This window comes from Myotis myotis, unplaced genomic scaffold (genome assembly GCF_014108235.1).
Source record: "Myotis myotis isolate mMyoMyo1 unplaced genomic scaffold, mMyoMyo1.p scaffold_m19_p_4, whole genome shotgun sequence".
In the NCBI taxonomy this organism is placed as follows: domain Eukaryota; kingdom Metazoa; phylum Chordata; class Mammalia; order Chiroptera; family Vespertilionidae; genus Myotis; species Myotis myotis.
Window position 1 is genome coordinate 54,277,229 of NW_023416346.1, and position 144,179 is coordinate 54,421,407.

Genomic DNA, 144,179 nt, shown 5'->3' on the forward strand with positions numbered 1-144,179 from the left:
TTAATAAGGTAACACTGCAAAATTTACTGGTACTGTTTGGAATCTGGAGCCTTGGACTTAATTATCTTTAAGGTTCCTCCTGACTCTGGTTCAACATGACACTTTTGAACAAATATTAATTAAAAGATGAGAAATAACCTATTTTTGCCAGTAATTTTAAGGCAGCATTTATGTAAGGTGATGAAATCTTGAGCCCCTCTAATCATTGTTAAAGACCAGCTGAAATTATATGAAGGAGAATTTTTTAATTTGTCATGTTTACACTTTCCCAGTGCTTGACTACTTTTTTGTTTTTTGAAAAAGATGCTGTATAACAGCATTTATGCTATCTCATATTAGATGAGTGATCCTATCCTTCTTCAAGGAAAGATTTTTGGTTTTAGCATCTTCTTCCATATCTATAAATTGCTTCATAATGTATTCATCAGAAGTGTGCTATGAACAAAGTGCTCAAAAAGAACAAATCCTGAAAATATGTCTATTTTAAGGAGGAACTTCTGGCTTAATTAAACAACTTGTTTAATTGTCAGAACGACAAATGAGGCATATTTTTCAGTTTGTCATAAATTCTTCTAGGGGTGAAATAACCTCATACTAATATCTCTGTGCCTGTGAATAACATCTAGAAATCTCAAAGTTTTTTATATACTGTCTGATATCCTTTTAAAGTAGGGAGAGGGATGCCATGGGAAACAGAATAGCTATTATTCCACAGTTAATAAGTTTGGCAGAGCTAGAAATAGCCTGATGTTCCACCTAGTGTAATTTTCTGAATGTTTGTCCTTGGTACCTACCACTTGGGCTGGCTACAGTCATACGCAGGCACATAGAACACTTTCTTATGACCTTGCTATCTAGTTGCAATTTCAGCCTATGTGAATATATCTTTTTCGCCATTCATTCTCCACCCATCCCACCTAGTGCATTTCTAATGTAGTGTGCATTAGAAGTTGTATACAAGTCTGATGTGGTGGTTAGTATAGTTTTGTTTCACCCTTTGCCACTTTCCCAAGGAATAAACACACTATCAACCTTGGTGTATTTTTCCATTTCCTTATTGATTAATTTTTCAATTAGACATTTTGGTTGAGCGGCAGAATTCAGCCCCAGCACCATATAGGATTTGCTTGGTGTAGGCTATGATATAACCCACACTAATACTTCCCATGAGATTTTTGATCTTTTAGTAGTTCCCAGGATAGAAAGTACAATGTCTTCCAGAAGCTGCTGTTTGGTTTTATCTTCTAACTTGACCATGGCAATACAGCTAGTTTGAATACATTTGAACCTATTGGATAACCTATTGGAATATTTATTCATAGATGGCCATCCTGTCAAGTGATTTTAAAACCATAGTTTTGTATATTACTTTATAGTCACTCTATTCTGAGGTATTAATCCCATTTTCCAGGTGAGCATTCACACACAATCAATTGCTATGCTAAAGGGAATGAGCATTTATAATTACAGTTGCCTTCCACAAAGGTTGTACCAATTTATGTTCCTACTAGCAATGTATTAAGAGTGCCTATTTCCCCATGATCTCAGCAAAACAAGTGCGTTCTCAAACTTATGGATGTTTACCAATCTGGTAGGTTACTATAGTGTGCGCTTTAAAAATAAACTTTATTTTTTTAACAGTTTTAGGTTTACAGAAAAGTTGCATAGTACAGAGTTCCATATACCTCCACTCAGTTTCCCTTAATGTTATCATCTTAACATAACTGGTATATTTGTCACAATTCATGAACCTTATCATTAACTAAAGTGCAAGTTTATTCATATTTCCTTTTTTACCTAGGGCCCTTTTTCTAATCCAGGATACCACATTGCATTTAATCATCACCATGTCTCCTTTGATTCATTTGTCTGGGACAGTTTCTCAGACTTTTCACGTATTTCATTAACTTGACAGCTTTGAGGATTACAAGTCAGTTGTTTCATAGTCAGTGTACTTTGAAATTTCCATCTTGTGAGATCAAACATCTTTTTTTTCATATACTTAAGAACACTAGTATTTCCATTTCTGGGAACTAAGAGCCCATGCTCTTAACAAATATGCTGTATCCCTTTCTTGATTCACAATAATTAAAACGTTCACGAGCCTGAGTACATATGGATTTCTGATTCTCCAGAAGTACATGTCTTTTAAGCCTCTGTTACAGATAGAGGAGAACCATTAGCGCAAGAGATGTCAAACTTGTGTCTGATCATTGTGGTTACACAGGACGGACCAGAGGCTCCACTGGAAACAGCAGGTAGGCCAGATAATAAGTCCTTGGAAGCCGAAGCAGGCTAGTAAGGACACATTTGAGGGAAATTGGGGGCGCCAGGATTTAGTGATACCGAATGAGAGGGTCAAGAAGTCAAAGATTACTCTTAAGTTTATGAGCTGGATATTTTGGGTGTTGCCTTTAACCTCCAAACAATTTAAGAGAAATATTTGAACAATTTACAACATACCAGTTACTCAATACGTTACGTACTTTCTCTTTCCCTTTCTTTAGCTCTGCGCTACTACAATTCCCAGAGCCCCGCACTCCACCACAATCCCCTCAGAGTTGGCTGCGCAGAATTCTGGGACTTGAAGTCCGAGGCCTGTTTATCCAAGTTAGAGAAAAGGGCCTGTGGAAACATGAAGAGGTAAGGGCTTGTGTGAGCAGGCGGCGATGGGAACTCTGTTTTACCTTTTCACTTAAATGGCTTTTATTACTTTGTGTGTGGGGTATGTCACGTTCTCGGGATGCGGTTTCGTGTGAGAGGGAAGACAAAAGGGAGCAGAGGAGACGGGCTAGGCAGGCCTCCTGGGCGAAGTTCAGGAAGGACCGCCGCCGCTGCCGGTTCCTACAGAAATGACCTTTCAGCCCAGGCATCTAAGCCCCGGCGCGGGTCCCCTGGAGCCGGACACATGCTGTGGCTTCTTCCTATTGCAAATGGACCCACCCAGGTGCTAGAGTCTTGGCCGACTAATGCCTCGTGCCAGAGAAACCCAGGCCAGCTCCTCCTAATACTACAGAAAGGGGACCTGGGTAGGCGCCTTTATTTGCAGGGTTTGTGTATTAAAGAAAACGCGGGCATGTAACGTTTTCAAATCTTAAAGTAAGTCATACTTTGATACTTTGTTTCTACAAATTTAGAAGGCAAAACCGATTCAATGTCATAGGAAAAGAAAGGCACTTGGTGCGAGCAGTTCCCCCTACTGGTTCTGCAGGAAATGGCAGCTTTAATTTGGCTGGTCATTGTTGAAAGCCTGAGCTTCCCAATTAATCCACAAGCCTTTTCTAAGGATTCTCAAATTAGTTTTGTATCCACTCTGCAAGTAGAATAATCGCTCTGGAATAGGGCTGTATATTTACAATTCTTACTGATACTATGCTGTCCTGCAACTGTCAGTTTCTGTGTCTTTTAAGAAACTGGTTCTGATTTTCCCTGCCTCAAAATGACTTTAAAAAAATGTTTCTAGTGATATGTCTCATACATGCAAAATAATGTATATATAAAGTTTAAAGAATAATAATAGACTCATACCCACTACAAGCTTTAGACCTGGAACATTACTAGTACCTTAGAAGTCCCCAGTTTCCCTCCCAGATTACTTCTCCTCTCTCCCTCCTCAGGGGACCATTATTCAGAATTTTGTGCTTATCATTCCCTTTCTTTAAAAAAAAATAGTTTTATGACTTATGATTTTATCCCTAAACAAAATATTGCTTGTTTTATCCATTTTTCAACTTTACATAGATGGACACATTGTATACATTTTTATGTAACTTGCTTTTTTTACTCAACATTTCTTTTTGAGTATTTAGCTATGGTTTACTCATTTCAAAGCCACTTTAAACTTAGCAAAAACTTTCTGAATTCTAAATAATAAATAAAAATTAGGATACTTAGAAGGGATTTTTAAAACCCTGGGCCTAAGGATATTTTAACAAATGGGACTTATACCTATTTCCCAAAATAGGTATAAGTCTTTCTAGAGCATGAGAATCTTGCTTATAATTATGAGGGATACTTTTCCTAGGTCCCAATAATAAAGGACTATTTTATAAGGTATTTTAATATTTATTTTCCTCATGGAGTTAGCTCAATTTTTGTTTTTTTGTTTTTTTGTCTTTTATAATCTGTTGTTGCCTAAAATAATTCTGCTATTTCTTTATACTCTGGTGTTTTAAGTTATTTATGGTTAGTTGGCTCATGTTAGCATTACCTAGATTTCTATACAGTAGTGCCTGGGCCAGTGATGGCAAACCTATGACACGCGTGTCAGAGGTGACATGCGAACTCATTTTTTTGGTTGATTTTTCTTTGTTAAATGGCATTTAAATATATAAAATAAATATCAAAAATATAAATCTTTGTTTTACTATGGTTGCAAATATCAAAAAATTTCTATATGTGACACGGCACCAGAGTTAAGTTAGGGTTTTTCAAAATGCTGACACGCCAAGCTCAAAAGGTTCACCATCACTGGCCTAGGCTATATAATGTTATGATCCCTTTCACATTTGTTTCTATGCTTTTTCCTTTGGAGATCTCCTTTTCACAGCTCCAGATTCTGACACTAGAGATGACTTGATATTTCCATGTTCAGCCTGATACTTACCTGTGCAATATTTCTCCCATATCTCACTTCCCTTTTAGCTAATATCACTTATACTGTCACCTCAGACTCAATATGTCTTTGAATATTCCTGGTGTTTCCATTGTAATAGGTAGTTGACCCAACATGGCTAAAACAATACTGATGTTCCCTTTTTCCAAACTATTTCACCTGGAGCTTCCTCTTTCCTTCATTGGTACCATTGTTCTCTCAGTTTGAAATTTGGAGGTTATCTTTTACTTATCTTTTACCCTATTTTCAAAAGGCCTCTCTCATCTAACTCTTCATTTCTGTCCCCTGTTACCACTTCACTTTGGACTTTTGTCCTCTTATCCTTGATAAGTTTTCCAGCTAGTTCTTTTGGTTTCTTTCCTACTAATCCATAAGGCATGTTATAACCACATTCTTTTTCCTAAACCATCACTTGTACCATGCCACTTAACTGCCTAATAAATTACTTTCTAATACCTATACATTAAGATCCAGGCCCCTTAATTGGTGTATTTAAGGCCACACAAGATCTGAGTCTAATTACCCCTCCAAGATTATCCCCCAGTTAGCCCATACTTGAATGTCAGCTAAATTGAACTTCTTGTTAATCCCCAGAACATCTCATACTTGCTGTCCCTTTTCTTCCTTTCATCATACCCAGTCCTTTAAATGCCAGTTTAAGAAGTCTTCATTTTACCCTCCTGATTCCCAGTTATTTCTTTCTTCTGTGAACTCCTACTAATTTGGCATATGCTTCTTTGTATTGTCATTCTCCTCTCTCCTCCCTTACTTTCCCCTCCTTTCCAGGCACATGTACACAATACATACACACCTATATATTTCCTCTCCCTAAATAAATTGCAAACTCCTTGAGGATAGGGACTATGTTTGAGTACCTTTGACTCCATCAGTGCCTTACAATGTTTTGTGTGTAAGTAGGTATTTAATAAATGTTTATGGAATGAATATAAAGTGCAAAGGATTGTTAGAGAAGGATCTTTGAACAAATGGGGTCACCAAAGGTAGATAATATAGGTAAAAAATTGATTTTGAGGTTTCACTATCTCTTCTGCTCTCTGTATGTGTCCCTATATCTACTCCAGGGTAAACAGCTGTGTGAAGAGTGATGATCATGTCCTGGAAGAGTTAGAAACAGAAGGGGAGAGGCAGCTGAAAAGCCTCCTTCAGCATCAACTTGACACCTCTGTCTCCATTGAGGAGTAAGTATTGATTTTGCAAACAGGTAAAGTATCATAGACCTTAACCTCCAGGTGACCCCTTTTAAAGTCTGGATGCAACACTCCTCTCCCACCCCCTGTTCCTTGGCAAACTTCTACGTATTAGGCAGGGTTTTTCTTCTATGTCTTTTCCTCTGCAGATCCTCCCATATTCTACTACATATATGCTAAGTATCTTTCCTATGTCTTCCCTTAACATACATAGCACTTACAACCCAATATTATCATTGCCTGTTTACTTGCCTCTCCTTCTACTGTTCTTCCACAAAAGCAGAAACCATTTTTATCTTTTAAACTGTTAAATCCTCAATACCCAGCATAGTGTCTGATGTATAGTAAATACTCAATAATCAAATATTTGATTCAGTCATTTATTAGTCCTGGATGAGGGGAGTATTGGTGGAGTTCCATATTGGTAACAGTGGCACTTCAGCCTAGAAATAGGACATGAGAGAGAAATTGCCGATGAGTTTCATTGTGCCTCTTTTAATGGTGAGCCCTATTTCTGTGAATTGTAATTTGAAGATGTTCTTACTCTCTTCATTCTTGGTTTGCAGATGTGTGTCTAAGAAAGAGAGTTTTGCTCCTGGTACTATGTATAAGCCCTTTGGGAAGGAAGCAGCCGGAACTATGACTTTGTCCCAGTTTCAAACATTGCATGAGAAGGACCAGGAAATTGCTGCCCTCAGGGAACTAGGGCTCAATGAAACAGAAATCTTGATCTGGAAGAGCCATGTTTCAGGTGAAAAGGTGAGTGGGGCAATTTTTTTCTGAAAAGTGCAGAGCAATATCTCTTCATTTGGCACTGAGAACCTTTTTATTTTTAATTCTCACAAAACTAAGCTTTTTGTTTGAATCTTCTTTGATTCCTAGGACAGGGACCTTGGGAAAAGAGAAACTATCCCTTGACTGATTAGCTACCGTATCTGTAAATACTCATTCTGGGCCTTGATCATCATTGCTCTTTAAGTATCAGACCATCCCTTTAAGGGTATGTCCTCTATGATATATGCCCTCTCATTTCTCTGATTTCAGAGGACGAGACTGAGGGCAACCCCTGAAGCAATACAGCACTGCCTTCAAGATATTGAAGAAAGGATCTCAGAGCGTCAGCGCATCCTTTGCCTGCCACAGAGATTTGCTAAAAGCAAACAGCTGACCCGGCGAGAAATGGAAATAGAAAAATCTTTATTTCAGGGTGCTGATCGTCACTCCTTCCTTAAGGCTCTTTACTACCAAGGTATGTGATCACCACTGATGTGTTCTTTCACTAAGAGAGAGAGATTTACCATTAGCGCATTAAATAAGAGGAGTTAGTGAAGTGGGTAGGGGAAAGACAAACTTTCACTACTCTTTAGGAATGTGTGAGAGACAAATATGTTCAGAGTTAGTTGCAGTTCAGTTGCTATTTGTAGACATGTGAAGAAAATGCTGAGGGAGCACAGAACATAGAGCCTCAAGTCTAGTTGGGGGAGTCAGGAGTTGACATTTCTAAGTCCTGATGGGTTAACAGAGATTTGTCAGGTTAACAAGATGCAGAGGACATTACAGATAATAGGTGAATAGGAACAGGATTGTGAAAGGACCTGGGAACAATGAAAAGGTCAGTGTGGCAGGCAGTATAGGACTTGGCAGGGAATTAATTACAGGAGATGACACTAGAAAGATAGGTGAGGCTAGATTGTAAAAGTTTTTAGACTGAACTGTAAATTAGCACAAAATCTATAGAGAAATGGTCTGTGTCTTAACCAGAAAGAATGAGTGTAACAGATAAGTTTTGCTAGGCACTGTGTAAGGTGCACAGAAGTTTAAGAAATGGTTCCCAACATTAAGCCAATTACAGTCTGGTTTGAGAGAAACAGGACATTTTACTAACAATGCTAGATACAGTTGTAAAGTGCTGTAGGAGTTCAGAGGAGGAAAAGGCTACTGTGCATTGGCATGACTAAAGAAGTCCTCTTGGAGGTAAGGTTTAAATGTTCTTTTAATGCTATATTCTTTAGGGTGGAGAGGGAAAGGCATCACAGCAGATATTGTGAGCACTATGGTGTGTTCGGGGATGTTGTGAGAGACAAGGTAGCTAAAATTTTTGACCTTTCTGTGGTAGACAGTATAGACCTATACAGAGTTAGTTATTCAGTTAGTTAGTTTGGATATGGTTAAAGGTTTTTGAACCAGGAGTAACATGAGAAACGCAGTATTTGAAAATGATTAATCTGGTGACCAAGAAATACAGGGTGGGGCAAAAGTAGATTTATATGGAAAATAATACAATACTTAATAAATAATAATACAAGAATAAACTGTTTTACATATTCACAACTGTAAACCTACTTTTGCCCCATCCTGTATGATGAGAGAGAGAAAGAGATGGAAGCAGAGGAAATGATTTAAGAGGTAATACAGTCCTTAGACATGAAGATATGGACTAGAATGATGGCAGTGGAATTAAAAAGAGGTAGATATGATTGTAAGAGACATTACAAAGTAAGAATTGGTAAAACTTGTTGACTGAGGCTGAAGGAGGACAGTCAATAAAGAAGAGTGTCAAAGGTAATCCAGGTGTTTCAAGGCTGTGTGACTTAATTGTCAAAATTAAGAAAGCTTTTATGGGGAAATTTTGAGGAAAATAATGAGTTTGATTTTGAACGTGTTGAATTAGTGAGAATGGCAGGTTCATTAAATGCAGATATTGAGGAGGCAGTTAGAAATGCAACAATGAAGCTCAAGGGAGAGTTCAGAACTAGATCTATAGAATTGGGAATCATCTATGCTTAGATCAGAAGTAAAGCCATGAGAATGAATGAATGATTTGTTAGATACCATAGACATGGAAGAGCAGTGGTGAAGGAAGGAAAACAAAAACAAAAACAAAGGAATAGCCTTTTGTAGAGAGGCATTAATACGAACTGATTAAGGACATGGGTTCTGGAGGCAGATTCCTGGAGGCAGACTCATGGGAAAATTCTGGTGCCCCACTTAATTCTGGTGCTTTAAGATTTTGGGCAAGTTACCACTCTGTGCTTCAGTTTCTTTGTGAAGTGACAATATTAATAGTAGCTATATAGTAGGATTGTTCAGAAGGTTGAGGTAATACATGTGAATCAGAGCAGTGCCTGGTATTTGGGGGTGGGTGGGTAGTATATGAATCTGTTTTTCCTATCTTTGAAACTCCTTACTTTAAACCTTCACAGCATACCACAAAAAGACAAGTGCAGACAAGTACATGACCTCAATGAAGAGGAAGATAAAATTAGGCACAAAAGGCAAGTTAAGAGTTTTCTTACAGTGTTAGATTTAGGAATGTAACCTAGGGTCCCAGACTTCTAAGTTGAGTGTTTATTTAATTCCTTATCCAGTATATGACAATGTTTATAGGAAATTATCCAGAGGTAGCATATTATTCTGATATAGAATATTAAAGAGAGGAGCTAGAAGAAGTTGTAAAGCTTTTACATTTAGTGTTGTTGAGTTTTTTTCTCTATACCTTTAAGTTATTGTACCAGACATAAAACAACCTTAATAATTTTTACATCTTATTTCACAAGTAATTCTGAATATTTTTATTATTCAGTAAAGTATAAATATTGATGATGATGATGATGATGATATAATAGCTAATATTTTCTTTTATTTTTTAAATGAACTTACAATGATTTTGGGGGGTGGACAATTCTGTGAATTGTAAAGCATGTAAATCATGTAGATTCATGTAATCACCACCACAGTCAGGATAAAGAACAGCTCCATCACCCTAAAACTTCTTCATACTGTCCATTGGTAGTCACCCCAACTCCACCCATAATCTCTGGCAATCACTGATCTGTTTTCCATCACTGTAGTTTTGTCTTTTATAGAATATCATACAAATGGAATCACAAGATATATAATCTTTTGAGAGTAGCTTCTTTCATTCAGTGTAATGCCTTTGAAATTCATGCAAGTTGTGTGTATCAGTAGTTCATTCATTTTGCTGAGTAGTGTTCCATTGTATGGATGTTCCAAAGTTTGTTTATTCATTCACCCATTGAAGTATATTTGAGCTGTTTTCAGGTTATGGTGATTATGAATAATACTGATGTGAACATTCTTGTACAGGTTTTTGTGTGAACATAAAATTTTTATTTCTCCAAGGTAAAATATCTAGGAGTGGGATTACTGGGTCATATGGTAAGTGCTTGTTTAACTTTATAAGAACCTGCCAAACCATTTTCCAGAGTGGCTGAATCATTTTGCATTCCCACCAGCAATGTATGAGAGTTCCAGTTGCTCTGCATCTTTGTCAGCATTTGGTATTGTTGGTACTTATTTTATTCTATTAGCTGTGAAGTGGTATCTCATTGTAGTTTTAATTTGCATTTCCTTGGTGGCTAATGATGTTGAACATCTTTTCATATGCTTATTTGCCATCCTTATATCCTGTTTGCTGATGTGTCTGTTCACATCTTTGGCTGTTTTTAATTCGGTTATTTATTTTCTTCCTGATGACTTGTGAGAGTTCCTTATATATTTTAAACACGATTCTTTGTTGGATATCTGATTTGCAAATATTTTATCCCAATATGTAGTATGTCTTTTCATTCTTTTAACACTATCTTCTATAGAACAAAATTTTTATTATGGTAAAATATACCTTACTAAAATGGACTGTTTTAACCATTTTTTTTAAGTGTTCAGTTCTGTGGCATTAAGTATATCCACATTGTTGTGCAACCATCACCACTGTCCATCTACACAACTTTTTCATCTTCTCAAACTGAAACTGTGTACCCATTAAACACTAACTCCCCTTTCTCCCCTCTCCTCAGCCCCTGGCAACCACTGTTCTTTCTGTCTCTATGAATTGACTACACTAGGTACCTCATGTAAGTGGGATTATACAGTATTTGTCCTTTTTTCACTTTGCATAATGTCTTCAAGGTTATTCATGTTGTAGCATATATCAGAATTTCCTTTTTTAAGGCTGAATAATAATCCATTGTATGGATACACCATGTTTTTTTAGTCCATTCATCTGTCAATAGACACTTATTTTGCTTCTACCTTTTGACTATTGTGAATAATGCTGCTATGAACCTGGATGTATAAGTATCTGTTGAAGTAACTGCTCTCCATTCTTTTGAGTAAATACCCAGAAGTAGAATTGCTGGATCATATGGTAATTCTATGTTTATTTAATCTTTTGAGTAATCACCACTGGTTTCCATAGAGGCTATATCATTTTGCCTTCCCACCAGCAATGTACAAGGATTCCAGTTTCTCTATACCCTCGCCAACACTTACTTTCTTTTATTTATTTTTTTAGACTAGCCATCCTAATGTGTGTGAAGTGGTATTTCCTTATAGTTTTTTAAAAATATAGTTTTATTGATTTCAGAGAGGAAAGGAGAGGGAGAGAAAGATAGGAACATTAATGATGAGAGAGAATCATTGATTGGCTGCCTCCTGCACACCACCCACCAGGGATCAAGCCCACAACCCAGGCATGTGCCCTGACCAAAAATCGAACTGTGACCTCCTGGTTCATATGTTGATGCTCAACCATTGAGTCGCACCAGCTAGGTTCCTTACAGTTTTGTTTTTCATTTCCCTAATGACTAGTGATGTTGGTCATCTTTTCATGTGCTTTTTGGACATTTGTATATCTTTGGAGAAATGTCTAAGTCCTTTGCTATTTTTTAAATAGGTTGTTTGTCTATTTGTTGTTGGGTTGTAGGAGTTCTTTATATATTCTGGACATTGATCCTTTATCAGATTTATGATTTGCCTATATTTTCTCCAATTCCTTGGGTTGCCTTCTCTCTCTGTTGATAGTGTCCTCTGATGCACAAAAGTTTTTATTTTTTATGAAGTCCAGTTTCTCAATATTTTCTTTTGTTACTTGTGTTTTCGCTGTCATATCCAGTAAATCACTGCCAAATCTAATATCATAAAGCGTTTCTCCTGTATTATCTTCTGAGAGTTTTATATTTTTAGCTCTTACATTTAGGTCTTTAGTTCATTTTGAGTTACTTTTTGTGTATGGTATAAGATAAAAGGTCCAACTTCATTTTTTAAATGTTGGTATTTAGTTTTTCCAGTACTACTTGTTGAAGACTGTTCTTCCCCATTAAATGGACTTAGCACCATCTCTGAGAATCATTTGACCATTAATATGAGAGGTTCTCCATTGTATTCCATTGGTTTATATTTCTGTCTTTGAAGCAGTGCCACACTGTTTTAATTACTATAGATTTGAAATCAATAATTTTGTTCTTATTAAAAATTGTTTTCACTATTTGTGGCCCCTTGAAATACCATATGAATTTTAGGATAGCTTTTCCTATTTCTGCAAAAATTGTCATTGGGATTTTGGTAGAGATTATATTGAACCTATAGACCACTTTGGGTAATATTGACATCTTAACAATATTAGGTGTTCAATCCATGAACATGGGATGTCTTTACATTTGTTTGTGTCTTTAATTTCTCTCAGCAACATTCTGTAGTTTTCAGTGTACAACTTTTTTGCTTCAGCAAATGTTTTAAATTTTGAGATAATACAGTTTGTCAAATTTTTTCTCTCATGGATCATGGTTTATTTTTCACATGCCTAAGAACTCTTTCTAATACCAGATTATGAAAAATATTTTTCCTTTGTTTTCTTCTAACAGTTTTATAGTTGTATATTTTACATTTAGATCTATGATTCATTTTGACTTTGTATAAGATGTGAGGGTTAGGTTGAGCTTTACTTTTTTGCCTATGTATGTCCAATTGTTCTAGCGCTAATTGTTGAAAAGAGTATTCTTTTTCCATTTACTTGCCTTTGCATTTTTACCAGAAATCTGGCTATATGTTAGTATTAATAATGAACATCATAATTAATGGTGGAAAATTGAAAAAAATTCCCTCAATATCAGGAATAAGGCAAGAATGTTCACTCTCACCACTTCCATTCACAGTGGAATGAAATTAGCAATCAATAATAGAAGGACATTGCCCTGGCCGCTAAGGCTCAGTTAGTTGAAGCATTATCCTGTACACCAAAAGATTGCGGGTTTGATTCCCGGTCAGGGCACATACCTAGGATGCAGGTTCAATCCCTGGTTGCGATGCATACAGGAGGCAACCAATCAGTGTTTCTCCCTCTACTTCTCTCTCTCCCTTCCTCTCTCTCTAAAATAAATAATAAAAAATAATAATAGAAGGAAATTAAGAAATCTAAAAATATGTGGCAATTAAATAACGCTACTGAATAATCAGTTGATCAATAAAGTCCCAAAGGGCATTAGAAAATACTTTGAAATGAGTAAAACCAAACATAACATATCATAACTTATGAAATGCAGTAAAAGCAGTATTTTAAGGGGATATTTAAAAGGTGAAAATGCCCATATTAGTAAAAAAGAAAGATCTCAAATTACTAACCAAAACTTCTATTCTAAGAAGCTATAAAAATTTGGCCAAACCCATAAAAATGTACAACACCAAGAGTGAACCATAATGCAAATTATAGGCTGGGTAAATTATGATGTGCCAGTGTAAGTTCATTATTTGTAACAAATATACCACTCTAATGGGAGATATTGATAATAGATGAGGCTATGCATGTGTAGGGACAGGGGACTGTGGGGAATTTCTGTACTTTCCCTTCAATTTTGCTGCTAACCAATAACTTCTCTAAGAAAATAAAGTCTTAATAAAATAAAAAATAAACCACAAAAAGAAGAGCAAACTAAACTCATATCAAACTAAAGGAAAGAAATAAAAAGTTTAGAGGCAAAATAAATGAAATAGAGAATTGAAAAAATAGAGAAAACCAACAAACCAAAAGTTGTGTGTTGTTTTTTTTTGGAAAGAGCAACAAAATTCACATTTCTTAAGCTAAACTTACCGAGGAAAAACGAGAGAATACTCAAAATTCTTTTACCCTGCTCTCTTTGATTCTTTTTTTCATTGAATAGCTTTGTCCATCATTTTACTTTCAACCTTTTAAAAAATTCTAAATTGTAGACAGCATATAGTTAGATTATGTTTCTTTTTTGGATTATGTTTCCTAGGTAGGATATTGTTCAGTTGAGTAGAGTGTTTACTTCATTTATATTTAACTAGAGGCCCGTTGCACAAAGAGATTCGTGCAATAGGCCTTCCCTCCTCTGGTTGCCGGCACCGGTTTTCCTCTGGCACCTGGGACCCAGGCATTTGGTCTGGCCGCAGCAGAGAAGCCAAGCCTCTTCAGTCTTCAGTCTCCAGTCTTCAGTCTTCGCTCTGTGCCTGAGTATGCAAATTAACCACCATCTTTGTTGGGTTAATTTGCATAGCCACTCTGATTGGCTGGGTAGCGTAGTAGAGTGACACCAATTTGCATGTTTCTCTTTTATTAGTGTAGATTAGGGGTCTGGTGCACGAAGATGGGGGTGGGTCCCTCAGCCCGACCTGCACCCTCTCCAATCTGAGAGCCCTAAGGGGAGCCCTCTCCAATCTGGAAGTTTCTCTCTGTCTTTGCAATCATATGAGCGAATTGTCTGAGATCCCCAACCCAGTTTGGTTTGTTGGTCACAGAATAATAGAGGCATTTTTGTTTTCTTTGCTTCATTGGTGGAGATTTCCTGAAAGTTTTAGGATATCTTCCCTTTAATTTTTCCTAGATGCTCTGATTTTACTTATGTCTCTCACCTTTGCTTTCCCTCCATCCCCCACCGCAACAGTGACTTGCTCTGGGCTCACTTTGCTCTAGAGCAGTGGTTCTCAACCTTCCTAATGCCTCAACCCTTTAATACAGTTCCTCATGTTGTGGTGACCCCCAACCATAAAATTATTTTCGTTGCTACTTCATAACTGTAATTTTGCTACTGTTATGAGTCATAATGTAAATATCTGATATGCAGAATGTATTTAGGCGACCCCTGTGAAAGGATCATTCAATCCCCAAACGGGTCACGACCCACAGGTTGAGAACTGCTGCTCTCGTGTCTAGGAGATCCATCTGCCACCAGAACTACGATTCTCAGCATTCCTGGTGCTCCCTGCGCTCTGGGCTTCCTCTTCTAGTCCTGGGGCTGCCACCAGAACCACTATTTCCAGAATTCCTGGTGCTCCCCATGCTCTTGGTTTTCCCTTCCTGCTCTGTCTCCATCCCACGGCCTCCCACTCTGTCAAGTCCTCCAAGCTGCCAGCTCTCCCTCTCTGCTCTCTGTCTGGAGGCTTGGGGAGCCAAGTTCCCCAAGCTGTTTTACTCTCTGCCAGCTCTCCCACTCTGCTCTCCACCCGGCACCTGTTTATGAAAATTAACCCACCATCTTTGTTGGGTTAATTTGCATACTCATTCCTGGTTGGCTGTTGACCGTAGCGGAGGGATGGTCCATTTACATGTTTCTCTCTTATTTTATAGGATGTATTGGAATCCTATCTAATAAAAGAGAAACATGGTAATTGGCGTATGACCGCTACCCTTCCTATTGGCTAATCAGGGCAATATGCAAATTAACTGCCAGCCAAGATGGCGGCGGGCAGCCAGGCAGCTTGAAACTAACATGAGGCTTGCTTGCTTCAGTGACGGAGGACTCCAACGTTCCCCGCCTGCCGCTGCAGGCCTCTGGGCTGCAACTCTAAGCAACTATGTAACAAATATAGAAGCTAAACAAAACCCCAGAAACCTGCTTTCGTCCGCCGGCTTCAGCCAACAGGATTGCAACATTGTAAGCAAAGGCCAGAAACCTACTTTCAGCAGCGGAGACCTAAGAGCAGGAGCCAAGCCTCAAAGCTAAAGCTGGCCCAGAATAAAAAAAAAAAGAAAAGAAAAAAAGGAGTGGTTGGGAGCTTCAGTCACTCCCAGCCTGAAAACAGCCCTCAGCCCCTCACCCAGCTTGGCCAGGCACCCCAGTGGGGACCCCCACCCTGAAGGGTGTGTGACCAGCTGCAAACAGCCATCATCCCCTCACCCAGGCTGGCCAGGCACCGCAGTGGGGACCCCCTCCCTGATCCAGGACACCCTTCAGGGCAAACCAGCCGTCCCCCACCCGTGCACCAGGCCTCTACCCTATATAGTAAAAGGGTAATATGCCTCCCAGCACCGGGATCAGTGGAGCCGCAAGGCCTCCCGGCACCGGGATCAGTGTGACAGGGGGCAGCACCCAAACCCCCTGATCGCCCTGCGGCTCTGTGTGTGATGGGGCGGGGCCACAACCTCCCTATCCACCCTGCTCTGTTCGTGACAGCGGAAGGCGCCCCAACCCCCTGATCAGCCCTGCTCTGTACCTGATAGGGGGGAGCTCCCCAACCCCCTGATCGCCCTGCGGCTCTGTGTGTGACAGGGTGCGGCGCCCCAACCCCCCCCCCCCACGGGCCCTGCTCTGTGTGTGATGGGGTAGAGCCATAACCTCCCCATCGGCCCTACCCTGAGTGTGAGAGTGGCGGCATCCCAACCCCCTGATCGGCCCTGCTCTGTGGGTGAGAGAGGGCGGCGCCCCAAACCCCTGATCGGCCCTGTTCTGTGTGTGACAGTGTACAGAGCCCCAACCCCCCTGATGGGCCCTGCTCTGTGAGTGACAGGGGGCAGTGCCCCAACCCCCTGATTGGCCCTGCTCTGTGCGTGACAGGGGATGGCGCCACAACCTCCCCATTGACCCTGCCTTGAGTGTGACAGAGGACGGTGCCCAAACCCCCCCACCCCCCCCACGGGCCCTGCTCTGTGTGTGACGGGGTAGAGCCATAACCTCCCCATTGGCCCTGCCCTGAGTGTGACAGTGGTGGCGCCCCAACCCCCTGATCGGCCCTGCTCTGTGGGTGATAGAGGGCGACACCCCAACCGCCCCCCACGGGCCCTGCTCTGTGTGTGAAGAGGTAGAGTCATAACCTCCCCATCGGCCCTGCCCTGATTGTGACAGTTTGCGGCGCCCCAACTCCCCTATCAGCCCTGCTCTGTGCGTGACAGGGGGGAGCTCCCCAACCCCCTGATCGACCCTGCTCTGTGCGTGACAGGGTACGGAGCCCCAACCCCCTTGATGGGCCCTGCTCTGTGAGTGACAGGGGGCAGCGCCCCAAACCCCTGATTGCCCCTGCTCTGTGCGTGACAGGGGGTGGGCCGCAACCTGCCCATCAACCCTGCCTTGAGTGTGACAGGGGGCGGTGCCCCAACCCCCCAATCGGCCCTACTCTGAGCGTGACTGAGGGTGGCATTGCAACCTCCCAATCCGCCCTGCTCTGTGCATGACAGGGGAAGGCGCCCCAACTCCCCAATCGGCCCTGCTCTGAGCCTGACCAGGGGCTGCACCTAGGGATTGGGCCTGCCCTCTGCCACCCTGGAGCAGGCCTAAGCCAGCAGGTCGTTATCTCCCGAGGGGTCCCAGACTGCGAGAGGGCACAGGCCGGGCTGAGGGACCCCCCTTTCCCCCCGAGTGCACAAATTTTTGTGCACCGGGCCTCTAGTTAGTTTATAAAGTAGGCTTTACAAAATCTGCCATTTTGCTATTTGTGTTTTTGTCTGTCTTGTATTTTTGTTTTGTTCCTCTCTTACTCCATTTATTCCTTAATGTTAAATAGATATTCTGTGTATACCATTTTGATTAAGTTGCTGCTTCTTTTACTATTTTATTTTATTTTATTTTTTAAATATATTTTATTGATTTTTTACAGAGAGGAAGGGAGAGAGATAGAGAGTTAGAAACATCGATGAGAGAGATACATTGATCAGCTGCCTCCTGCACATCTCCCACTGGGGATGTGCCCACAAGCCAGGTACATGCCCTTGACCGGAATCGAACCTGGGACCCTTCAGTCCGCAGGCTGACGCTCTATCCACTGAGCCAAACCGGTTTTGGCTCTTTTACTATTTTAAAAGTTAACCTCTTAGTAGTTGCCCTGGGGATTATAATTAACATCTCAGCTTAAACAAATTAGTTTTCATTACTACAAACTTAATTTCAATAATATTCAAAAACTTTGTTTTTGTTTAGATCTGTTCTCTTCTTCCTTCCCTGTGCTATTATTCTCATAGAAATTGCATCTTTATATATTTTAAGCTCATCAACATTTTTTTAATTATTGCTTTATGCTGTTATCTTATAAATCAGATAAGACAAGAAAAATAGTCACAAAGACAAAAACATTTAGTCCTAGCTGGTTTGGCTCAATGGATAGAGCGTCAGCCTGTGGACTGAAGGGTCCCGTGTTCAGTTCCAGTCAAGTGCACATTCCCAGGTTTTGGGCTTGATCCCCAGTAGGAGGCATGTAGGAGGCATGTAGGAGGCAGCCAATCAATGATTCTCTCTCACTGATTTTTCTATCTCCCTCTCCCTTCCTCTCTGAAATCAATGAAAAAATAAAACATTTATACTGCCTTTTATGTTTACTTATGTAGTCAACTTTATTTTTACTTGTTTTTGAGTTTCAAAAGACATATTTATTTTTTTTAATTAAATCTTTATTGTTGAAAGTATTACATATCTCCCTCTTTTCCCCCACATAGACCCCTTCTAGTTCACCCCATCCCCTACCCCAGGCCTTCACCACCCTATTATCTGTGTAGATGGGTTATGCATATATGCATATAAGTTCTTTGGTTGATCTCTTCCCAAACACCCACCCACCCCCACCTTTGCTCTGAGATTCCACAGTCTGTTCCATGCTTCTGTATCTCTAGATCTGTTTTGTTCCTTGGTTTATTTTGTTCAGTAGATTCCACATATGAGTGAGATCATGTGGTACTTGTCTTTTTCAGACTGGCTTATTTCGCTTAGCATAATACTCTCCAGGTCCCTCCATGCTGTCTCAAAGGGTAAGAAATGCTTCTTTTTCATTGCTACATAGTATTCCATAGTGTAAATGTATCACACCTATTTTATCCACTCATCTACTGATGGGCATTTTGGCTGTTTCCAGATCTTTGCTATTATAAATTGTGCTGCTATGAACATAGGGGTGCATACTTTCTTTCTGATTGGTGTTTTGGGTCTCTTTATTCCTAGAAGTGGGATCACTGGATCAAATGGCAGATCCATATTTAATTTTTTTAAATATATTTTTATTGTCTTTTTACAGAGAGGAAGGGAGAGGGACAGAGAGTTAGAAACATCAATGAGAGAGAAACATTGATCAGCTGCCTCCTGCACACCCCCTACTGGGGATCAAGCCTGCAACCAAGGTACATGCCCTCCACCTGAATAGAACCTGGGACCTTTCAGTCCACGACCTGACGCTTTGTCCACTGAGCCAATCCGGTCAGGTCCCATATTTAATTTTTTGAGGAAACTCCATACTATTTTCCATAATGCATGCACCAGTCTGCATTCCCACCAGCAGTTAACTAAGGTTCCCTTATCTCCACATCCTCACCAGCACTTGTCATTTGTTGATTTGTTGATAGTAGCTATTCTGACAGGTGTGAGGTGATACCTCATTGTCATTTTAATTTGAATCTCTCGGGTGATCAGTGACTTTCAGCATTTTTTCATATGTCTCTTGGCCACCTGTATGTCTGCTTTGGAGAAGTGTCTGTTTAGGTCAGTGTTTCTCAACCTTCCTAATGCCGCAACCCTTTAATACAGTTCCTCATGTTGTGGTGACCCCCAACCATAAAATTATTTTCGTTGCTACTTCATAACTATAATTTTGCTACTGTTTTGAATCATAATGTAAATATCTGATATGCAGGATGTATTTTCATTGTTACAAATTGAACAAAATTAAAGCATAGTGATTAATCACAAAGACAATATGTAATTATATATGTGTTTTCTGATGGTCTTAGGCGACCCCTGTGAAAGGATCATTCGACCCCCCAAAGGGGTCGCCACCCACAGGTTGAGAACGCTGATTTAGGTCCTTTACCCATTCCATTTTTTAATTGGATTATTTGTCTTCCTTTTGTTAAGGTGTATGAGTTCCCTATATATATTGCAAATTAACCCCTTATCAGGTGAATCATTGGAAAATATGTTCTCCCTTTTCATTTTGTTGATGGTTTCTTTGGCTGTGCAGAAGATTTTTATGTTGATGTAGTTTCATTTGTTTATTTTCTCCTTACTTTCCTTTGCCATAGGAGATATATCCACAAACATATTGTTGTGAGAGATGTCTGAGATTTTGCTGCCTGTGGTTTCTTCCAGGATTTTTATGGTTTCGTGACTTATGTTTAAGTCTTTTGCATATTTTGAGTTTATTATTGTATATGGTGTAAGTTGGTGGTCTAGTTTCATTTTTTTGCATGTATCTGTCTAATTTTCCCAACACCATTTATAGAAGAGGCTGTCTTTACTCCATTGTATGTTCTTGCCTCCTTTGTCAAATATTGAATGTAATGGTTTGGGTCTATTTCTGGGGTTTCTGTTCTGTTCCATTAATCTATATGCCTGTTCTTGTGCCAGTACCAGCCTGTTTTGATTACAATAGCTTTGTAGTATACCTTGATATCTGGTTTTGTGATCCCCCCAAGTTTCTTCTTCTTTCTCAAGATTTCTGTAGCTATTTAGGGTCTTTATTGGTTCCATATAAGTTTTTGGAGTATTGCTCTAGATCTGAGAAATATGCTGGTCATGTTTCAATAGGAATTGCATTGAATTTGTAGATTGCTTTGGGTAGTATGGGCCTTTTAATGATGTAAATTCTACCAATCCATGAACATGATATATTCTTCTACTTGTTTATATCTTCCTTTATCTCTATTTTCAATGCCCTGTCATTTTCCCAGTACAAGGCTTTTATATCCTTGGTTAAGTTTATTCCTGGGTATCTTAATTTTTTGTTGCAATGGTAGATGGGATTGTTTATTTAGTTTCTCTTTCTGAGAAATCATTATTGGTACATAAAAATGCCATTGATTGCCCTGACCGGTTTGGCTCACTGGATAGAGCGTCGTCCTGTGGCCTGAAGAGTCCCAGGTTCAATTCTGTTCAAGGGCATGTACCTTGGTTGCGGGCATGTCCCCAGTAGGGGGTGTGCAGGAGGCAGCTGATCGATGCTTCTCTCTCATTGGTGTTTCTGACTCTCTACCCCTCTTCCTTCCTCTCTGAAAAATCAGTGAAATATATATTTTTTTAAAATGCCATTGATTTCTGAGTGTTAATTTTGTATCCTGCTACATGGCTGAATTCCTTTATTAACTGTAGTAGTTTTTGGTGGAATCTTTAGGGTTTTCTTTGTACAGCATCATGTCATTTGCAAATAATGACAGTTAAACTTCCTCCTTTCCAATTTGGATGGCTTCTATTACTTCTTGTCTTATTACTGTGGCTAGGACTTCCAGTACTACATTTAATGACAATGGTGAAAACAGACATCCTGTTTTGTTCTGTTCTTAAGGGAAATGGTTTTAATTTTGCACATTGAGTATGATGTCAGCTGTAGTTTTGTTATATATGGCCTTTATTATGTTGAGATATGACCCCTCTATTCCAATTTGCTGAGAGTTTTTATGAAAAATAGGTGTTGGATTTTTTTTCTAAACATGCTTTTTCTGCACAAATTGATATTATCACATGATTTTTGTCTTTCAATTTGTTTACGTGATGTAAACGTGATGCAGTTATTGATTTGTGAATATTGTACCAGCCTTGAACCTCTGGAATAAATCCTGTTTAGTCATGGTATATAATCTTTTTAATATATTGCTGGATCTGACTTGCTAATATTTTTTGAGGATTTTAGCATCTGTGTTCATCAGGGATATTGGCCTGTAGTTCTCTCTTTTTGTAGTGTCTCTCTCTGGCTTTGGAATTAGGATAATGCTGGCCTCATAAAAAGGGGTTAGAGACCCCCCGCCCGTGAATTCGTTTGGACCAGAGTTTTTGTTTGCTGGAAGGTTTTTTTATTATTGCTTCTATTTCATCAGTGCTTATTGGCCTATTCAGGTTTTCTTATTCTTCCTGATTCAGTTTTAGAATATTGTATTTTTTTTTTTTTTAGGAATTTGTCCATTTCATCCATATTGACCTGCTTATTGGCATGCAGTTGTTTATAGTATTTTCTTATATTCCTTTGTATTTCTGTGGTGTCAGTTGTTACTTCACCTCTTTTGTTTCTGATTTTGCTTATTTGGGTCCTCTCTCTTTGTTTCTTGATGAGTCTGTCCTATGGTTTATCTTTTCAAAGAACCAGCTCTTGGTTTCATTGATTTTTTAAATATATTTTTAGCCTCTATGTCATTTATTTCTGCTCTAATCTTTAGTTCCTTCCTACCTATTTTGGGCTTTTCTTGTTGTTCTCTTTCTAATTCTTTAAGTTGTATGGTTATATAGTTTATTATTAATTTTTCTTGTTTCTTGAAGTGGGCCTGTAGTGCTATAAACATCCCTCTCAGGACTGCTTTCCCTGCGTCCCATAGATTTTGAGTTGCTGTGTATTCATTTTTATTTGTTTTTAGGAAGGTTTTGCTTTCTTTCTTGATCTCATTAGTACCCATTCATTGTTTAATAACATGCTGTTTAGCCTCCATGTGTTTGAATGTTTTTTAATGGTTTTACTGTAGTTGCTTTCTAATTTTGTTCCTTTGTGATCTGAGACGATGCTTGATATGATTTCAAGCTCCTTGAACTTGTAGAGACTTGTTTTGTGTCCTAACATGTGGTCTTTCTTTGAGAATGACTCATGTGTACTTGACAAGAATGTACATTCTGCAGCTTTGGGGTGAAATGTTCTATATGTGTCAATTAAATCCACCTGATCCAGTGTGTCATTTAGAGTCTCTGTTTCCTTGTTAAGTTATTGTCTTGATGATATTCAGTGACATCAGAAGGGTGTTAAAAGTCCCCTACTATGACTGTATTGCTGTAAGTCTCTCCCTTAAAACCCTCTACAGGTGTGTGTGTGTGTGTGTGTGTGTGTGTGTGTGTGTGTTGTTTTTGTTTTCTGTTAATCCTCACCCGAGGATATTTTTCCATTGATTTTTTTTCTTTTTAGAGAGAGTGGAAGGGAGAGGGAGAGTCAGAGAGAAACATCAATGTGAGAGAGACACATCGATTGGTTGCCTCCTGCACACACTCCAACCCCGGGCCTGGGAGCCTGCAATCAAGGTACATGCCCAAGACCAGAATCAAACCTGGGACCCTTCAGTCTGTGGTCCGAGACTTTGTCCACTGAGCCAAACCAACTAGGGCTAGAAGTTTTTTAATATATTTAGGTGCTCCTATATTTCATGCATATATGTTCACCAAGGTTATATACAATTGTTGGATGGATCCCTTTGGAATGATGTAGTGACCTTTATTATTTCTTGTGATGGTCTTCATTTTGAAGTCTGTTTTGTCACATATGAGTGTTGCTATCCAGCTTTTTTTTTTTTTTTCTGTTTGCCCGGAAAATTTTTTTCCATCCCTACACTCATCCTGTGTGAGGCTTTTGTTCTGAGGTGGGTCTCTTGTAGATAGCATATAATTGGGTCATGTTTTTGTGTCCATTCAGCTACCCTATATCTTTTGATTAGAGCATTTAATCTATTTAAATTTAAGGTTATTATTGATAGGTACTTATTTGTTGCCACTTTAATTCTGTATGCCTATGTTTCTCTCTCTCTCTCTCTCTCTCTCTCTCTCTCTCTCTCTCTCTCTCTCTTCTCAGTACAACAGTCCCTTTAGCATTCTTGTGGTGCTGGTTTGGTAGCGATAAACTTTTTTGGCCTTTCTTTTGTCTAGGAAACTATTTCACCATCTGTTTTGAACGATAGCCTGGATGGATATAGTAATCTTGGTTTCTGATCCGTACTTTTTGTTACCTTGAGTATTTCTTTCCATTTCCTTTTGGCTGTGGAGTTTCTGATGAAAAATCAACTGACAGCCTTATGGGAGCTCCTTTGTATATAACTAATTGCTTTTTTCTTGCTACCTTTAAGATTCTCTGTTTTTTGTGTTTGTTTGTTTTTAAATTTTTGGCATTTTATTTATGTGTCTAGGTGAGGGCCTGTTTGGGTTCTTCTTTCTTGGGACTCTCTGTGCCTCCTGTACTTGTCTGACTTTTTCCTTCACCACATTAGGGAAGTTTTCTGCCATTATTGCTTCAAACATGGTTCTCTAGCCCTTGCTCACTTTCTTCACCTTTTAGCACACCTATTACACAAATATTGTTACATTTCATATTGTCCCACAGCTCTCTTAAGTGTCCTTCCATTTTTTTTTTTCTTTTTGGTTCTCTCATTGAGTGATTTTTTTTTCCTACCCTGTCTTCTACTTCATTAATGCGATCCTCGGCTTCTCCTAATCTGCTGTGTATTCCTCCCACTGTGTTCTTTATTAGTGCTATGTCATTCTTCATAATTACTATATCTTCTCATGCTGTTGAGCATCTTTGCCATCCTTATTCTGAACTCTGTGTCTAATAAATGTCTTTCTCCATTTCATTTAGCTCTTCTTCTAGAAAATGCTCTTGTTCTTTCATTTTGAGCTTGGTTTTTTGTCTCTCCATTTTGGCTCCCTTTTTGGGTTTGTGTCTGTGTATTAGGGAGATCTGCTGGGAGTCCCAATCTCTAGTGCAGGACAATGTCAGACACTGTTTGTGATTGGCCCTGAGTATCCTGTTTGGAGCTATCTGCAATCCACACCTTGTAGCTCCCTCTGCTGGGGCTGGGTGACTTTGGAAAGGACCAAGATGTCCACCAGGGACTGCTTTTCCTAGCCTCTGGCCCCAGATTAGATCAGGCAAAGATTCCAAGCCTCCAGATGTACCAGCCTCTGTTTGCAGTGCCATTGATACTCAAACTTGATTAGCCTCAGGCTATAGATCACAGGGTGGGCAAGAGGTCTTCCAACAGGGTGGGGTAACTTCCTTCCCCACAGGCAAAATCTACTTGGTTGGCAAAGGTCTTTAGGAGAAAGATTTCCTCCACAGCCTGAGGGAATGACTCAGCATAGGAAATCAGGGTGGCTGCCCTCCAAGCTCCAAACCCAGAGTCCCCAATCCTGGCTTCTGCTCACACAGCTGTAGTCCACTCTGCCCTCCTTCTGCTGGAACCCACAGTGAGCGGCTGCATGTGAAATTTTATGTGTTGGCCCTTTAAAATGGTTCCTGCATTTCCAGCTGTCTCACGATGGCTGTCAGCAACCCTGTTGCTTTTCACAGCCAGATGTTATGTAGGCACCTTTTTCTGTTCTTGTGCTCTGTGCTGGGGAGCCCAGCTTTGGGTTTAGAACCCAGAGTTCTCAGTTGGAACCTTCCACAGATGAGCTATCCCTCCAGTATTTACCTGCTGTCTGTGGAGCCTGGCCAGCCCTTTTGCGTCTTCACACTTCCTACCTGTCTCTATGCGGTCTCCACTTTCCATCCTTGGTTATCAGAGTTCTCTCCAGCTAGTCTTCAGTTGATTTCAGAGTGGTTATTCTGTATTTTAGTTATATTTCCAGTTTTGTGCTGGAAGAGTGTCAATGTAGCTTTCACTTAGTCTCCCGCCATTTTGAGAATCCTATAGTCAACTTTAATAATCCTCTTTCTTTGTGTGTATTTGAGTAACTGTATAGTATCCTTTTATTTCAGCCTGAAGAACTCCCTATAGTTTTTCTCATAGGTCAGGTCTTTTAGTAATGATATTTCTGTTTGTGTTTATCTTGGAATGTTTTAAATTATCATTTAGTTTTGAAATATAGCTTTTTGGTTGGTAATCTTTTTCTTTCAGCATATCAAATATGTCATTTCACTGCCTTTTAACCCCTATAGTTCCTGTAGAGAAGTTAGCTGTTAATCTTAGGATTCCTTGTCTATGATGAGTCTTGTATCTCTTTCTGCTTTCAAGATTAGTTCTTCATCTGTCTCTTTTGACAATTTGGCTACATGTCTAAGTGTCTCTTTGGACAGACTTAAAGTAAATCTCTTTGAGTTTATCTTACTTGGAGTCAATAGAGATTCTGTGAAGTATAAATTAATTTTTTCCATCAATTTGGGGAAACTTTCAGCCATTAATTCTTCAAATATTCTTTTTGACCCTTTCCTTCTTCTGAGATTTCCTTTATGCATCATATGCTTGTATGCTCGATGGTCTCCCATAGGTTTCTGAGTCTCTGTTGTTTTGTCATCATTATTTTTTCCCCACTATGGTTTTTCTTAGATGAGGCCATCAACCCATCTCAAAGTCTTCTGTCAGCTCAGATCTTCTATTGAGACTCTCCAGTGTATTTTTTTTACTTTAGTTTCCATACTTTCAACTCCAGAATCTCTATTTGGTTCTTTATTATAATTTCTTTCTTTTTATTTTTATTCCCTATTTGGCAAGGCATTTTGAAACATTCTTTTAGTTCTTTATACATGATTTCCTTTGATTGTTTGAATAACTTATAATAACTGATTTAAAGTTTTGCCTGAAAAGTCAAATGTGCTTCCTCAGGATAGTTTTGATCAATTTCCTATGTCTGGGGCCATACTTTTCTTTTTTTTTTTCATTGTCTACATTTTAGCTCAGGCTGTTTTAGCAAAGTACCATAGAGTGACTTATTAAAAACAGAGGCTTATTTCTCACAGTTCTAGAGGCTAGAAGTCTGAGATTAGGGTTCCATCATGACCAGGTTCTGGTGAGAGCCCTTTTCTAGGTTGCAAACTGCTGACTTGTTATTTGATCCTAACGTGGCAGAGAGCAGAGAGCAGCAAGCTCTCTCTAATGAGGGCACTAATCCCATTTCTGGAGGGATCCACCCTCATGACCTCATCTAATCCTAATTACCTCTAAAATGATCCCACCCCCTATTACCATCACATTGAGGGTAGAGTTTCAACAAATGAATTTTGAGGAAGAGGGACACAAATATTTAGTTTGTAGCAGTCTTATAATTTTTGTTGCAAGTTAGACATCTGACCATCCGATCATCTGACCAGTAGCTATGACGTGCAATGACCACCAGGCACGGATGCTCCTACCAGTAGCTATGACGTACACTGACCACCAAGGTGGCAGATGCTTGAGCTGCCAAGCTGCAGTGACTTGGCAGCTGTGGTTCTTGGGAGGACCAGAGAGGAGAGACCCTGATTCCTGTGTGTGTCCCCAAGAACCACCCTCTCACAATCCAGGATCCCTTAGGGGATGTTGGAGAGCCAGTTCCGGCCCAATCCCCGCAGGCTAGACTGAGGGACCCCACCTGCCAGAGGGACCCCGCTCACTCTGCAGACGCCCTTTGAGCCCTGGTGCCGCCCAAGGTGAGGCCAGCGGGGGTGAGGGACCAGGGTGTGTCCAGCCCTTCTCACCCAGTCCCACCCCACCGGCCACCTTCTAATTAATTTTATTTCAGTGTGCACGAATCTGTACACTGGGGCACTAGTTTAAAATAATATAATGTGACAACTCTGAAAATCAGTCAATACCCCCCACCCAGATTTTGTTGTTGTTGCTGTTTATTTGTTTAATGACTTTACTGGGCCAATTCTGTAAATTTTGAATTCTTTCTCATGTGTAGCCACCAAAGTCTCTGTTCAGTTAGCATAGTGGTCTGCTTGGAGAGAGTTTTCCTTAAATGCTTTGAACCAAAAAACCTACCAGCCTTTGTCATGGGTGTGTGTGTGTGTGTCTGGTCATTCTTTCAGTGCAGATAGTTTGCAGCTGTTTCATAGACATTACTTTCTGTTTGTTTAGAGCCTCAACGTCATCCAGAAATGAGAAATTAGTGACTTCTCAGGCCCTAACTTTCCTGGGGATACACATAGCCCTGCATACATTCATTACCTTCTAGAGTCTCAGGAATATATGTCTAAACTTTTCAAAGATTGCTATGGACATCTCATTTTCTATTATTCTTTCTTTTTAAAAATTGTGGTAAGAACTTAACATGAGATTTATTGTTAACAAATTTTAAGTGTACAATACAGCATTGTAAACTATAAGTACAATGTTGTACAGCAGATCTCTGGAACTTATATTACTGAAAATTTATAACCATTGAATAGTAATTCTCCATTTCCCCTTTCCCCTAGCCCCTGGTAACCAGCATTATACAGTGGGGGCTTGACTTACGAGTTTAATTCGTTCGTGATGGAGCTCGTTAGGGAGCTCGTTAACTCAAATTACTCTGTCAACTCAAAGCAAAAAATCGGCCGAGAGACGGCTCGTATCTCGGAAAAACTCGTTAGTCGGGACACTCGTAAGTCAAGGCCCCACTGTACTTTCTGCTTCTATGTGTGGGATTATTTTTCTACCTTATATAAGTTGTATCATGCAGTATCTTTTCTCTTTCTGATTGGGTTATTTCACTTAGGATAATGTCCTAAAGGTTCATCTATGTTGTCATGTAGCAGGATTAACTTACTTTTTAAGGTTGAATGATATTTAATACATGTATATACCAACTTTTATTTCTTCATCCGTCTATGGACATTAGGTTATTTCCACATCTTGACTATTGTGAATAGTGCTGCAATGAATATGTGAATGAGATTTCTTAAGTGTTTTGGATAAATTCTTAGGAATAAGATTGCTTTATCACATGGTATTTCTGTTTTTAATTTTTTATGGAACTTTCATACTGTTTTCTGTAGCAGTCTCGCCATTTTACATTCCCACCAAATGTGTACAAGTGTTTCAGTTTTTCCAGATTCTTGCCTACACTTCTTTTGTTAATAGTCACACTATAATCTCATTGTAGTTTTGATTTGCATTTCCCTGATCATTAGTGATGCTGAACACCTTTTCATATACCTGTTGGCTATTTATATATCTTCTATGGAGAAACATCTTTCACATACTTTGCCCATTTTTTGATCAGGTTTTATATTTATGCCATTGAGCTGTAAGAGTTTCCTTGATGTTTTGGATGTTAACTCCTTATCAGATAAATTGTTTCCAAATATTTTATCCCATTCTGTAGGTTGCCATTTTACTCTTTGTCTCTTTTACTATGCAGAAACTTTTTAATTTAATGTAGTCCTACTTATCTGTTTTTGCTTTTGTTGTCTGTGTTTTGAGGGTTATATCCAAGAAATTGTTGCCAATACCAGTGTCAAGAGTCCTTTCCTCTATATTTTCTTCCAGGAGCTTTAGAGTTTCAGGGCTTATTTTTAAATCTTTAATCAATTTTGAATTGATTTTTGTGAATGATGTCAGATTGGGGACCAATTTCATTCTTTCACATGTGGATATCCAGTTTTCCCAGCACCATTTGTTGAAAGGACTGCCCTTTCCCCATTGTGTATTCCTGGCACCCTTGTCAAAGATCAGTTGACCATAAATATGTCGTGTATTTTTGGACTCTCTGTTCTGTTCCACTGATCTGTATGTCTGTCTTTAAGCCAGTACCATACTGTTTTAATTGCTGTATCTTTATAGTCTTTTGTGAAATGAGAAAGTATAATGCTCATTGCCTGTTTCCTTTTAAAATTTTTTTGTCAGACTCTTCTTACCCCAACTGGTAATGCCACTTCAAGCAGCTGCAATATTAAACAATATCCATTGACTGTTTTTTGACAAATGCCTTAGGGATGAAATGTTATAACAGAGTGAGATGTGAACCAAGTCAAAAAATATAGCCCTCAGAATATAGCTTTTCATTAAAGTGCTAGGCAGATCAAACAGTGACACTTCTCCTAGGATGGGTTTTGGGAAGCTCCAGAACTGCTCTGCTTTCTCTAGCATTGGTTAGTCTGATGTTTATTTGTTTTTTACAACTACCGTAGTTGTGGATAATTGGTTTATAAGGCTACTGCAAAGCTGGAGAGAGGGAATAGGATTATGGAAAGTTGGAGTACAACAAATATTTTTATTCTTACTGAGACTCAGTTGTTTTTCTTAAATAACTTCCTCATCTTGTTGCAAAAGTAAGTTTCTTTATAGAATGTTGTTGGATCTTTTTTTTTTTTTCACTTCTTTATATAGTTATTTACATACCATAAAGCTCACTCATTTTATTTTATTTATTTATTTATTTATTTATTTATTTATTTATTTTTTTAATATATTTTATTGATTTTTTTTACAGAGAGGAAGGGAGAAGGATAGAGAGTTAGAAACATCGATGAGAGAGAAACATCGATCAGCTGCCTCCTGCACATCTCCTACAGGGGATGTGCCCGCAACCCAGGTACATGCCCTTGACCGGAATCGAACCTGGGACCCTTCAGTCCGCAAGCCGACGCTCTATCCACTGAGCCAAACCGGTTTCGGCTTATTTATTTTTTTTAAATATATTTTATTGATTTTTTTACAGAGAGGAAGGGAGAGAGATAGAGAGTTAGAAACATCGATGAGAGAGAAACATTGATCAGCTGCCTCCTGCACACCCCCCACTGGGGAAGTGCCTGCAACCCAGGTACATGCCCTTGACCGGAATCGAACCCGGGACCCTTCAGTCCGCAGGCCGACGCTCTATCCGCTGAGCCAAACCGGCTTTGGCAAAGCTCACTCATTTTAAAGGTACAGTGATTTGTGGTAAATTTACAGAGTTGATCAACCGTTGCCACAATCCAGTTTTAGAATGTTTTCATCACTCCAGAGATTGTTCTCAGTTCCTGTTTCCGCTCCCAACCTAGGCAACCACTAATCTATCTGCCTTATGGATTTGCCTATTTTGGACATCCTATCTAATAAAAGAGAAACATGGTAATTAGCGTACGACCGCTACCCTTCCCATTAGCTAATCAGGGCGATATGCAAATTAACTGCCAGCCAAGATGGCGGTTAACTGCCAACAAAGATGGCAGCTAATTTGCATACTGAAGGCAGGGTAGGACAGCGTAAGCCACCATCCAGGCCCCCTGTTTGCCATGGGGGCTGCCCGGTGCTGGGGCCAAGGCAAGTGGTGCTGATCACTGCACCAGAGCCCTCCCCCGCCCACCGAAGGGGTGGGGGCTGGAGCCAAGGCAAGCGGTGTGGATGGCCTCCCCGGAGCCCAAGCCCGCCCAACGGAAACCCATCCCAATGCGATCTGGGGGCAGGCGGGTGCTGAGGCAAGGCAAGCCGTGCCCATTGCCTTGCCAGAGCCCTTGCCCGCCCACCAGAGACACGTCCCATGGGCTAGGGCAAGGCAAGAGATTCGGATCCCTGAGCCCAAGCCCAAGCCCGCCCACTGGAGACCCATCCCAATGCGATCTGGGGACGGGCGGGGGCTGGTGCAAATGCAAGCGGTGCCCATTGCCTCGCCACCTCCCCGGAGCCCTCGCCTGCCCACGTGCCTGCCCCTGGAGACATGTCCTAGTGTGATGGGGGGGGGGGCGGGGGGGGCTGGGGCAATGCAATCCGTGCAGATGCCTCACCCCAACCCTCGCCTGCCTACCGGAAACACATCCCAATGCAATCTGGGGGCGGGCTGGGGCAAGGCAAGCGGTGCCCATTGCCTCGCCAGCCCTTGCCCGCCCACCAGAGACACGTCCCAATGCGTGTGGGCTGGGGAGAAGGCAAGCAATGCGGATCGCCTCCACTGAGCCCAAGCCCGCCCACCGGAGACCCATCCCAATGCGATCTGGGGGCGGGCAGGGGCTGGGGCAAATGCAAGTGGTGCCCATTGCCTCGCCGGAGCCCTGCCTGCCCACTGGAGACGTGTCCCAATGCGATCTGGGGGGCGGGCGGGGGCTGGGGCAATGCAATCTGTGCAGATGCCTAGCTGGAACCCTCGCCTGCCCACCGGAAACACATACCAATGCAATCCGGGGTCAGGCGGGGGCTGGGGCGAATGCAAGTGGTGCAGATGCGTCGTTGCTGGAGCCCTTGCCCGCCCACCGGAGACACGTCCCAAAGAGATCTGGGGGCGGGCAGGGGCTGGGGCAAGGCAAGCGGTGCCCATTGCCTCGCCAGAGCCCTTGCCCGCCAACCAGAGACACCTCCCAATGCACCGGGGCTGGGGCGAAGGCAAGCGGTGCAGATTGCCTTGCCGGAGCTCTCGCCAGCCCACTAGAGACACGGGGCCCACTCTGAGAGAGAGAGAGAGAGAGAGAGAGAGAGAGAGAGAGAGAGAGAGAGAGAAGGAATTTTGCATCCTGCATCCCTCCCTGATTGACCACTCTGATTCCAAGCCAGCAAGGGCTGCCTTCAGGACGGTGCTCCACGTCCCTCACCCGCACCCCAGGCCTGAGAGCACAGTGCTGGGCAGGGGCACCCAGGGATTTGGGAATGCAGCACAAGGGGCTGGCACAACGTGGGGGTGAGCTGTGTTTACACTGCCAAGTTCCCCACTTCTACCCTGGCCAGGCATGCATCCTCCTTCCCCTCAGAGGCCCAGCTCCTGCCTACATGCTTGCTAGTCAGGCCCAACTGCACCGGGGAGTGAGCCATGGTGATCAGGATGGCCACTTCCTGGGATGGGACTGCCGGACCACGGCGATTCATGAGGGCGATGAGGCCCGTGGGGCATGTGCAGGGGGTGGCCGGCCAAGCCGAGACTGGCTTCAGTGGGGCCAGTGGGAGCCCGTTGAGGCCACCCCAACCCCCACAGGTCTCAGGTGGATGGTGGCCCAGTGGAGAGCAGTTTCTCCATGCATGGTGCCCAGGGATGGCTGTGAGCTGCTGCAACCCCACCCCATGCTTTAGGGAGGGGGAGAAAGCTTGCAGCCACCAGCACCCTAGGCTGCACCTCCTGTACCTCAGCCTGCCAGGTTGGCAGGGTCCAGAGCAGGTGAGCTGCTCCCTTCCCCCAGTGGTAGAACAGGGAGGAGAGTGCTGGGTGCAGGGAGGGGACCTCAACTGGGATCCTCCTGGTGTGGGGAAGGGGCCCGGCCTGGGCCCAGTGGGGAGCTTAAGAAGTCTGGCTAAGCAGGCGCTGGTTCATACCAACTCTTACTCTGCCATCTTCCTCCAGCTCTTCAAGCTAGCCCCCCTGCCCCACCTGTCCAGGGCAATGGGCTCTGGGTGACCTCCCTGAGCTCAGACTGTGGACCCAGAGACCTCAAGGAAGAGTGCAGGGGCCGGTGCAGAACTACCAGGGCAGAGTGTCTTGGTGAAGTTTGCAACTGACCCATGGAGGAAGCCCCAGAGGGGAAAGGCCAGGAGGCATGAATTGCCAGCGCTTTAGCCACTTGAAAACAGCTCCACTTGGAATGTGAGGTGGTTGTATGTTCAGCTGAGAAGTGAGGGGGCTGAACTCCACCATCGCTGGGCTCCTGTCAGTCCAAGACCCAAGCGTCCACCACGACAAGGGGAGAACAGAGCGAGGGGCCCGGAGGAAGGGAGGACAATTGAAGAAAACCATGTCTAGACTTTCCCCGGCCCTCTCCTTCTTTCTGCTGCCTACAAGAGCCCCAGGCCCGGCCACAGTTCTGTCTCCACCTTTTAGTCCCCTATTCTCCAACCGCAGAGGAAAGAAATAAGGAAGGAGTCTGTGCTGCCTTCAGAAAGTATCTATATACCTGATCGGCCAGTTGCCTTCCACAGAGAGAAGCCAGACTGCAGCTTAGGCCCGCTCCCCACAGGGACATCAGTAGGGCATCCTATGAGGGCTCCCAGACTGTTAGAGGGGGCAGGCTGGGCTGAGGGATGCCCCCTGAGTGCACAAATTTTTGTGCACCGGGCCACTAGTTGTATATAAGTGGAATCATATAATATGTGGCCTTTTTTAACTTAACACAATGTTTTAATTATGTCTAGAACTTTTCCCATTACTGAAGTTCCTAGTACTGAGGGATTTTGTGTGCAAGCTGAGGATATCTTCAACTGTCACCCAGGCAGTTGACAATTTCATTTTAGCCTTCACTTCCTATTTGCTCAGAGACTCAAGATTAGTCAGAGCTAAGAGCTGAAGGCTTTTTCAGGTCTTTCCTGAAAACTCACAAAGCTCTGGCCATGTGGATAGTCTATTATACACGTGTGTGGCCTTCTGGTTTCCTAGAAATAACTTTGGAGCTTTTCAGAGCTCTTTAAGGACATTTAATTCCTTAGGATTTCTTTTTCAGCTTTTTGGCTAGCCTGTTATTTGCCCCAACTTCACCACCTCAGATAGCTGTAAAATTCAACAACTGCCTCTGATGGTTTTTTCACAAAAGTTGTGGGAGAAAAGGTTATTGGCACTGAGTTTGCTTTGAGTCAGGTTAAATAAAAACAGCATTGCCTGTGGGATCTTACAGAGAATCAGTAGACATGTCAAGTAATGAAAACTCTGAGAATGACTCATTTAGGGAGCTTCAACCCTGTTCTTCCTTCTCCAGTGGCTGCCAGGCTGCTGGTTTTCACTGTGATTTGGCGTGGTTGGTTTTCAGGGTTATTACAGATCTTGGAGGAAAGGATGAGAAATGCCATGTTAAAATTCCACAAAACATATTATTCTTACTGAGATTCAGCTCAGTAATAAATGTTCTTAAATTTTTCTTGAATAAATGTTCCCCAGATTGCTGCAAGCCTTTGGTTAATTTTGAGTTCTGAAAAAGCTGATTCTGACAGTTTCTGCCAGTGTTATCATTGCTTTTATGGAGGAGAGAGTTTTATGGGGTCCTTACTCTGCTGTTTTCACTGATATCACCTTTCTGGAGGTGAAGCTTGAAAGTTTGTGATTTTGATGAAGTGTAACTTTCTAATTTTTTTTTTTTATTTCTGCTTTTGGCCCTGTAACTAAGATTTATTTCTAACCCAAGGTCAGAAAGATTTTCTCACATGTGTTCGTGTAGCAAATTTATACTTTTAACTCACACATTTAGGTCAGTGAACCATTTTTAATCAATTTATTTATTATATGCTTGGTGTAGGGTTTGGGTTATGTTAATCTCTTTGCATATGGATGTCCAATTGTCCTGGCACCTTTAGTTGAAAAGACTATCCTTTCCCAATTAAAGTGTCTCTTTTTACTCTTCCTGTTTACTTTTCAGCAATTTGATTATACTGTGTCTGTGCATGGGTTCTTTCCTATTTCAAATTCTGGGCTTCTTACCTATTCCACCTGCTACTATATACTTTTCACAGTCTTCGAGTGCTCTGTGCATTCTCTCTAGGTTTTATAACTGTATTCAGTGAGAGAGACAGGGTGAAGTGTACTTACTTCATCTTATCCAGAAACAGAAGTCTTAATAGCTAATAATTTTTGAGGGCTTATTTGTGCCAGTCCTTGTGCTAAGCATTTTGCACATTAACTTATTTGAGCCTTATGAGGTAGTGGCAGTATTATACCCATTTTACAGATAACAAAATTAAGTTTGTGAGGGAATAAGTGACTTTCTCAAGGTTAATTGTTAAATGGCCATGCTAGGACTTAAATCTGGATCTGTTCTTACATGTTAGTCTGTGATACTGATCATGCCACTTGTATATGTGATTCAAAAAGGTTGTTTTTTTGGTTTATTAAATGTGATTTTACTATATCTTGAGATAATTTTTTTTTGGGGGGGGGGCTAACAGTTTTCCTATTTTCTAACCATCTGTGGGAAAACAATATGTATTATCTCTAGATATATACTTGCTTTGAAATTTTAAACTCCAGTATATTACTCTGTGACCATAACCTTTTCCTAATCTTTCTGGCTCTCACAATTCTCTTACCTATTATACCATCTCTTCAACCCTGTTAAAATCTCTAATTCCTTGACCTTTTTCTTTTCTCCCAATATGTCATTCCCTTCTTGACTCCTTTTCACATCTCACTTAGATTCTAACATCCATTATTTACCCATGTTCTTGCCCGTGAATCATTCTCCTTGCTTTCTTGTCTATGAATCATACCCACCCAGCAAAACCTCAACTCTAAATCAATCCAAATAATTGCCTTCTTTATTTATGCATGATGGCTTTTGAACACTACTAGAGAAAAATCATAAAACTTTGTTGATTAGTGCCTCCACTAGTTTCTCATCTCTAGTATTGTCTAGAGCAGCGGTTCTCAACCTGTGGGTCACGACCCCTTTTGGGGGTCAAACAACCCTTTCACAGGGGTCGCCTAAGACCATCGGAAAACACATATATAATTACATACTGTTTTTGTGATTAATCACTATGCTTTAATTATGTTCAGTTTGTAACAATGAAAATACATCCTGCATATCAGATATTTACATTACGATTCATAACAGTAGCAAAATTACAGTTATGAAGTAGCAACGAAAATAATTTTATGGTTGGGGGTCACCACAACATGAGGAACTGTATTAAAGGGTTGCGGCATTAGGAAGGTTGAGATTCACTGGTCTAGAAGAGCCTTCTTCCTTATTCAGCAGTCTTTCTCCTAGTCCCTAGTAAGCTGTCTGTTTTATCCCTTTACAATTACTATTTTAGATCTTCATTACTCGTTTCTATTCTACTATTTCTTTTCTTTTCTTTTTTAGCAGATAATCTTCCATCCTACTTCAAAGGAAACATTGCCATCGGCAAGGACCTTCATCCACTCTCTACCTGGCACTGTGCTAATTTCTGCATCCTAACTTTTTCTTTTTTTTTTTTTTTTTTTCATCTCAGCTCAGTGCTAAGGACAACTTTCCTGCCTAAAGTTAATCTTTATACCTTTGTGCTGGATCCTATTCCTCTTCTCTGCTGTGGGGACCTCAATCAGTTATCCCCAGTATTGCTTCTTTTCTTTTAGGATTTTAACATGATTTGCACCATTTACCAGTTTCCATGGTGTACATACTCCTACTATGAACTGTCTTTAAAAAAATGTTTTTAAATGCCCTTCAATTGTTTAGCTATTTGAGTAAATAATACATTTAGATTATCTCCCTTCACTATATACCATAAGTAGCAATGGGTTTTAAAAATGCAATGTAAAAATTGAAGCCCTAAAAAGATAGAATTAGTACCTATGTTAATATTTTGATAACCAAATGGGAAAATTTTTTTTCCAATCTTTAATGAAAATTTTCAAAAACAGAGAAGCTGAAAGAATTTTATCACAAGCATCCATTATGTAATTGACTAGATTCAACCATTAATATTTTACTTTATCACATATCTATCTATCCCTCTATTATAATCTATCTTACTTTATTGATGTATTTAATCAATTTATCAGTCATTGTTTTGAAATTTTAAACTCCAGTATATTATTCTTTGACCATAACCTTTTCCTAATCTTTCTGGCTCTCATAATTCTCTTACCTATTATACCATCTCTTCAAATATGTGTTCCCCCTAAATACTTCAGTATGCATATTACTTAGAATTAAATATTTACTTTTTCTTTTATGTAAAGTTCGCATGCAATGAAGTGCATAAATCTTATGTTCATTTGTTGACTTTTAACCAATGTATGCATCTTTGTAGTGGTGTGTTGGTAGATGTTTAACACCTAGCTCTTCAGAAAAAAAAAAGGCTTGTGATTTGTATCATTTGCCAGTTTTTGTGGTTTGCATACTTTACCGTGGCTGATTTCAAGTTACCAATGTGTTATCACTGAACGTGGAGTTGGCAAGAGATGTACAAATCGTTGACCCATCTCCAGCACACCACTGCATCTGTGTAACGCAACCCCTATCAACACAAAGATGTCTATCACTCCAGAAAGCTCCATAATACTTTTCAGTAATTCCCCCTCTGATGCAACTAGTGTTTTAATTTTTTTTATTGTAGGTTAGTTTTGCCTGTTTTAAAACTTAGATAACTGAAACCATACATAACACTCTATATTCTTTTGTAAGGCTTCTTTAACTCACCATATTTTTAAGATTCATTTATATTATGTGTATGAAAAATTTTTCTTCTCTCTCCAACAAAATTTCTTGGAAGAGTTTTCTATATTATTTTTTTAGGGCTGCCATAACAAATTACTAGAAATCTAGTGGCTTAGTACAACAGAAATGTATCCTCTCATGGTGGCTAAAAGTCTGAAATCAAGGTGTTGGCAGAGCCATGTTTTTTCTGAAGGCTCTAGTCTAGAAGATCATTCCTTGTCTCTTGGCTTCTGGTGGTTGCTGGCATTCCTTAGTATTACAGATGTATCATTCCTGTCTCTGCTTTTGTCATCATGTGGCAGTTTCCTTGTGGATATGTGTCTCTGTCTTCTAATGGCCTTCTTATAAGGAGATTAGTCTTGGATTTAGGACCCACCTAATCCAGTATGATCTCATCTTAACTAACTACATCTGCAAAGACCCTATAAAGTCACATCATGAGGGTTTGGATGGATATTAATTTTGAGAGTATGCTATTCCATCCAGTACAATCTCATATCCACCTCTCATGCAACATACATTCACCCCATCACAACATCCCCAAAAGTTTTAACCTATTCCAGCATCAAATCTAAGTCCCAAGTCTCATCTAAATATCAACTCAAAAAGTTGCCAGGGTTCTTGTCCCGGCATCAAGAAGGGTTCAGCAATCTGGAGAAGGGTCTGTGTGTAACTTTATAAAGAGAGAGTCCAGAGACGGAATATAATTTTGAAAGGCATATGGGGGTCAGAGGAGCTTAGCTAAAAGGAACTAAGATCTCGGTCTCAGAACTCCATCCTTTTTATTAGCACAAATTGTCCTAAGGCGAGGCAGAGATATACACTTCAAAGGGTCAGGGTTTCCTATACCGAGGTATTGTCAGAATGGGGAGAATTAGCCTGCAGCTGTTTAGGTGTTTGGCCAGTAGGAGGAAATAACATGTAGATTAAGATGCCCTGAGCTGTCTGGCAGCAAGCAGTCCATCCCTTTTCAGGTTTGGGGAAATGCCCTCAGCCATTCCCAACAGGTGACAACATATGTGACTCAGCCCTTGTTGAGTCCCCAAGTTCCATCAACCTTTTGATGAAACTCTTGAAATTATGACAAGCTAGAATTGGCTTCCAGCAAAAAATCCCAACTCTCTTTATTTAAATCATCTAAATCAGGTGTTTGTGAGGCTCTGAGTATGTTCCATCCTAAGTTAAAATTTGTTTCCAGACACCTGTATAACTAGACAAGATATCTGTTTCCAAAATATAGTGGTGAGACTGGCATGGGATAAGTATCCCCATTTTGAAAAGGTAAAAAAGGAAGGAATAAAGGGGTTACTGGTCTAAAGCATATTAGCATCCCAGCATGGCAAATTCCATTAGGTTTCAAGGTCTAAGAAAAATGCTCTGGACTCAGTATTCTGTCCTCTGGCCCCAGGGGTAGTCTCACTATCTGGGCCCTCTGGAACAGCCCCACCTTTTCAGGCTCCCATCCTATCTAGTTTTTGCATCTGTAGCTTTGCCCTTAAAATCACCATTCCTTCCCTTTGTCCTGTCTCTCTCTTTTTTTTTAATATATTTTTTATTGATTAAGATATTACATATGTGTCCTTGTCCCCACGTTACCCTCTACCCCCCGCCCCCGGCTCATGCCCTCACCCCCCCCCCCCCCCCCGCTGTTGTCGGTGTCCATTGGTTAGGCCTATATGCCTGCATGTAAGTCCTTTGGTTGATCTTTCCCCCTTACCCCCACCCTCCCATACCCTCCCTCCAAAGCCCGACAATCCAATCAATGCCTCTCCGTCTCTGGATCATTCCTTGTTCATCAGTTTATGTTGTTCATTATATTCCACAAATGAGTGAGATCATGTGGTATTTATCCGCTCTCCAGTTCCATCCATGCTGTGGCAAATGGTAAGAGTTCCTTTTTCTTCTTCCTCTTCTTAAAGAATACCTTTCAGCATTTCATATAATGCTGGTTTGGTGGTGATGAACTCCTTTAGCTTTTTCTTATCCGTGAAGCTCTTTATCTGACCTTCTATTCTGAATGATAGCTTTGCTGGATAAAGTAATCTTGGTTGCAGGTTCATGCTATTCATCACTTTGAATATTTCTTGCCACTCTCTTCTGGCCTGCATGGTTTCTGTTGAGAAATCAGCTGACAGTCGTATGGGTACTCCCTTGTAGGTAACTGTGTTTCTTTCTCTTGCTGCCTTTAAGATTCTCTCTTTGTCTTTTGCTCTTGGCATTTTAATTATGATGTGTCTTGGTGTGGTCCTCTTTGGATTCCTTTTGTTTGGGGTTCTCTGTGCTTCCTGGACTTGTAAGTCTATTTCTTTCACCAGGTAGGGGAAGTTTTCTGTCATTATTTCTTCAAATAGGTTTTCAATATCTTGCCCTCTCTCTTCTTCTGGTACTCCCATAATTTGGATGTTGGTGTGCCTGAAGTTGTCCCAGAGGCTCCTTACACTATCTTCATATTTTTGGATTCTTTTTTCTTTTTTCTTTTCCGGTTGGGTGTTTTTTGCTTCTTGTATTTCAAATCTTTGACTTGATTCTTGCGATCCTCTAGTCTGCTGTTGGATCTCTGTAAATTATTCTTTATTTCAGTCAGTGTATGCTTAATTTCTAGTTGGTCCTTTTTCATGTCCTCCAGGGTCTCACTATACTTACTGAGGGACTCATTAAATTTATCGGCGGTTTCCATAAAATTCTTGAAAAACCTTATAAACGTGGCCTTGAACTCTATATCCAGTCGTTTGCTTTCCTCCATTTCTGCCATTTGTGACCTGTTTCTTTGTCTCCGCATTTTGGCTGCTTCCCTGTGTTGATAGAGTGGCTTTGTGTGCTAGGTGTCCTGTAGGGCCCAGTGGCTCAGCCTCCCCACTTACCTGAGGTAGCTATGCCTTGGTTGTTGTAGGATCACTGGGAGGAATTGACCTCCAGGCCAATTGGCAGTGAGAATCAGCTGTGTCTGCAGTGGGAGAACTTCTGTGCTGGAGACACCCTTCTGGAGCAAGACTTGCTTCAGTGGGGCTTTGGTGCTCACTGAGACTGCACCTTGAGTGTGTCCCTTATGGATCTGAGGAGTTGTGATCTGGATGGTCCCCCTCTGACCACTGGGTACAGTGGCTCTTGGATCTAAGGAGGTGCTAATTTAGCCTCTGCCTGAGGTTACACAGCAGGAACTACGAAGAGAACTGCAGATTCCCCTTCCTTTTTTGGCCCTGATGAGGCTCAGCTGTGAAGCAATGCAAGCCACTGTGGGGCCTTGGGCCTTCTCTTGGAAGTTCTGGGTCTGTCTGGCCATGCTGCAGTTAGGTAATTACAGGTTACAAAGGGCCGGGGCATTCATATGCAAAAGCCTCTGCCGCAGCCTGGGTGGGGCGGGGTCTCAAGGAATCAAAGGGCGGAGCAAGCAGCTATGGCGGAGCCTCAGCCCTGTCCTAAGGAGTCGCGAGTCTCAGTGTCCCGGTAACGGCTGCAAGCACCTCTGAGCGAAAGCTGCCCTCAAGTTCGCCCGCTGCCAAACAGTCCAGTTTCTCCCCATATGAGTCCTGGGTCCCCAGAGACTTCCCAGAACCGGAGTTCAGAGCCGTCGGGAGCTTGTGACTCCCTCCGGATTCAAAAAGACAGCCGCGTCCTCAGGTGCCAGCCCTTTTCCGTGCGCGCGAGCCCCCTACCTCTGCACTTTACTTCCACAGCTCCTCTGGCTCTCAGTGTGCTTTTCTTTCCTTCTAGTTGTAGAATTTACACTCAGCCATCCTTCCTGTAGTTCTGGATGATGTCCGTTTTGTGTTTTTGACGTATTTTTCAATTGTTGCGGGAGGCAGCAGTTTCCCGGTGTTTATCTATGCCGCCATCTTAGTTTCTCCCCTTTGTCCTTTCTCTTTTACTTTCTTACCAGGCAGGCACTCTTTCTGGTGCTATAAAATTCTCCTTTTTAAAATATTTTTATTGATTTCAGAGAGGAAGAGAGAGGGAGTGAGAGATAAATCATTGATAGGCTGCGCCCTGCATGCCCCACACTGAGGATCAAACCTGTAACCTGGGCATGTGCCTTGACCTAGAGTTGAACTGTGAGAACCAAGGTTCTGGTTCATAGGTCAATGTTCAACTACTGAGCCTCGCCAGCTGGGCTGCTATACAATTCTTAAAAACCTCTCGTGTATGTCAAGATTTCAAAACATTAGATATGAGTGTTTTCTACAGATCCTTTCTGGATAGCTCTTTCTCTCTCTATTCCTGGCTTCTACTGACATGGTTAATTGGATCCATGAGTCATATACCTAATCTCATAAGTGAAAGTTTTGTCCAGCCATTGTCTTTCAGGACATTGATATTTTATAGGAGTCCAGGTCTATAATGTTTGTTTCATTGTGGTTTTAATTTCATCTTCTTGATATCTAATGAGGTTGGAAACATTGTCACAATTTGGATAGCCTCCTTTATGAAATGGCTACTTAATCCTTTTGCCCATTTAGCAAATGTGGAAATGTCTGTTTCCTGCCTGAATATCTTTTCATCTGTTTGTATCTGTGTCCAGATGCAATCTTGGTTCAGAGGTCACTTAGGCATGTATCAAAGCAGTAGCTCAGCCCCAAAGCTTTTGGATATGACAGATCTCAGTGATTGCTACTTACCTTCAGTACAGCTACAAAGAAGAGGAAGCTAGGAAAGTATTCTGGTTTTATGTCCTAAATATTCTGTCTTCAAATTTCTTCTCTAATATTACATGTATTTCTTATAAATTTGTACAAGTTCTTTATTATTTTGGATATTTTCTCTTTGTTGGTTATATGTGTTGAAAATGTCTTTCTTTTGTGTGGCTAATCATTTCACTGCCTTTATGGTGTCTTTTGATGAATAAAATTTCTTTATTTTTATGTAATAAAATTAATTTTTCTTTCTACTTAGTGCTTTTTGTACTTTGATTAATAAGTCCTTCCCTACATAAGCTCAGGAAGATACTGTTCTTTTTCTAAAAACTTTGTTTTTTTCCTTCACATTTAAATCTTTAATTCACTTGGAATTGATTTATGTGTATGATATGAAGTGGCATTTTAAATTATTTTTCATGTAAATATTCCTCTATCCCAGTGGTTGGCAAACTCATTAGTCAACAGAGCCAAATATCAACAGTACAACAATTGAAATTTCTTTTGAGAGCCAATTTTTTAAACTTAAACTATATAGGTAGGTACATTGTTATTAACTTAATTAGGGTACTCCTAAGGCTTAGGAAGAGCCACACTCAAGGGGCCAAAGAGCCGCATGTGGCTCGCGAGCCGCAGTTTGCCGACCACGGCTCTATTCCAACACCATATATTGAAATTGTTTTCCCTGCACTGTTATTATATTGCCAGCTCTATCTTAGATGTTCATATATGCATGGATGTTTTCCTTGGTTCTCTCTTTTGTTCCTTTGGTCTTTTTTGGCTATTGCAAAATCAATATCATACAGTTTACTTTCTCAAATGTTTTGCTATCTGGTACAGCAGAAGAACAATTTCTTCTACCTTGTTCTTCAAGGGTGTTTTGTCTATTTTGGACATTTTGTTTTTCATGAAAATTTTAGAATCAGCTTCTCAAATTTCTGTCTCAATAGATAGATAGATAGATGTCTCAGATAGATAGATAGATAGATAGATAGATAGATAGATATAGAGATAGAGATTCCATCAAGTACCTAAATCAATGACATATTTGCAATGTGAATCTTCATCTTTAGATGTGAGTACAGTATATATTTTTATTTATTTAATTATTTCTTAATATCTTTTACTGTATTTTCTATTTTCTGTTACTTCTAACATTTTGTGAGACTAAATAGTTTTTTCTTAATTTGTAAACAGCTTTATTGAGGCATATAATTTACATATGATGAACTTCACCTGTTGTAAGTGCTCAATTAGGTGGTATTTATTTTATTGAATAATTCAATTCAATTGTAGGACATCTCCATCACTCTACAAAATATCCTTGAGCCTATTTTCAGTAAATCACTCCCACATCTACCCCAAGCCTTCTGTCTCTATAAATTTGTTGTTTCTAGATATTTCATATAAATGAAATCTTCCATTGGAATCTGGATTCTTTCAGGTAGAATACTGTGTTTGAAGTTTGTTCATATTTTAGCATGTATCAGCAATTCAGTGCTTTTTATTATTAAATAGTTTCCATTGTATAGATATACCACATTTTTTTTATCCCTTCATCACTTTGATGACATTTGTGTTGTTTCCAATTTTTGACTATAATGAATAGTGCTATGATCATTTCTCTTGAGTGAATGGAATTTCTGGGCCATCTGGTAACTCTCTGTATAATCTTTTGAGTAACTGCCAAACTATTCTCCAATGTGAGGCCGCTAAACATCAGGGCAAAGGGAACCACGCCCACTCCACCTCCACCCCGGGGAAATGAGAGTCAGCTCCAGTGTTGGGTTAGAGGGAGCTGCCCACACTCCACGTCTACCTCCCAGCCTTGACCTGGGGTATGAACATGACAGAACACCTCCATGGTCACTGCCTGGTCCCTTACCCTGAGCTTCTCCCCACACAAGAGCAGTGATTTCATTCCCTGACAAGAGCAGTGACCTCACTTCCTGACAATGGAGCCCAACAGAACATGGAACCCTGGTAGCCAGGCAGCCACGTTCTGAAACAGCCCTCACCCCGCTCATATAAGAGACATTTCCACTAAGGCATGTTCTGCTCTTTGCCGCAGTCCCGCTGCCGTGATAGGCGAAGAGTCAGCCATGGCAGCTTCTTCCACCGCTGCCGCCGCCCCCAGCTCCACACGGGGGAACCCAGAGGTAACCCAGGGAGGCCCAGGGCGGTTTTCTTAGAGCCAGGCCACCACTCTCATCCCCCTCACCAGCCCCGTGTCCCCTGAGGTGCCGGCCCCGTGGACTGCGGGACTCCAGGACTCCAGGTGAGTCCCGCAGCCCTGTGCGGCACCAGCTTTGACGCTGCGTCCCGCAGGTGCTGTCACAGACTCTGACAGGAGGGAGGAGGGAGCCGGATACCCACACCCAGGACTTGGCAAATAGTGATATTAAAATATTTCTTCTAATTAATTCCCTTTCAATGTGCACGAATTCATGCACTGGGCCACAAGTATGTATATAATTTTTATATGTTGATGGATTAGGCTTGCAAATATTTTATTAAAGATTCTGTGTCTATGTTCATGATGAATATTGATTTGTGGTTTCCTTTGCTTCTGATGTCTTTATTTAGCTTGGGCTTCTGTCTAATACTGACCTCATAGAAAAGTTGGAAAATATTCTCTCCTCCTCTGTTCTCTGAGTGTTTGTGTAGGATTGATATTATTTCTTTAAATATTTGGTAGAACTCATGAATAAAGATACTTGGACCTGGACTCTTCTTTGCAGGCAATTTGTTGATTACTAATTCAACCTCTTTACTACTTATTATAAGTTTCTTCAGTTATTCTCTTTCTTCTTGAGTTTGCTTTGGTAATTGGAATCTTTCTTCGAATTTGTTTGTTCATCTAAGCTAATTGGTTGACCTAAAGTTATTTATAATATTATCTTAAAATTTTTTCCCATGTCTATACATTCAGTAATGATGTTTCCTCGTTAGTTCCTTGTTTTGGTCATTTTTGTCTTCTGTCTTATTTTCTTGGTTGGTTTAGCTAAGGATTTGCCATTTTGATAACCTTTTCAAAGAACTAGCTTTTGGTTTCATTAGTTTTTCTCTATTTTTCTGTTTTCTAGGGTGCTAGTCTATTCCCTCATCTTTATTATTTTCTTCCTTTTGCTTGTATTGTGTTTGCTTTTTCTACTTTTCTAAGTTGCAAGCTCCTATTATAGGTTTGAAGCCATTATTATCAATTTTTTAAAATTAAATCTTTATTGTTGAAAGTATTACATATGTCCCCATTTTTCTCCCATTAACCCCTTCAAGTCCACCCCCATCCCCCACCCCAGATCATCACCACCCTATTGTCGGTATTCATGGGTTATGCATACTAGTATACGCATGCAAGTTTTTTGGTTAATTTCTTCCCACCCACCCACCTCCTCCTTTCCTCTGAGATTCCACAGTCTGTTCTATGCTTCTATGTCTCTGGGTCTCTGTTGTTCCTCAATTTATTTTGTTCATTAGATTACACATATGAGTGAGATCATATACTACTTATATTTCTCTCACTGACTTTTTTGCTTAGCATAATACTCTGCAGGTCCCTCCATACTGGCTCAAAGGCTAAGACATCCTTCTTTTTCACTGCTGCATAGCATTCCATGGTGTAAATATACCACAGCTTTTTTATGGGCATTTGGGCTGTTTCCAGATCTTAGCTATCATAAGTTGTGCTGCTATGAACATAGGGGTGCATAAATTCTTTCTGATTGGTGTTTCGGGTTTCTTAGGATATATTCCTAGAAGTGGGAACACTGAGTCAAATAGCAGTTCCATATTTAATTTTTCCAGGAAGCTCCATACTGTTTTTTGTAATGGCTGCACCAGTCTGCAGTCCCACCGGCAGTATACTAAGGTTCCCTATTCTTCACATCCTCCCAGCACTTGTCATTTGTTGATTTGTTGATGGTACCCACCCTGACAGGTGTGAGGTGATACCTCATTGTTGTTTTAATTTGCATCTCTCAGATGGTCAGTGACTTTCAGCATTTTTTCATGTCTTTTGGCCACCTGTATGTCCGCTTTGGAGAAATGTCTATTTAAGTCCTTTGCCCATTTTTTAATTGGATTGTTTGCCTTCATTTTGTTAAGTTGTATGAGTTCCTTATATGTATTGGATATTAAACCTTAATAAGATGTATCATTGCCAGATATGTTCTCCTGTACAGTGGGCTTCCTTTTCATTTTGTAGCAGCTTTTTATTTTGATGTAGTCCCATTTGTTTATATTCTCCTTTGCTTCACTTGCCCAAGGATATGTATCGGACAACACATTGCTACAAGATTTTGCTGCATATGGTTTCTTCTAGAATTTTTATGGTTTCACGGCTTACATTTAAGTCTTTTATCTATTTAGAGTTTATTCTTATGTATGGTGTAAGTTGGTGGTGTAGTTTCATTTTTTTGCATGTATCTACCCAATTTTCCCAACACCATCTTTTGAAGAGACTATCTCTTCAAAATATTTGGACTGTATGTTCTTGCCTCCTTTGTCAAATATTAATAGAGCATAATGGCTTTGGTAGATTTTTGTGGTCTCTGTTCTGTTCCTTTCATCTATACGTCTATTCTTGTGTGGGTACCAGACAGTTTTGATTACAGTGGCTTTGCAGTATGCCTTGATATCTGGTATTGTGATTCCTCCAACTTTGTTCTCCTTTCTCAAGATTGCTGCAGCTATTTGGGGTCCTTTTTGGTTCCATATAAATTTTTGGAGTATTTGTTCTAGATCTGTGAAATATTGCTTTGGTAATTTAATGGGGATTGCATTGAATCTGTAGATTGCTTTGGGTAGTATGGACATTTTAATTAGGTTATTTCAACCAAACCATGAGCACCGTATATTCTTCTACTTGTTTATATCTTCCTCTATCTCTTTTTTCAATGTCCTATAGTTTTCTGAGTACAAGGCTTTTACATCCTTGGTTAAGTTTATTCCTATGTATATCAATTTTTTGTTGCAATGGTAAATGGGTTGTTTGTTTAGTTTCCGTTTCTGAGAATTCATTATTGGTGTATAAAAATTCCATTGATTTCTGGATATTAATTTGGTATCCTGCTACATTGCCAAAATCATTTATTAAATCTAGTGGTTTTTTGGTGGAGTCGTTAGGGTTTTCTATGTACAATATCATGTCATAATGCAAATAATGACAGTGTTACTTCCTCCTTTCCAATTTGGATGCCTTTTATCTCTTCTTGTCCAATCATTGTGACTAGGACTTCCAGTACTATGTTGAATAAGAGTAGTAAAATCAGACATCCCTGTCTTCTTCCTGTTCTTAGGGGAAATAGTTTTAGTTTTTGCCCATTGAGTATGATTTTGGCTGTAGGTTTGTTATATATGGCCTTTATTATGTTGAAATATGATCTCTCAAAAATGGGTGTTGGATTTTGTCAAATGCTTTTTCTGCATCTACTGATACGATCATGTAATTTTTGTCTTTCAATTTGTTTATATGATGTACCACATTTATTGATTTGCGAATATTGTATCAGCCTTGCATCCCTGGAATAAATCCCACTTGTTCATAGTGTATGATCTTTTTAATATATTGCTGGATCCGAATTGCTAATATTTTATTGAGGATTTTAGCATCTACGTTCATCATGGATAATGGCCTGCAGTTCTCTTTCTTTGCTGGATTTGGAATTAGGATAATGCTGGCCTCATAAAAAGAGGTTGGAGGAGTTCCTCCCTCTTGGTTTTTTTGAATAGTTTGTAAATGATAGGTTTTAGTTGTTCTTTGAATGTTTGATAAAACGCCCCTGTGAATCTGTCTGGACCAGAGCTCTTGTTTGCTGGGAGTTTTGTTTTGTTTTTTTAAAATATTTTATTGATTTTTTACAGAGAGGAAGGGAGAGGGATAAAGAGTTAGAAACATTGATAAGCTGCCTCCTGCACACCTCCCACTGGGGATGTGCCCACAACCAAGGTACATGTCCTTGACCGAAATCAAACCTTTCAGTCCACAGGCTGACGCTCTATCCACTAAGCCAAACCAGTTAGGGCTGGGAGTTTTTTGATTACTGCTTCTATTTCATCAGTTGTAATTGGCCTATTCAGGTTTTCTGATTCTTCCTGATTCAATTTAGGAAGATTGTAGTGTGGTGTGTTTTTTTTTAGAAATTTGTCCATTTCATCCCCATTGTCCAGCTTATTGGCATATAGTAATTCATAGTATTTTCTTTCATTCCTTTGTATTTCTGTGGGGTTAGTTGTTACTTCACTGATTTTGTTTCTGATTTTGCTTATTTGGGCCCTCTCTGTTTCTTGACGAGTCTAACTACTGGTTCATCAATCTTGTTTATCTTTTCAGAGAACTAGCTCTTGGTCTCATTGATTTTTTTGTATTTTTGTTTTTGTTTTTTAACCTCTATGTCATTTGTTTCTGCTCTAATCTTTATTATTTCTTTCCTTCTACTTACTCTGGGCTTTTCTTGATGCTCTCTTTCTAATTCTTTAAGTTGTGGGGTTAACTTGTTTATTATTATTATTTCTTGTTTCTTGGGGTAGGCCTATAGTGCTACAAACTTCCCTCTCAGGAATGCTTTTGCCATGATTTGGGGTTATTGTGTGTTCATTTCCATTTGTTTCCAGGAAGTATTTGATTTCTTCCTTAATATTACTATAGTAACTCATTCATTGTTTAATAAAATGCTATTTAGTCTCCTTGTGTTTAAATGTTTTTAGTGTTTTTACTGTAGTTGATTTCTAATTTCATTGCTTTGTGATCTGAGAAAATGCTTGATAATGATTGAAATCTTCAACTTGTGGAGACTTGTTTTGTGTCCTAACATGTGGTCTATCTTTGAGCATGACCCATGAGTACTTGAGAAGAATGTATATTCTGCAGTTTTGGGGTGAAGTGTTCTATAAACGTCAATTAAATCCACTTGATCCAGTATGTCATTTAGAGTCTCTCTTTCCTTGTTAGTTTTTTGTCTGCAAGTTCTATCCAGTGAAGTCAGTGAAGTGTTAAAGTCCCCTACTATTACTGCATTGCTGTAGGTCTCCCCCTTAAAACGCTCTAGAAGTTTTTTTCATATATTTAGGTGCTCCTATATTGTTTGCATGTATGTTTACCAGGGTTATTTGCTTTTGTTGGATCAATCCCTTTAGTCTTATGTAGTGATCTTTATTGTCTCTTGTAATGGCCTTCATTTTTAAATCTGTTTTGTCTGATATGGGTATTGCTACCCCAGATTTTTTGTTTTTCCATCCCTTCACTCTCATCCAGTGTGAGTCTTTTGTTCTGAGGTGGGTCTCTTGTATACAGCATATAATTGGGTCATGTATTTGTATCCATTTAGCTACCCTATATCTTTTGCTTGGAGCATTTAATCTATTTACATTCAAGTTTATTATTGATAGGATCTTATTTATTGCCATTTTAATTCCCTATTCCTGTTTCTCTTTATATACTTCTTCTCATTACAGCAGTCCCTTTAGCATTTCTTGCAGTGCTGGTTGTGTGGTGATAAACTCCTTTAGCCTTTTTTTTTTTTTTCTGGGAAGCTCTTTATTTCACCATCTATTTTGAATGATGGTCTTGCTGGATATAGAAGTCTTGGTTTCAGATCCTTGCTTTCCATCACCTTGGATACTTCGTGCCATTCCCTTCTGGCCTGTAGAGTTTCTGGTGAGAAAACTGATGATAGCCTAAGTGGAGCTCCTTTGTAGGTAACACATGGCTTTTCTCTTGTTGCCTTTAAGATTCTGTCTTTGTCTTTAATTTTTGGCATTGTAATTATGATGTGTCTGGATGAGCCTGTTTGGGTTTTCTTGCCTGGGACACTCTGTACCTCCTGAACTAGTGTGACTTTTCCCTTTACCAGTTTAGGGAAGTTTTCTGCTATTATTTCTTCAAACATGTTCTTTATCCCTTGCTCACTTTCTTCACCTTCTGGCACCTATTATGCAAATATCATTACTTTCATATTGTCCCACAGCTCCCTTAAGTGTCCTCCTGTTTTGTTTTGTTTTTCTTTTTGGTTTTCTGATTAATTTTTCCTACCCTGTCTTCTAATTCACTGATCCAATCCTCGGCTTCCCCTAACCTACTGTGTTCTTTAATAGTGCTATGTCATTCTTCATAATTACTATATATTTTCTCATGCTGTTGAGCATCTTTGCCATCCTGATTCTGAACTCTGTGTCTAATAAATTTCTTTTTCCATTTCATTTAGCTCTTCTTCTGGAGAATGCTCTTGTTCTTTCATTTTGGACTTGATTTTTTGTCTCCCCATTTTGGCTACCTGTTTGGGTTTGTGTCTGTGTATTAGATAAATCTGCTAGGAATCCCAATCCCTAGTGCAGGACAACACTGTTTGTGACTGGCCCTGAATATCCTGTTTGGAGCTAACAGCAATCCACAGCTTGTGGCTCCTTCTGCTGGGGCCGGATGCCTTTGGAAAATAACAAGATGTGCACTAAGATTTGCTTTTCCTAGCCCCTAACCCAAAAGGAGATCAGGCAAAGACTCCAAGTTTCCAGACACTCGCCTCTGTCTGCAGTCCTATTGACACTCAGACTTAATTATCATCAGGTTATTGACCACAGGGTGGGACAAGAGGTCTTCCAACAGGGTGGGGCAAATCCCATCCCCCCAGGCAAAAGCCACCTGTCTGGCAAAGATCTTTTTTTTTTTATTGCTTAAAGTATTACAAAGGGTATTACATATGTGTCCTTTTTTTTCCCCCCCGCCCTTGACAGTCCCCTAGCCTCCCCTATCCCCCAGTGTCTTATGTCCATTGGTTATGCTTATATGCATGCATACAGGTCCTCTGGTTGATCTCTTACCCCCCTCCCTCCTGCCCCCCAACCCTCCCCGGCCTTCCCGCTGGCAAAGGTCTTTAGGACAGTGATGGCGAACCTATGACACGCGTGTCAGAGGTGACACGCGAACTCATATTTTTGGTTGATTTTTCTTTGTTAAATGGCATTTAAATATATAAAATAAATATCAGAAAATATAAATCTTTGTTTTACTATGGTTACAAATATCAAAAAATTTATGTGACACGGCACCAGAGTTAAGTTAGGGTTTTTCAAAATGCTGACACACGGAGCTCAAAAGGTTCGCCATCACTGCTTTAGGAGAAAGATTTCCTCCACAGCCTGAGGGAATGACTCAGCATAGGAAATCAGGGTGGCTGCCCTCCGAGCTCCAAACCCAGAGTCCCCAATCCTGGCTTCTGCTCACACAGCTGCAGTCCACTCTGCCCTCCTTCACCAGAACCCAAGGTGAGTGGCTGCACACAAAATTTTCTGTGTTGGCCCTTTAACAGGGTTCCTGCATTTCTAGCCCTCTCTCACTGGCAAACAGCAACCCTGCTGCTTTTCACAGCCAGATGTTCTGTGGGCACTGTTTTGGGGAGCCCAGCTTGGGGTTTAGACCCCAGAGTTCCCAGTGGGAACCCCCCCACAACTGAGATATCCCTCCAGATCTTCATCTGCTGTCTGTGGGAGCCCATCCAGCCCTTTCACACCTCCACACTTCCTACCAGTCTCTATGAGGTCTCCACTTTCCATCCTTGGTTATCAGGTTCTCTCCAGCTAGTCTTCAGTTGATTTTTCAGAGTGGTTATTCTGTATTTTAGTTGTATTTCCAGTTTGGTCCTGGGAGAGTCAGTGTAGCTTCCACTTATACTGCTGCCAGTTTGGAACTTGTCATTTTTTTTATATATATATAGGTGTTTAAAGCTACAGATTTCTCTCTGTGTTTAGCTACATCCATAAATTTGGGTATGTTGTGTTTTCATTTTCATTTAATACAAAATATTTTTAAATTCCTTTGTGAATTCTTTGACCTATGGGTTATTTTGAGGTGTGTAGTCTAATTTTCAAATATTTGTGTTTTCCCAGATTTCTTCCAGTAGTGGATCTCTAAATGTGATTCATTTGTGGTTAGAAAAACACATTGTATGATTTCAGACTTTTTAACATTTTTGAGACATACTTGGGACCCTCACTTTAATATCAGCATGTAGCTTCCCTCACTTTCATTGTCTCCTCTTAAATGTTACCCTCTCAATGAGACCAACCCAGTCCAATATTAAAATTGCAACCACCAATACCACCATCTCTTAGCATTTTCTATCATCCCTTATACTGCTGTATTTTTTTCTTTTTCAAACCCCTCATAACCTCCCCCCATAGCCTTCTAATATAATTTACTTAACTCTCTGAAGGCAGAAATCTTTGTTTTATTTATGGATGTATCTCAAAAAGCTAGAATAATTCCTGGATCATAATAGTCACTGAATAAATACATATATTTTTGAGTGTATACATTAGGGTATTTCATCTACTTAATCATATGTAGCTAAAATTTGTTCACTTTTTTAAAATATATTTTTTTTATTGTTGATAGTATTACAGATATCTCCCATTTTCACCCCCTTCATGTTCACTTTCATTGGAATGTAGTATTTCATTATATAATCTTACTACAATTTAATAGTTGATTCTTCTTAAATCGACACGTATTTTTTGCTAGTTTCAGGCCATTATATATATACCAGTGATCTAACCATTGTTATTGTTGTACCCTGGTACCATATACCCAAATTTTTCTAGTGTAAATATGTAGGAGTAGAATTAATGGGTCATGTTATGAGCATATATTGCACATTAGTAAATAATGTCATAGTGGTTTGCAATATGGTTGCACATTCCTACCAGCAATGTCTGAGGGTTTCGTTTGCTTTACAATCTCACTGATATGTGATATTGACATTCTTTTTAATTTTTTGCCAATATGGCAGTTTTCTTTTAGTATTTTCTTCTTAATTAGCATTTCCCTGAATTCTGTTATGGTTGATTAATTTATTTTTATGTAGTTAAATTTGTCAATATTTTTCTTTAATGATTAGTGCTTTGGGGAACTTAAGAAGTCTTCCATACTGTTCTTATACCTTGCTGGTGTAAATGCAGAATAGCACAACTTCTACAATGTGGAATTTAGCAATATAGAGAAAACTTACATACACATTTGATCTTTTGTCTCAGCAAAGCCACCTCTTTTAATCTACTTCAACAGTGTACTGGAAAAATACAAAATTCTATATGCACAAGGTTGTTTTTCATGGCATTATTCATAACAGCAAATAAGACTAAGATATAATACCAGTGTGCATCAGTAGGGAATAGTTGAATAAACTATGGTACATCCACACAGTGGAGTATTATACAGCTATCAGAAGAAAGGGAAAGAGCTTTACATATTAATATGGAGTTACCTAAAGTATATATTATTAAGTGCAAAGAAGTAAGTTGTGCACTGGCCGGTGTGGCTCAACTTGTTGGAGTGCTGTCCTGTACACCAAAAATGGGTTCAATTTCCGGTCAGAGTACATACCCAGGTTGGGGGTTTGATCCCGTCAGGGCACATGCAGGAGGCAACCAATCCAAGTCTCTCTCTCTCTCTCTCAAATCAATTTTAGAAATTTTATAAATGTAAGTTGTCAATAGTGTATAGTAAGTTACTGTTTATGTAGGAAAGGGGTATAACTAGTGAATTATATATAGTGTGTGTCCCAAAAAAATATATACATACTTTAACAACCGATAGCTCAGTTTTGAAAATGAAATGTATTTTAATAAACACTGCCTTTATAATTATTCAAAATGTGTATATACATTTTGGGATACTATATATACATATATGCACACACACATATACATATATGTGTGTATATGCTTCTTGCTTATATTTTCAAAAAAGAATCAATGGAACCATAAAGCCAAAACCTAATAAAATTATTATTTATGGGGAAGGAAAGGAATGGGATGAAGGGGACAGAGATGGAAGTGAAACTTCCGTGAAGGTACTGTATAACACAGTTTTTACTCTAGACCTATTTAAATGTTTTTGCATAATTTAAAAATCAAAAAGGGAAACATCCATCCCTAAAATTCATGAACAACCTGAAGCAAATGAATCTAACCATAAAAAAAGTTGGTAGCATAAAAATACAGAGGAAACAATTACTTAAAATGACTTTAAAACAATATTTGTACATTCCTAATGGGATATATTATAAAGGTAACTGCAAAAAGATGTAAATCTCTATTTAGTAGTTTCATTGTTGATATTCATATTAGTATTGTTATTGACATTTAAAAATTCTATAAATATATTATAAGAAAAAGCAAATAATGTTGTTAATGTTAAAAAAAAATATTTTAAGCATATGTGAAAAGAGATATACAAGTCTAAAATCAAGAAGTTTGAGCAAAAACCTTATAATCTTACATTGGAAGTGGAAATACCAGTATAATTTCTTTTTCTCTTTAAAAAAATTTACTGGTTTTGTCCACTGAAAATGTCTAGAAGCAATAACAACTTAACAGCAATGAACACACCTAGCAACACATTATACTTTTTAAATACTATTCCCCATTAAAAGGAGCCAGGGGTCCTTGGAAAAATAGTTTAGGTTTGAGTCAGGAAATGTGCAATATGAGCTTGGGACATCTTGCTGTGCCAGAAAACTGAAAAGCACTATAGTAGTCAATTTGAAAGGACTCCTACTGGTCCTAAGTGGGATAATTTGACCACTAAAAAGAATAATGACTATATTTAATTGAAACACATCAAATGTAATAAAAATACACGATCTCACAATTATACTAAAAATAATCATTGGTCACCACTGGACATTTGTAAGGTACCAACTCATTACTCTCATAGTGGTAAATAATGGGGAAAATAATGCATTTATCCTGCCTTTCCTGTATAAACTGTATATAGGGAAACTAGTTGACGATGGTAAGTTTATTATAGAATTCTAAATAATAAACACAAAAAAATAGTGGAATTGGGGGGGGCTCCATTTCACAACTCTTAATAAATTAATAGATCTAGACAGCAGTCATCACTGGATGTAATGCCCATTAGGTGAAAGATGAACGAGAAAATTTCATAATGGAGAGATCCGACTAATACCACCTGAACACACTGATCAATTTTAGCATCACTAAAAATGGGACCACCAAACATTATGTGCCTTTTGATGTAATAGGAAATATACAACCATCTGTGGAGGATTCTTGCCTAAAAATATGAAACCTGAATCTAATCAAACCTCTAGATCAGCACTGCCCAATGTAACTTGTATAATAATGTAAATGGTCTCTATCTTTTTTTGCCCAATATAGTATCCACTAGCCACAGGTGGCTGTTGAGCATTCGAAATGTGACTAGTTTAACTGAGGAACTGACATTTAAAAGATTAATTTGACTAGGTTTGTGTGGCCAGTGGATACTGTATTAGGTAGAGTAGCTCTATATTTAGCTGCCAGTTTGTAAGAAATGGAGGGGATTAAGGAACAAATTAAACGATACCATGAAAAACAATCAAATTCATTTGTTCTGTGAACAAATATGGTTCTTCTAATAAATCAATGGGATGGGGTAAAAAATGGGTTGGAGGGGTGGGAAGGAAGGGGTACTATTTTAAAATGAAAGAGACTTAAGAGATGTAACAGCCAAAGGCTGGTTTAAACAATCAAGTGTAAAAATATATCTTTGTGATAATCAGGACCATTTCAATATGAACTTGGTATTAGATTATATTAAGGAATTATTAATTTTGTGAAGTGTGATAATGCCATACTGGTTACATTTGTAAATGTTCTTATCAGTTAAGTGTGTGTACTTGCATGACCCTGAGAGTGAGCACCTCCTTAAGTTTTGTACCCCAGGGGCCTCACTTGCTTCACCATAGTTTCAGCCTTGCTTGAGATGCACTGTAATAAAATAGCTATATACTATTGTCATTTATTGCAGGTTGTAAACACCTGCCCCAGCAGAGTTTCTAAATCTGAGATCGAAGATTTAATTTTAATTAATTTGTCAAAGGTTGTATTGATAGGCTTTGTAGAACTTCCCTATCTCTTTGTCTTAATCCAGATGAACCCCAAAAGAAGAACAAAGGTGATCCTATGAACAACCTGGAAAATTTTTACCAAGAGATGATAATGAAAAAACGTCTTGAAGAGTTCCAACTTATGAGAGGTGAACCCTTTGCTTCCCACTCACTGGTCTCAGCTACATCAGTGGGAGATAGTGACACAGCTGAGAACCCGCCATTACTCCAGGACAAGGGAGAACAGGCAGCACAGGGTAAAGGTCCCAGTCTTCATGTGGCAAAAGTTATTGATAATTCACCTGAGCAGTGTTGGACTGGGCCTAAGAAGCTGACGCAGCCAATAGAATTTGTCCCAGAAGATGAGATCCAGAGAAATCGTTTGTCAGAGGAAGAGATCCGAAAAATTCCTATGTTTTCTTCATATAATCCAGGGGAGCCAAACAAGGTATAGGCTAAACCAAGACAAAAACATGGGTTGTTTTCATTTTAATTTACCTCTACCTAAAGTAATACTTTTAAATTCACTTTAATTATACTAGAGAATTATGACATAGGTATAGTGATCGTGTTTTTCCTTGTCCTTCACTATTTTTTCTCTGCATACTATATAAGTAGCATATTTCTTGTGATGTTCCTTGTACATTTCTAAGGTCCTAAAGTACCCATAAAATTTTAAAGAAATCTTGAAAAGACTCTATTCCAAACCTACTAAAAGACCTGAATTGAAGGGAAAGTAACCTCCAATTTTGTAGGCTAGTAATAAATCAGGTAGTATTCATAGGACCTCCATATCTGATAGCCATGGTGCCTTTGGAACTAGTCTTTGGAACATATGACTTAGATGCTGGTAGTTAAGAGCAAAGTGAAAGCACAGGCCCTCTAAGTCTTGAGAAATTGGCAAATATCTAAGTAAACTTGTAAATAATCTTTTTATATTCTTACTACATAGCTATATATTCATAAACAACATAGAATTTTACATATTTCTAAACTATAGATAAAAATCATGCTCTACATACCCTTCTATAACTTGCTTTTTAAACTCAATATACATAATGTTTTGAAATTTATTTCTAATGCTATATGGAACTATGTATTCCATTGTAGAAATATAGAATAATTCATTTGTCCATTTTCCTGAAGATATTTTCTTTTCAATTCTGCAACAAACATTATTGTACAATTAATAGGTCACAATCGGCAATTTTTTAAGGAAATGAAACAGAATAGAATAGAAAATATCAATATTATAGAGTAAGAGTAGTTACTGTTTATTGAAGGTTTTGTTTTACGTATGTATGTACACACACATGAGAGAAGGGGGGGATAGACATGTGTGGAACAAGAATGCATGTCTTCCTATAGATCTTAGTCCAAAACATTGGAAAAAATATTGCTTTGTTGCAGTGATTATCAAATGTTAGTGTGTACCAAAATCACCTGGCAGGCTTGTTAAAATGAAGATTGCTGGGCTCTGTCCCCAGAATTTTTTATTCAGTAGATCTGAAGTAGGATCTGAGAATTTGCATGTCCAACAAGTTCCCACGAGATGCTATTGCTGCTGAGAGACATTTTAAGAATCAGTATCATAGATTATATATCTAGGAGTAGAATTACTGTGCTATATAGGATATGTATATCTTCAACTCCGTGAGCAGGATTTCAGAGATCTCTTCCACATTCTTGCCAAGACTTTGTAGTATTAGACTTTATTTTTGCCAGTCTAATATAGTATTTGAAAGGTATCTCATTGTTTTAATTTGCATGTTCGTGATTTCCAGTGAAATTATGTATGTATTCATGCATTTGTTAGCCTTTCAGGAACATTCTGTGAGTTGCCTGTTCCTTTTTATCCATTATTTGGTTGTTTAGTTTTTCATATTATTTATAGAGATTATTTTAAAATTCTGAATACAAACTATTTTTTTTTGTTGTTTAGAAAATATATTATTTCAGTGAGTGGCTTATCATTTTAACATTGCTTCTGATGTCTTATGTTAAGAAGAAGTCTTTCATTTTAATGTAATCATATCATCGGTATTTTACTTGATGGTTTCATTTTTGGAGTCACTTTAAGGAAATCCCTCCCTATAGATCAATAAGAAAAAATATAGACAACCCAATAAAAATGGTCAGAAGATATGAATAGGAAATTCACAGAGGAGAGAAGAGGAATGGCCAATTAACTTACAAAGTCTCATTAGTAATCAAAGAAATGCAAAATGAAACTATAATGAGATAACATTTAACACTCAGGATGTTGGCATAAAGACAGGACAGTGCTGGTGAACATATGGAGCACTAAAAACGCTTAATATGCTTCTGGCTGAATATAAATGAGTACAACCACTTTCAAGAACATTGGGGCAGTATCTAGTAAAATGGGAGATGCTCATACAGTATAAATCAGCAGTCCCACTCCTAGGTGTCTGTCCTAGAAGAATTCTTACATATACACATTAGGAGATGTTATAAGGATGCTCGTTATAACATTATCTGTAGACAGCATACATTTTCATCAGCAGGAGAATGGATAAAGCATGGTATAGTCATAAAATAGCATACTGTACAGTAGAGAAAATGAATAAAATATAACTACAGGTATCAATGTGAATGCAGTTCACAAACATAATGTGAATGAAAAAAGCCAGTTTCAGACTTCTTGTTTCAGTTTTAACATACAAAGTGTTTGGAAGTTGTCATTCCTGACTTACAAGAAAAACAGTGGAACAAACGAAAAATCAATGACTTTTTCTTGGGCCCATCAGAGCATTGAATTCACAGGGCAAGCTGCAACCCTGAAATTTGGAGATACAGGCAATTAAAGAGAACCACAGCCCAGATCTACTTATTAGGAGCGGAAAGCCACAGGAGCCATAAACTGGTAGGAATACTTAAGTGGTAACTTTGACAAATTGCTTAAGTCAGAGTGTAGATTAGTGTTTGAACATAACAGTTTCTCAATTTGAAGAGCCAAGAAAAAAGTCTGTTCCTGGCTAGTAATAAATCAGATAGTATTCATAAAAGCACCATATATGGTAGCCATGGTGCCTCTGAAATTAGTCAATAAATACCTCCAGGAACCCCACTAGGTTCTCAAGTTGAAGAGCCAAGAAAAAATCTGTTCCTGGCATGGGGAGCAGAAAAGTAATCATTTTGAAATACACCCAGAGCTTCTACAGAACAAAGGACTATCCAACATGTGAAACAATTTTACTAAAGCCTTCTCCACTATGGGAGAAGGGAAATCATCTTACTTTAGGCCCCTCTGGTCTTCCTGTCCCATCTGAGAGAGAGAAAAAAAGAAAACTGTGAAACACTTCTGAAAATTACAGTCTAGGGACCCAGGCACACTGAAAGACTGAGGCTTAATTATAGAATTTCAGAATGTTTCCCTTACCCTACACCTTACCACCACATCAACAGGGCTTTAGGATAATAACTATGGTACAGCTGAAAAACCTGCAAGGCTCAGACTATAAAAAGTTTTCAGGGAAACCCAGAGAAAACATGGGAAACAAAAACAAGGACATTACAAGAAATTGAAACCTGTGACACCTACAGCTAGAGTAAACATTAAACACAGCCCAACGCCTGGCAAGATTAACAAAAAAAAAATCACGCTAACAGCCTGTTTACCTCAGATCCTATTATGTTGTACATCAAGTTTGACTTTCAACATAGAAGAAATTGTAAGGCATGGTAAAAGAAAAAACAGTTTCAAGAGACAAAACAAGCATCAGAACCAAAGTCAGATATGGCTCAAGTTTTGGAATGATTACGTATATAGAATGTAACATAATTAAATGCTAAAGAATCTATTAGAAATAGTACACAATATGCAAAAACAGGTCAAGTAAACAGAAATAGAAACTCAAAGAAATAATTAAAAGGAGATGGTAGAAATAAAAAGCACTATAATAGGAATAACACTTTGATAGGCTCATTAGTATACTTGGTATGGCCAAGGAAAGAATCAGTAAGCTTGAAGACATGTCAGTACAAACAACCCAGACTAAAATGCAAAGAAAAAAAGACTTAAAAAATGGAACTAATGTCCAAGAACGATGGGACAATTTTAAAAGGTGTAACATACACATTATTGGAATACCAGAAGGATAAGAGAAAAAGGAACAGAAGAAATTTTTGAAGTAATGATGGCTGAGAATTTTTCAAAATTACCAGACCACTGATACAGGATTTGAGCAGAGAACACCAAGCAGGATAACTACCAAAACAAAAAAACAGCTAAGCATATCATGTGCAAATACAGAAGACAGAGAAAATCTTGAAAACAGCCAGAAGAAAACCACTTTGTCTATAGAGAAACAAAGATAACAATCGCATTGGATTTCTCATCAGAAACCATGCAAACAAGAAGACAGTGGTGTCAAATATTTAATATTTAAAGTATTGGGTGGGGGGAACCCCACCTACCTAGAGTTCTGTATCTAGAAAAAATATCCTTCAAAAGTGAAGGAAAAATAAAGATTTTATCAGACAAACAAAAATAGGGAATTTGTTGCCAGTAAACCTGCCTTGCAAGAAAAAAAAAATTAAGTTCTTCAGAGAGAAGGAAAATAATATAGGTTAGAAAATCAGATCCCTATAAAGAAAGGAAAAGCATAAAAATGGAATATCTGAAGGTAAAATTTTTTATTTTTTATTTTAAGTGATCTAAAAGATAACTGTTCAAAATAATAATAGCATTGTGTTAGGTAATTATAGCATATAGATAAGTGAAATGAATGGCAGGAATGTTATAAGGTATAGGAGGGAAAAATTAGTATTTAGTATACTATTATAAGATATCTGCACTACCTGTGAACTGGTTAGTGTTAATTGAGAGTGGACTTAGATTAGTTATAAATGTATATTGCAAACTCTAGGGCAACCACTAAGAATTGTAAATAGAAGTCTAATTAATATGCTACTAGAGGGGTAAAAATGGAATCATATAAAATGATACTCATTCTCTACAATCTTTCCCAGAAAATAGAAGCAAAGGGAACATTTTCTGACTTGTTTTATGAGGGCCGGCATTAGCTTAATACCAAAACCAGATGAAGATATTACAATTTAAAAAAAATAATAATTACAGACCAGTCTCTCTCATGAGCATAGATGTAAAATCATAAATATTAGGAAAGTCAGAATAGTTGATTGAGATACTTTTTTTTTTTAAATATATTTTATTGATTTTTTACAGTGAGGAAGGGAGAGAGATAGAGAGTTAGAAACATCGATGAGAGAGAAACATCGATCAGCTGCCTCCTGCACATCTCCTACTGGGGATGTGCCCACAACCCAGGTACATGCCCTTGACCGGAATCGAACCTGGGACCTTTCAGTCCGCAGGCCGACGCTCTATCCACTGAGCCAAACCGGTTTCGGCGATTGAGATACTTTTATTTAAAAATCAAAATATTAGGAAATGAAATCCAACAAAATATTAAAAGAATTCTATATTATGAACAAGTGGGATTTATTCCAGGTATCCAAGGCAGGTTCAACAGTTTGAAACTCAGTTAATATAATATACCACATCAACAGACAAAAGAAAAATAATTATGTCATTATTTCAATTGCTGTAGAAAAAGTACTTGACAAAATTCAACACCCATTAATGAAAAAATCTCTCAGCAAACTAAGAATAGAGAGGAACATCCTCAACTTGGAAAAGAATATCTACAAACCCTACAGCTAACATCATACTTAATGATGAGAAACTGGATGTGTTCCCCTTTGATCAGAAACATGGAATAGATAGATACCTCCTCTTCCCACTTTTTAAAATATTGTACTGTAAATGCTAGCTAGTGAAATAAAATAAGAAAAGGAAATAAAAAGCACACATATTGGAAAGGAAAATGTAAAACTGTCTTTGTTCATAGATTACATGTATGTCTATATTGAAAATCCCAAACAGTAAACCTAAAACAATTTCTGGAACTAATAAGTACAGTGTACTTGGAGGATACAAGGTTTATATATAAAAGTCTATTGTTTTCCTGTAAACCAAGAAATGAACCATTGATAGCGAAATACAAACAACACTATTTACAATAGGACCAAATATAGTTAAATAATTAGGTATAGATCTAACAAAATTTATACAGGATCTATATGCAGAAAATTACAAAACCCTACTGAAAACTTAAAGCTCTAAATAAGCCCAGCCAGTGTTGCCCAATGGATTGAGCGTCATCCCATGGACCAAGAGGTCATCTGTTTGTTTCCCAATCAGGGCACATGCCCTGGTCACTGGCTTGATCCCCAGGAGGGGGTGTGCAGAAGTCAGCCTATTGATATTTCGCTCTCACTGATGTTTCTATCTCCTTCTCTCTTCCTTTCTATCTAAGAACCAATAAAAAGATAGTTTTTTAAAAAGATCTAAATAAATGCAGAGATGTCCTGTGTTTATGGATTGGACAACCTAATATTGTTAAGATGTCAATTTTCCCAAATTGATATGTAGCTTTTGCAGTCTCACCAAAATCCCAGCAGGCTATTTTGTGGATATAGACATATTGATTCTAAGTTTCTTGGAAATGAAAAGGTCCAGAATATCTAATACAATACTGAAGAACAACAAAGTTGAAGGGCTGACAGTACTCAACTTTAAGGCTTACTATAATCAAGTAATCCAGTGCAGGTGAAAAAAGATGCATAGATCAATTGGGCAGAATAAAGACTACAGACATAGACTCACACTAATATAGTGAACTGATCTTTGACAAGGGAACAGGGGCAATTAAATGGAGAAAGGATAGTCTTTTCATCAAATTGTGCTGCAACAACTGGATATCAGCATTTTAAAAAATGAATCTAGACACAGATTTTGCAATCTTCAAAAAAAATAACTGTAAAATAGATTGTAGATACAAATGTAAAACAATAACATAAAACTTCTAGAAGAAAACGAGAAAAATCTAAGTGACCTTGTGTTTGGTGATGTATTTATAGATACAACCAAAAACATGATTTATGAGAGAAAAAAGTTTGATAAATCAGACTTCATTAAAATTATAAACTTCTATGTGAAAGATACTTTTAAGAGAAAAAAAATATGCCACAGACTGGAAGAAAAATATCTTCAAAACACATGTCTAATAAAGGACGTGTATCCAAAATATAAAAAGGACTTCTAAAACTCAACAGTAATAAGATGAACTACCCAATTAAAAATGGGCAAAAGAACAGACACCTCCCCAAAGAAGGTATTTACATGTCAAATAAGCATATACAAAGGAGCTCACCATCATTTGTCATCAGGAAACTGCAAAATAAAACAATAATGAGATGCCATTATACACCTATTAGAATGACTAACAATCACAATAAAATTGACAGTCCCAAATGCTATTGAGGATGCTGAGCAACAGGTACTCTTATTCATTGCTGGTGAGAATACAAAATGACACAATCTCTTTGGAAGTTAGACAGCCTCTGACAAAGCGAAACATTGTTTTACCATATGATCTAGTAATTGCACTTCTAGTTATTTACTGCAATTGATTTGAAAACCTATATTTATACAAAACCCAGCATGTGAATGTTCATAGCAGTTTTATTCATAATTACCAAAAACTTGCAATCAAGATGTTCTTCTGTTTCCATTCACCTGTGCTACATCTATACAATGGAATATAATTCAGCAATGCAAAGAAATGAGCTGTCAAACTACAATAAAGACATGGACTATAAATGCATTTTAATAAGTGAAAGAAGCCAATATGAAAAGACTGCTTATTGTATATTCCAGTTATGTGACACTTCAGTAAACACAAAACTATAGTGATGATAAATGATTGATGATTGCCAGGACTCTGGGGGACGTGGGGGACAGAGGAATAGATGAAGTACAGAGACAGAGGATTTTTAGGGCAGTAAAATTATTCTGTATGATAATGTAATAGTGGATACAAGACATGCATTTGTCAAAACCCATAATACTGTACAGCACGAAGAATGACCTTTGATGTATACAAATATTTTTAAAATCATTTAGGAGGTTAGAGAACCTCAGGAAAAAATGCAGATTGTGACAAGAGAATCTGTTACAAATACAGTGGGGCCTTGACTTACGAGTTTAATTCGTTCTGAGACCGAGCTCGTTAAGGAGCTCGTTAACTCAAATTACTCTATCAACTCAATGCAAAAAATCGGCCGAGAGACAGCTGGTATCTCAAAAAACTCGTTAGTCGGGACACTGGTAAGTCAAGGCCCCACTGTATATGAAGCTATGGGGGAAAGGGTGCTGACCTAAGTATCTTTGGAAATGTGTGGAATGTGGAAGCAACAGAGAGGTAAAAAGAACAGTACATAATCACTGTACTCTAGATGATAAGATTTTGTAACATGGGGGTACAGGTTAACAATTCTGATATTGTTATACCTGTATAATGAAATGGAGCAATTAAGTAAATGAATGGCAAATGGTGAAGCCAGATTTCTCACCCTTGGAATTTATAGATAAGCAATGGGAGAAAACTAAAATGATCCATGTGGTAATGGTTTATAGTTGGAGACATCATTATGAATTCATATTTAACTTAATATATGGATGATTACATACATAATGTGTACCACTTAATAATTCGGATTTTGTAATCAAACAAAACATGATAACTTCAAGAGAAACATCAAAAGTGCTTTATTCAAAGTAATGTCCATCGCTAGCTACACATTTCCCCCATCTTTCAGGTAATTTGTGGATACCGTCCCAATAGAACTTTTCTTGTTTTGAGGCAAACCATTCAGAGACCCAATTTTCCACTTCTTCGTCTGTTTTGAAGTGCTGCTCAGAAAGTGCGTGTGCCATCAATCGGAACAAGTGGTCATCTGAAGGAGCAAGGTCTGGTGAATACAGCGGGTGGGTTAATACTTCCCAGGCAAGAACTTTTAACGTGTCTTTAACTGGTTTTGAAGTGTGTGATGAAGCCAAAATTACTTTGCCGTGTCTTCTGGCCCATTCTGGTCGTTTTGCGATCAAAGCATGGTTCAAATTGATTATTTGTTGTTGGTAGCGATAGTATTAATGGTTTCACCTGGTTTTAGAAGCTCATAAGTCACCACCCCTTCCTCATCCCACCAAACGCAGAGCATTGTCTTTTTTCCAAAGCGATTTGGCCTTGCATTCGATGTTGATGGTTGACCTGGATCAACCCATGATTTTGTGAGTCTGGGATTCTCAAAATAAATCCACTTTTCATCGCCAGTCACAATTCAATGCAAAAAAGACTTTCTTTCATGCTGTTGAAGCAACATTATACTAATGACTTTTCAGTTTTCCATTTGTCTTTCGTTCAGTTGATGTGGCCCTCATTTTCCTTCTTTTAAAATCTTTCCCATTGCTTGTAAACGATTGGAAATTATTTGCTGAGCAACATTTAATCTTCCTGCAAGTTGTTTTTGAGTTTGACACAAATCTTCATCCAATAATGCTTGTAATTGTTGGTCTTAAAACTTTTTCGGTTGACCTGGACGTTTTTTGTCTTTCACATCGAAACCATCACTTTTAAAGCATTTAAACCAGCGTTCACAAGTATCTTGAGATGGAGCATGTTCACCATAAGCTTCCCGAAGTATACGATAACTTTCAGCAGCACTTTTCCTCAAAATAAAGTAATGAATTAAAACTTCCCGCAAATGCTCTTTTTTTGACACAAAATTCGACATTTTTAAGCGTAAAAATATCTATGATGTAAATACCTTCAGAAATTTGACATATGAAGTTTTGAAGCTTGCTGTCAATACAACAAAATAGCATAGTATCAAATCGCATATATATCAACATATGTATAACTCCATTTATTGAAAAAATCCGCATTATTAACTGGTACACCTGGTAGAATTATTTATAAATAACTGTATATACCCAGGTTAGCATTAAACGTAAATTTTTCTGTCAGCTGAGAGGATCTAAATGAAGCTATACTCCAGTAGTAACAAGCATGTTCAGCAACCAGATCTTTGTTTTTAAATACCATTCTCTAATAAAAGTAATCAGGACTCTTTAGAGAAATGGCTGATTCTAGTACTGAGGGTAGGAAATACACAAGATGAGCCTTGGGCATTTTGAATTGCCAGAAAATAAGGAAGTGCTAAAAACAACAAGATAAAAACATTGTTGGTGGGGGGGGGGGTATGGCAAAGGAGCACAGGAGCCAAGTGAAAGAGTTTCCAATGACCAAAGTTGGAACAATTTATGTAATAAACTAAGTAAATTAGTATTGGACTATATCCCAAAGTATAGAATAAATATCTATGAGTCTATACTGATAATAAATAAAACTGTTAAGTTGATAAATTGGAGAGAGGAGACAAAAATCCCATGCAGAAAAATTCTTATATAAATTTTGTAGATGCTCTACCTCAAGGAGTGGGGAGCATAACTCCCCACTAATTCGTTTTGAGCTACTTATAGTGACTTCTTTCCAAAGAGTACAGTATGGGAAGGCAGGAAAAAAAAAAATAGCATTACAGAATAGAAACCTAAAACTGCCTCAGCCAGGTCATCAAAGCCAACATCAGCAGTTATAAATCATGTTGATTTGTTTGCTTGTAAGAGGATCAAAATTGTACTTTTCATCTGTGATCTTTTTCCTAATAATCCATAACCCCAATCTAACCATGAGAAAAACACCAGAAAAATTATAGTAGTGGGCCATCCTACAAAGTACCTAATCAGTTTTCCTTAAAGCTGTCAAGATCATTAAAAACAAAGTCTGATTAACTGCCACAGCCAAGAGGCGCCTGAAGACACATGAAAACTAAATGTACTGCGGTATCCTGGAAGGGATCCTGGAACTGAAAAAGAACATTAAGGAAAAACTAAGGAAATCTAAAAAAATATGGACTTTAAATGATAATATATCAATATTAATTTATTTATTTTAACAATGTGCCATAGTAATGTAAAATAATAACAGGGGAAACTAGGTGTGGGGTATATGGGAACTCTTTATACTAGCTTCTCAGTTTTTTTGTAAATGTGTAAGTTTTTCTGTTCTAAAAAATAAAGTATTTTTTAAAAATTTTCAACAGGTAGCTGAAAAAGAATGCATATAGTATAATACTATTTACATAAAGTTTTAAAAATACAAAACAATGCCGTGTATTACAGAGGAATACTAGAGACTCATTCTCTGTTATCACTTGGGGTTTGTTTCCTGTTTCACAGAAATGTTTATCTTGTTTTCGAACCTAGCTGTATCTTTGTGTTTATCTTTTTATATATGCATATATATGGATATATATGTATTTTGTAGATATGTACATATGTACATACCTGTGTGTATATATGTATGTACATATGTATGTTTTTGGAGCAGAGAAGATGCATCTAAGCAAGAAGTGACCGAGCCACCTCAACCAGAAGTCATCTTAATTTTTTTAAAATGTTCATGTCAAAGGGAACAATCTTAGTATGGATCTTTCCTACTTGGTGAGAAACTTGCCATATATTTCACATACCCCTTTCTGTGGTCATTTAATTTTTTTAAAGCTTGTTTTAAAATATATTTTTATTAATTTCAGAGAGGAAGGGAGAGGGAGAGAGATACAAACATCAATGATTAGATAGAATCATTGATTGGCCGCCTCCTGCACGTGCTACAGGGATAGAGCTCGCAACTCGGGCATGTGCCCTGACCAGGAATTAAACCGTGACCTCCTGGTTCATAGGTCGACGCTCAAATACTGAGCCATGCTGACTGGGCTAGTCATTTAATTTTATGATGTTTTCATGATGAGTATTTTCGAACCAAAACTCTAGATCACCTAAAATTACTTAAGTGAACCACAAATCAATTACAGTGGGCCCTTGACTTACGAGTGTCCTGACTAACAAGTTTTTCGAGATACGAGCCGTCTCTCGGCCGAATTTTTGCTTTGAGTTGCGAGCTAAAATTTGGGTTACGAGCCAGCTTCAGATAACCCACCGCTAGTTGGCACAGCGAACGTCACAGTGAACGCCACAACATCAGCCCAGCATCACGTGTCTCACTCGTTCACTTTTTGATTTGACATACGAGTAATTTGAGTTACGAGCTCCGTCACGGAGCGAATTAAACTCGTAAGTCAAGGCCCCACTGTATTCTATGTCCTTGTCTAAGATAAAAGTATAATTAAATGCTAAATATGTGGATACTCAGCTTCAAAAGACTTTGAGAAATAAAAAAAAATCTGTTTATTACAATGTTTAACATATTCATACATTTCAATGGTTAAGTAATTTAAGTGGGCTCTATTTTCTAGCTCTTTGCTTTTGCTGCTCCTATCTGAATTCTTCCCATGTTCCTTCAAAATACTATAGGATATAACTTATGCTAGTAAATATAGAGATCTCTTTTTTTCTCCGCACTTTTTTATTTTAGTAAAACACACATAACCTGAGATCTACCATCTTAACAAGATTTTAAGTGTACATTACAGTATTCTTAACTGTAGGCCCAGTGCTGTATAACAGATCTCTAGAACTTAGGCATCTTGCATGACTGAACTTTATACCCAATGAATAACTCCTCCTTTTCCTCTTCCCACAGCCACTGGCAACCACCATTCTAGTTTGTGCTTTGATGAGTCTTACTACTGCAGATGCCACAAGTGATATCATGAAGTATTATCCCTGTTGTGACTGGCTTAATGAACTTAGTATAATCCCCTCAAAATTCATTCATGTTGTGTATGACAAGATTTCCTTTTTCTGACTGAATAATATTCCACATTTTCTTTATCCATCTATGATGGGCATTTAGGTTGTTTCCATCTCTTGGGTATTGTGAACAGTGCTGCAATGAACATGTGAATTCAGACATCTCTTAGAGATCCTGATTTTAATTCTTTGGCATAAGTACCCAGAAGTAGCTTGCTAGATCTTATGGTAGTTCCAGTTTTAATTTTTTGAAGAACCTCCATACTGTTCTCCATAGAGGCTGCACCATTTTATATTTCTACCAACAATGCACAAGGGTTCCAATTTCCCTACATTCTCAACAGTTATTTTCTGTATGTGTTCTTTGAGGAAATGTATATTTTGCCCATTTTTAAAAATCGAGTTGTCTTTTTGCTATAGAGTTGTAGGAGTTTCTTATATATTTTAGATATTAACCTCTAATCAGATCGATGGTTTCCATATATTTTCTCCCATTCTGTAGGTTGCTTTTTCACTTTGCTGACTATTTCCTTTGCTGTGCAGAAGGATTTTGATTAATGTAGTCTCACTTTACTTTTGCTTTTGTTGCCTATGCTTCTAATGTAATATCCAAGAAATCAGGGTCACGGAGCTTTCCCTCTAGGTTTTCTTGGGAGTTTCAGAGTTTCAGTTCTTATGTTTAATCCACTTTGAGTTGATTTTTCTGTATGAGAGTCCAGTTTTATTCTTTTACATATGGATGTCAGTGTTTCCCAACACCATTTGTTGAAGGGACTGTCCTTCATTGTGTAGCTTGCCCTCCCCCCTTGTCAACCAGTTGACTGTATACTTGTGGATTTATTTCTGGGCTCTCTATTCTGCTCCATTGTTCTATATGTCTACCTTTATGCCAGTATCATACTGTTTCGGTAAATTTGTATGTTTTGAAATGAAAAAGTGTGAGGCGTCCAGTTTTCATTTCTCTGGATTGCTTTGGCTATTTTGGAGTTTCTTGTAGTTCCATATGACTTTTAAGATTTTTTTTCCTATTTCTATAAAAATACTGTTGGGATTTTGATAAGAATTGCATTAAATCTATAGATCATTTTGGGTAGTTTGGACATTTTACCCATATTGTCGTTCAGTCCCTGGAAGTATTCATTTCAGTCTTTAATTTCTTTGAGGAATGTTTCATGGGTCTTAATATACAAGTCCTTCGTCCCTTTGGTTACTTTCTTTTTTAAATCGATATATGATTGACATACAAAAAAGCTGTACATAGTTAATGTATGCATCTTGATGAGTTTGAAGATAAATATACACTGTGAAACTGTCACCATATACAGTGCCCTAAACTTAACCATCACCTCCAGAATTTCCTCCCTTCCTCTTTTTTCTTTTGATAACATTAAACATAAAATCTAGTCTCTTAACAAATTTTTAAGTATCCAATACAATATTGTTAACTATATACATTATGCTGTACTCTAGTTCTGTAGGAATTAGTCATCTTGCATAAGTGAAACTATCTACCCATTGATGAATACCTTTCCAATGATCCCAGCCCCTGGTAAATACAATTCTACTTTCTACATCTATGAATTTGACTATTTTAGATTCCTGATATAAGTGAGATCATATCGTATTTGTTCTTCTGTGTCTGGTTTATTTCATTTAGCATGTCTTCCAAGTCCATATATGTTGTAGCGAATGACAAGATTTATTTATTTTTTAAGGGTGAATAATATTCTGTTGTATTTATACACCATATTTACTTTATCTATTCATCTGTCAGTGGATATATAGGTTGTTTTCATGTCTTTGTTATTGTAAATAATGCTGCAATGAACAAGGGAATGCAGATATTTCTTCCCAATTCTGATTGCAGTTCTTTTGGGTGTAAAAACCCGGAAGTGGGATTGCTGGATTACATGGTAGTTATATTTTTATTTTTGAGGAACCTCCATACTGTTTTCCATAGTGGTTGTACCAATTTACATTCCTACCAACAGTGTACAAGGGTTAAAATTTCTTCACATCCTCACCAACACTTTTGTTTTTACGATAATAGCCATTGTAGCTGGCAGGAGATGATATGTCATTGAAGTTTTGATTTGCATTTCTCTGATGATTAGTGATGCTGAGCATCCTTTCATATACCTATTGGCAATTTGTATGTCTTTTTTGAAGAAATGTCTATTTAGGACTTTTGCCCATTTTTAAAATTGGGGGGGGTTAAGTTATAGATACCCTTATATATAGATATTAACCTTTTATCAGATATATGATTTGCAAATATATTCACTCATTTCCATAGGTTGCCTTTTCACTTGGCTGATTGTTTCCTTTGCTGCACAGGCTTTTTATTGATATAATCCTACTTGTCTTTTTTTTGCTTTTGTTGCTTGTGCTTTTAATGTCATATTCAAGAATCATTGCCAAGGCCAATGCCAATAAGCTTTTTCCATGTATATTTCTCCTGGGAGTTTTAGAGTTTCAGGTCTTATTTTCAAGTCTTTAATCCATTTTGAATTATTATTATTTTTGTCTATGGTGTAAGATAAGCGTCTGATTTCATTCTTTTACACTGGATATACAGTTTTTCCAACACCATTTATTGAAGAGACTATTATTTTCCTATTGTGTATTCTTGCCCCTCTTGTTGAAGATCAATTTACCATAAATGTGTGGTTTATTTCTGGGCTCTCTATTCTGTTATACTAGTCAGTATGTCTTTTTTAAAATATATTTTTTATTGATATCAGGGAGGAAGGGAGAGGGAGAGAGAGAGAAACATCAATGATGAGAGAATCATTAATCAGCTGCCTCTTGCACGCCCCCTACTGGGGATCGAGCATGCAACCTGGGCATGTGCCCTTGACAGGAATTGAACCCAGGACGCTTCTGTCCACAGGCCAATGCTCTATCCACTGAGCCAAACCAGCTAGAGCTCAATAAGTCTTTTTTATGCCAGTATAATACTGTTTTGATAACTGTCATTTGAAATCAGGAAATGTAATGCCTCCTGATTTGTTCTTTTTAATAGTGCTTTATCTACTTAGTGTCTCTTGTGGTTCCATATGAATTTTAGGATTTTTTTCCATAAATTGTCATTTGGGACTTTGATAAGAATTGCATTAAAATCTGTAGATAGTTTTGGGTAGTTTAGACATTTTGACAATGTTAATATTTCCAGTCCATGAGTATGGAGTATCTTTTCATCTATTTGTGTTTATGGGTTTTTTTTCTTTCATTATTTTCCTCAGTATTAATTAGTTTTCTGTTTATTAGCCTTTCAGCTCCCTGGTTAACTTTATTTCTAAGTATATTATTCTTTTTGATGCTTATGTAAATGGAATTATTTTCCTGATTTCCTTTTCAAATTTTTGTATGTTGATTTTGTATCCTGCAACTTGACTGAATTTATTACTTTTAACAGTTTTATTATGAAGTCTTTAGGGTTTTCCACACATAGGATCATGTCATACAGAGATGATTTTACTTCTCCACTTCTAATTTGGTTGCCTTTTATTTTATTCTTGTCTAATTGCTCTCACTAGGACTACTATGTTGAATAGAAGTGAGAAGAGTGGACATCCTTGCCTTGTTTCTAATCTTCGAGGATCAGATTTAAGTTTTTCACTGTTGAGTATGAGGTTTGCTATGGGCTTTTCATATATGGCCTTTATTATGTTAAGGTAAATTCCTTCTATTCCTAATTAATTGAACATTTTTATCATGGACTTTGTCAGTGCTTTTTCTCCATCAATTGATATGATCATGTGATTTTTATTCTTCATTCTGTTAATGTAGTGTGTCACAATTATTGATTTTCATGTGTTGAACCATCCTTATATTCCAGAGATAAACACCCTTTGGTCATGGTGTAAGACCCCTTTAATGTGCTTTTGAATCCGGTTTACTAATTTTGTGTTGAGGATTTTTGCATCTGTATTGATCAGGGATATTGTCATGTAGTTTTCTTTTCTTGTAATATCTTTTTCTGCCTTTGGTATCAGGATAATGCTGGCCTCATAAAATTAGTTTGGAATTGTTTCCTCCTCTTCGATATTTTGGAAGAGTTGGAGAAGGATTGGCATTAGTTCTTTAAGTGTTTGATAGAGTTCACCCATGAAGCTATCTAGTTCTGGTGCTTTCTTTGTTGGGAGGTTTTGATTACTGATTCAATCTCATTGCTAGTTATAAATCTGTTCACATTTTCTACTTTTATATAATTTAGTCTTAGTGTAGGTTGTATGTTTCGAGGAACTTATTATCTTCCAGTTTAACCAGTGTGTTGGCAAAGAATTGTTCATAGTAGTCTTTTATAATCCTTTTTATTTATATGGCATTAATTATAATGTGTCCTCTTTCATTTCTGATTTTATATGAGTCTTTTTTATTCTTAGTACTGTTAAAGGTAGTCAATTTTGTTGATTTTTTAAAAAATAACTAGCTCTTGTCCTGATCAGTTTGGCTCAGTGGATAGAGCGTCGGGTCATGAACTGAAAGGTCCCAGGTTCGATTCTGGTCTAAGGGCATATACCTTGGTTGCAGGCTCGATCCCCAGTAGGGTGTGTGTAGGAGGCAGCTGATCAATGTTTCTCTCTCACCAATGTTTCTAACTCTACCCGTCTCCCTTCCTCTCTGTAAAATCAATAAAAATGTATTTTTTAAAATAAATAAATATTTAAAAAAAAAAAACTAGCTCTTGCCCAACCAGTGTTGCTCAGTGGTTGAATGTCAACCCAGGAACCAAGAGGTCATCAGTTTGATTCCTGGTCAGGGCATATGCCAGGGTTGCAGGCTTGGTTCCCAGTAGGAAGCGTGCAGGAGGCAGCCGATAGATGACGTTTCTCATTGATGTTTCTATCTCTATCCCTCTCCCTTCCTCTCTCTCTAAAAATCAATAAAACATTTTTTTAAAAAGAATATTCTCTTTTTAAAAAAACTACCTTAATTTAGTTGATTTTTAAAAATTGTTTCTGTAATTTATTTCTGGTCTAAACTTTATTATTTTTTTCTGCTAACTTTGGGCTTAGTTCTTTTTCTAATTTTTCTTAAGGTATAAAGTTGTTCATTTGATGTTTTTCTTCTTTTTTAATATAGGCATTTATCACTATAAACTTCCCTCTTAGTACTGCTCTTACTACATATCACATTTTATGTTATGGTTTCATTTTTTTATCTCAAGATATTTCCTTTTTTATATATATATATACACACACACACACGTGTGTGTGTGTGTGTGTGTGTGTGTGTGTCTTGATTTCCGAGAGGAAGGGAGGAAATAGAAACTTCAATGATGAGAGAGAAACATTGATTGGGTGCCTCCTGCACACCCCACACTGGCGATAGAGCCTGCAACCTGGGCATGTACCCTGCCCGGAATTGAACCATAACCTCCTGGTTCATAGGTCAGTGCTCAACCACAGAGCCATGGAGGCTGGGCTTTCTCAAGATATTTTCTAATTTCACTTTTAATTTTTTTCTTTGACATATTAGTTAATCAAGAGTAATTTATTGAGCCCTAGCTGGTTTGGCTCAGTGGATAGAGCGTTGGCCTGTGGACTGAAGGGTTCCAGGTTCGATTCTGGTCAGGTAACATGCCTGCGTTGTGGGCTCTATCCCCAGTAGGGGCATGCAGGAGGCTCCCAATCAATGATTCTCTCTCATCTTTGGTGTTTCTGTCTCTATCTCTCCCACTCCCTTCTTCTCTGAGGTCAATGAAAATATATATTTTTTAAGTAATTTATTGAATTTGCACATATTTATGAATTTTCTAGTTTTCTTTCTGCTATTGAAAGCAAGATATTGAAATCTAATAGTATTGTGTTGCTATTTTCTGTCTTCAGTTCTCTCCGTGTTTGCTTCATATATTTAAGTGTTCTGAATGTTGGATGTATATATATTTATAATTGTTATGCCTTCCTGGTGCATTAACCCTGTTACCATATAATGTTCTTTTTTGTCTCTTATGACTGTTTTGACTTAAAGTCTATTTTTTTCTGATACCCCTGCTCTTTTGGTTACCATTTGCATGAATATTTTTTTCTATCCTTCCATTTTCAGCCTGTATGTGACCTTAAATCTAAAGTGAGTTTCTTGTAGATGGCATACATGGATCTTGTTTTTTATTCATTTGGCCACTGTATGTGTTTGACAAAGGAGTTAAACCCATTTACATGTAAAGTAATTTATTGATGGGAAAGGACTCCCTATTGCCATTTATTAGTTGTTTTCTGTCTTGTAGCTCTTTTGTCCCTCTTTTTCTCTCTTAATGTCTGCCTTAGTGGTTCATTGATTTTTTTGTAGTCATATGCTTTTTCCTCTCTCATTTTCTTTTGTGAATCTTCTATAGGTATTTTCTTTATGCTTACAGTCTGGGATTACTTAAAGTTTTAACAAGTTTCTTAGAGTTATAACGATCTATTTTAAGCCAATAAGAGTTTAAGTTGCATCACGTTAAAGAGCTTTTTAAATTTTTTTTGAATAGATAGAATAGTGTCTCTTGTTTCTCTGAGGGTATTCGTGATAATTTTTGAAGATTTTTTTTTCTTTGCATTGTCTCTGTTTACTCCTATTTGCTTTCCTTTCTGTTGTTTGTTCTGCTCTCTGTCTTTCATGTTAGAGTCTTTCCTCAGATGCCTGATGATCCATACTCATATTTATGAGTAGGAGCCAAAAACAGATTAGAAACTTTGAGTACATGAGTGGTTCTTATTGACTTTGAGCTTCACTTTATTTTTTTTTAAATATATTTTATTGATTTTTTACAGAGAGGAAGGGAGAGAGATAGAGAGTTAGAAACATCGATGAGAGAGAAACATCGATCAGCTGCCTCCTGCATACCCCCTACTGGAGATGTGCCCACAACCAAGGTACATGCCCTTGACCGGAATCGAACCTGGGACCCTTCAGTCCGCAGGCCGACGCTCTATCCACCGAGCCAAACCGGCTAGGGCGAGCTTCACTTTAAAGTCATCTGGCTGGTCCATTTGTTAGAGAAATTCCCCATCCCAAATTAGTATTTTTAGATCTTTCCTCTTGGGGCTAGTCAGATTCTTCAGAGAAGACACAAACTATTGCTTGGGAGGGTACTACCAGCAGTGTAGGAGCCAAATGGGGGAAACTGTCTGGGGTATCCTCAGTATTCAATATGAAGTATTTATCTTAATTATCTTGCTTTCAGAAACATTACTCAGACCTTCAACTGTATCTAGCATTCCCCATATTCAGAGAATAAACCTCCAGTATTCACCAGGATTGGGAGTGGCCTTTACCCAGCGGCATTATTGAAGGGAAGGGGTGGGAGAGGAGGTGGGATATTTTAAAGCAGGGGTCCTCAAACTTTTTAAACAGGGGGCTAGTTCACAGTCCCTCAGACCGTTGGAGGGCCGGACTATAGTTTAAAAGAAAACTATGAACAAATTCCTATGTACACTGCACATATCTTATTTTGAAGTAAAAAAACAAAACGGGAACAAATACAATATTTGTATTCGCATGTGACCTGCGGGCTGTAGTTTGAGGACCCCTGTTTTAAAGTATAGTTGGTTTTTAAACAACTTTCAACCAAACACCTTATTTTAACCCCGCCTTTACATCCATCTCCAGAGATACCTGAAACTATCAATCTCTGAACTGTTTGAGAATTCTTAGATGTATATTGGATTGGTTTCTGGCTTTCATCACTGCTGATTAAAGATTCAGCTTTCTTAAGTATACCCATCCCGTATTTTTCAGCTTCCAGAATATTGTTGCTATTGCTTCTTTTCCTTGTTCTTCCTAACCTTGTAGATTTGTGTGTGTCTTTAAATTCTACAGTTTTTGAGATTTTTCTGGAGAGAGTGAAATTAGACGCATGTGTTCAATCCACCATCTTTATCTAAAACTAATGAATTCTATCCACAATGAAATAGTTGCCTTATTTCCTTTATGTAATATTTTTGTTGATCTTCGATTTATATTAGGTGTTATACCTGAAGAACCTTAGCCCTCGGGTGACCGAAAGAGATCTTGTCTCATTGTTCGCTCGGTTCCAGGAGAAAAAAGGACCTCTAATTCAATTCCGAATGATGACTGGACGAATGAGGGGGCAAGCTTTTATCACCTTTCCCAGTAAGTAGCTTTATCTGGATAATTACTCAGTTGTAGCATCAGCATTAGAGACTACTTATACCCTTTCTAATTTACTAGTAGATACAGTCCTTTGATTTACCTATAACACATGAGAAGCATGTGCTTAAACAAGCACATGGGAAGAATGGAAGAGAATTAAGCAAAATGTTTTCAATATTCCTCTACCCTGCCTTCTGTGCTTCCTCTCCTCCATTGACTGTGCATGACCACCTTACTCCATTGTCTTCAATTTTTCCCAATCTTGGCACTTTCTTCTCACTTTATCAAAATTAATTTTACTTTTTAAAAAAATATATTTGTATTGATTTCAGAGAGTTAAGGGGAGGGAGAGAGAGATAGAAACATCAATGATGATAGAGAATCATTGATCGGTGGCCTCCTGCATGCCCCCAACTGGGGATCGAGTCTGCAATCTGGACATGTGCCCTTGACTGGAATCGAACCTGGGATCCTTCAGTCCGCAGGCCAACGCTCTATCCACTGAGCCAAATCAGCCAGGGGAAAATTAACTTTACCTTTAAAATTTTTATTTTACCCTTGCTCACAAAGGACTACTAGTGTTTGTAGTCCATTATAATTATATTACTTTTGGGATTCTGATCAGAACACTTACACTTGCTTAATGCTCTATTCCTTTAGGACTAAGAAACTATAAGGTAATATGCTAATTCATTAGTAATTCATAATTAGAGGATGATGATATATTCATACAACTAGCTTGCATCTTAATACATGATTTCAGTATCCTAATCTAAAGGGAGTGAATAATACAGGAATTTCAGTTTCTCTGGCAGACCAAACTATCTTTTTTTTTTTTTTTTTTTTTTTTTTTTTGGTGCAGGCTGGTTACTAGCTGTTCCTTTCATTATTTCTAAACTATCATCATTTATAAACAGCCTAGTAATCTATGTACAGGCAAGTAATTTACACTTGAGCAGTTCCAAACTCCACTAGTCTTGTACCATCTTTGCTATCTTGTAGAAGGTTTGTGGATGTTCTACAATAGTGGTTTTTAGTCCTTTTAATTGTGAAGGCCCTTTTTAAACTCAATATGATACATTAATTGAGAAAAATATGTGATAAAAAGGCTTTATAAAGTAAGTACTTTCAAATGGATAGCTGTTTTACTAATCATAATAGCAGCTATCCACATTTTAAAATTTGTAGTACATACATAAATTGGTTCAGTCTAAAGATATTGCCTGTCTACTTTTGATTTCACAGACTCCGGTCAATAATTGCACTCCTTTCTGATTTTCCACATCAAGGGTCTGAGAAACATAAGTTGAATACTACTACTGTACACTATGTACTGTTACTCTGCAAATTTCCATATACTTACAAGGATTATTACATTTATTTATCTCAATGAGGGCTCCTACAATCATTCTCCCATCAAAAGATAAAAGCAGCAAAATGACCTTAATACCATGATAACCTCTTTTATTTGTGTTACCCATTTTGAAAATGACTTAATTCTCACAATACCTATAATCTATCTAGGATTGAAGCTTGTGTATTAGTAGTTACAGGTTAGCCTTCTTTTGCACACTATCTAATTTTTCTTTATGTTTTTAAATTATGAGGCACTCTCAGCCATTTTAAGTTTTTCCAGTCATTATTTTTAGCCATTAGTTTAATCTTGCTGAATTATGCAAATATGAGATTATGAAAAAGATAATAAAATCAAATAGCTATATGGCCTAATAGCCTACATTTAACTCCAAGGCAAAAAAAAGAAACAAATTGGAAATAGAATTGTAATATTAAATCCTGTGTAAATTGATTATTTTTCCTTTCTTTTAGATAAGGATATAGCATGGCAAGCATTCCATCTAATAAATGGATATAAACTACATGGGAAAATTTTGGTGATAGAATTCGGAAAGAACAAAAAACAACAGTCTGATCTCCAGTCTGCTTCTCTTAGATCGTCTGCTACAGAAAACACTACAAAAACCAGTGGCAGCTAGAAGATATATAGATTATGAGTCCCAGGAATTCCTTCTTGCATCAGAATCTTGGATCTAGGATTTCTATATAGATAGCAATGTGTTTGGAATTGAAGAGAAACTGAGGAAGAAAAATCTAATTAAGATAATCGCTTTAGCTTTTGGAAAGAATTGGTAGAAAACATTTTCTATAATCAAAGACTATACAGGACAGACAAGATACCAAGTGTGAAGGGTAAGGTACAAAGAGTATCATTTTCTCAGGATAAATTACAAAGGATTATTTCCAAGGATATTTTAAATCTTTATACTTTATCTATGGTCTTAAATACTTATCCCTAGAGATAACATTCTTTCCAAGACTGCCACCTGTATACAGAACTAAAAAACTAAAAGTTGAAATATTTATTTATTAGAGCCCATTTGTTCCTAATTGTATTCACATAGTAAATCAATGACTAGGACCCGGGCCTAAACATCAACAAATGCTGTTAAATTAGAAATATCAGCAATAACAGTAGGGCCTAAGACACATGTCAGTACACATATTTAATGAATTCTTTCTATTAAGTTATCTGTGTCTTCAAAAAGCCATATATTTTTCTAATGAAAGCATCTAGATCTAAATAGTGATGTGCCCCTAGTCATTAAACTAGCTACCATTGAGTAATCATTGAATCCCAAGCAATAAACATTGAATAAACATCTAATATATGTTAGGTATATGCATTTTAGAAGAGGAACATACTAGAAAAAATACTAAAGGGGAAATGGGAAGAAAGAGTTCTCTAGAAGAGAGGCAGCCACTCCCAAATTCCCCACTTGTTTGTTTATAGTTGCTGGAGAAATGAAAGACAATATGGTATAGAGGAAGTGGTACAGACGTTGGACTCACCTGTGTTTGAACTTCACAGCCACACTTACCACTCCATGACCTTGACAAGTCACTTAGCCTGAGCCTCAGTTTTCTCATCTATAAAATGAAGATAATAATACTACTTACCTCATTGAGTTGTAAGAATTAAATGAGATGGTATTATCCAGGCTGAAGAACAGAAGAAAAAAAAGAACAGAATATACAATCATTAAGTACTCCAACATATTTGCAATGGGAGTACCAGAAAAAAAGAGAGAGAAAGAAAGCAGAAAAAATATTCTAATAAATAATGGCTGTAAGCATCCCAAATTAATGAGAAGCATTATCTTCACATCCAAAAATCTCAGCAAACTCCAAGTAGGATAACAAGAAGAAATCTACAGACACATTAAAATAAAAATGATAAAACACAAAGAAAGTCTTGGAAGTAACATGAGAAAAATTAAACATCACTCAATGGATTGCCAATAAGATTAACAGCTAACTTCTCATTAGAAACAATGGAGATGGCAGTGGGATAACATATTCAAAGTGCTGAAAGGAAAAAATGTCAATATAGAATCCTACATCCAATAAAACTATTTCTCAAAAATGATGAAACAAAGACATTCCCATGTAATCAGAAACGGAGAATTTGTTGGCACACCTGATTTACAGAAAATAGTAAAGAAAGTTCTTCAGGTGGAAAGCAAGTGACCTCAGATAGTAATTTGAATCTAAACATGCAAAAAATAACATGGGTAAATTTAATTATCCTATATAATAAAAGGCTAATATGCAAATTGACCAAACGGTGGAACGACCAGTCGCTATGATGCGCACTGACCACCAGGGACAGACTCTCAACTCAGGAACTGCCCCCTGGTGGTCAGTGCACTCCCATAGGGGGAGCACCGCTCAGCCATAAGCTGGGCTCATGGCTGGCGAGCGCAGCAGCGGTGGCAGGAGCCTCTCCCACCTCTGTGGCAGCACTAAGGATGTCCAACTGCCAGCTTAGGCCCAAGGAGCGGGCCTAAGCCGTCAGTTGGACATCCCCTGAGGGTTCCCGGACTGCAAGAGGGTGCAGGCCGGGCTGAGGGACCCCCCGGAGTGCACATATTTCATGCACCAGGCCTCTACTGTAATTATAAAAGACACTTTAGCTTCATTTTTCTTTTAATTAAAAAGTGTTATAGACCAGTATGTATGTAGTTGCATTTTGGGGCCTATAACATATGAAACTGTAATATATTTGCCAATTACAGAACAAAGGAAGTGAGTGGAAGCAAAACTATTGAACTAAAGAAGTGACTCCAAATGGTAACTCAAATCCGCTGGAACAAATGAAGAAAACAAAAAAAGGGGAAATAAGGTTAATATAAAAAGCTATAAATATATACTAGCTCCGCTTTCTTCTCTCTCCACTTCTTTAAGAGACATAAATTATGTTAAGTAGTAATTATAACAATGTATTATGTTTATAACATGTAGAAATAATATGTATAGCAATAATATCATAAAGAAGTAGGAAATGGAGTAGGTTTATATAGGAATAAGTTTTTATATCTCATTGGAATTAGGACATATCTGAAGACAATTTAGTTAGAATGTGCATGGTAAATCTTAGAGCAATCACGGTGATAACTGAAAATACATAGTGAAAATATTTAAAATTTAAATGTTACATTATAAAAATTTCAATGTAAAGTAACACAAAAGGAGAAATGGAGAAACAAAAGCATGAGACATATAGAAAACAAACAGTAAAAATGTAATCCTTAATATACCTATATGAATAATAATTATTATGAATGGATTAAACAATGCAATCAAAAGGCAGAGATTGTTAGCCTGGGGGGGATGAGGGGGACAAGATTTACCTCTATGCAATTTATCAGAGTTGTAGATTCAGAGAAACAAACAGATTAAAGGTAAAAGGATAGAAGGAATTTTAGGCAAACGACAACTATAAGAAAGTTGGAGTGACCATACTAATATCAGACAAAGTGCACTTTAAAATGATGACTGTTACTAGAGATAATGAGTGACATCTTATAATGATAAAAGAATCAATACATCAGAAAGATATAAAAATTATAAATATGTATGCACCTAACAACAGAGCACCAAAATACATGAATCAAAAACTGAACTAAATAAAGGGAGAAATATATAATTGTACAATAAGAGTTGGGGAGTTTGCTACCCCATTTTCAATAATAAAATAACTAGACAGAAGATAAACAAAAAATTAGAAAACTTGAGAAATGCTGTCATGTACTAGGTGTACCAGTAAATAATGCGTATTTTTTTCAATAGATGGAGTTACACATATGTTGATATATATGCGATTTGATATGTATGCTATTTTGTTGTATGGACAAGAAACTTCGAAACTTCATATGTCAAATTTTCTGAAGGTGTTAACATCGTAGATATTTTTACACTTAAAAATGTCGAATTTCATGCAAAAAAAAACATTTGCGGGAAGTGTTAATTCATTATTTTGAAGAAAAGTGCTGCTGAATACTTTGGGAAGCTTATAGTGAACATGCTCCATCTCAAGATACTTGCGAACGCTGGTTTAAATGCTTTAAAGGTGATGATTTTGATGTGAAAGACAAAGAACGTCCAGGTCAACCGAAAAAATTTGAAGACCATCAATTACAAGCATTATTGGATGAAGGTGCGTGTCAAATCAAAAACAACTTGCAGAGAAATTAAATGTTGCTCAGCAAACAATTTCCGATCATTTACAAGCAATAGGAAAGATTTTAAAGGAAGGAACATGGGTGCCACATCAATTGAATGAATGACAAATGGAAAACCGAAAAGTCATCAGTAAAATGTTGCTTCAACAGCACAAAAGAGTCTTTTTTTGCATCAAATTGTGACTGGCAATGAAAAGTAGATTTATTTTGAGAATCCCAAATGCACAAAATCATGGGTTGATCCAGGTCAACCATCAACATCGACTGCAAGGCCAAATCGCTTTGGGAAGAAGACAACGCTCTGCGTTTGGTGGGATCAGGAAGGTGTGGTGTATTATGAGCTTCTAAAACCAGGTGAAACCATTAATACTGATCACTACCAACAACAAATAATCAATTTGAACCACATTTTGATTGTGAAATGACCAGAATGTTCCAGAAGACACTGCAAAGTAATTTTGCTTCATGATAACGCACCATCACACACTTCAAAACCAGTTAAACACACTTTAAAAGACCTTGGCTAGGAAGTATATTAACCCACCCGCTGTATTCACCAGACCTTGCTCCTTCAGATCACCACTTATTCTGATCGATGGCACATACACTTTCTGAGCAGCACTTCAAAACATACAAAGAAGTGGAAAATTGGGTCTCTGAATGGTTTGCCTCACAACAAGAAAAGTTCTATTGGGAATGCACAAATTACCTGAAAGATGAGGGAAATGTGGTAGCTAGCAATGGACATTACTTTGAATAAAGCACTTTTGATGTTTCTCTTGAAATTATCATGTTTTTCTTTTATTACGAAGTCCACATTATTAACCGGTACACCTAGTATATCTTAAAGAGATCTGTAGAATACTTCACCCAACAAGAGCAGAATATACATTCTTCTCTAGTGCACATGACACATCTACAGGATATACCATAAAACAAACCTCAAATATAAGTGGACTGAAGTCATGCAAAGTATTTCTCGGGACCACATAGAATGAAACTAGAAATAAATAACACAAAGTTAGAAAACTAAAAAATATGAATTAAACACACTTTAACATGACTAGTGGGTTAAAGAAGAAATCACAAGAAAAATTAGGAAATCTTTTGAGGTGAATGAAAATGAAGACAACATACCAAGACTTTTGGGATGCACCTAAAGCAATACTTTAAAAATTATAAGTACAAATGCCTATATTTTTAAAAGATCACATATCACTAACCTCACTTAATACCTTAAAACACTGGAAAAAGAGGATCAAACTAAGAGTAAGCAGAAGGAAGAAAAAAATATTTAAATGATAATGGAGAATAGAAAAACAGTTAAGTCAGTGAAATCAAAATTGGTTTTATAAAACACTTAAGTGACAAACCTGTTGGTAGATTGACCAGAAAAAAATGAAAACCCAAATTACTAGACTTGGAAATTAAGGAGGAACATTACTACCAACCTTATAGAAATATAAAGCATTATGAAGGAACACTATGAATAATCATATGCCAATAAATATAATACCCAGACTACTGAAGCCAATGAAAAAAATCTGAAGAGACCTGTACCAAATAAAGATGTTAATTAGTAATGTTTTTAAATACAAAGAAAAGGCCAGGCTCAAATTGCTTCTCAAATGAATTCTGTAAATATTAAAGAAGAATTAATACAGATTCTTCACAAACTCTTCCAAAAATAGGAGAAGGGAACACTTCTGATATGTACTACAACATGAAAAAACCTGAAAACATGCTGAATGAATTAACAGTAACAAAGACTACATATTATATGATTCTATTTATATGAAGTGTCTAGAATTGACAAATATAGAGACAGAAAATGGATTAATGATTGCTTAGGACTGGGAGTGATAGCTGAAGTGTGAGATTTCTTTAGACAATGAAAATGTTCTGAAATTGATTGTAGTGATCATTGTATAATACTAAATATACTACACACCATGATTGTAAACTTTAAATGGGTAAATTTTATGGTATGTGAATTATATCTCAGTCACACGAAAAAGAAATTGAATGCAACCCAAATGTCCAGCAGTAAGAGAATGGATGAATAAATTATAGAATATTCATTTAGTGGAATACTCTATAGCCATTAAAATAATGGGGCATTTCTATGAATACATTCTGAATTGTATGGTGTCCATGGTTTTATATCAGGTTAAAAAGCAAGAAATATGTACAGATGATCCGTAAACAACATGCTTTTAACTATGCAGGTTTATTTGTACATGATTTTTTTTTTCCAATAAATACCTGTGATGTTTCTATCTGTGGTTGGGAGTCCATAGGAGCAGAGGGCTGACTATGCATTAATCTATACCATTTTATATACAGGACTTTAGCATCCACAGATTTTTTTTTTTTCTGAGCATTCATGGATTTTAGTATTTTCAGGGTTTTCTGGAACCAATCCCTCATGGATACCCAGAGACCACTAGGTTTCTGAGGAGTCAAAAGTAACATACATGTGGATTTCTGACTGTGTGGGATATTGGTGCCCCTAACTCCCACATTGTTCAAAGGTCAACTGTATAATATGAATACATTTTTTTGTAAACAAAAGCATTTGTATATATAGTATATGTATATATAGCTATTTCTAAATAAATTTAGGAAAAAACTGGGAAATATACATACCAAATTATAAATCTTTTAGAGGTGGGATTGGATGGGCTGAAAGGGGACTTTTGCTCTATGAAATTTTTTAAGTGGTATAGTTTGAGGTGATTTTTTTACGATTTTCAGCATTTTTTTAATTTAAAGTTTTTTTTAATACTCTGCCAATGATGACTTCCAGACTATTTGTCAGACCTGCTCTGAGGATATCATCTACCTATACTCAGGGCAAACTTCTATTTCTTTGATATATTGCTCACTTAGGATTAAGTCTCCACTCTTAAATGTAGTTTAAGGGACAAGAAGTAAGTTATCCTGTTATAACCTCTTGCACATGTTACACAGGGTCATACTTCTAACCTTGACTTTTCAGGAGGAATTTCTTCCTATTGAATGGAAAACCTCAATTATACTCTTTACAGATCTATGACCACTAACAATAGAGGAAAATAAAAGTGGAGGATGAACCTCAACTGGTGCATATATACTAGTAAACTGGTATATCCATACAATGAAATTTTACTCAGCAATAAAAACTATAATGAACAATAATACATACAACAACTTGGATGAATCTCAAATGCATCTTGCTAAGTAAAAAAAAAAAAAACAAAAACCCATAAAATGCTACTTACTGTTTGATTCCATTTATATGATATGCTGGAAAAGAAAACTATAGGAAAAAAACAAATCAGTGGATGCCAGGGGTTAATGGGAGACTGATTACAAAATGGTAGCACAAGGAATTTGTTTTAATAATGGAATTTTCTGTATCTTGATTATAGTTACCTGAGTGTATGCATTTGTCAAAACTTATATAATTGTATACCAAAAAGGATGAATTTTACTGTATGTAAACTTTAAAATAAATGTAGTTTTTAATGAAGGAAAGAAAATGTTTCTCAAAGTCATTTCCATAACATAATATTCCTGTTCTGTGGTCTTTTGATTATAGTTGAAGACTTAAAGCCACTTGGCTATTTCTTATTTTCTGCCCACAGGTCAGTAGAAATCGTCAGTTAAAATCACCCTATAAAAACACACAGACACCTACTATTTAAAAAATCAACAGAAAGAGAAAAGTAATTTACTACACACAGGATTTATGTATATAATTTTCTTAATATACAAAAGTCAACAATCCAATTAAAATGTAGGTAAATGAAAAGAACATTTATAGAAACTGAAATATAAATGACAGATAAACTAAGAAAAAAATACACATTAGAACAACGAACTCTTAAAAGTCACAAAAAGAGTAAGAGTTACCATATATCCTTCACCCAACTTCCCTAATTTTAGCATCTCATATAACAGTACAATTATCAAAACCAAGAAATTAATATTGATACAATAGTGTATAATTTACAGTTGATTTTTCCATTTGTCCCACTAATGTCCTTTAACAATCCAAATCCAGGAACCTTTAATTGTGTTAATTTTTTATTTTAATTACAGTTTACATGCAATATTATTTTGTATTAATTTCAGGTGTACAGTATAGTGGTTAGATCATTTTAGGATCAAATCCAGGATTACACATTGCATTTCGTCATCATGTATCCTTATTCCATTACTATCTGTGACAGTTCGGTCTTTGACGACCTTGACAATTTTGAAGAGTACCGGTCTGTTATTTTGTAGAATGTCCCAAATTAGGGTTTGATGTTTTTCTATAATTAGATTGAGGTTATGTAATTTTGGTAAGAATACCACAGAAGTGATGTGCCCTTTTTCTTGCATTATATCAGGAGGTACTTGCTGATATGTCTTAGTACTGGTGATATTAACCTTGGTTATCACATGGTTAAGGTTGTGTCTGCTGTATCTCTTCACTGTGAAGTTACTATCTATATATATAAAAGGCTGTCTGACCAGCTGGTACATATGACGTGCACTGACCACCAGGGGGGCAGACACTCAATGCAGGAGCTGCTGAACTGCAGTGACTTGGCAGTGGTGGTTCTTGGGTGATGCACTCCAGAACCAGCCGATTGATAAAATGATAATACAGTGGGGCCTTGACTTACGAGTTTAATTCGTTCCGTGACGGAGCTCGTAGCTCAAATTACTTGTATGTCAAATCAACAGTGAACGAGTGAGACACATGATGCTGGGCTGATGTTGTGGCGTTCACTGTGACGTTCGCTACGCCAACTAGCAGTGGGGTATCTGAAGCTGACTCATAACCTGAATTTTAGCTCGCAACTCAAAGCAAAAAAATTGGCCGAGAGATGGCTCGTATCTCGAAAAACTCGTTAGTCGGGACACTCGTAAGTCAAGGCCCCACTGTACTTCTGTCATCTTTTGAGGGTAGTGCCAGAAATATGCAGCAGAGATATCAGGATGCTATGGCAATTATAATGAAGTATGGCAAGCCTGATTTATTCATAACTATGATATGCAACCCCAAATGGGCAGATATTATAAATAATTTAAAACACTGGCAAAAAGTTGAAAACATACATGACTTGGTAGCCAGGGTTTTTAATATTAAGCTAAATGCTCTTTTAAATAATATATGTAATTTTGATTTATTTGGCAAAGTAATAGCTAAAATTCGTGTCATCAAATTTCAGAAACGTTATTTATTTATTAATACATTTATATATTTTCATACACATTTTACTAATTTTCTTTCATCTCTGACACTTCTATTATAGAGAAAGGATGAGTAATGATATTAAAATATTTCTTTTAATTAATTTCCTGTCAATGTGCAAGAATCCATGCACTGGGTCACTAGTCTACACTAATAAAAGAGAAACATGCAAATTGGTGTCACTCTGCTACACCCACAAGCCACGCCCACCAGCCAATCAGGAGCAAATATGCAAATTAACCCAACCAATATGGCAGTGGCCACGGAGCTGGAGTGAGCAGGAGGCTTGGGTTGCCCCCAGTGATAGAGGAAGCCAAGCTTCCCGCCCGCCCTGGCCAGCCCTGGCCTCTGCTCAAGGCTACAAAGTTTCAATTATAGAAGATAAATCCCAAATACCTGCTTCCCTCCACTTAAGGAGGTGCTGAAAAAAAAAAAGGAGGGGCTGGGAGCTTGGGTCACCGGGGGCTGTGGCCAGCCTGAAAACAGCCATCAGACCCTCACCCAGGCTGGCCAGGCACCTCAGTGGGGATCCCCAACCTGATCCGGGACACCCTTCAGGACAAACCAGCCGGCCCCCACCCATGCACCAGGCCTCTATCCTATATAATAAAAGGGTAATATGCAAACTGACCCTAACAGCAGAAAGACTGGGAATGACTGGTCACGATGACACACACTGACCACCAGGGGGAAGACGCTCAATGCAGAAGCTGCCCCCTGGTGGTCAGTGCGCTCCCACAGGGGGAGCTCTGCTCAGCCACAAGTCAGGCTGACGCGGTGGTGGTGGGAGCCTGTATCTCTTGTGTCTGCTGTAGTAAGCTTCACAGTGAAGAGATACAGCAGACACAAGTCTTGTGCCAGTACAGCGGTGGTGGTGGGAGCCTCTCCCGCCTCCTCAGCAGTGCTAAGGATGTCCAACTGCAGCTTAGGCCTGCTCCCCGCTGGCAAGTGGACATCCCCCGAGGGCTGCAGTGCTGCCAGAGGGATGTCTGACTGCCAGCTTGGGCCCGATTCCCCAGGGATCAGGTCTAAGCCAGCAGGTGGACATCCTCCAAGGGGTCCCAGACTGCAAGAAGGCATAGGCCGGGCTGAGGGACCCCACCCCCCCCGAGTGCACAAATTTTTGTGCACCAGGCCTCTAGTCTATACTAATAAAAGGGTAATATGCTAATTAGACTGGAAGACTTTCCAGGAGACCTTCCGGACGTTCTGGACAAAGCCATGGTGGTGGGGCCAAGGTAGAGGCGGTTAGAAGCCAAGAGGGGAGGGCAGTTGTGGGTGATCAGGCTGGTGGGGGGCTGGGCCATTGGGGATAAGCAGACCAGCAGGGTGGCCAGTTGGGGGCAAGCAGGCCATCAGTGGGGGTCAGTTGGAGGTGATCAAGACAGCAGGGGGGGGTATTTTGGAGTTAGCAGGCCAGCAGGGGGGCAGTTGGGGGCAAGCAGGCCAGTGGGGAGGGAAGTTGGGGGTGAGCAGGCTGGCAGGCGGGCATTTGGGGGCAAGCAGGCCAGCAGGGGGGCAGTTGGCGGAGAGCAGGCTGGCAGGGGAGGCAGTTGGGGGCAAGCACACTGGCACGGGGGGCAGTTGGGGTGATCAAGCTGGTGGGGGGGTGCATTTAGGGGCAAGCAGGCCAGTGGCAAGGGGCAGTTGGGGGCGAGCAGGCCAGCATGCAGAGTGGTTAGGGGCAATCAGGCAGGCAGGCAGGCAGGCAGGTGAGCGGTTAGGAGCCAGCAATCCCGGATTGCGAGAAGGATGTCCGACTGCTGGTTTAGGCCCGGTACCTGTAAACCAGCAGTAGGACATCCTTTGAGGGGTCTCAGATTGGAGAGGGTGCAGGCCGGACTGAGGAACACCCCCTCCCCCGTGCACTAATTTTGTGCACCGGGCCACTAGTTTTCTTTATAATATCTTGTAGGAAGATATATTGAGACCATTCAAATATTCTGTTTCTAATCATATTTTTCCTCACTAAATTTAGCATTCTTTTTTGTTGTTAATCCTCACCTGAGGATATTTTTCCATTAATTTTTTTTAGAGAGAGTGGAAAGAAGGGAGGAGAGACAGAGAGAGAGAAATATCATACCCTGACAGGGGCCAGGGATTGAACCTGAAACTGAGGTACATGCCCGTGACAGGAATCAAACTGTGACCCTTCAGTCCACAAGCCAATGCTCTATCCACTGAGCCAAACCAGCTAGAGCTAGTGAGTTTTTCTTTATTGTTTTTTTTTTTTCTTTTCATTTTTCACATGAATGAGGGCAATAATATTATCTACCTCACAGGGTTGTTTTGAGGATTAAATGAATACATATAAGATGTTTTGAATATTACCTGGTATGTAGTAAGCTTAATAACTGTTAGGTTATTATAATGGGTAAAGTATCCTTTCTCCTATCAAAGGCCATCCCCTTCATTTGTACCTTGGATTCCAGTACCCTGATTTCTCTCTGCATCACCAATCTGTCATTTCCACCAGCATAAAAATGTGTTCTAGAATGTCCTATTTATTTTTTAAAAAACTTCATGACCTCATGTTCCCATCAAGCTATTGCTCTTCACAGCAATATTTCTTAAAGTACTCTGTTATCATTGTCTCCACTGGTATTTTTCTCCTAAATCTGCTTCAATATGGCACTGCTTTTGACAGAGTCTTTGGTAACCCCATCCTCCCAAAGAAATGGTAATTTCTCTGTCCCCATAGATCTCAACTGCTCAACTGCATTCAATGCAGTTTACCACTCTTTATTTTCTTTAAACATTCTATTCTCTTGAGTTTTGTACCACCATAATTTTGCTTCCTACTTCACTGATAGATTTCCAATATCCTTTATGGCTCCTTCTCTACTTCCTTAAATGTTATAGCAACCCAGGGCTCCCTTCTTCCTACTCTGTTTGTTTTTTGTTTTTTTTTTCTGACTTTACTCTCCCTTAAAGCTCCCATTTAGTTTTATGACTTTACTATCTATAGGCTTATGACTTCTAAATCTACTATTTCTTTCCAGCTCAGACCTTTCTATTGAGCTCCAGATTCCTATATATAATGACTCCCTAACAGGGCCCCCAGAATGTCTAAATCCATCTCAAATGAAACATGTTCAAAATAGAAGACTTGAATATTTACCTCCACCAACCCATCATTTTTCTAGTCTTTCCCTCATCAGTAAATGGCACTACCATCCAATTTATTTCTAATTATGTTCTTCATTCCTACCTTCCTCTCACTTTCTACATATATCCATAAGCAGTCCTGGAGATTACCTGGTGGTAATCTATAAAAATATACCAAGAATCACCCATTTTTCTCCAACCTTACTACTAATTCTATTTTCCCTAGAACAGGGGTGGGCAACCTTTTTGTGAGTGCATGCCAAAACCAGCAAAATCTCTGACTCAAAATTCTTCTGCGTGCCAACCCTAATTTTTTGAGAACATGTTACGCCTACTTGATATCTCTTAAGGTGTACGTATGTGAAGAGCCTTGAAGAAATAATAAAATTCATTCGAGCGACAAAAACACAGTATATGATGATAAAAAATACATTTATTTTTTAATGTATACATGTACACTGATAGTCCGACAGAAAACTTTATGACTCCGTTTGATATTATCAGTGGGACTTGCTGCTGCATCACTGATGACAGAGATTTTACATCAGGTTTATATTTCATGACCTTTAGAGATATGCACGAGCTACTACTTTCATCCGTCTGGATACTCCTATTACGAGACAACAAAATTCATCACTGAGAACAAAAATTCACAAGCATATGTGGATGAAACCAAAACACTGGTCGGATCTAGGAAGGCAGGGAGAGTTAAGGCAGAGGCATAGAAATTGCTCTTCCCCTCTGTCCTCAATCCATGTCTATGGTCTTTAAGATAACTTGTTGTGTAAAATTATTTATTTATCTAAGATGCACCTACACTGAATTTATCTGAGAAATAAAAAAGTCGAGATTAAGAAAAAAATTGTAAATGGAAGATTATAAGAGAGGGTTTCGCGTGCCAGCAAAAGTTACTGGCGCGCAATGTTTGGCACGCGTGCCAGGGGTTGCCCACCCCTGCCCTAGAAGAATCCATGATTGGATTGATTCCTTTCACTCTTTAACAATTGAGTCTCTTTAACAATTGAGTCTCACCCTAGCTGGTTTGGCTCAGTGGATAGAGTATCAACCTGTGGACTTGAAGGGTCCCAGGTTCAATTTCGATCAAGGGCATATGCCCGGGTTGAGGGCTCGATCCCCAGTAGAGGGCATGCAGAAAGCAGCAGATCAATGATTCTCTCTCATCATTGATGTTTCTATCTCTCTCTCCCTCTCCCTTCCTCTGTGAAATCAATTAAAATATACAGATAGTCTCCAAATAGCATAGAGAGGAATATTTTTAAAAATATAAATTTTGTCCTAGTCGGTTTGGCTCAGTGGAAAGAGCATCAGCCTGCAGACTGAAGGGTCTGGGGTTCAATTCTGGTCCAGGGCACATGCCAGGATTGTGGGCTTGATCCCCAGTAGGGTTATGCAGGGGGCAGCCAATCAATGATTCCCATCATTGATTTTTCTATCTCTCCCTCTTCCTCTCTGAAATCAGTATGTGTGTGTGTGTGTGTGTGTGTGTGTGTGTGTGTGTGTGTGTATAATTTCTGTAACTTTATTAGTTACAAAGAAAAGTAAACCTCCAGGGAGCACATCCGTGCTACACTTTGTCTCTTGGTTGAAATCTTTCCCTCAAGAAGACAAGAACTGAGGTCTCATCTCCCCGGTAACATCTTTTTGGCGCCGTGCCTTGGATTGCATAAACCATAAGTCCTCTGTGCTTTTCTGTCCTGTCCAGGATTGGGAGGGCGAGGCAGTAATTCTAGTTAAAAGGGGAGAGCTGCCTGCAAGTGGAAAACTAAAGTAATTATGAGTGCTTGGCAATGAACAGATGCCAAAGTCACCACATTGATCCCCAAGAATTCCACTCGCAGTCATGACTCCTTTGCACCCACATTCTTGGCATATAACCCTGTCACCCATGCATTGTTATGTGTAATATATCTCACCTGCGCAGCTGGACTGCTTGACCTACACTCTTGCTTGCCTCTTTGCTCAAAACTGTACAGGAACTCAAACAGGAATCTATTTTTAGGACAGAAAATAGAACCTCCTTTCCTTACCTGAGCCCTATGATATCGTAGGGAACATCACTGGTCTAACTTTTTAAATTGACACCTGATAACCTATATCTGGACATAGTTTATGCCTAACTTTTTTGCTGGAGAGAATAGAGGCTCTAATACTAAAGCTCTCCATCTAACTTTTTAGGGCCTCCTAGTGGAGCCCACTAAAATGCATTTCTTTCATCCAACAGATACAGGCCACCTGGGAGACCAGAACCTTTAACTCCACCCTTACTAGACTACTAATTTCTCTCCTCATAACCTTAAAATCCTTTTCTCTATATTTGGAATGAGCCAATAGAAGGACTAGGAGATGCCTAGTTTGCAACTATTGGGCATATTTTGGAATAACCACAGGATCTTTATTACCTACTTTTCTACTCAGCCCTGCAGGCCTTCTACTCCTTGGCAGATAATATTAATGAGCGAACTCTAAAATGGGAAATCTACCTGTCCTCTGCCAGCCAAACTATTGGGTAAATATTTTTAATTATCACCAACAAAATATCTCAGGGTTTAACAGGGTCAAATTTCTACAACACTTGGAGGGAAATACTGTGGTAGAATTTCTACAGTATCATGGGTTATGGCAGGCACAGCGATCCTACAATCTGGACAATGTAAGAACTCTCAGAGTAGGAGTTTACCCTGTCAGTGTGGATCCTAGAGGGGTTTAGCAGAAATGGCATAGACATCATCAGATGAATAGGAGACACACAGACTATAAAATATTATGCAGAAGTCCAAGGTACAAGACAACTAAGAGGTAAAGGCACCCTAAATTTACCTCAAACCATTAGTCCTTCCATTTACTGGCTAGTACCTTATTTATGTTAAGAACATTTTATCAAAACCCTCCTCTATCTATAAACCCCTTTACTCTGTTCTTTCCACTGGACACACAAGCTCTATTTTTCTTTTCTGCTCCTTTGCCCAGGTTGAGCAGACTTGCTTGCTCCCGGATTCCTAGGCATATCCCACCCCAACCAGGTCTGTGGAGATGCCATCATCCAGTAAGGTTTGACTTTCCATCTTCTGAGATTATGGTGAGATTACATGGTCTCATCTCTGCTACACCACTGCGACATCAGACTCTATCCCTCGAGTCCTGGGATACCGGGCTCTGGAATTGACCTCAGGATGCTGAGCTCTCTAATTCCTAATCTCCAAATGGGGAATTGACCTTCTATGCAGGATGGAATTTCCCTGGCCTATATTTTGGCTAACTGGACACAATTTTCCACCCCCAAACCTTAAAAAAAAAGAAAAGACCAGTAATTTTGTCTGACCACAATATAAAATCCTCGGTGGGGAATAATGGCCTCCCTGATGAGGTATTAAAAAAATGTCCTTGTTTTCACAATGCCAGAGGCGTGCCTCTAGAAACAATTCAAAGCCCACCAAATCCTTTTACCTTCCCCAAACCTCCCCTATTCATCTCAAGAGAGTTGTAGATAATTGACTTTATGAAACCAAAGTCCCAGAACATTTGAAATGCAAATACCTAGACTTCACTAAGAACTCTTGTTTGGGCCATTTTTTAAAAATACAATTTTCTGGAAGGTAAATCTTATCAAAATAGATCTAGATATTAAATACTAAAACAGTGATTGCTAGATAAGTTTTAAGTTTGCCTGCTTTTGACTTTTTTATTGAAGTAAGTCTGTAAGGGGATTTGAAATTGTTGATGTAATGTCTTGTGTATATGAACTGAGAATAATTATTATTCTTAAGACTTTGTTCAAAATAATAATGCTGATTTTTAAAAAAACTTTATTTTCCAGATACAAGGAAACTTGGTTATTTTTCTCTAAAGCAGTTTGGTAAGCTATACCCTGATAAGCAATATTGAGACATTTACTAGTTTTCTCTCTACCTAATCCCTCCAGAATTTGGCAACTAGCAATGAGTGAACATTATTTTCGTGACAATATGTTTATTTGCATAAATCCAGTAAGAATCTGTTATCTTTATAATAGGACACATAAAACCAGGTCCCAATTGTGCTTTTATTAAAACCATTGGAATGTCATGATCAAGGGAGACATGCCAGGACTCTGGATATCACCAAAAAGACTTAAGGAATTAAGATTGACTTTGAAGCCAATAAATGCCCCTTGAGAGAGAAACCAAGATGGCAGCACAGGTAAACACCTGAAATTTCTGCCTCGCACAACCACTTCAAAAATACAACTAAAAGACAAAACGGACAGTATCCAGAACCACAGGAAGGCTAGCTGAGTGGAAATTCTACAACTAGAAGGAAAGAGAAAAGCACACTGAGACTCAGAGGAGGTGCGGAAGTAAAGTGCAGAGGTACGGAGGCGCACGTGGAAAGGGCTGGCAACTGAGGACACGGATGTCTTTGTCAATCGGGAAGGAGTCTCAAGCTCCCGACTGCTCTGAACGGCAGTTCCGGCTAGTCTCTGGGGACCCAGACTCATATGGGGAGAAACTGGACTGTCTGGCAGCAGGCGGAACTCGAGGGGGGCTTTCTCTCAGAGGTGCTTGCAGCGATTACCAGGACACTGAGACGTGGGGCCTCTTAGGGTAGGACTGAGGAGCAGCCATAGTTGTTTGCTCTGCCCTGTTGATTCCCTGAGACCCCGCCCCACCCAAGCTGTGCGCAGAGGCTTTTGCATATGAAAGGCCTGGCTCTTTGCAATCTGAAAATTACCTAACAAATAACAGCTGGGTCAGAGGGACCCAGAACATCCAAAAGAAGGCCCAAGGCCCCACAGCAGCTTGCATTACTTCATAGCTGGGCCTCATCTGGGCACCTCCAAACCCCAAACAAAGAAGACGAATCTGAAGATCTCTCCGTAGCTCCTGCTGGGTAGCCTCAAGCAGAGGTTAAATTAGCAGCTCCTTAGAGATCCCAGAGCCAGTGTACCCAGTGGTCAGAGTGGGACCATCCAGATTACAACTCCTCAGATCCATAAGGGACACACTCAGGCGGCAGACTCAGTGAGCACCAAAGCCCCACTGAAGCAAGTCTTGCCCCAGAAGGGTGTCTCCAGCACAGAAGTTCTCCCACTACAGACACAGCTGATTCTCACAGCCAATTGGCATGGAGGTCAATTCCTCCCAGTGATACCTACAACAATCAAGGCTTAACTACAGCAAGACTGTGCACAAAGCCCACAAAGGGGTGCACCAAGAGTGTCCACCTCAGGTAATTGGGGAGGCTGAGCCACTGGACACTATAGGACACCTAGCACAGGAAGCCACTCTATCAACACAGGGAAGCATAAAAAATGCGGAGACAAAGAAACAGGTCACAAATGACAGAAATAGAGGAAAGCAAACGACTGGATATAGAGTTCAAAACCAAACTTATAAGGTTTTTCAAGAATTTTCTAGAAACCGCCAATAAATTTAGTGAGACCCTCAAGAAATCTAGTGAGACCCTCGAGGATATGAAAAAGGACCAACTAGAAATTAAGCATACACTGACTGAAATAAAGAATAATATACAGAGATCCAATAGCAGACTAGAGGATCGCAAGAATCAAGTCAAAGATTTGAAATACAAGAAGCAAAAAACACCCAACCGGAAAAACAAAAAGAAAAAAGAATCCAAAAATATGAAGATAGTGTAAGGAGCCTCTGGGACAACTTCAAGCGTACCAACACCTGAATTATGGGGGTGCCAGAAGAAGAGAGAGCAAGATATTGAAAACCTATTTGAAGAAATAATGACAGAAAACTTCCCCTACCTGGTGAAAGAAATAGACTTACAAGTCCAGGAAGCACAGAGAACCCCAAACAAAAGGAATCCAAAGAGGACCACACCAAGACACATCATAATTAAAATGCCAAGAGCAAAAGACAAAGAGAGAATCTTAAAAGCAGCAAGAGAAAGAATCTCAGTTACCTACAAGGGAGTACCCATATAACTGTCAGATGATTTCTCAACAGAAACTTTACAGGCCAGAAGAGAGTGGCAAGAAATATTCAAAGTGATGAATAGCAAGAACCTACAACCAAGATTACTTTATCCAGCAAAGCTATCATTCAGAATTGAAGGTCAGATAAAGAGCTTCACAGATAAGGAAAAGCTAAAGGAGTTCATCACCACCAAACCAGTATTATATGGAATGCTGAAAGATATCCTTTAAGAAGAGGAAGAAGAAGAAAAAGGTAAAGATACAAATTATGAACAACAAATACACATCTATCAACAAGGGAGTCTAAAAATCAAGTGAATAAATAATCTGATGAACAGAATAAACTAGTGAATATAATAGAATCAGGGGCATAGAAAGGGAGTGGACTGACTATTCTCGGGGGGGGAGGGATTTTGGGGGTGTGGGAAGAGACTGGACAAAAATTGTGCACCTATGGATGAGGATAGTGGGGGGGGTGTAAGGGCAAAGGGTGGGGTGGGAACTGGGTGGAGGGGAGCTATGGGGGGAAAAAGAGGAACAACTGTAATAATCTGAACAATAAAGATTTAATTTTTTAAAAAAAATGCCCCTTGAAAAAAATAGCCTGGTACCTTGCTTATTCACATGTTTCATGGCAGTCTTTCCAAGTGGGGGATGAAGGCTGCTTTCCTGGGAGATGCCAAAGAAAGAACCTCAAGACAGTTTGGGGATCTCAAGAACTTGAGCAATTCACCCAAAACTATAGGTGTTGCAGGAAAAGCTGGATGGAAACTGTGTGGCTTGGCTTCTGTGCCCCATCTGAAGATTTCTTATGAATAGAAATTCTAGCAAAACAGATTTTTAAAAGCCCATGTAATCAGCTACTATTCTTATTGTGTTTATACAAATAATCGGGTCAAATTAAAACTGGATTTAATGCAATCTCTTCAATAAAAATGAAGGTAATTTTAGGGAGAAAAATTGTGTTTCCTTGGAAATCACAATGTCCAAATGTGGATATTAGACACTAGTGCAGTTGATTGTCTTCAAAGTTTAAAATTTTATTTTTACCTATAAAGTAAACTGACTCCTTAATTCTCCTTGTTGTCTTCAACCTTTCAAGCTAATGTTTCATTTTTCTCCCATCCTTTGACTTGGAATTATTAAAAACTCCTTACACAATATCAACCACACAGAATTTACCTGAGCATTTGATGCTGTGAAATTGTCACTGCTTGCTTTCATTCCAGCAAAAGAAACTTTAAGCCTTCTCAACTGACAGTCTTACAGACTCAGAAACTGGTTTATAATTTTTTTATGATCATTAACCATTGTTTTTTTCTTCTGTTTTTATAGACATACTCATTATTAAATGCATAATTACTTGTTTACATAATATAGTTCTATCTACATCACCATAACCTGAAGTGAGACTCCATGTCAAAATGATGACACTTCCGGAATTCCAGCCCATCCCTACTTTAGAAGAATCAACCAATGGCCTCTCTATTTCAGCCTCAAATCCCATTCCCTGTCTTCCTTATATCAGGCAGGGAGAGGTTCCTAATGTAGGTAGGGAACACACCTATTATCAGCAGGAAGCAGTTACTAAAGACAGACCATCTGCCCTCATCTACCCTAAAAGATTTTATGCAAGTCTCTGAGGGGGGTATGTTATAGAATAGTAAGAGGCTAGGAAATTCCAGGACAAGCAAAATAGGGCAACTAAGGCAGATAGTTAAACAGCAGTTTGCAGCCACCTAGTAAATCTTATCTTCCTTAACCCAGGGACACTAAAGAGTAAATGTGAGGGGGTAAGAAATTGACCAAAGGACTTGTATGCATGCGTATGAGCATAACCAATGGACACAGATTGGGGGTGCTTGTGAGGGCATGTACTGGGGGTTGGAAGTAGCTGAGGAGAGGTCAATGGGGGAAAAAGAAGACTTATGTAATACATTAAACAATAAAGAATTTAAATTTTTTAAAAAAGAGTAAATGGTTTTCACTTCCTCCCCCACCAGTGGGTAAATTGCTTCAATCACACTACTCAGGGAGACAGATAATAGAAATCCAATTAAGTGCCATTTGCCAACCACATCCAAAAACAGACCAATTAAGAGAATAAATTTCATTTTGGTACATCAGCATAAAGCTAATGAATATTATATTGATCCACCCCAAAGACCTCCCCTAAATGTCCAGACTTTAAAACCCATGAAAATGAAGGTCCCAACATGCTCTCCGGGGAGCACGCCCATGCCATTCCCTTTCCCCTCTCCCTCTCCCACTCCCCCGGCACATATCCCCTTACCTCTAAGGGGCCCCATGAGACTTGCAACCAGGGTAGCAATGGGCAGTGGCAGCTCATCCCATGCTAACCCCCTGAACCTGTCTCCAAGGCCCCCTATTCTCTGACTTGCCAGTGAGCTAAGGCAACCCAGACTAGGCTCTCCCGTTGCTTCTTCTATGCTCTTCCTTGTTCACTCTCCTAAGTATATTTTTTCTGAGGTCAATAAATTCTTGCTTCCCTAAAAAAAAAGGGGGGGGTGGGTGCTGCTGAGTTTCAGTAAGAGAGTGTTATGGCACTTTTACTTTCCTGCCTGCTGTCCCCAAATCAACAGCTCAACTAGAGTCATAGAATGGCCAGCTTACTAGTTCCAATGGGGGTAATACAGACCTTGTTCTCAAAGAGTTATGGTTTTGTGTTTGACCTGCCTGGCGGCTCCCTGAGGGTTCAGTTCAAGGACTTGACTTTGTTTTGCCCTTGCATTCCAAATTCACTCAAGACTGGAGTGGCCTCCTAAGCAGCTATTTTAAAAAAATATATATTTTTATTGATTTTAGAGAGGAAGGGAGAGGGAGAGATAGAAATATCAATGATGAGAGAGAATTATTGATCAGCTGTCTCCCGGGCATGTGCCCTGACCAGGAATCAAACTGTGACCTCCTGGTTCATAGGTCGATACTCAATCACAGAGCCAAACAAGCCTGTCTCACATGTTTTTATTGTGGCAAAACACACATAACATAAATTTGCCATCTTAACAATTTTTAAGTGTACAGTTAAGTGGCATTAAGTACATTCATGTTGTTGTGGAACATCACCACCATCCATGTCCAGAACTCTTTATCTTACAAGATTGAGACTCTATAAACACTAGCAACTACCACTCTATTTTCCATCTATGTGATTTTGACTACTCTAAGTACCTCTTATGAGTGGAATCATGCAGTATTTGACTTTTATGACTGGCTTATTTTATTTAGCATAATGTCCCCAAGCTTCATCTATGTTTTAGCATATGTCAGAAATCCCTTCCTTTCTAAAGACTGAGTAATATTTCACTGTATGTGTATATTGGATTATACTTATCCATTCATCTATCAATAGATGCTTACATTGTTTCCACTTTTTAGCTATTGTGAGTACTACCACCATGAATATGTGTACCAATACCTCTTCTGAGCACTGCTTGAAATTTTGGTGGGTATATTCCCAAAAGAGGAATGGCGTGAATTACACGGTAATACATTTTTTTTTAATTTTTCAAAATTATGAGTATCTTTTAAAAAAATCTTTATTGTTGGAGAGAAACCAAGATGGTGGCACAGGTAAACACCGAAATTGCTGCCTCCTACAACAACTTCAAAAATACAACAAAAAGACAAAACGGACATCACCCAGAACTACAGGAAGGCTGGCTGAGTGGAAATTCTACAACTAAAAGGAAAGAGAAAAGCACTCTGAGACTCAGGAGCTGCGGAAGTAAAGTGCAAAGGTACGGAGGCTCGAGCGCACACTGAAAGGGGCTGGTACCTGAGGACGCAGCAGTCTTTTTGAATCAGGAGGGAGTCACAAGCTCCTGACTGCTCTGAACTCTGGTTCCAGGAAGTCTCTGGGGATGCAGGACTCATACGGGTAGAAACTGGACTGTCTGGCAGTGGGTAGAACTTGGAACTTGAGGGCAGCTTTCCCTCAGAGGTGCTTGCAGCAATTAAATTACCGGGACACCGAGACACGCAGGCCCCTTAGGGCAGGGCCAAGGATCAGCCATAGCTGCTTGCTCCTCCCTGTTGATTCCTTGAGACCCCGCCCCACCCAGGCTGTGGCAGAGGCTTTTGTATATGAATGCCCTGGCCCTTTGCAAGCTGAAAATTACCTAACAAATAACAGCTGGGCCAGACAGACCCAGATCTTCCAAGAGAAGGCCTAGGGCCCCACAGCATCTTGCATTGCTTCATAGCTGGGCCTCATCTGGGCACCTCCAAACTCCAAAAAAGGAAGGGGAATCTGCAGGTATTTTCGTAGCTCCTGCTGGGTAACCTCAGGCAGAGACTAAATTAGCACCTCCTTAGATCCAAGAGCCAGTGTACCCAGTGGTCACAGTGGGACCATCCAGATTACAACTCCTCAAATCCATAAGGGACACACTCAGGCGGCAGACTCAGTGAGCACCAAAGCCCCACTGAAGCAAGTCTTGCCCCAGAAGGGTGTCTCCAGCACAGAAGTTCTCCCACTACAGACACAGCTGATTCTCACAGCCAATTGGCATGGAGGTCAATTCCTCCCAGTGATACCTACAACAATCAAGGCATAACTACAACAAGACTGTGCACAAAGCCCACAAGGGGGTGCACCAAGAGTGTCCACCTCAGGTAACTGGGGACGCTGAGCCATTGGGCCCTACAGGACATCTAGCACACAAAACCACTCTACCAACACAGGGAAGCATAAAAAATGCGGAGACAAAGAAACAGGTCACAAATGACAGAAATGGAGGAAAGCAAATTAATGGATATTGAGTTCAAAACCACGTTTATAAGGTTTTTCTTTTTCTTTTTTTTTTAAAATATATTTTATTGATTTTTTACAGAGAAGAAAGGAGAGTGATAGAGAGCCAGAAACATCGATGAGAGAGAAACATCAATCAGCTGCCTCCTGCATGCCCCCCACTGGGGATGTGCCTGCAACCAAGGTACATGCCCTTGACCGGAATCGAACCCAGGACCCTTGAGTCCACAGGCCGATGCTCTATCCACTGAGCCAAACTGGTTCTGGCAGGTTTTTCAAGAATTTTATGGAAACCGCCGATAAATTTAGTGAGACCCTGGAGGATATGAAAAAAGACCAACTAGAAATTAAGCATACACTGACTGAAATAAAGAATAATATACAGAGATCCAACAGCAGACAAGAGGATCCCAAGAATCTAGTCAAAGATTTGAAATACGAAGAAACAAAAAATACCCAACTGAAGAAGCAAAAAGAAAAAAGAATCCAAAAATATGAAGATAGTGTAAGGAGCCTCTGGGACAACTTCAAGCGTACCAACATCAGAATTATAGGGGTGCCAGAAGAAGAGAGAGGGCAAGATATTGAAAACCTATTTGAAGAAATAATGTCAGAAAACTTCCCCTACCTGGTGAAAGAAATAGACTTACAAGTCCAGGAAGCACAGAGAACCCCAAACAAAAGGAATCCAAAGAGGACCACACCAAGACACATCATAATTAAAATGCCAAGAGCAAAAGACAAAGAGAGAATCTTAAAAGCAGCAAGAGAAAGACAGTTACCTACAAGGGAGTACCCATACGATTGTCAGCTGATTTCTCAACAGAAACCATGCAGGCCAGAAGAGAGTGGCAAGAAATATTCAAAGTGATGAATAGCAAGAACCTACAACCAAGATTACTTTATCCAGCAAAGCTATCATTCAGAATTGAAGGTCAGATAAAGAGCTTCACAGATAGGGAAAAGCTAAAGGAGTTCATCACCACCAAAGCAGCATTATATGAAATGCTGAAAGGTCTTCTTTAATAAGAGGAAGAAGAAAAAGGAACTCTTACCATTTGCCACAGCATGGGTGGAACTGGAGAGCATTATGCTAAGTGAAATAAGCCAGTCAGAGAAGGATAAATACCACATGATCTCACTCATTTGTGGAATATAATGAACAACATAAACTGATGAACAAGGACTGATCCAGAGACAGAGAGGCATTGATTGGACTTTCGGGCCTTGGAGGGAAGGTAGGGGAGGGTGGGGGTAATGGGGAAAGATCAACCAAAGGACTTATATGCAAGCATATAGGCCTAACCAATGGACACGGGGGGTTGAGGGCATGATTGGGGGGGTTGGGGGGTAGAGGATAACATGGGGATAAGGACACATATGTAATATCTTAATCAATAAAAAAATATATTTTTAAAAAAAGAAAAAAAAATCTTTATTGTTGAAAGTATTATATATATCCTCTTTTTCCTCCACTGATCTCTGCTAGCCTGCCCCTGCCCCCTACCCCAGGCCTTCACCACCCTGTTTTCTGTGTCCATGGGTTATGCATATATGCATACAAGTTCTTTGGTTGATCTCTTCCCATCCACCTACCCCTGCCTTCCCTCTGAGATTCCACAGTCTGTTCCATGCTTCTATGAATCTGGATCTATTTTGTTCATCAGTTTATTTTGTTCATTAGATTCCACATAAGAGTGAGATCATGTGATACTTGTCTTTCTCTGACTGGCTTATTTCGCTTAGCATAATACTCTCCATGTCAATACATACTGTTGCAAATAGTAAGAGTTCTTTCATTTTTACAGCTGCATAGTAATCATGTAAACGTACCACAGCTTTTTTAATTCACTCATCTATTAATGGGAACATGGGCTCTTTCAAATCTTAGCTATTGTAAATTGCACTGCTATGAACATAAGGGCACATATATTCTTTCTGATTGGAGTTTCAGGATTTGTAGGATATATTCCCAGGAGTGGGATCACTGGATCAAATGGGAATTCCATTTTTATTTTTTTCAGGAAACTCCATACTGTTTTTCACAGTGGCTGCACCAATCTGCATGCCCACCAGCAGTGTACTAGGGTTCTCTTTTCTCCACATCTTCATCAACACTTTGTTGATTTGTTGATGATAGCCATTCTGACAGCTGTGAGGTGATACCTCATTGTCATTTTAATTTGCATCTCTCAGATGATTAGTGACTTCCAGCATTTTTTCATATGCCACTTAGCCTTCTGTATGTCTAAGTGTCTATTTAGGTCCCTTGCCCATTTTTTTAATTGTATTGTTTTTCTTCCTTTTGTTAAGTTGTATGAGTTCCCAATATATTTTGGAAATAACCCCTCATCAGATGAATCATTGGAAAATATGTTATTCCATGCAGTGGGCTGTCTTTTCATTTTGTTGATGGTTTCTTTTGCTGTGCAGAGGCGTTTTATTTTGATGTAGTCACATTTGTTTATTTTCTCCTTAGTTTCTTTGTCCTATGAGATGTATCAGTAAACATATTGCTATGAGAGATGTCTGGGATTTTGCTGCCTATGGTTTCTTCCTGTTTTTTGTTTTCTGTTTTTAAAATATGTTTTTATTTATTTCAGAGAGGAAGGGAGATAGAGAAAGAGATAGAAACATCAATGATGAGAGAGAATCATTGATCAGCTGCCTCCTGCATGCCCCACACTGGGGATCGAGCTTGCAATGCAGGCATGTGCCCTGACCAGGAATTGAACCGTGACCTCCTGGTTGATAGGTCAACCCTCAACCACTGAGCCACGCCAGCTGAACTGCCTATGGTTTCTTCTAATATTTTTATGGTTTCACGACTTACATTAAAGTTTTTTATCCATTTTGAGTTTATCCTTGTGAATGGTGTAAATTGGTGGACTTTCATTTTTTTGCATGTACCTATCCAATTTTCCCAGCACCATATATTGAAGAGACTGTCTTTACTCCATCATATGCTCTTGCCTCCTTTGTCAAATATTAATTGAGCATAATGGCTTGGGTTGATTTTTGGGTTCTCTGTTCTGTTCCATTGATCTCTATACCGTTTCTTGTGCCACTATCAGGCTATTTTGATTACAATGGCTTTCTAGTATAACTTGATATGTGGCATTGTGATTCCTCCAACTTTGTTTGTTTTTCTCAAGCTACAGCTGTTCAGGGTCTTTTTTGGTTCCATGTAAAATTTTGGAGTATTTGTTCTAGATCTGTGAAATATACTGTTGGTGTTTTAATAGGGATTGCATTGAATCTGTAGATTGCCTTGGGTAGTATGGACATTTTAATGATGTTAATTCTACCCATCCATGAACATTGTATATTCTTTCACTTGTTTATATCTTCCTCTTTCTCTTTTTTCAATTTTCTGTAGTTTTCTGAGTACAAGTCTTTTACCTCCTTGGTTAAGTTTTTTCCTAAGCATCTTAATATTTTTGTTGCAATGGTAAATGGGGGTGTATAGTTTCCCTTTCTGAGAATTCATTATCTATAATAATAAAAGTGCAATATGCTAATGCTAATTAGACTAGATGTCTTTTCAGACATCCTTCCATATGACCTTCTGGACGAAGTCAGGCTGCAAGGGAAGCTTAGGTTCTGGGTGCCAGAGGGAAGCCGGTGCCGGCAGTTGGGGGAAGGAAGGCCTACTCTTGCACGAATTTCGTGCATTGGGCCCTCACGAATGCTTTCACTGTGTCCCATAGATTCTGGGTTGTTGTATTTTCATTTTCATTTTTTCCAGGAAGTTTTTGTTTTCTTTTTTGATGTCATTAGTGATCCATTCATTGTTTACAACATGTTATTTATCCTTCATGTGTTTAAATGTTTTTGAGTGTTCTTACTGCAGTTGATTTCTAATTTCATTCATTTGTGATCTGAGAAGATACTTGATATTATTTAATCTTCTTGAACTTGTAGAGATTTAGTTTGTGTCCTAACATGTGGTCTATCTTTGAAAGTGTCCCTTGTGCAGTTGAGAAGAATGTATATTCTGTAGCTTTGAGTTGAAATGTTCTGAAAATGTCAATTCTTTCTATCTGATCCAGTGTATCATTTTGAATCACTGTTTCCTTGTTGATTTTTGTCTAGAATATATATCCAGTGATGGCAGTGGGGTGTAGAAGTCCCCTACTATGATTTTATTGCTGTCAATCTCTCCCTTAAAATGCTCCAGAAGCTTTTTTATATATTTGGATGCTCCTCTATTGGGTGCATATGTGTTTACCAGAGTTATATCCTCCTGTTGTATTGATCCCTTGGCCTTCATTATCACTTGTTATGGTCTTCACATGGAAGTCTATTTTGACAGATATGAGTATTCCTACCCAGATTTTTTGTCATTTCCATTTACCAGGTAAATTTTTTCCCATCCCTTCACATTCATTCTGTGTGAGTCCTTTGTTTTGAGGTGGGTCTCTTGTAGACAGCATATATAAGGTCATGTTTTCTTATTCATTCAGCTACCCTATGTCTTTTTATTGGAGCATTTAATCCATATACATTTAAGGCTATTATTGATTGGTATTTATTTGTTGCCATTCTTATCCTTTATGCCTGTGTTCTTTTCTTTCTCTCTATTTTTCTTCTTACACCAGTCCCTTTAGCATTTCTTGCAGTGCTGGTTTGGTGGTAATAAATTCTTTTAGTTTTTTTTTTGTCTGTGAAGCTCTTTATTTCACCTTCGATTTTGAATGATAGCCTTGTTGGATAGTCTTAGGTTTAGTCCCTTGGCTTTCATTATCTTTTATACGTTATGTCATTCCCTCTAGCCTGAAGTATTTCTATTGAGAAATCAGCTGACAGTCTAATGGGAGCTCCCTTGTAGGTAACTTCTGTCTCTCACTTGCAGCCTTTAAGATTCTTTCTTTGTCTTTAACATTTGCCATTTTAATTAATATGTGCCTAGGTGTTGGTCTTTTGAGGTTCATCTTGATTGGGACTCTGTGTTTCCTAAACTTGGGTGACTTTTTCCTTCACTAAGATAGGGAAATTTTCTGCCATTATTTCTTCAAACAGGTTCTCTATTCCTTTCTTGGATTCTGCTCCATCTGTTACTCCTATAATAAGAAGGTTGTTACGTTTCATGTTGTCCCAAAGCTCCCTTAGACTCCTCCTGCTTAATTTTTTTTTTCCATTTGCTGCTCTGAGTTGGTTTTTTTTTTCTACCTTGTCTTCTAATTCACTGATTCAGTTCTCAACTTCTTCTAGTCTACTTTTGAATTCTTCCAGGGTGTTCTTTATTTTCACTATGTCATTCCTCATTTCTAATAGATTCTTATTTATTGGTTTAAGATCTCTTTTCATTTTGGTGTAGCTCTCATTAAGACCCCTATACTTCTCATTAAGTTGCTGTAGTCCTACTGAATTCTTTGAGCACTCTTATTACCACTACTCTGAATTCTTTATCTGACAAATTTTTTACCACCATTTCATTTAGTTCATTTTCTGATAATTCCTCCTTTTCTTTCATTTGGGGGTTGTTCCTTTGTCACTCCATTTTTTTCTGTCCCTTTGTTTTTATTTATATATATTAGATCAAACTGCTATGCTTCCCAGATTTTGTGGGGTGGTCTTATGTAGTAGGTGTTTTATGGAATCCAGTAATGCAATCTCTTACCTTTCCTGAGCTGGGTTCTCTAAGAAAGCCCCTTAAATGAGTTATTTGGGTTTTCCTGTTGTAGTTGGGTCTTGAATGGTATTGTCCCATTTGGGTGGAGTCTCCTCTCAGGCTGGTTGACTATATGGCTCACCTGTGACCACGTTGTGTGTGCTGTTGTTGAAGTGCTAACCAAACAGAACAAAATACAACACACATACACACATACACAAACATGGAACAGGAGAAACAAAACCAAAATGTACACAAGACCCCTACAGCACTAACAAAAACAATCACCAGAGAAGAGAAAATTAGGAAAGAAAAAAAGAGAGTAAGAATAATAGAAAAAAAGAAAGAAAGATTATGAGGAAAAAACAAAACAAACATTAAACAACAAAAAAGCACAAACAAAAAATAACAAGAAAAGAGGGACAGAATATGTAGATGTAGAGCTTAAATAATGAAAATAAGAATAAAGAATGAAAGAAATAAGGGAAAGAAAATGGTTTAAAATAAAGAAGGGAGAAAAGATATGAAAAGACAAGAAAAAAGTTTGAAAGGGAAAATAGAGGAGAAAGCAGATAGACCTAAAATAAGTAAGAGAGAGAGAGAGAGAGCGAGAAATCCAGAGAAAAAGAAAAGAGTAAGAAAAAATTGAGTAGTGAGAAAATAAAATACAAAAATAAAAAATTGAGTAGGAAAAGGGAAGAGGAAAAATAGATATATGAAGGAAACAACAGAGACTAGAATAATAACAAAACAATAAAGCAGATAGAAAAAGAAGCTAAATTTAAAAAGGGGATAAAAGAAAGGAAATAGAAAACATTAAAAAAAGAAAAGACAAAAGGTAGGGAAAAAGAGAAAGGAAAAGAAAGTTAAAAAATGGTGAAGAGTTATGCATTTCAGCAGAGTTCAGTGTTCCATGGGAGCCCACTTTGGATCTTACTCTTCTGTTTTCTCTGCCAATTCTGGGCTTCCTGTTAGATACTTAGGCGCTAACCACTGTCAGGCACTGTCATTTAGCTTTCAGCAACCTGCTTGAAGCTCCAAGTGATCCACTGATCCACCTTTTGTGTCTGTCTCCACAGGCCTTGGCTGCCAGTAGGAGGAACCAATCTGCCCTCTAAAGTAGGTTTGTTAGCAACAAGGGACTCAGGACTGGGACGGCAAACTTCCCTCGGTTTCCTGAGCTCTGCCTCTGCCTACCTTTGTCTGCTAGCCAGCTGTCAATCTTAATCACTCAAAAGTCTGTTTCTGATAAGGCTTTAGGTGGGGGAGGTGCTGTTTAACTTTTAGGCAATATGGTGGGTGTTTCCCTGTCCCAGAGCTACTTCTCTGCAAGTGGCCCAAAGTATTACTCTGCCCTTGGCTGGATAGAGATCCTTGTATGGAGACCAATAGGGTCAGCTGGAAAACTGAAGTTTTTATCAGTTCTCCCATGTAGAGAAATTACTGGTCTGGTTCCCCAGATAATGTGGCAGATGGCCCCTCCCCCAATCCAGTCACTGAGGGCTCCTGAGGCTGTTCAAACCCATAAGCTTGGCCTTTGCTTTTGATTACTCTGAAAAGCTCAAAATGCAGCGTGTGGCATGCAGGGCTCCTCAGGTTGGGGTGGGCTGTATCACCTAGGGCAGGGTTTTTACCTTTATCTGTCCTGTGGCTGTTGGCAGCAGCTAACTCCTCTCAATAAAAATGGTTATTTTGGTTTGTTCCTGGCTGCTATTTTTCCAAGCCCCGCCTACCCCCCAATGCTTCCCACTTCAGCCTCCAAAAACAAACAATCAAACAAACAAAACTTCAGGTTTTCTCTGTCTGGCTCTAGACTCCACCACAGCCAGCAACCCTGCCACCTTTCCTGGCTGGATGTTACGTGGGCCATGGGTCTCGGCTCTGGTGCTCTGGGCTGTAGAGCCCAGTCTGGATTTGGGGCCTCTACATTCTGAGGGAACAGACCTTCCTGTAGCCCAGCGCTCCCTCCTCTCTCAATTTGCCTGCCAGCCTGCCGCCCCTGGGAAGCTATTTTCATGACTTCGCCTTCCCTACTGTTCTCCAGTGTTTATTAAAATATATTTAATTTTACAAATTGAGCTATCAGCTGTTAAAGTGTGTGTACATTTTTGGGACATCCTGTATAACATTAATTAAATTAATATAAATTGAAAGGGCGAGTCGTCGCGGGGCCTACGTGGGCCGGCCGCCGGGCCCCATGAGGCACAGCCTGACCACGCTGCTGGCAGCCTCGGGCACTGACTCCCCAGCCCACGGCAGGAGCCCAGCGCAGGCTGCCACCCGCCCACGGCCCCCGGACTGGACCCACGCGGCAGAAGCGGCGGCGGGGCGGGGCGCGTGCCCTCGCCCGAGGAGATGGAGGAGAGGCGATCGCCGGCGCCCCCAGGGACGAGACGGAGGACATGGACTTCCTGTCTGGGCTGGAACTGGTCGATCTGCTGGACCCCCGACAACCGGACTGGCCCCTGGAGCCTGGGCTCAGCTCGCCCTGGGAGGGGCGAGGACTGCACCCTCCATCTTGCCCTGGGTCCTCCATTTTGGGCAGAGCCATGTGCTCGGCGGGGGCTTCTTCCTGGAGGCCCAGGCCCCTGCTGGCCATGCCCAGGATTTCTCTGGACTTACCAATGATAATCAAGGGACGTGCACACCATCAATATGACTACATCCTGTGTAACAAGACCCGACTCGCACCTGGCCAATCGGCAGGGCCCACAGTCCCCTCTCCTGCCCTTACTCCGCCCTCCTATAAAACCCCCGTCCCATCAGGCTTTGCTCTCTCTGCCACTGGGCTCACCATTGCATCGGTGAGTGTGGTCGGGGAGCGGAACTAATTCGAAATGAGGGACTCTTTGCTTTTGCATCAGACTCGCTGGCTCCCTGGTGGGCTTTTTGGGAACCTTGAAATCTGGGCACAACATAAATGAACTAAATAGCTTTTCCAAGGGACATCTACATTATAAAAGGCCAGGGGCCGTCACGACCTAAACGACCAAACGGATGACTGGTCACTGGGAAGTGCATGGAGCACCTCTCAGTCCCTACCCTGTGGCCCACAGGCTCCTATCACAGCAAGGCTGGTGGCCAGCAGGTGGGGCCATGGAGGGGTGGGTGGAGCGAGGTGCCCATGGCAAGGTCATTAGTCTCCTATCCGGGCCGGGCCAGAGGCCTAATGACCTCGCTGCTGCCACAGCAGCTGAGGATCAGGCCCAGAGAGAGAGAGAGGCGGGGCTTGATCAGCAGCTACAGTGGAAGGTGAGAATCAGGCCTGGAGAGAGATGCCCGAAGATAGGCCCAGAGACGCTGACTGGCGTAGAAACCAACCAGTCAGAACCTAATCTGGGTGAACTGCGAAGGCAGAACCTAAGGTGGGTGCTAAGGAGGGGTTTTAAGGGCAACAGCTGTTTGGTGTAAGGTGTAAGAAAATGGTTCAATTTTTTAATGACCAGTTTGGCAGTATAGTGCATATGGCTGGCTATCAGTCCAGATACAGGGATTATGTATTTTTGTCTGCCAAGAGCATCTCCTCCTGCTGAAAAAGGCTCCCCTCCCCCTATTTAAGCAATTCTATCCTATATAATCTATCTATACTACTAAAAGGGTCATATGCTAATTAGACTGGGTCGACCAGCCAACTTTCAGATATCCGACTTCCTTCTGGACAAAGCCATGGTGGTGGGGGCCGAGGCAGAGGCAGTTAGGGGCGATCAGGCTGTCAAGGGAGGGCAGTTGGGGTCAAGATCAAGCGGCAGGGGCTTAGGGGTAATCAGGCCAGGAGGGAAAGTCAGTTGGGGGTGACCAGGCTGGCAGAGGAGGGGAGTTGGGGGCAATAAAGCCAGCAGGGGAGGGCAGTTGGGGGTGAGATCAGGCCAGCAGGGGAGGACAGTTGGGGGCGAGATCAGGCTGGCAGGGGAGGGCAATTGGGGGCAAACAGGTCAGCAAGGGAGGACAGTTGGGGGTGAGATCAGGCTGGCACAGGAGGGCAGTTGGGAGCGATTTCAGGCCAGAAGGGGAGGGCAGTTGGGGGTGATCAGGCAGGCAGAGGTGGTTAGGGACAATCAGGCAGGCAGGCAGAGAGGTTAGGGCAATCAGGCAGGCAGGCCAATGAGCAGTTAGGAGCCAGCAGTCCCAGAATGTGAGAGGGATGTCCACAGGGATCGGGCCTAAACTGGCAGTTGGACATCTGAAAGGGCGAGTCGTCGCGGGGCCTGACCACGCTGCTGGCGGCCTCGGGCACCGACTCCCCAGCCCATGGCGGGAGCCCGGCGCAGGCTGCCACCCGCCCACCGCCCCCGGACCGGACCCACGCAGCAGCAGCAGCGGCGGCGGGGCGGGGCGCGTGCCCTCGCCCGAGGAGATGGAGGAGGAGGCGATCGCTGGCGCCCCCGGAACGAGATGGAGGATGTGGACTTCCTGTCTGGGCTGGAACTGGTTGATCTGCTGGACCGCCGGCAACCGGACTGGCCCCTGGAGCCTGGGCTCAGCTCGCCCTTGGGGGGGCGAGGACTGCGCCCTCCATCTTGCCCTGGGTCCTCCATTTTTGGGGCGGCCACCATGTGCTCAGGAGAGTGCCTTCTTCCCAGAAGCCCAGGCCCCTGCTGGCCACGCCCAGGATTTCTTTAAACTAACCAATGACAATCAAGGGACGTGAGCGCCAGAGAGACTCGCGCCTGGCCAATTGGTGGGGCCCACAGTCCCCTCCCCTGCCCTTACTATAAAACCCACAGTCCCATCAGGCCTCGCTCTCTCTGCCACCTGCTGCTGTGCCAGTAAGGGGGGGAGGGCAGGGAAGCCAAACCTAGGTTTGAAATGAAGGACTCTTTGCTTTTGCATCGGACTCGCTGGCTCCCTGATGGGCTTTTTGGGAACCTTGAAATCCGGGCACAACACATCCACCAAGAGGTCCCCGATTAGAGAGGGTGCAGGCTGGGCTGAAGGAACCCCCTGCCCCATGCAAGGATTTTGGGCACTGGGCCTCTAGTTTTACATATAAGAATACAGATGAACTGAAACTTAAGGGTGGACAACTCAATTGGAGCAACTCCTTGGACACAGTTGTAAGGAGCATAAGCTCAGTTCCACTGTCTAGTGATTTGATTTCTTTATGCCTCAGTGTCCTCATCTGTAAAATGGTACTAATAATCATACCTTGTAGATTTCCAGTAATGATTAAACTGAAAAGAAAAATGGGGAGCTTGCAACCTAGTTCAGTATCTGGTTAAAACTGTAGTCTTATTTCCCCATTCTGACTTGGGCGGAGCTACAGAGCCTAACCCCAGGGCCTCTGCCACAGCTGACCTGGGCGGAGCTGTGGAGGATGCCCCCAAGGCCCTGCCAAGACTGGTTTGGGGGGTGCTGCGGGAACCCTCAGGGGCCCGCCACAGGAGGAGATATATAGATCAGAACCTCTGTACGAGTTCAGTTCAGGCTTTGGATCTGGAATTCCACTGGACTAGCAGATCTGCGAAATAAAGGTTAAACTTTCCTTCCTCAGAGTGTTGGCTGATCATTCTCCCGTGCATTCTGCCACACAAAATAACTTAATATGTATATCAAGCTTACATAACTAACAAAGAGCTAGCACTCAGTAATTGTTGGTTATTACTATTGCTTAATTATGCTTTTGTATATAATTGTGTTATAATGGAGAGTGGTGAAAATTTAAATTCACTTTATGATCACTGAACTTCTTTATGTTTAAACTCTTTTTCTGTTTATTTAAGTTTTATTTATGTTATATACCATTTTATCAGTAAGTGGGATTTAACTTATTCCCAGAATAATGCTTTTTGAGGCAGAAAACTGCCCTTCTTGAAAATAAGAAGTTATCTCTGTGGAAAACATGAAAATCACCTTTATTTCTTGGCTAGATGATCTGATATATGAAATTGTGACAACTTAAAATATTTTCTTGTCCTTTCTGCAAATGAGGGAAAATAGAAGTAAAGAAGTTGGCTATGTGATGAAAGGGGCCACATGCTAACCTGACAAGCTCAGGGAAGGCCTGCGTGGCAATCTTGAAAACTCAGAGACCTAAAGTAACCACAAAGAATGGTCTGAAATTAAACTAACTAAAAGCAGTTATGGTGGGTAGTTACCTCCTAGGCTGATATCTCCCTGGACAAGGTCAACCTTTACCTTAACTGAGCCTATCTCTCTTTTTGCATCTATGATAATATATCCTTGAAATGTCAGTGTAATTTGTAACTTCTCTTTTTACCAGAGCCCTTGGGGCACTACCTAATGTGCCTGGGTTCCAGAACAGAGACTATAAATTCCTTCATTGTTATTGTTATCATATTAATTGTTGACTGTTAACTATCTGCACCCACCTAAGTAAAAGAAGTAATGTGTCTATCATTTTACTTTTTATCCAATCCCAGAGGTTTCCCCACTTTGCTTTCTCCTGCCTCTCTAATCTGTCACCAGTGGATTTCATGTAACCCATCCTTTGATTGCAATGTATAAAAATAGGTGAAAAAACCGCCATTCTCCAGAGCATTATCCCAATCCTTTGAGATTCTGCTTCCCGGCAATTGTCAACAGTTTGGCTCAAATAAACTCACAAAAATTCTTTACAGGTTTGAATGTTTTTATGTTAACAGCTAATAGCAAAGGAAAAATAATGCATATTACTAGTAATTTTAATGGTTCTTATTTTCCTTGCTACTCATTTCTGTTTGAAACATCTTTAAAGTAATTTTCAATAAAAAAAATCCCTTTATTGTACTTTTCTCCCATTATTGAGCTGTAAAATGTATCATGCATACAAACTTGTATAAAGAACATAATTTACTGATTAAGAAGGAGAATTAAATGAGAAATAAAAAGAAACTTAAAGGCTGGAAAATATACCATGCAAAGACTAACAACAATAAAGTGTCATGGTTATATTAATGTCAGAAAAGTACTCTTTAAGGAAAGAAGCATTAATGGAGATAAAGAGACACATTTCATAATGATAAAAGGGTCAATTCAAAAGGAAGATAATATTCCTCATTCTATAAAGTAGGTACTGTATTTTTTATTATTCTGATTTTTACAGATGAGGAATCTAAGTTACAGAAACATTATGGGACCTACGCATTTAATAAATACTGTATCCAGAACAAGCTTATGCTTTTAAATAGTATACAGTATTTGGGGGGAGTGGAACACGGATCATTTCTCTTTGGAGTTGAGATTAAAGAATTGTAGTACTCAAAAACAATTCCTCTTTTCTATATTCCTTTAGCAAAGCATGGTAATTTTCCTACAAAGGCATTATTTAAATTTAAGCTTCAAGCAGAATGAGGCCTTGTGATGTCATTTCAGTTGTGAAGGTAACAGGAAAACATTCTATGATAACATACCATAAGTGTAAAGGTGCATTTAGCACAGCTGTGGTCTATGATCCTAATAGAACGCTTCAAGCTACTTCCAAGAATCAAGTTAAAGTCATCCCTTTTTAGATTGCTATAAAACAAAATGGAAACTTTCTTTTTCCATTACTACTCAAACTGCTTCAACAAAGCAAGTACTATATTCCTGAGGGGAAGTATAGGAACAATATGAGTGAAATTTAATTTTGTCGGAAAAGTAAATAAAAAAGAAATTTCCAGTAAGTCATATTGCTTCGTTTTTTGGGAAATAACATTTCAGTGTCTGACACTCTTGGAAAAGGCTCTGGATAGGTTGGGAAACCACGAATCTGCAGGGATCCATTTGGTCCTTGGAATCATTTTCTCTACTTTGAAAAATATGTTATTAGTTATTTTATTATAAAATGAATACATACTGGAAAGGGAAAAAATAGTAAACTGACACACCATTTAACCAAGTGATCAAGGTTAATATCAGCAGAAATAATTCATGTTGATATCGTGTACTCCTGATATGCTATGATGCAAAGAGGACACATCATTTCCATGGTATCTTCTTACAAAAACTCATAATTTTCATCCAATTAACAATAAAAATATCAGATAAACACAAACTAAGGGACATTCTACAAAATATCTGCTCAGTACTTCTCAAAACAGTCAAGGTCATTAAAAATGAGGAAAGAAACTGTCACAGAGCAGAGCAGACTAAGGAGCTATGGTAACTAAGTGTAACATGGTACCCTGGATTGGATTCTGGAAATGAAAAATGGAATTAATGTAAAAACTGGTAAAATATGATTAAAGTATGAAGCTAGTTGGTTTCTTAGTTTTGACAAATATGCCACGTTAATGTAAGATGATAACATTAAGATCAACTGAAAAGATATAGTATTTTGACAACTTTTTTTGTAAATATAAAATTATTCCAAAATAAAAGAGCTTATTTAAAAATGTAATATGTGATTGTGATAGAAAAAAAATAAATAAAATAAATAATCAAGAAAGGAAAGAAAGAAATGGAAGGAAGAGGAAGGAAGGAGGTAAAAGTAAAAAGTTGAAAATTTTTAAAACTTCTTCAGAGGTAAACTATTAAAAGTTTTTTTGTGGCCCTAACTGGTTTGGTTCAGTGAATAGAGCATAGGCCTGCAGACTGAAGGGTCCTGGGTTTGATTTCAATCACGGGCACATGCCCGGTTATGGGCTCGATCCCCAGTAGGGGGTGTGCAGGAGGCAGCCAATCAATGATTCTCTCTCATCATTGATGCTTCTATCTCTCGCTCCCTCTCCCTTCCTATCTGAAATCAATAAGAATATATATTTTTTTAAAGTGGTTTTTTTTTGTATAATTCTAGACTTTTCTTCTATGCATCTGGGCATATTCAAATTTATATGATATTTTTTTACAGAGAAAAGATACTATTATGCATGTCTTATAACTTGATTTTTCACTTAATATAAAACAGCTATATTTTCACTAATTCACACATTCATTTAGTCAGCAAATATATAGTGACTGATTTTTTCAGGAAGGACGAGTATGTGAATGTGGACTTACTAACGTTTCCTGAAGGTATTATTCTTCAAGTTATGGGAGGTATTAGAAAAGGAGTTGGGTGGGGGGAGAGAAGGAAAAGGAAGAGAGGAGTATATGGCAAGAAAATTTTAAGATTACTCTCTAATACTCTACATTTTTTTAAAAAAAGACTGAATCTTTGCCTAGAGAGGGAGGGACAGGTGTTATTTGATATGCCCAGATTCCTTGGGTATGAAGACACTTCTACAACCCAAAGTCTAGTCATTTCACATGAAACAAATTAGACCTGTTATTGGAACAGATAGTGTGGAAAACAGTTTAGCCTCTTCTCGATCATGAGGCATAAAGAACTGAGAATGTTCTCAGAGAGTCCTATTCCAGAACCAAGGGTAGAAGCATATAAACTCTGACTGGGACATTCTACTGAGATATAGCAAGAGTGGCATGCACCGGATATAGAAATGAGAAGGAAAAAATGATAAAAAACATAGAGTAATTCATATTATCCAGGGAAAGTAAAGTTTCAGAAAGAGTAAATATTTGAAAACTCAAAGAGTATTGAGTCACTGAGATGTGCAAAATATACATCTTATCTGCAGTTTCCCTTTCCACGGTTTAAGTTAGTCGTGGTTAACCATGGTCTGAAAATATTAAGCAGAAAATTCAAAAAAAATGAGCAATTCATATGTTTTAAATTGTGTGCTATTCTAAGTAGCATGATGAAAGCTTGTGCCATTCTGATGCATCCCACCTGAGCTGTGAATCATTCCTTTATTCAGCATCTCCACGCTGTATATGCTACCCGCCCATTAATCACTTAGTAGATTTCTCAGTTATCAGATTGATTGTTGTGTTATCACAGTGCTTGAGTTCAAGTAACCATTATTTTACTTAATAATGACCCCAGCCGAAACCGGTTTGGCTCAGTGGATAGAGCGTCGGCCTGCGGACTGAAGGGTCCCGGGTTCGATTCCGGTCGGGGGCATGTACCTGGTTTGCGGGCGCGTCCCCGGTGGGAGATGTGCAGGAGGCAGCTGATCGGTGTTTCTCTCTCATCGATGTTTCTGGCTCTCTATTTCTCTCCCTTCCTCTCTGTAAAAAATCAATAAAAATATATTAAAAAAATAATAATAATGACCCCAAAGCACAAGGGTAGTGATGCTGGCAATTCGGATGTGCCAAAGAGAAGCCATAAAGTGCTTCCTTTAAATGAAAAGGTATGTGTGTGCAGTTTCAGGCATCAACGTGGGATCGTATTGGCCTCATATAAGGAGAGGATTACTGTACACTTCTTCCTAATTAGAGTGAGGGTAAAAGGGTATCTGCGTAGGGTTTAAGGCTGGAGATACTGTGTAAAGACAGTCTAAAATTACAGGAGTTTTAGATTTTTTATAAAATAAAATTTATCATGTTTTCTCCTTTATATTTATGGCTTTTGACTCATGATAAGAAATACTGCTGTTTTGCCTGGATAATAAAAATCTTCATTCCCCCCCATTACTTTTATAGTTCTAGTTTTTACATTTAAATTGTTGATCTCTCTGGAATTTAACTCAGTATAAAGAATGAGGCTGGGATTCAGCTTTATTTATTCTTTCCAAATGGCTAGCTAGTTCTTTCAAGATCATTTATTTAATAATTTATCTTATTCCCATTGATATAAAATGCTACTTCTATTATGTACTAAATGTCCACATATACTTTCTACCATGGTCATTGGATCACTCTCTGTTTCTGTGCCAGGACCACACATTTTAATATCTTATTACTGTTCATTTTTTAGAAAGTTCCTGGCTGTTCTTGAATATTTATTCTTCCAGATGGACTTCAGAATCATTTTTTAAAGTTTCAAAGAAGATTTGAATCTAAAACCTCTGTAATTTTTAAAAAGGCAAATGATGAATAAAAAATATTGGCAACAAATATGATTTTTAAAGAGTTTAACATCACCAATCTAAAAGTATATAAAATACTTTCTTCTTTACATTCTCCAACATTGTTTGATTTTTTACAATGTGCAAATACCATTTTTTTTCTACTGAGAAAAATAATGATGTTTTTATTTAAAAAATAAAGACAGTAAAAAAAGGGAGCAATTGAAAAGGAAGATTGCACTCACCTCAAACTGATGAAGGCAGGGCTATCCTGAGAGGAACACAGCTAAAGCTCTAGTTTCCCACATAGGGACAGATTTCTTGTTCCTTCTCATGAGGATGAAGAAGCCAGCCTCCAGAAGTCATTTTGTTACTACATGGATAGCCAGTCACAAATGAAGTAGGCATCAGTGAAGGCAGAAAATAAAGATTAAAAGACAATAGTGATATCATTGAGCTGTTAAATTAAACCTCACTTGAAATCTGACTTTTGGTTGCAAGAGACAATAGTTCTTTTTATTATTTAAGTTAGTTTCATTTTACATACAGTTGAAATAGTCTGAACTAGATGCTTCAAAGTTGGAGAACAGCCAGTAAAGGTTGGAAAATGACAGTTTTCCTCCAATATCTAATTGACTAGACTGGGGACTACCAGTATGTATTTTGTGCACAGAAGAATACACAAAAGGGGTATAAATGGTGATGGACAGAAACTTGACTTGGGATGGTGAACACATAATGCAGTGTACACATGATGTGTTGTAAAATTGTGCATCTGAAACCTGTATAATTTTGTTAACTAGTATCACCCCCAATAAATTAAATAGAATGGGAAAAAAATTAAAAAGAAGACTGCACAAATCTGCATTATATGAAGTGCAATTTCCTGAAAGATTAGTAGAAGCATTATCAGTCATATGCCTGACCCAGATAACATGCAAAGGGTGGCTTGACCAGTAATGTAGGCAATAAGCTGGCCCCTAAAGAGGTAGAATGCCTGGATTATATGATAAGGATATGTTTAACTTTATGCTGAAAGAGTCCCAATTTCTTTTTTATTTTATTTAATCCTCATTCGAGGATATTTTTCCATTGATTTTTAGAGAGAGTGGAAGAGAGAGGGAAAGACCGACAGAAATATCGATGTGAGCGAAACACATCGATTGGTTGCCTCCTGCACGACCCTCCTTCCCCCTCCCAGCCAGGGCCTAGCAGGGGAAAAGCCTACAACTGAGGTATGTGCTCTTGACCAGAAACGAACCTGGGAGGAGTCCCAATTTCTTTAGTCTATTTACAGTTTCATTTCAAACAGCCCCCTTCTATTATCCTAGTATTTGTGTATTTGTATCTATAACCCCACATAACTCATACCATTCTAAGAAAGATCAATTAAATTAAGAGACATCAAAAAGTTTGCTATTATGAAATTACAATGGAAAATTTATATTGGCTGCAGCCAGTTTAATGAGCTCTCTATATATCCTTCACCCTCCACATACCAGTATACATTTTCCTCCAACATAAACTATGGTAAATGTTGTTTTTTAATTCTTCAGAGAGAAACCAAAAGAGATGAAGAAAAAAGATAAAGGTGATGATATAGGGTGTGGCCCCAACCTTGTGGACTGAGTGACATCTTGTGGTTAGAGATGGGTGAGCGAGCTAGAAACTACAGGGAACATTCAAGAAAATGGACAGAAGAATCAGCTTTAGCACCCAGGCATGTTACACAGAGTAGGGAGGCCCTTTCCTTTGTCTCTTCATGGGACCTAGTACAGGTCCAACACACCAAAGACTGGGCATTTAATTTAATTTATTTTTAATTGAAACAATTTTTGAAAATATGTTTTTATTGATTTTAGAGAGATAGAAACATCGATGAGAAAGAAACATCAATCGCTGTCTCCTGCATGCCCCCTGCTGGGGATTGAGCCTGTAACCTGGGTATGAACTCTGGGAATGGAATTGCTAACCTGGTTCATGGGTTGATGCTCAACCACTGAGCAACACCAGCCAGGAAAAGATTGGACATTTTAGAAGTATCTAGAGACAGACCTACTTAATACTATAGGTGGTGTAAGTGGTGTTGCTTTTCTGAGTAGCTTTACAGGCAAAAGATGTAGACATGTGAAATTCAGAAAAAGAGGAAAGATCAGAGTAGATGTTGAGTGGACACCACAACTGCTAGATTAATTTGTAGTTACATATGAGGCATCCTATTGCTGCAATCTCCTAACAAACTTTCGTATTACATACAGATACACACACATATTCATGAAAAAATGTACTGCTTGTATGAATATGTCTGTAGAAACACAAAATCATCTACAGATTAGTATTATAACTAATAAATTTTGCAAATTCATTGGGCAAAAAGTTAATGTGCAAAAATCAATTTAATTTCATTATATTATCAACAAGCAACCTTAAATTAAAGTTTAAATAGATAGCATTTAGAATAACATAAAGCACTTAGGAATTAATCTAACAAGACCTCTACAGGAAACTACCTAATATTATTTTTTTTTTTAAAGTTGAAGCAGATGTAAACAAATAGTGGTATTTGCTAAGTTTATGAACTGGAAGACTCAATATTATAAAAATACCAGTTCTCTCCAAATTGATTTCTAGATACAATCTAACCAATCAAAATCTCCACACATTCTTTGTCCCTTTTTTTGGTGGAAAATTAAAAGCTGACTCTAAAATTTGTAAAGCAGCACAATGAACCAAGAACAGCCAACACAATCCTAAAGAAGAGTTGGAAGATTGCCACTATCATATAGCAAGACATAAAACTACATGGATGAAGATAATTTGGTCTTTTCAAAAAGGTAGACAAATAGAACTATAGAACAGAGTCCAGAAATAAGACCACACATTTATGGACATTTCATTTATGACAAAAGTGACACTACAGAGCAATGGGAAAAGGAATATTTTTAAGTTAATCATGGGTCAATGAAATATCCATAAAGGAAGAAATTAATCTTGACTTCAACCTTACACTTATATAAAAATAATTTCAAGGTGGATTGTAGATCTAAATGTGAAAGGTAAAACAATAAAGCTTAGAACATAACTTAGTAGAATATAGTCATGACTTTGGAGTAACAAAGATTCCATAAATAGTATACAAACATAACCCTATCTAATAAAAGAGAAACATGGTAATTAACTGTACTTCTGCTACCTTTCCCATTGGCTAATCAGGGCGATATGCAAATTAACTGCCAACCAAGATGGAGGCCGGCAGACAAGCAGCTTGAAGCGAACAGGAGGCTTGCTTGCTTCAGTGACTGGGGACTCCAACTTTCCCCGCCTGCCGCTGCCAGCCTCTGAGCTTGCAGTTTGAAACATTGTTACAAATATAGAAGCTAAACAAAATCCCAGAAACCTGCTTTCAGCCAGCTGGGATCTCAGAGCTGGAGTTGAAACAGTGTTTTGATTATAGAACCCAAACAAACCAGATACCTGCTTTCAGCAGCGGAGGCCTAAGAGCTGGACTGGAGCCAAGCCTCAGAGCTAAAGCTGGCCCAGAATAAAAAAAAAGAAAAAAGAAAAAAAGGAGCGGTTGGGAGCTTCAGTCACCCGTCAGCCTGAAAACAGCCTTCATCCCCTCACCCAGACTGGCCAGGCACCCCAGTGGGGACCCCCACCCTGAAGGGTGTGTGACCAGCTGCAAACAGCCATCATCCCCTCATCCAGGCTGGCCAGGCACCCCAGTGGGGACCCCCACCCAGATCCAGGACACCCTTCAGGGCAAACCAGCCAGCCCCCACCCATGCACCAGGCCTCTATCCTATATAGTAAAAGGGTAATATGCCTCCCGGCACCGGGATCAGCATGACATGGGGCAGCGCCCAAACCCCCTGATCGCCCTGCGGCTCTGTGTGTGACAGGGGGCAGGGCCACAGCCTCCCTATCTGCCCTGCTCTGTTCGTGACAGGGGAAGGCACCCCAACCCCCTGATCAGCCCTGCTCTGTGCCTGATAGGGGGGAGCTCCCCAACCCCCTGATCACCCTGTGGCTCTGTGTGTGACAGGGTGCAGCGCCCCAACCCCCTGATTGGCCCTGCTCTGTGTGTGACAGAGTGCAGCGCCCCAACCCCCTCCCCCACGGGCCCTGCTCTGTGTGTGACGGGGTAGAGCCATAACCTCCCCATCAGCCCTGCCCTGAGTGTGACAGTGGCGGCTCCCCAACCCCCTGATCAGCCCTGCTCTGTGGGTGATAGAGGGCGGCGCCCCAACCGCCCCCCACGGGCCCTGCTCTGTGTGTGACGGGGTAGAGCCATAACCTCCCCATCAGCCCTGCCCTGAGTGTGACAGTGGCGGCTCCCCAACCCTCTGATCGGCCCTGCTCTGTGGGTGATAGAGGGCGGCGCCCCAACCGCCCCCCACGGGCCCTGCTCTGTGTGTGACAGGGTAGAGCCATAAGCTCCCCATTGGCCCTGCCCTGAGTGTGACAGGGTGCTGCGCCCCAACCCCCTGATCCTACCCCGCTCTGTGTGTGACAGGGGCAGTGCCCCAACTCCCCTATCGGCCCTACTCGGTGAGTGACAGGGGGGAGCTCCTCAACCCCCTGATGGGCCCTGCTCTGTGCATGACAGGGTCAGCGCCCCAACCCCCTGATCGGGCCTGCTCTGTGCGTGACAGGGGGTGGCGCCGCAACTTCCCTATCGACCCTGCCTTGAGTGTGACAGGGGGCAGCGCCCCAACTCCCCAATAGGCCCTGCTCTGAGCCCGACCAGGGGCTGCACCTAGGGATTGGGCCTGCCCTTTGCCACCCGGGAGGGGGCCTAAGCCAGCAGGTCGTTATCTCCCAAGGGGTCCCAGACTGCGAGAGGGCACAGGCCAGGCTGAGGGACTCCCCCTCCCCACCGAGTGCACAAATTTTTGTGCAATGGGCCTCTAGTACTATTAAATGAAAAGATTGATAAATTGGAAATACATTAAAAATTAGAACTTATTATCACCATCAAATTATACCATTAAGAGAGTGAAAAAGCAAGCAGAAGAGTAGATATATGCAAAATACATAACTGACCAGGGACTCATAAACAAAATACATAAAGAACTACTACTAATCAGTCAGAAGGAGAGCAAATCCTATAGAAAAATGGTCAAAGACCAGAATAGGCACTTAATTTAAGAAGATATAAAAATGATAAATAAACATATTAATGGGTGTGCAAAAGCATTAGCATCAGGGGAGTTTAAATATATTTTTATTGATTTCAGAGAAGTAGGGAAAGGAAGAAGGAGATAGAAATATTAATGATGAGAATCATTGATCAGCTGCCTCCTGCATGCCCCTTATCGGGGATTGAGCCCTCAACCTGGGTATGTGCCCTGACTGGAAATCAAACCCTGACCTCCTGGTTCATATGTTGATGCTCAACCACTGAGCCACACTGACCAGGGAAGTTTAAATAAAAAAACACAGTGATATTGAATAGTATATTCTCCCCACACAGGTTGGATAATTAAACTGTAACATATACTAAATTGTTAAATATTGTTGTTTCTAGACTTCCTAGTCTGATCTACTGATCTGTTGGATGTTGTTGCCAAAATCACATTTTAATTATTGAAATTTATAATACATATTAATCTCAGATGGAGAGAATTCCTTTACTTTTATTTTTTAATTTATAGTTACTCTTATTTTTCAATTTTCCTACATATTTACTCTTCCAGATGAAGTTTAGAATTGTTGGACAGATCTTCACAAAAATGCTACTTGCTTTGTATTAGGACTGTATTAAATTAATAAATTAATATGTAGAGAACTAGAATCTTTACAATATTGAGTGTCTATCATGGAATGCAGTATATCTTCCTATTTAGTCAAATGTTTTACATTACTTTCCATCAATTATGTTTTGTTCTTTTCTTTTAAAAAAACAACAACATAGTGATATACTACTACACATCACCAAAATGTCAGAAATTAAAGAATGGCAATAGCAAATGAGGATAAGGAGAAATAGAAACTCTCATATGCTAGTTAAAAATATAAATTGGGACATTCAGAAAGCCAAGAGACATATGAAAACATGCTCAAAGTCACTAGTCATCCGAGAGATGCAAATCAAAACAACAATGAAGTACCATCTCACACCTGTCAGAATGGCTATCATCAACAAATCAACAAACGACAAGTGCTGGAGAGGATGTGGAGAAAAAGGAACACCCCTGCACTGCTGGTGGGAATGCAGACTGGTGCAGCCACTATGGAAGACAGTATGGAGTTTCCTCAAAAAACTAAAAATGGAACTCCCATTTGACCCTGTGATCCCACTTCTAGGAATATATCCCAAGAAACCAGAAACACCAATCAGAAAGGATATATGCACCCCTATGTTCATAGCAGCACAATTCACCATAGCTAAGATCTGGAAACAGCCTAAGTGCCCATCTGTAGATGAATGGATTAGAAAACTGTGGTACACCTACACGATGGAATACTATGCTGCTGTAAAAAAGAAGGAACTCTTACCACTTGCAATGGCATGGATGGAACTGGAGAGCATTATGCTAAGTGAAATAAACCAGTCAATGAAGGAAAAATACCACATGATCTCACTCATTCATGGATAATAGAGACCATTATAAACTTTTGAACAATAATAGATACAGAGGCAGAGCTGCCTCAAACAGATTGTCAAACTGCAGCGGGAAGGCCAGGGAGGGTTGGGGGGCAGGAGGGAGGGGGTAAGAGATCAACCGAAGGACTTGTATGCATGCATATAAGCATAACCAATGGACATAAGACACTGGGGGATAGGGGAGGCCAGGGGATTGTCAAGGGCGGGGAAAAAAAAAAGACACATATGTAATATCCTTTGTAATACTTTAAGCAATAAAAAAAAATTAATTGAAATTTTTGGGGTGACATTGGTTAATAAAATTATATAGGTTTCTACAATGCATCATTGTATTGTGTGTTCACCACCCAAAGTCAAGTCTCCTTCCATCACCATTTATCCTACCTTAATCTTCTTCCATCTCCCTCCAACCCACTTTCACTCTGGTAATCACCATACTGTTTGTTGTCTGTCTCTATGAGTTTTTTGCTTAATCCCTTCACCTTTTTCACCCAGTACCTCAACCTCCTCCCCTCTGACAGCTGTCAGTCTGGTCCAGCCGTGGGCAAACTACGGCCTGTGTAAAACATGGTAATTAGCGTACGGCTGCTACCCTTCCCATTGGCTGATCAGGGTGATATGCAAATTAACTGCCAGCCAAGATTGCAAAGATGGCGGTTAATTTGTATACACAGCCGCAATGCTGGGAGGCGAAAGGGATGGGAAACCCAGCCGGCAGGCAAGAGGTGGGGGGCAGGCAAAGACAGCCGGTGATCAGTGATTGCATTGTGGATTGGAGGCAGAGAGAGCTGCTTCCCCGTGATCACCATGGCATGGGGGCAGAGAGAGCCGTTGTTTAGGCCAGCCAGCACTCCTGGACCCCCGGGGCTGTGGGTGCCGACTGGCCTGCTACCCTGTGATCACCATGGTGATTGGGGGCAGAGAGAGCCCCGGCCAGGCCAGACAGCACCCCCGGACTCCCCGGGGCTGTGGGTGCCGGCTGGCCTGCTACCCAGTGATCGCCATGGCCATCGGGGGCAGACAGAGCCACTGCACAGGCCAGCTGGCACTCCCTGACCCCCCTGGACTGTGGGTGCCGACTGGCCTGCTACTCCCCTGATCGCCATGGCGATCGGGGGCAGAGAGAGCCACTGCGCAGGCCAGCCAGCACTCCCGGACTCTCCCAAGGGTGGGTGCCGGCTGGCCTGCTACCCTGTGGAAAGAAGACCTTCAAGGCCTGTCCAAGGCAGGTTTGCATTTAAAACTAAGTGGGGTGGTCCGGAACTGCGCGGCACTGACAACCAGGGCAGTCTCTGCGTCAGTGGCACATCTGCGGCTTGAAGTGTGGGGGGTGAGGGCCATGCAAGCCAGAGGCTTTGGCTGCAATGGTCAGATAATTTCAGCTCCAAGGCAGGCGCAATCAGGGAAGCCATGGGGACCTTCACAAAAAAGAAGGCTGAAGAGGAAGGATACTTCCCAGAGCGGATTAAAGAACAGCTGGCAGCCTTGAAGAAACAACATGAAGAAGAGATCACTCATCATAAAAAGGAGATTGAGCAGCACAAGCAGAACAATAAGAAACTGAAAGATCATGATACTGCTGCAGTGTCAGGGTGAGGGGACAGCCATATTTGTCAGTGTGCCGGAGCTGTCAACAACAAAAAGTGTGCAGGAGCTGGGCAGGCCCACAGACAGGCACACAGACCCCAGGCCCACCTCGCCACCGCCTGGCCTCACCACCACCACTGCCAATGCCATCTCATGGGGCCTGCGCCCCGCAGCGGGAGGGGGGGGATGTCTTACAAACCGAACTTGACCATGCACATGCCTGCCACCTCCATCAAGGCCTCTGGGAGCGTTCACCCGCCTTCCACCAGCATGGCAATGTCTTCCCAGTACCGCCAGCTGCTGAGTGACTAGGACCACCATCTCTAACACGCAGGGAACATAGAACAGCCAGGTGCCCCAGAGCAAATATGCTGAGCTGCTGGTCATCATTGAAGAACTAGGGAAGGAGATCTGACTCACATAAGCGGGCAGCAAGAGCGCGATGGAGAGACTGAAACGAGGCATCATCCACACGGCAGCGCTGGTTCGGGAGTGCTTGGAGGAGATGAAGCGGAACACCAGGTCCTACCTAGCCCCTAAGTCAGCATGAAAGGCTTTCCCTCTTCTTCCAAGAAGTGACAGCTCATGCTTGCACCCCCTTCAGATGAAACTTGGTTTCAAAATAGTAACAGCTTGGTTTCTCCTCCCCCTGCCCCTCCTATGGTTCATCAGGCTCTGAACCTCCCATCGCTGAGATGGAGAAGAGATTTTTGCAGTTACTAGATTTACATATTAGTTAGGAACTACCCAGGGCATTTTGTGTGGTTTTTTTAAAGCATTGATTTACATGATGCATGTCAGTTACCTATCACAGCAAACTGTAGTTGGCCTCCCAGATACGTGTTTCTCTTCTGGATACATTTCTGTTACTCACATGGTTCTTTATGTTTCTCTTCTGAGCTGATCCAACTCTGAGGGTTTGTTTCAGTGAGTCCTGAGGCAGCGCTTTAGTAGCCAGTGCCCATTCACCACACAGTATAAATTCTTTTCAATGTAACTTTTTTTTTTTTTTGCTTAAGCATTTGCATGACTATTAGTACTTTGAAGTCAATCTTTAAAATGCACAATTATAAATACAGAAGAAAGAGCAATTTATTGAACCTCGCCTGACAAGGACCCCTGAAATTTCCCCTAAGGATGTATGTACATTTCAGTTCCACCTTTCCCATCAGTGGATCCAAACATCTGGAAGACAGTGACTAATAGTGTTTGCATCTTTGTATGTATTTATTACTTGATTTAATAAAGCTTATTTTCATTAACAACAAAAAAGAGAAACTGAAAGATCATGCTGATGCTTAAGTGCACACAGTTCCCCATAGAATGGCTACATACTGTCCACTTCTATAAGACATAGTTCTGGTAACTAATATCTATCTATGCTGCCAACAGATTATAATAAGTTGTGATCAGTGGGGGAAAAAAACCAAAAAACCAAGTGGGGTGACATCGGAATTACCCAAGCGTACCCCCAACCCCTTCACCTGCCCAGATTCCTAGGGTCCCTTTATAGCTGGGCTGAGCCCAGTGCCGCCCAGTGGCCTGGACACCAGACCTGGCCACCTCTCTGGTTTGGTCCAAACATCTGAAGTTCGCATTAGTTGCCAACTTAAGAAATTGGAGCATTCACATAAAATCAGGATTCCCCACTTCTCTTTCCAAAGTGGCCGATTGGGCTACCAACCAAGGGTGGTCGGTGTCACTTCAACCCTAAGAGGAACCCCCAGCTTGGGGGTGTGGTGAGGAGGAAGCTATCTGTGCAGACAGTTCTGTTGTGTAAACTCCCACTGACAGTAGCACAGCCCAACAGTGTGGCCATTCAACTGTGAGGCAGCACAGCCATGAAACAGTCTGGCTGTTAAACAAGGCCCCACTCCACCTTTCAGGGGGCTTCACCTACTCCAACCCACTGCACCCCACTCTGCCCCACTGAGACAGCTTCAGTGTTTCAGCTCCAGCAAACAGAACAAGTCCCAGTGGAAAGGGAAAGTGTATCCATGGCCAGTGTTGCTCAATGGATAGAGCCTCTGCCTGAGGACTGAAGGGCCCAGAGTTCAATTCCTGGTCAGGGCACATGCCTGGGTTATGGGTTTGATCCCCAGTGTGGGGCGTGCAGGAGGCAGTCAGTCAGTCATTCTCATCATTGATGTTTCTATCTCCCTCCCTCTCTGAAATCAATCTATACTAATAAAAGGGTAATGTGCTAATTAGAACAAACAACTTCCAGACAACTTTCTGGATGTCCTTTTGGACAAAGCCATGGTGGCGGGGCGGAGGCAGAGTTGGTTAGGGGCGATCAGGCTGGCAGGGGAGAGCAGTTAGGGGGATCAAGCCGGCAGGGGAGAGCAGTTAGAGGGGTCAGGCCAGCAGGGAGAGCAGTTAGGGAGATCAAGTCGGCAGGCAGGTGAGCAGCTAGGAGCCAGTGGTCCCAGATTGCAAGAGGGATGTCCGGCTGCCAGTTAGGGGGATCCCAGGGATCGAGGCTAAACCAGGAGTTGGACATCCCCCAAGGGTTCCCCGATTAGAGAGGGTGCAGGCTGGGCTGAGGGCCCCCCCCCCCCGTGCATGAATTTCGTGCACCAGGCCACTAGTATATATATATATATATGTATGTATATATATAGTTCCTCAGCCCCGCCTGGGCTCTCTTGCAATATATATATATTGTTGATATATATATATATATATATATCCTATCTAATAAAAGAGAAACATGATAATTGGCATATGACCGCTACCCTTCCCATTGGCTAATCAGCGAGATATGCAAATTAACTGCCAGCCAAGATGGTGGCCGGCAGCCAGGCAGCTTGAAACTAACATGAGGCTTGCATGCTTCAGTGACAGAGGAAACCAACGTTCCCCGCCTGCCTTGCCGGCCTCTGAGCCTGCAGTTTAAGAAACATTGTAACAAATATAGAAGCTAAACAAAACCCCAGAAACCAGCTTTCAGCTTGCCCGGGATCTCAGAGCTGGAGTTGATACAGAGTTTCGATTATAGAACCGAAACAAACCAGATACCTGCTTTCAGGAGCGGAGGCCTAAGAGCTGGAGCCTCAGAGCTAAAGCTGGCCCAGAATTAAAAAAAAAGGAAAAAAAGGAGGGGTTGGGAGCTTCAGTCACTCGCCAGCCTGAAAACGGCCCTCAGCCCCTCACCCAGACTGGCCAGGCAACCCAGTGGGGACTCCCACCCTGATACAGGACACCCTTCAGGGCAAACCAGCCGGCCCCCACCTGTGCAGCTCTGTGTGTGACAGGAGGCGGGGCCACAACCTCCCTATCCGGCCTGCTCTGTTCGTGACAGGGGAAGGTGCCCCAACCCCCGATCAGCCCTGTTCTCTGTGTGACAGGGTGCAGTCCCCCAACCCCCTGATCGCCCTGCGATTCTGTGTGTGACAGTGTGTGGCGCCCCAGCCCCCCACTCCCACGGGCCCTGCTCTGTGTGTGACGGGGTAGAGCCATAACCTCCCCATCGGCCCTGCCCTGAATGTGACAGTGGCGGTGCCCCAACCCCTTGATCGGCCCTGCTCTGTGGGTGACAGGGGGCGGTGCCCCAACTCCCCTATCGTCCCTACTCTGTGAGTGACAGGAGGGAGCTCCTCAACCCCCTGATGGGCCCTGCTCTGTGCATGACAGGGGAGAGCTCCTCATCCCCCTGATCGGCCCTGCTCTGTGTGTGACAGGGTATGGAACCCCAAACCCCCTGATGGGCCCTGCTCTGTGCATGACAGGGTCAGCGCCCCAACCCCCTGATCGGGCCTGCTCTGTGCGTGACAGGGGGTGGCGCCGCAACTTCCCTATGGACCCTGCCTTGAGTGTGACAGGGGGCGGTGCCCCAACCCCCCAATCGGCCGTACCCTGAGCGTGACTAGGGGTGGCATCGCAACCTCCCGATCCGCCCTGCTCTGTGCATGACAGGGGGCAGCACCCCAGCTCCCCAATAGGCCCTGCTCTGAGCCCAACCAGGGGCTGCACCTAGGGATTGGACCTGCCCTCTGCCACCCGGGAGCAGGCTTAAGCCAGCAGGTCATTATCTCCCAAGGGGTCCCAGGCTGCGAGAGGGCACAGGACGGGCTGAGGGACCCCCTCCCCCCCCCCCGAGTGCACAAATTTTTGTGCACCAGGCCTCTAGTGTATATATATATATATATATATATATATATATATATATATATATATATGGCGTTTTAATTCTTTATGGCTATGTTTCTTTCTATATATATTTCTTCTCTTTATAGCAGTCCCTTTAGCATTTCTTGTAGTATTGGTTTGTGGTGATAAACTCCTTAAGCCTTTTTTCCTCTGGGAAGCTCTCTATTTCACCATGTATTTTGAATGCTAACCTTGCTGGATATAATAATCTTGGTTTCAGATCCTTGCTTTTCTTTATTTTATTTTTTAAATATATTTTATTGATTTTTTACAGAAAGGAAAGGAGAGGGATAGAGCGTTAGAAACATTGATAAGAGAGAAACATTGATCAGCAACCTCCTGCACACCCCCGACTGGGGATGTGCCTGCAGTCAAAGTACATGCCCTTGCTTGGAATGGAAACTGGGACCCTTCAGTTCACAGGCTGACGCTCTATCCACTGAGCCAAACCAGTCAGGGCAGATCCTTGCTTTTCATTTCCTTGAATACTTCATGCCATTCCCTTCTGGCCTGTAGAGTTTCTGATGAGAAATCAGGTGTCAGCCTTATGGGAACTCCTTTGTAGATAACAAATTGCTTTTGTCTTGCTATCCTTAAGATTATCTCATTCTCTTTAATTTTTGGCATTTAATTGTGATGTGTCTAGGTATGGGCCTGTTTGGGTTCTTCTTGCTTGGGACTCTCTATGCGTCTTGAACTTATGTGACTTTTTCCTTCACCAGGATAGGGAATTTTTCTGCCTAGTGTTCTTCAAACACTTTCTCATCACTTGCTTACATTTTCTCCTTCTGGCACACCTATTATGTGAATACTAGAGGCCCAATGCATGAAATTCATGCACTGGGGGCAGGGGAGGTTCCTCAGCCCCCTCCTGTGCTCTCTTGCAATCCGGGACCCCTCTGCAGACATCCCTCTCACAATCCAGGATCCCTCGCTCCTTACTGCTCACCTGCTTTCTTCTTACCACTTGGCTCGCTGCTCCTTAGCACTGCTATGGAGGCAGGAGAGGCTCCTGCCACCGTTGCTGCACTCGTCAGCCATGAGCCTGGCTTCTGGCTGAGTGGCTGCTCCCACTGTGGGAGTGCACTGACCACCAGGGGACAGCTTCTGTGTTGATAGTCTGGTCCTGGTGATCAGTGTGCATCATAGTGACTGGTCATTCCGGTGTTCTGCCATAATGGTCACTTAAGCTTTTATTATATAGATAGATTGTTATGTTTCATGTTGTCCCACAGCTTCCTTAAGCTGTCCTCCTGTTTTATAATTGTTTTATTTTTCTTTTTGGTTCTCTGATTGAGTGATTTTTCTACCCTGTCTTCTAACTCACTGATCAGATCCTCGGCTTCCCCTAATCTGCTATGTACTCTTCCGCTGTGTTCTTTATGAGGGTTATGTCATTCTTCATAGTTACTATATCTTTCCTCACGCTGTTGAGCATCTTTGCCATCATTATTCTGATCTCTATGTCTGATGAATTTATCTCTATTTCATTTAGCTCTTCTTCTGAAGAATTCTCTTGTTCTTTATTTAGGGTTTTTTTTTTTTCTCCCCATTTTGGCTGCCTGTTTGGGTTTATGTCTGTGTATTAGGTAGATCTTCTAGGAGTCCCAATCTCCAGTGCAGGACAATGTCAGACACTGTTTATGACTGGCCCTAAGTAGCATTTGGAGCTATCAGCAATCCATAGTTTGTGGCTCCCTCTGCTGGGGTTGGGTATTTTGGAAAGAAACAAGATGTGCACCAGGATCTGCCTTTCCTAACCTCTGGCCCAGAAGGAGATCAGGCAAAGACTCAAAGCCTCCAGAGATCCTCCTCTGCTTGTAGTCTGATTGTTAGCAGCCTTGCTTAGCCTCAGGCTATCAACTGTATGGTGGGGCAAGAGTTCTACCAATAGGTGGGGCAACTGTTTTCCCCTCAGTAAAAAAGCACCTGGATAGCAAATGCCTTTGGGAGGAAGATCTCCTCTGCATCTTGAGGGAATGGCTCAGCACAAGAAACTGGGGTGGCTGCCCTCTAAGCACCAACCCCAGAACCCCAACCCTCGACTCTCCTTTAGGAAACAGGCCTCTGTGATCCAACTTCAGCATAGCCGACTTTTAATGGAAACAGTCACTGAATTTCCCCCAGGGCAAACAGGATATAGGGAGGAGGGAAGAGGATATAAGAACAAAGAACTTTGTATGTGAGCCAGCATCATGGTGGAAACCCACGAGGTGCCTGCCTCAACTAGACAGGGGGAGGTGGAGACAACTAGAAAAGGCCTCAGCCCATTAAAAAAATAACCCAATAATAGACAATAAAATGTAGGTGACATATGAGGAAACTGTTAACCCCATAGTACTCATCTAATGAAGAACCAGAAGAGGGACTCTCGTACCTTAGGGCTAAATGGGCTGTGATCATCACTTCATTTGTGCCTGTACAACTGGACAGACACCAGGTCTTCCAAGGACATATTAAAACTTTCATTTTTGCCATACTTCTGTCTCCAAGTCGATTATTTGAATTTGGACAGGTGAACATTTCTCATACTCCTCACACTCCATTCTACTCTGCCCTCCCTCTATTGGAGCCCTCTGTGAGTAGCTGCACATGAAATTTTGGGCATTGGCCCTTTAAGAAGATGCCTGCATTTCCAGCCATCTCTCCCCGGCAGACAGCAACCTTGCTGCTTTTCACAGCCAGATGTTAGGTGGGAACTTTCTCAGTTCTGGTTCTCTGTACTGAGGAGCCCAGCTTGGGGTTTAGACCCATGAGTTCTCAGTAGGAACCCCCCATAGCTGAGATATCCCTCCAGACTTCAGCTTCTATCTGTGTGAGCTCAGCCAGCCCTTGCATGCCTCTGCACTTCCTACCAGTCTCTAGTCTACTTTCCATCTTCGGTTATCATGGTTTTCTCCAGCTAGTCCTCAGTTGATGAGGGTGGTTCTTCTGTATTTTAGTTGTATTTCCAGTTTGGCCCTGGGAGAGTGTCATTGTAGCTTCCACTTACTTCACCATCATTTTGGAATCTCTCCACTTCTTTTCTGCTACTGTGCCCTCTCATCTGCACCACTTTCACTGTGCACTCCTCATCCCCGCCCCCAATCATCACTTTCACTGTTTGTGGAAAGAGTAGGGGAAGTTATGGAGTACGATCATGGTTTGGAGAAAGAAAAAGTGCAAAGTCAGAAAAAAAGCAATGTCCATTTGGGAAAGAAAAGGGCCCTTATAAATAGCATGTATTATTGAGTTCTATTCTTTCCTCTTTAGGAAAAAGCAAAAACAGCTCTAAAAAATTCTGATAAAATACACAGAAATAATTATGGCTGATTATGCTTGAATTTATAAACCCTATAAAGTGTGGAATAAGAGACACTCAAGTGCCAACTTATTCCCAAGGAGCACCAGGCTCATTAGGGCAAACAACTTTTCAAGGCCAAAATGCTTTCCTTCTTAAATAATCATTGTGCATGGATGGCAGAGTAAACATTGAATTAATACAGTAAGTTGCCTCTCTCATAAGCCAGAAAAGAAAGAGAATATTTATTTCATTTTGTAGTTCTAGAATTCTCTGGTGGTGAGAAAAAGTTACTTTAATCCTTTAAAATCCTTTAAAAGTCCAATCATTTTAAAGTAATAACATACATGTACCTATTCTAGGCCAGCTATCTTAGTTTCTCTGGCAACTTATAGCTAAATCATAGGAGGAAAACCCCTAAAAGTTCTACATAGCCAGATTAAGAAAAATTAAGGTTCATTACCATTTCTCAATGGTAAAACTGAGAAAGTGGTGATCTCTACCTGAAGAATTCAGCCTTTTTTTTCTAGGGTTTAGTTTGAAAGAGATGCATGTAGGCTAACTTTTGTACTGAGATTAATCACTGTGGTGCTGAAGTACTATGCATATATTGCTGCAGAATATTATTTACAAAGACCTAGATCAAGTATAACTAATCTTTAACTCCTAGTCTTCTTTCCTTAATTATATCCAAGAGTAAAATATAGATTCTTGGTTTGTACCACATTCTGTAACTCCAATTCAATGGCAGGTGTACATATAAGTGGTAAGGCAGATATCACCTCCTGTACTAGTTATGATCTGTTTTGATATTTTCTGCACATGTCTTTGGATGACATGTTTAGATATTTAATGAATCATAGTCCAAGGAGAGGTATTTTGAGACATCATCACCTGATTAGGGTCATTTATTTATGGAATATTCATTATTTGGCAATTTGATATTATCTACCTATTTGCAATGAGTAACACATATATTTCCCAAATAAAGTGTCATTTTTTAAGTTCTAGATTTAGATGAAGTAGGGTCCGCCCCACTTTCCAATTTGCAAATGGGATATTTCTTTCAGGTGGGCCTTAATACCCACATACCTACTTTTCCTGGTGAATAATTCTATGATACTCCACACTGCAGTTGATTGAGTATTGCTGGTGATATATGCTTCCTCCTTCACCATAAGTAGTCCTAGAATTGTCTATTAGATCCTTGGGGGACTCTTAGATTTAAAACAGAATCAGGAGAAAATCATATGGGAGTCAAAGCAATGTGCAGATGAAAGGACTGCTTTTCTACATTACTTCAAGGGGGGATATTTTTCTGTTGTACTCAGAAGGAAGGGGGAAATAGACCTGCCTGGAGCTTTTACAATAATGAGGGACCATTCAAAACACTGCTGCTATACTAAAATAAATAGTTCCTCTGTTGCTATGGCTTTATAAGTTATCCAACAAACATCTAGAAAGACAGAAGCATGTTTCCCAAAAGTTTAGAGATGTTAAAAAAAACTTTCAATTTATTTATAAGATTTTGTTGCATTACCTAGGCTATTGTTTGAAATTATATTTATGCCTTCAGAGATTATGCTTGGAGTTCGTAAGACTTTCCATTCAAGTTCCAATATAAGTCTTTTCCCTTTCTCTGTGATCACGACTGAAGCCACTGGAGAATGATGGATGAACACACACATACACACACACACACACACACACACACACACACACACACACAGTAAGGAGTCAGGGAAATATGATTTGCCACCTGATAGTACCAAGGAGTTCTGCCAGCTTTGAGATTTTCTATTTTGGCTCTTAGGGAAGTTTTCCAACCACCAGGGTATTCTTTTAAAGGCTCAGACATTAACATATATATAAATAGGAGGGGCCTATTAAATAAGGTAGTTTGACAGCTCCTTCCAAGTGTAATTTCAGAAGGCATGTCAATCATTCATTAATTCATTCAAAGAAACCAAAGTATGTAAAACCCTATTAGGTGATGGAGACATAATGACCAATAAAATAGAGTTCCTGCTCTCAAAAGTTGCTCAGACTAGGTGGAGAGATAAACACTCAATTTTTAAAAAAATATATTTTTATTTATTTCAGAGAGGAAGGGAGATGGAGAGAGAGAGATAGAAACATCAATGATGAGAGAGAATCATTGATCAGCTGCCTCCTGCACACCCCCTACTGGGGATCGTGCTCACAACCCAGGCATGTGCCCCTGACCAGAATCGAACCCGGGACCATTCAGACTGCAGGGTGATGCTCTATCCATTGAGCCAATCTGGCTAGGGCATAGACACCCAATTTTAATTCAGTATGATAATTACTAAAATAGCACTGAAATGAATGACATCAGGAATCCACTCAGGATTGCCTGGATATGAGCTAGATGAGATCCCTCTCCTCTCACTGAAAGTGGATGCACATGGCCTCAACTTTCCCCAAGACTCATAGCTACTGAGAAGCTGGCATGACCAGCAACTCTCAGGATAATTGATACCAAAGCTCAGGTCATTTGGTGAGAAAACTCCAGTTCTTTTTGTTCTTCTGACAAAGCTGCTATCTCACTTGCACTATAAAAAGGAAGAGTAAAGCGGCACGGTTTCCTCTCCTGGAGCACAGACCAAATGTGTCCAACTGCATCTGGCTCTTGCACAGTTCTCCTGGGATGCCAGTAGCTAAAAGTTATGATAAGCTATAAAAATTAAAATAGAGCAGTGTGGTTGAGACTTGGCTTAGAGCTGAGTGTCAGAAAGGAGCCAGCCATGTGAAGATGAGGTCAGAAGCATGCCAGGTAAAGAGAATGGCAAGAGAAAAGGATGGGTGCCAATGGATATGTCTAGAAAGACTTGTATGAATTAATGACTATGGAATCACTTAGAACAGTGCCTGGTACATAGTAAGCACAATTTAAGTATTTGTTTATTATTCTTTTTATTATTATTATTAAGCTTTTATTGAAGTATAACATAAATACAATCATAAGTATTGTGTGCCTAATCAACAATGTATCTGGTAACTTGACAATTAAATCATGAACAGAACTTCCCATATATAGAATCCTTGTGCTCTCTTCCATCCCTACCTACCCCCAAGGGTAACCACTATTCTGGCTTCTAACAGTATAGATGGGTGTTGTTTGTTTTGTATTTTATATAAGTGAAATAATACAAGTTGTGCTTTCTAGTCTCTGACTTCTTCGACTCAAAATTGTTTCTGAAAGTCATCCATGTTTTGGATGTAGTTGTATACTATATTATTCATTTTTCAGAGAAGAGAGAGGGTTAAGCACACTTCTCAGAGTGAGTTTCCCAGGGAATTGGGGAAATTGTCCATGGAAAAACTATAGACAGCTTAAATAAGGAAGCTTTGCTAGATTTAGCAATAAAACTCCATTCTGTTCTGAGACTCGGTAGCAAGATTTGACCAGTAGAGCCACAGTCCTCGACCATAAAATCTAGCTGAAAACATGCTCAAAGTCACTAACCATCTGAGAGATGCAAATCAAAACGACAATGAGGTACCATCTCACACCTGTCAGAATGGCTGTCCTTAACAAATCAACAAACCACAAGTGCTGGCAAGGATGTGGAGAAAAAGGAACCCTTGTGCACTGTTGGTGGGAATGCAGACTGGTGTAGCCACTGTGGGAAAACAGTATGGAGTTCCCTCAAAAAACTAAAAATGGAACTGCCATTTGACCCAGTAATCCCACTTCTAGGAATGTATCCCAAGAAATCAGAAAACACCAATCAGAAAGGATATATGCAGCCCTATGTTCATAGCAGCACAAATTACAATAGCTAAGATTTGGAAACAGCCTAAGTGCCCATCAGGAGATGAGTGGATTAAAAAACAGTGGTACATCTACACAATGGAATACCACGCTGCAGTAAAAAAGAAGGTATGGATGGAACTGGAGAGCATTATGCTAAGCAAAATAAGCCAGTTGGAGAAAGATAAATATCATATGATCAAACTCATTTGTGGAATATAATAAACAATATAAACTCTTGGAACAAAAATAGATCCAGAGACAGAGAAGCATGTAACAGACAATCCAACCTCAGAGGGAAGACAGGGAACGGAGGGTACGAGAGCAACCAAAGTATTTGTATGCATGCATATGGGCATGGCCTATGGACACATACAGTAGGGGGGGCGGGGGCATGTGCTGGGGGATGGGAACAGCCGGGGAGAGCTGAATGGGGGGAAAAGGAGACATATGTAATACTTTAATCAATAAAGGTTTTTTAAAAAAGCGAAAATAAAAGCCTTAAAGTGAAAAAATAAATAAATAAGAAGTAAATCTAGCTGGAGCCTTCCTGTTATATTTCTTACCTACATTATCTTTATTCCCCAAAGAAACCTCATACCCATTAGCATTCCCTTCCCCATTCCCTTCCCCACACCCCAGCTCTAACCAAACACTAATCTACTTTCTGTGTATAGATTTACCTATTATGGACAAGACTTTGAATAATTTCTAGCACTCTATAAACATTTATTTTGACCATTTTTGGAAGGCAGCTATGCTCACCACTATACCACCAACGCAACCTATTTTGACCATTTTTGATAGTATTCTTATTGCTATTGTGGAAGACAGACTTTTTAGAGGTTCTTACTCTGCCATTACTGCTGAAGTCACCAATCAGTTACTTTCATATTTACAACTCAGCAGCAAGCCCAAACTGGCATGGCAGATAGCACAAGCTTGAGCTGTGGATTTTTGTAATTGTTTAAATTTACTATATTTTTCTGTGTATGAACTTTAAATTTACATTATGTAAGTTGGTACTTGAAACTATGTAACCTATATATATATATATAAAAAGAGGTTATATGCAAATTAGCCTGGATGTCATGGCAGTCACAACCAGCTCAGGAAGAGGTTGTGTGCACAGATGGGTGGGAGGGGACTGCTTGCGCTGTGAGACAAGCCATGGATGGTGCAGCTCCTGAGTGGAGAGGCAGGGGGGCGTGCCCAAGCCGCCGATGTCGCCACCTGACCCCAGCAGCCCTGGGAGGGAAGAAGAAGGGATATGTGCCCAAGCCACCACCGCTGCCCGGCCCCAGCAGCCCTGGGAGTGGAGACGCAGGGGGGCATGTCCATGCCACCACCGCCGCCCCACCCCAGCAGGCCCGCCTTGTGCGTGAGCTGCGGAGAAACCTTTTCTGACTGCTCATTGGCTAAGCTCCTGGTATGCCACTCCCAGTGTTCTTGATAACTTGGGTAATAAGAATCCAAGAAGGTGATATAGGGTTTTTCCACCTCACTTCTGTAGGAAAAAATGAAGGTCCACTGCTGGAGGGGCTAAGAAATGTCATATTCTGCCCTAGCCAGTTTGGCTCAGTGGATAGAGCCTCAGCCTGTAGACCACCGGGTCTGGGTTTGATTCTGATCAAGGGCATGTACCTAGGTTGCAGGCTCCTCCCTGGCCGGGGTCCAGGTCAGGGCTCATGCAGGAGGCAACCAATGGAAGTGTCCCTCTCACATGGATGTTTCTCTCTGTCTTTCCCTCTCTCTTCCATGCTCTCTAAAAATCAATGGAAAAATATCCTCAGGTGAGGATTAAAAAAGAAAGAAAGAAAGAAATGTCATATCCTATGAAAGAGACATCTTGAAAATGCCTAAAGAAAGTTGTCATTTTTTCTTGGTGAAGGGACTGCAGTCCGTGTTGATGAAAACACCTTGGCAGCTGGCAGTGGTGGCAGCAGCAGGGTGATGGGGTGGTGCCTTCCCCTGATCAGCCCACAGAGGGAGGTCAGATTGTGGGGAGTGGGCCTAAGCTGTCAGTACGACATCCCCTGAGGGCTCCCAGACTGTGATGAGAGGGGGCAGGCCAGGCTGAGGGACACCTCCCCCCGCATGATGCATGAATTTCGTGCACGAGGCCTCTAGTTATAATATAAAGATTAGTTACAAATAAAATGTATTATAATTTAAATAATTGATTTTATAAATTGATTCATATAAAAACTCAGGCAATATTTTAGAATTATATAGACCTATCACTGTTTCTATTTAAATTTTCTGAATGAAAAAATAAAAAATAAATCTTCTGAGTGAAGCTTAAGAATGTAAATATTCTTTAGTACTTTAAAAAAATCAATATTTTGTGTTGTGATGTCAATGTGAATATATTTTCTGACATTTAAGTAATGACTTTTAGAGAGGTAAAACAGAGAGGTAATAATATCTATAACTGTTTAAATAAAAGAAAGTAATCTGATTGATAAAAAATTTTGCCATCCCATGCCTGTGTAGCTCAGTTGGTAAGAGTGTCATCCCATACATCAAAAGGTCACGGGTTCAATTCTCAGTCAGGGCATATACCCAAGTTGCAGTCTGATCCCCAGTCAGGCCACATGTGGGAGGAAACTAATCAATATTTCTCTCACACATCAATGCTTCTCTCTCTCTCTCCTGATCCTTTCTTGTCTCTCTAAAATCATTGAAAGCATATCCTAGGGCAATGATGTCGAACCTATGACACGCGTGTCAGAGGTGACACGCGAGTCAGAGGTGACATGCGAACTCATTTTTTTGGTTGATTTTTCTTTGTTAAATGGTATTTAAATATATAAAATAAATATCAAAAATATAAGTCTTTGTTTTACTATGGTTGCAAATATAAAAAAATTTCTATATGTGACACGGCACCAGAGTTAAGTTTGGGTTTTTCAAAATGCTGACACTCTGAGCTCAAAAGGTTCGCCATCACTGTCCTAGGGTGAGGATTAAAAAACAAAACAAAAGAAAAGAAAAAAACTTGCCATTCTCTGCATGCCACAAAGAGATGCCCTGGCCTAAAAATAATCCGTTCTTTTATTTTGTTATAACTCCCATGCCCCACTCATCTCCCTATAACAATCTTCCATTTTGTACAACCCGTTGGGGTGCCCTTCTAGTTGGTACATGGAATGCTGCCAGACTCATGAATGGCTTAATAAAGTTAATTAGATCTTTAAATTTACTCAGTTGAATTTTTTCTTTGACAGTATAAAAATTTGAAAGAAAAAGAATACAAGTCACCATACAACCCCTCTATGAGCTCTATGTACTTACATCTAAATATAAACATCAGTTTTTCTAAAGCTCAAAGTAAAATAATAAATTACTAATGTATTATGACAATTATTTTAATTATATGTTTTAACAAGACTATGATGTTTTTTAAATTCATTTTTAGCCCAGCTTGTGTGGCTCAGTGGTTGATCATTGACCTATGAACCAGGAGGTCAGGGTTTGATTCCTGGTCAGGGCACATGCTTGGGTTGCGGCTCAATTCCCAATATGAAAACTGCAGGAGGCAGCAAATCAATTATTCTCTCTAATCATTCATGTTTCTATCTCTCTTTCCCTCTCCCTTCCTCTCTGAAAGCAATAAAAAATATATTTTAAAAATTCACTTTTATACATTACATAGCATTACAATTTAAGTGTTTAGTGATAACTACATATATGCAGTATATTAAAGTTCATAATACGACATATATGTGTAGATATAAGAAAATTCCAAACTTGTAGAGAATTTTTATGAACTTATTTGAGCCAAACTGACAACAGTTGCTGGGAAGCAAAATTGCAATATATTGAGACAATGCTCCAGAATGGCAGTTTTACAGCTTATTTTCTACATTAGAATCAAAAGAGGAGAATAAGGATGGTTACCTAAAATCCATAGATTAGGGAGGCAGTAGAAAGCAGAGCAGAGGCAACTCTGGGATTGGATAAAAAGTAAAAAGAAAAGACATATTTTTTAGTTTGCCGGGTACAGTATAGTTAATAATTAACATTACAGCGCATAGAAATGGTATGCAAGAAAAAGGTAACAATGAAAGGTTCTATGGTCTCAGCTTTAATGTGGAAATTGTGCCCTGAGGGGTCTTTCAAAGGAGATTACTCTGGCATTTCGGAGGTATGTTATCTTAGATGCAAATTGACAATAGTCAGACTCACTTAAGGTAAAAACTGACCTTTGTTAAGGAAGCTACATCTGCTACCCTCCATGGTACCAGATATTAGTTAGGAATGTTTATGTTCAGACCATTCTCCATGGTTATTTTTGGCGGCTAATTTGCATACTATCCACTGAGCTTGTCAGGGTTAGTATGTGGGCTCTTTTTCACTTAGAAAAATCATAATACATCAGGAAAAATAGAAAAGCTTTGTGTTACCACACAACCAGCTCAAAATATTCCTACCCTGTTTAACAAGATATGTTAGAGGCAGAATAGAATATTGGGGACTAGCTATAGTTATAAGAAATATTAATAATGCTCTGTTAAACCTGATTGTTTTGTTCTGATTAAAGAAAGCACATTCCAACCTGGCTGGGAGTTGCACATCCCTAGGACCTGGGAGTCAACCTTGGACCTGGGAGTCAACTTTGGAATTTGGACCATTCTCATCGAGAACTGCATATTATCATGGAAAGATTAACAACCTTGTTGCCGAAACAATGGAATCTCATCCCAGCCCCCATTGCCTGTAACCTGTAACCCTTATACCCATTCTTTCTTTTTCTTTTAAATCTTTATTGTTGAAAGTATTACATATGTCCCCCCCCACAATGACCCCTTCTAGCCCACCCCCACCCCCTGCCCCAGGCCTTCACCACCCTATTGTCTGTGTCCATGGGTTATGCATACAAGTTCTTTGGTTGATCTCTTCCTACCCACCCACCCAGTTTATCTTGTTCATTAGATTCCATATATGAATGAGATCACGTGATACTTGTCTTTCTCTGACTGGCTTATTTTGCTTAGCATAATACTCTCCAGGTCCACTCATGCTGTAGCAAAAGGTAAGATTTCCTTCTTTTTTAAAGCCAAGTAGTATTCTATTGTGTAAATGTACCACAAATTTTTTATCTATTCATCTACTGATGCGGACATAGGCTATTTCCAGATCTTAGCTATTATAAATAATACTAGAGGCCCAGTGCACGAAATTCTTGCATGGGGAGGTGGTCCCCCTTAGCCCAGCCTGCACCCTCTCACAATCCAGAACCGCTGGCTCCTAACTGCTCACCTGCCTGCCTGCCTGCCTGATTGCCCCTAACTGCCCCCCTCGCCAGCTTGATCACCCCTAATCGCCTTTTCCTGCTGGCCTGATCACCCCTTACTGCCCTCCCATGCTGGCCTGGTTGCCCTCACTTGCCCTCCCCGCCGCTGGCCTGGTCACCCCTCACTGCTCCCTGCTGTCCTGATCTCCCCCAACTGCTCCCCCACCAGCCTGGTTACCCCTCACTACCCCCCTGCTGGCCTGGTCACCTCCAACTGCCTCCCCAGCTGGCCTGGTCACCCCCAACTGCCCTCCCCTGCAGGCCTGGTACCTCCCAACTACCCTCCCCTGCCAGCCTGGTCACCCCCAACTGCACCCTCCAGCTGGCCGGGTTGCCCTTCACTACCCCACTGCTGACACGGTCACCCCCAACTTCCCTCCCTGCCAGCCTAGTTGCCCCACACAGCCGCTGTTCAGTCGTTTGGTTGTCCCTCACTAACCCCCTTGTCAGCCTTGTCACCCCATGCAGCCTGCTGTTCTGTCATTACTGTGAGGGCATCCTGACCAATTTGCATATTACCTTTTTATTAGTATAGATTGCAATGGACTTAGTTTTGTCTTTTTTTTTTTTTTTTTTTTTTCACAGCCACACTTTTTTTTCTGGAGTATTTTAAAGGAACTAGGGTCCTATTTTTGAGAAAGGTTTGAAGGTGTGTGAAATTAGAACAACAAATATGTGTTTTGAAATCTCACAGGCCTTTAGCTCTAATTAAATTGCCAGCATGATTTTGTAAAAATGATTCCTGTTTTACTACAACCTCTTTTATGGCATTAGCTCAGCTAGCAAATGCACAGTTCTAATGGACAAGGAGTCTTTTAGCCTTTCTCTCTTTGAAAAAGTTCTGCCAAAACAAACAGAATGGAAAAGTTTTTGACCTAACACTTCAGATAAAAACAAAGGACAATACAGAAATAGATACATAGGAACTTGGGCTGAATATAAAGGATACCATTGTTGTTGCTTTTCTGCGAGTTTCTGTATATTTAGGTTTTAGGTTAACCCATTGGTCCTTTCTATCATTGGATGTATGATTTCATTTATTTCCTTGACCATATTTTTAGGAGAGTGGTCTCTTAGTTGATAGGCTTAAGGTATTCTGGAATTCACTGTGATGAATACAAGGTGAAAAGTTCTAAGTACCTTACTAGAGTACAGAATTAAGCAACACCATCATCAGCATTGGAAATGGGCAATGGTTTCAAATTCAGATGGTTTTATTTCTAAAGAAACATGATTCAATGTTATTTAAAATGACAAAACAGCCGAAACCGGTTTGGCTCAGTGGATAGAGCGTCAGCCTGCGGACTGAAAGGTCCTAGGTTCGATTCCGGTCAAGGGCATGTACCTGGGTTGCGGGCATATCCCCAGTAGGAGATGTGCAGTAGGCAGCTGATCGATTATTCTCGCTCATCGATGTTTCTAACTCTCTATCTCTCTCCCTTCCTCTCTATAAAAAATCAATAAAATATATTTAAAAAAAAATGACAAAACAATAGAAACATCTTAAACGTTGAATAAAAGGGGAATAATAAAGTATATCAGAGTGCATGTATATAAATTGAATCTTATAAAAAGCATGGTTTGTTGAAAATTGCTTATCCTATCTAATAATAGACAAACATGGTAATTGACTGTACCTTCAATATGCCTCCCATTGGCTAATCAGTGTGATATGCAAATTAACCACCAACAAAGATGGCGGCTAATTTGCATACTGAAGGCAGGGCAGGACAGTGCAACCGCCAGTGCAAGCTGCCATCCCGGGCTACAGGCTGGCCCCAGAAGCTGCCCAGAAGCCGGTGATAGGGGAGAGGTGGGGGTCCCCTGCCCAGGCCTGACACCTCTGGCGGAGGCATCAGGCCTGGGCAGGGGGTCAAGCCGGCAATCAGAGAGAGATGGGGGTCCCCTGCCCAGGCCTGATGCCTGGGCCAGTGGCATCAGGCC

The 144,179-nt window shown here is 39.9% G+C and overlaps 1 protein-coding gene and 1 pseudogene across 4 annotated transcripts; both read left to right on the forward strand.

Annotated features, from left to right (window-relative positions):
* Positions 1-2,082: 2,082 nt before the first annotated feature.
* RBM41 (RNA binding motif protein 41) lies at positions 2,083-81,704 on the forward strand. 4 transcript variants are annotated; one of them, XM_036305399.1, is made up of 9 exons: positions 2,083-2,258; positions 2,508-2,643; positions 5,698-5,814; positions 6,390-6,582; positions 6,868-7,072; positions 9,027-9,098; positions 55,837-56,240; positions 76,406-76,553; positions 78,381-80,257. In XM_036305399.1, exons 1-9 carry the CDS (start codon positions 2,192-2,194, stop codon positions 78,545-78,547), a joined length of 1,509 nt encoding a protein of 502 aa, XP_036161292.1. In that variant the 5' UTR covers positions 2,083-2,191; the 3' UTR covers positions 78,548-80,257. The 4 variants fall into 4 exon arrangements, 3 of the variants coding, with proteins under 3 accessions (XP_036161292.1, XP_036161290.1, XP_036161291.1); XR_004966973.1 differs by lacking the exon at positions 9,027-9,098 and adding an exon at positions 80,648-81,704 and having other exon boundaries at positions 2,085-2,258; positions 78,381-78,761; XM_036305397.1 differs by lacking the exon at positions 9,027-9,098 and having other exon boundaries at positions 2,085-2,258.
* A 44,208-nt stretch (positions 81,705-125,912) lies between these two features.
* On the forward strand, positions 125,913-126,276 carry LOC118653407 (annotated as a pseudogene).
* The last annotated feature ends 17,903 nt before the right edge of the window (positions 126,277-144,179 follow it).

What these genes read in the sequence shown, in the direction of transcription:
- RBM41 (XM_036305399.1), top strand. Translation starts at nt 2,192, where the DNA reads ATGTCAAACTTGTGTCTGATCATTGTGGTTACACAGGACGGACCAGAG. An exon ending in GGCTCCACTGGAAACAGCAG is followed by an intron (nt 2,259 to 2,507) that starts GTAGGCCAGATA and finishes CCCTTTCTTTAG; the next exon opens with CTCTGCGCTACTACAATTCC. An exon ending in ACCTCTGTCTCCATTGAGGA is followed by an intron (nt 5,815 to 6,389) that starts GTAAGTATTGAT and finishes CTTGGTTTGCAG; the next exon opens with ATGTGTGTCTAAGAAAGAGA.